Source organism: Salvelinus sp. IW2-2015, linkage group LG8 (genome assembly GCF_002910315.2).
Source record: "Salvelinus sp. IW2-2015 linkage group LG8, ASM291031v2, whole genome shotgun sequence".
NCBI lineage: Eukaryota > Metazoa > Chordata > Actinopteri > Salmoniformes > Salmonidae > Salvelinus > Salvelinus sp. IW2-2015.
The window spans coordinates 39,805,970-39,912,762 of record NC_036848.1 but is presented as its reverse complement, the minus strand read 5'-3'; the positions used below and the strand labels follow the sequence as shown (position 1 = coordinate 39,912,762).

At 41.4% G+C, this 106,793-nt stretch overlaps 4 protein-coding genes and 1 non-coding gene across 10 annotated transcripts; 2 read left to right on the top strand and 3 right to left on the bottom strand.

Annotated features, from left to right (window-relative positions):
- Window positions 1-11,018: 11,018 nt before the first annotated feature.
- pdap1a (pdgfa associated protein 1a) lies at window positions 11,019-13,899 on the bottom strand. Of its 2 annotated transcripts, none has more exons than XM_023993348.2 (6): window positions 13,723-13,899; window positions 13,129-13,211; window positions 12,351-12,428; window positions 12,066-12,190; window positions 11,717-11,868; window positions 11,019-11,547 (listed from the first exon to the last, which is right to left on the bottom strand). In XM_023993348.2, the coding sequence occupies exons 1-6, from the start codon at window positions 13,733-13,735 to the stop codon at window positions 11,513-11,515; spliced, it is 486 nt and encodes a 161-aa protein (XP_023849116.1). In that variant the 5' UTR covers window positions 13,736-13,899; the 3' UTR covers window positions 11,019-11,512. The 2 variants fall into 2 exon arrangements, with proteins under 2 accessions (XP_023849116.1, XP_023849117.1); XM_023993349.2 differs by having other exon boundaries at window positions 11,019-11,541.
- Window positions 13,900-16,250: 2,351 nt separating this feature from the next.
- LOC111967906 (chibby 1, beta catenin antagonist) lies at window positions 16,251-22,356 on the bottom strand. 2 transcript variants are annotated; one of them, XM_023993346.2, is made up of 5 exons: window positions 22,246-22,356; window positions 21,925-22,031; window positions 21,150-21,255; window positions 20,905-21,017; window positions 16,251-16,704 (listed from the first exon to the last, which is right to left on the bottom strand). In XM_023993346.2, the coding sequence occupies exons 2-5, from the start codon at window positions 22,000-22,002 to the stop codon at window positions 16,624-16,626; spliced, it is 378 nt and encodes a 125-aa protein (XP_023849114.1). In that variant the 5' UTR covers window positions 22,003-22,031; window positions 22,246-22,356; the 3' UTR covers window positions 16,251-16,623. The 2 variants fall into 2 exon arrangements, with proteins under 2 accessions (XP_023849114.1, XP_023849115.1); XM_023993347.2 differs by having other exon boundaries at window positions 22,312-22,345.
- Window positions 22,357-22,789: 433 nt separating this feature from the next.
- trnar-ccu (transfer RNA arginine (anticodon CCU)) lies at window positions 22,790-22,862 on the top strand. The gene has a single exon. It is a non-coding gene; the product is annotated as a tRNA-Arg (tRNA).
- Window positions 22,863-37,613: 14,751 nt separating this feature from the next.
- On the top strand, window positions 37,614-54,234 carry LOC111967905 (BTB/POZ domain-containing protein KCTD5-like). 4 transcript variants are annotated; one of them, XM_023993343.2, is made up of 7 exons: window positions 37,614-38,087; window positions 45,734-45,842; window positions 45,986-46,077; window positions 47,414-47,509; window positions 48,086-48,211; window positions 48,656-48,779; window positions 49,784-54,234. In XM_023993343.2, the coding sequence occupies exons 1-6, from the start codon at window positions 37,734-37,736 to the stop codon at window positions 48,743-48,745; spliced, it is 867 nt and encodes a 288-aa protein (XP_023849111.1). In that variant the 5' UTR covers window positions 37,614-37,733; the 3' UTR covers window positions 48,746-48,779; window positions 49,784-54,234. The 4 variants fall into 4 exon arrangements, with proteins under 4 accessions (XP_023849111.1, XP_023849109.1, XP_023849110.1 ...); XM_023993341.2 differs by having other exon boundaries at window positions 47,414-47,557; XM_023993342.2 differs by having other exon boundaries at window positions 47,411-47,509.
- On the bottom strand, window positions 53,907-92,282 carry gucy2cb (guanylate cyclase 2Cb). Its single transcript, XM_023993339.2, has 27 exons — window positions 91,573-92,282; window positions 91,126-91,238; window positions 90,943-91,010; window positions 90,437-90,652; window positions 90,049-90,170; window positions 85,063-85,162; window positions 82,157-82,271; window positions 81,156-81,297; window positions 80,895-80,977; window positions 80,681-80,789; window positions 75,292-75,373; window positions 75,002-75,104; window positions 74,822-74,884; window positions 60,181-60,252; window positions 59,911-60,015; window positions 59,737-59,823; window positions 59,353-59,485; window positions 59,015-59,152; window positions 58,688-58,776; window positions 58,436-58,527; window positions 57,946-58,104; window positions 57,596-57,788; window positions 57,299-57,473; window positions 57,025-57,123; window positions 56,814-56,908; window positions 56,585-56,661; window positions 53,907-54,872 (listed from the first exon to the last, which is right to left on the bottom strand). Exons 1-27 carry the CDS (start codon window positions 91,784-91,786, stop codon window positions 54,644-54,646), a joined length of 3,273 nt encoding a protein of 1,090 aa, XP_023849107.1. The 5' UTR covers window positions 91,787-92,282; the 3' UTR covers window positions 53,907-54,643.
- Between the last annotated feature and the right edge of the window lie 14,511 nt (window positions 92,283-106,793).

Genomic DNA, 106,793 nt, shown 5'->3' with positions numbered 1-106,793 from the left:
AATTAACGGGTGTGCCTTCCTAAAAGTTAATTTGTTGAATTCCTTTCCTTCTTAATGTGTTTGAGCCAATCAGTTCTGTTGTGACAAGGTCAGGGCGGTATACAGAAGACAGCCTATTTGGTAAAAAGACCAAGTCAATATTATGGCAAGAACAGCATAAATAAGCAAAGAGAAATGACAGTCCGTCATTACTTTAAGACATGAAGGTCAGTCAATACTGAAAATTTCAAGAACTTTGAAAGTTTCTTCAAGTGCAGTCGCAAAAATCATCAAGTGCTATGATGAAACTGGCTCTCATGAGCACCGCCACAGGAAAGGAAAACCCAGAGTTACCTCTGCTGCAGAGGATGAGTTCATTAGAGTTACCAGCCTCAGAAATTGCAGCCCAAATAAACGCTTCACAGAGTTCAAGTAACAGACACATTTCAACATCAACTGTTCAGAGGAGACTGTGTGAATCAGGCCTTCATGGTCGAATTGCTGCAAAGAAACCACGACTAAAGGATACCAATAAGAAAAAGAGAATTGCTTGGGCCATAAAACACAAGCAATAGACATTAGACCGGTGGAAATCTGTCCTTTGGTCTGAGGAGTCCAAATTTGAGATTTTTTGTTCCAACCGTGTCTTTGTGAGACGCAGAGTGGGTYAACGGAGGATCTTTGCATGTGTGGTTCCCACTGTGAAGTACGGAGGAGGAGGTGGGATAGTGCTTTGCTGGTGACACTGTCAGTCATTTATTTAGAATTCAAGGCACACTTAACCAGCATGGCTACCACAGCATTCTGCGGTGATACGCCATCCCATCTGGTTTGTGCTTTTTTTTTTAAAGAGGGCATATCAAACCAAATTAAAGTTTATTTGTCTCTTGTGCCGATTACAACAAGTGTAGACCTTACAGTGAAATGCTTACTTACAAGCCCTAACCAACAGTGCACTTTTTAAGTAAAAAAATAGGTATTAGGTAAACAATAGATAAGTAAAGAAATAAAAAAAAAACTGTAAAATGACAGTGAAAATAACAGTAGCGAGGCTATATACAGGTGGTACCGGTACAGAGTCAATGGGGCACCGCTTAGTTGGGCTAATTGAGGTAATATGTACATGTAGGTATAGTTAAAGTGACTTAGCATAGATGATAAACAGAGAGTAGCAGCAGCGTAAAAGAGAAGTCTTATGGCTTGGGGGTAAAAGCTGTTGACAAGCCTTTTGGTCCTAGACTTGGCGCTCTGGTACTGCTTGCCATGCYGTAGCAGAGAGAACAGTCTATGACTGGGGTGACTGGGGTCTTTGACAATTTTTAGGGCCTTTCTCTGACACCGCCTGATGTAGAGGTCCTGGATGGCAGGCAGCTTAGCCACAGTGATGTACTGGGCCGTACACACTACACTCTGCAGTTCCTTGCGGTCGGAGGCCGAGCAGTTGCCGCACCAGGCAGTGATGTAACCAGTCAGGATGCTCTCGATTTTGCAGCTGTAGAACCTTTTGAGGATCTGAGGACCCATGCCAAATCTTTTCAGTCTCCTGAGGGGTAATAGGTTTTGTCGTGCCCTCTTCACGACTGTCTTGGTGTTTTTGGACCATTCTAGTTTGTTGGTGATGTGGACACCAAGGAACTTGAAGCTCTCAACCTGCTCGACTACAGCCCCGTCGATGAGAATGGGGACGTGCTCGGTCCTCCTTTTCCTGTAGTCCACAATCCTCTCCTTTGTCTTGATTACGTTGAGAGATAGGTTGTTATTCTGGCACCACCCGGCCAGGTCTCTGACCTCCTCCCTATAGTCTGTCTCGTTGTTGTCGGTGATCAGGCCTACCACTGTTGTGTCATCAGCAAACTTATGGATGGTGTTGGAGTTGTACCTGGCCATGCAGTCGTGGGTGAACAGGAAGGGCAGGAGGGGACTGAGCACACACCCCTGAGGCGCTCCAGTGTTGAGGATCAGCGTGGCAGATGTGTTGCTACCTACCCTCGCCACCTGGGGGCGGCCCGTCAGGAAGTTCAGGATCCAGTTGCAGAGGGAGGTGTTTAGTCCAAGGATCCTTAGCTTAGTGATGAGCTTTGAGGGCACTATGGTGTTGAACGCTGAGCTGTAGTCCATGAATAGCATTCTCACATAGGTGTTCCTTTTGTCCAGGTGGGAAAGGGCAGTGTGGAGTGCAATAGAGATTGAATCATCTGTGGATCTGTTTGAGCGGTTTGCAAATTAGAGTGGGTCTTGGGTTTCTGGGATAATGGTGTTAATGTGAGCCACTACCAGCCTTTCAAAGCACTTCATGGCTARGGACGTGAGTGCTACGGGTCTGTAGTCAATTAGGCAGGTTACCTTAGTGTTCTTGGGCACAGGGACTATGGTGGTCTGCTTGTAGCTTTCATCAATCAATCAATCAATTAGTCAAATATATTTATAAAGCCTTTCTTTCATCATGCTTAGTCACAAAGTACTGTACAGAAACCCAGCGTAAAACCCCAAACAGCAAGCAATGCAGGTGTAGAAGCARGGTGGCTAGGAAAAACTCCCTAGAAAGGCCAGAACCTAGGAAGAAACCTAGAGAGGAACCAGGCTATGAGGGGTGGCCAGTCCTCTTCTGGCTGTGCCGGGGGGAGATAATAACAGAACATGGCCAAGATTTTCAAATGTTCATAGATGACCAGCAGGGTCAAATAATAATAATCACAGTGGTTGTCGAGGCTGCAACAGGTCAGCACCTCAGGAGTAAATGTCAGTTGACTTTTTATAGCAGATCATTCAGAGTATCTCTACCGCTCCTGCTGTCTCTAGAGAGTTGAAAACAGCAGGTCTGGGACAGGTAGCACGTCCGGTGAACAGGTCAGGGTTCCATAGCCGCAGGCAGAACAGTTGAAACTGGAGGAGCCAGGTGGACTGGGGACAGCAAGGAGTCATCATGCCAGGTAGTCCTGAGGCATGGTCCTAGGGCTCAGGTCCTCCGAGAGAGAGAAAGAGAGAAAGAGAATTAGAGAGAGCGTACTTAAATTCACACAGAACACCAGATAAGACAGAAGAAATACTCCAGATATAACAGACTGACCCTAGCCCCCCGACACATAAACTACTGCAGCATAAATACTGGAGGCTGAGACAAGCAAGATTTGAAATTATTATGTTTTAGTCAAATATTATATCTGTTTTGGCTTCTTGTGGTTAATTTGCAATCTAGAAATTATTTGTAATTATGTTCCCGCCCCCCAAACTGAGCAATCAGAGGAGAAGGGCCTTGGTCAAGAAAAAATCTGCCTATGGCTGAATCTAGTTGATCTGCTAATCTGCTGTATACTGTATGTCTGCCTAGATGTAGTATTCTGCATCTTTAATTTTGGATGTGCTGGTTGAGGATGCACCATGCATAGTAGATTGTGCAAGGGCCCTTGGTAAATCTTGTAGTAGCTACTAACAAGGATTTACCAAGACACACCTATCAATTTCTTTTCAAAACACATCACTGAATACAGGCCTGTCTGTGTCAACATCAGTCCCCCGATGACTTGAGGATATGCACGATACTTTTACTTTACATGAGAATCTAAATACAACGTCTATGGTGATATTATGGGCTAATAATACTGGACGATCTGACATTCATGGCTTCTGTTCTGTCTCTGCTTCTGTAAATGGAAGCGGTCTGTCGACAGCACTCATAGGAGCAGGATGTGAGAGAGAGAGAAAAGGGGAAACACAATCTATTGAAGTCTAGGCATCACTTCTCATAATGAGTCTAATAATTATGGTATGTGAGTGGTGACACAATAGCAATCTATCCTAGCTTTGCTTTCTGATAGGCTTATACTATAGTTGACACCACTGGTTAAATACAGATGTCATGCTTTTCTGAAAATGTCCAGTTTATCTACAACATCAGTACAGTTGCATATAGGCCCATGGGCAGATTGGCTGTTACGGCCTTATCAAATACTGCAGCCTGGTGGTCACAGTGAAATTGCAAAGAGATAGTCACTAGGTGTGGGGTGATGGGTAGATTGGTGAACGGTGTGGAAAATTAGCAATATCCAAAATGTATAGTCTTCAGCTACCATCTCAAAAAAAAAAAAGTTTCACCTATATGTATTATAGCCACCATAAGTGCTGTCCCCCAAATCCACTACAGTATCATAATCTTGTGCGTTATCACTCTGTTCAACGACACCCTAGAAGCCAAGCAGTGGACTCAACGTATTTCACACCGTCTGTCAGAGCATTCGCATCAGCTATTGAAGCCAAAGCAGATCTTTTGTCCAGCTCTGAAAAGCTTGGGGTGTGCAAGAACAAAATGTTCTATATGAGGCATAAAAAAAAGTCAGTATAATTCGGCCTACAACTTCTGCAATGTCATACAGTGCATTCAGAAAGTATTCAGACCCCTTCACTTTTTCCACATCAGAGCCTTATTCTAAAATGGATTAAATCGTTTTCCCCCCCCTCATCAATCTACACACAATACCCCTTAATGGCAATGCAAAAACAGGTTTTTAATGTTCGCAAAAGTATATATAAAATTTAAAAAACGGACCTCCTGAGTGGCGCAGCGGTCTAAGGTACTGCATCGCAGCGCTTGAGGCATCACTACAAATCCNTAAACTACTGCAGCATAAATACTGGAGGCTGAGACAGGAGGGGTCGGGAGACACTGTGGCCCCGTCCGACGATAACCCCGGACAGGGCCAAACAGGCAAGATATAACCCCACCCACTTTGCCAAAGCACAGCCCCCACACCACTAGAGGGATATCTTCAACCACCAACTTACCATCCTGAGACAAGGCCGAGTATAGCCCACAAAGATCTCTGCCACGGCACAACCCAAGAGGGGGCGCCAACCCGGACAGGAAGATCACATCAGTGACTCAAACAACATTAATGTAATTGTCTGCATAATTTCCAATCCCCCATATATTTTTGGGGGTAAATATATATATTTATATACATACATACACATACCCACATATATATACAAATATACATACATATACACATACATATACATACAAATACACATACATATATTTTTTTATTTAATTTAACTTTATTATTTCCCTGAAACCTTACTCCCCTAATTGGAGTAAACTACTAGATAACAACACTTAGGCTTCTACTTCCAGCTTATACATACTATATATATTTTACAGACACAATCTATTTTACAATAGTTATATTTTGTTGTTTGTTTTTAGTCCTGCCCTGCCTCTATTTCTGATGTCCATTCAGTTGGATTTCTATTTGCTATATATTTTTAACTGTGCTATTTCACAAAGGTTCTGAACCTATATACACATTTTACAGACTAAGGGCTATTTGACCAAGAAGGAGAGTGATGGAGTGCTGCATCAGATGACCTGGCCTCCACAATCACCTGACCTCAACCCAATTAAGATGTTTTGGGACAAGTTGGACTGCAGAGTGAAGGAAAAGCAGCAAACAAGTGCTCAGTATGTGGGAACTCCTTCAAGACTGTTGGAAAAGCATTCCTCATGAAGCTGGTTGAGAGAATGCCAAGAGTGTGCAAAGCTGTCATCAAGGCAAAGGGTGGCTACTTTGAAGAATCTCAAAAATAAAATATAATTTGATTGTGCTTCAACAAAGTACTGAATAAAGGGTCTGAGTACTTATGTAAATGTAAAATTTCAGTTTTTAATTTGCAAAAAAATTTGTAAAAACTGAACTTGTTTTGTCATTATGGGGTATTGTGTGTAGATTGATAAGGGGGAAAAAACTATTTAATCCATTTTAGAATAAGGCTGTAACGTAACAAAATGTGGAAAAAGTCAAGGGGTCTGAATACTTTCCGAATGCACTGTATATACAGTATCTGAGGCATAGATAGCCTTACAGTGCATTCGGAAAGTGTTCTGAGCTCAATTTCGAGTCGCATATCAAAGGGTCTGAATACTTATGTCAATAAAGTATTTCTCAGTATTTTTTTATGCATTTGCAAAAATGTCTAAAAACCTATTGTCCCTTTGTCATTATGTCGTATTGTGTGTAGATTGATGAGGAAAAACATTTATTTAATACATTTTAGGATAAGGCTGTAACGTCATAAAATGTAGAAAAGTCAAGGGGTCTGAATACTTTCCAAATGCATTGTATACCTGCCTAGATGTCGTAATCTGCACCTTTAATTGAGGATGATCAGTTTGATGGAATATATTACTGTACTATACAGTTATAGGATGTAAACTTCCATATGTATGATTGATGATATAAACTAATGGTCTGAGTCATATACACTGATTATACAAAACATTAGCAACACCTGCTCTTTCCATGACATAGACTGACCAGGTGAATCCAGGTGAAAGCTATGATCTCTTATTGATGTAACCTGTTAAATCCACTTCAATCAGTGTAGAGATGAAGGGGAAGAGACAGGTTAGAGAACGATTTTTAAGCCTTGAGACAATTGAGACATGGATTGTGTATGTGTCCCATTCAGAGGGTGAATGGGCAAGACAAAATATTTAAGTGCCTTTGAACGGGGTATGGTAGTAGGTGCCAGGCAGACCGGTTTGTGTCAAGAACTGCAACGCTGCTGTGTTTTTCCTGTTCAACAGTTTCCCGTGTGTATCAAGAATGGTCTACCACCCAAAGGACATCCAGCCAACTTGACACAACTGTAGGAAGCATTGGAGTCAACATGGGCCAGTATCCCTGTGGAACGCTTTTAACACCTTGTAGAGTCCACGCCCCGATGAATTGAGGCTGTTCTGAGAGCAAAAGTGGGTGCAACTCAATATTAGGAGGTTGTTTCTAATGTTTTGTACACTCAAAGTATACTGTATACCAGGTTTCCCCAACTGGTGACCCACGGGTGGTTTTATGTGGAACCTCATGTTCTATGAGCATAAATAAAATAATTTTAAATGTTGGACATAATAGACTGTAAAAACTCCAGGAAATCAGCTTCAAGTTATATTAATTTTGTAAATCTGTTCCCAAGTTTTCCAAAACAAAATAGAGAGACATGTGATTGTATACAAATGTAAGCAAGATTTGAAATTATTATGTTTTAGTCAAATATTATATCTGTTTTGGCTTCTTGTGGTTAATTTGCAATCTAGAAATTATTTGTAATTATGTTCCCGCCCCCCAAACTGAGCAATCAGAGGAGAAGGGCCTTGGTCAAGAAAAAATCTGCCTATGGCTGAATCTAGTTGATCTGCTAATCTGCTGTATACTGTATGTCTGCCTAGATGTAGTATTCTGCATCTTTAATTTTGGATGTGCTGGTTGAGGATGCACCATGCATAGTAGATTGTGCAAGGGCCCTTGGTAAATCTTGTAGTAGCTACTAACAAGGATTTACCAAGACACACCTATCAATTTCTTTTCAAAACACATCACTGAATACAGGCCTGTCTGTGTCAACATCAGTCCCCCGATGACTTGAGGATATGCACGATACTTTTACTTTACATGAGAATCTAAATACAACGTCTATGGTGATATTATGGGCTAATAATACTGGACGATCTGACATTCATGGCTTCTGTTCTGTCTCTGCTTCTGTAAATGGAAGCGGTCTGTCGACAGCACTCATAGGAGCAGGATGTGAGAGAGAGAGAAAAGGGGAAACACAATCTATTGAAGTCTAGGCATCACTTCTCATAATGAGTCTAATAATTATGGTATGTGAGTGGTGACACAATAGCAATCTATCCTAGCTTTGCTTTCTGATAGGCTTATACTATAGTTGACACCACTGGTTAAATACAGATGTCATGCTTTTCTGAAAATGTCCAGTTTATCTACAACATCAGTACAGTTGCATATAGGCCCATGGGCAGATTGGCTGTTACGGCCTTATCAAATACTGCAGCCTGGTGGTCACAGTGAAATTGCAAAGAGATAGTCACTAGGTGTGGGGTGATGGGTAGATTGGTGAACGGTGTGGAAAATTAGCAATATCCAAAATGTATAGTCTTCAGCTACCATCTCAAAAAAAAAAAAGTTTCACCTATATGTATTATAGCCACCATAAGTGCTGTCCCCCAAATCCACTACAGTATCATAATCTTGTGCGTTATCACTCTGTTCAACGACACCCTAGAAGCCAAGCAGTGGACTCAACGTATTTCACACCGTCTGTCAGAGCATTCGCATCAGCTATTGAAGCCAAAGCAGATCTTTTGTCCAGCTCTGAAAAGCTTGGGGTGTGCAAGAACAAAATGTTCTATATGAGGCATAAAAAAAAGTCAGTATAATTCGGCCTACAACTTCTGCAATGTCATACAGTGCATTCAGAAAGTATTCAGACCCCTTCACTTTTTCCACATCAGAGCCTTATTCTAAAATGGATTAAATCGTTTTCCCCCCCCTCATCAATCTACACACAATACCCCTTAATGGCAATGCAAAAACAGGTTTTTAATGTTCGCAAAAGTATATATAAAATTTAAAAAACGGACCTCCTGAGTGGCGCAGCGGTCTAAGGTACTGCATCGCAGCGCTTGAGGCATCACTACAAATCCYGGTTCCATCCCAGGCTGTGTCGCAGCCGGCTGTGAGACCCATGAGGCGGCCTAGCGACACCTATGCCGGGCGCATGCACACTGACACGGTCACCAGTTGTACAGTGTTTCCTTTCCCTAGTCCGTACAGGAGTTACTGCAATGGGACAAGACTAACTACCAATTGGATATCACGAAATTGGGGATATAAAAAAAATAAAATGATATTTCACATTTACGTAAGTATTCAGACCATTTACTCAGTACTTTGTTCAAGCACCTTTGGCAGCGGTTACAGCCTCGAGCCTTCTTGGGTATAACGCTACAAGCTTAGCACACCTGTATTTGGGGAGTTTCTCTCATGCTGTCAGAATAGCTGTGGAGCATTGCTGCACAGCAAATTTTCWGCTTTCTCCAGAGATGTTCGATCAGGTTGAAGTCTGGGCTCTTGCTGGGCCACTCAAGGACATTCAGAGACTTGTCCCGAAGCCACTCCTGCATTGTCTTGGCTGTGTGCTTAGGGTTGTTGTCCTGTTGGAAGGTGAACCTTCACCCCAGTCTGAGGTCCTGAGTGCTCTGGAGTAGGTTTTTATTAAGGATATCTCTGAGCTCCATTCAGTCCCTCCTGCTGAAAAACATCCCCACAGCATGATGCTACCACCACCATGCTTCACTGTAGGGATGGTGCCAGGTTTCTTCCAGATGTGACACTTGGCATTTAGGCCAAAGAGTTCAAACTTGGTTTCATCAGACCAGATAATCTTGCTTGTGATGGTCTGAGATTCCTTAAAGGTGCCTATTGGCAAACTCCAAGCGGGCTGTTATGTGCCTTTTACTGAGGAGTGGCTTCTGTCTGCCCACTCTGCCCTAAATGCCTGATTGGTAGAGTGCTTCTCCTATCTCCATAGAGGAACTCTGGAGCTCTGTCAGAGTGGCCATCGGGTTCTTGGTCACCTCCCTGACCAAGGCCCTTCTCCCCCGATTGCGCAGTTTGGCCGACTCTAGGAAGAGTCTTGGTGGTTCCAAACTWCTTCCATTTAAGAATGATGGAGGCCATTGTTCTTGGGAACCAGAATTCTTTCCCTCGATTGCTCAGTTTGGCCAGACAGCCAGCTCTAGAAAGAGTCTTGGTGGTTCCAAACTACTTCAATTTAAGAATGATGGAGGCCACTGTGTTCTTGGGGACCTTCAATACTGCAGAAGTGTTTTGGTACCCTTCAGATCTGTGCCGACACAATCCTGTCTGAGCTCTACGGACAATTCCTTCGATCACATGGCTTGCTTTTTGCTCTAACATGCATGGTCAACTGTGGAACCTTACATAGACAGCTGTGTGCATTTCCAAATCATGACCAATCAATTGAACTTACGACAGTTGCACTCCAATCAAGTTGTAGAAACAATGATCAATGGAAACAGGATGCACCTGACCTCAATGTCGAGTGTCAGCAAAGGTCTGAATACTTACCTTGTTTTAAAAAATAAATACATTTGCAAACATTTCCAAAAACCAATTTTTGCTTTATCATTATTGGGTATTGTGTGTAGATTGATGAGGAAAATGTTTTTCATTTAATACATTTTAGAATAAGGCTGGAGCAAAACAAAATGTGTAAAAGTCTGAATACTTTAAAAATGCACTGTGTGATGTGCATGGTGCGGCGTAGGCTAAGAATGTATTACAAGTCCATTCAATAAAAAATAAATGATACCCAAAACAATGGTTATTAATGTATCTATTAATTTATTTCTATACAACAAATGAACTCAAATACAGACAAAAATCAAACAATTCTGACCAATCCTGGAGAGTCATTTTTATAAACATTAAAACACTTTGTATATACTGTATGTTTTCAAGAGAGAAATTAGTTTCAGCCACCTCCAGTCATAGAATATTGCTTTCCTGTTAAAAGGCATCTCAGGTTCCAACCATCACACTATAGCATAGCATCCTCATGACTAATAGAGTGGGCGCATTCCTCTGCCTAGCCGTTGCTTATGCATGCCAAATCTTACAACGCCCAGAAAGGTATTTTACCAATCAGCTAACCACATTATGTTATAGCAATCTGGTGCCTGACCACACAGTCGATGAGGACGCACGCAACCATTGGTCGATGCATCCAACTTCTGAGCAGGGGAACGCGACCATTGACATTGTCCTGTGTAAACTGCCAAAACAAAAAAATTACAGAAGAGAAACCCATAGCACTGAAAAAGAGACTGTATGAGGCCCCAGCAATGCTTTTTCAACATAATTGTGAAATATTAACAATGAATTTTTATTCCAACAGATCTCCTTTTTGACTACAAGACATTACGCTGCAAGGTGGTTCAATCAGAAATTAGAGCCAGGTGGCGACTCAAACGCGCTGAACATGTCTGGGCAGAAACACTGACAGAATAAAGGGTAAAAACTCCAACACCTAAATAGAAGTGGCATAAAGGCTGACTAATTCCTTTATACATGTTTTGTCTGAGACATTTCTGCCTATGGGACCTCTTCTTTCCTTTGGAGGCAAAGGACTTTGAACAGTCAGGTTGTGAATGAAGACAAATGGTAGAGATGGAACAGAACATAATAAAGAATACATATAGATCTCCTGTATAACGTGTTCCTCCATCCCAACCACCACCTCCTGATTCACCTTAATAACAGGTCAGATGAAAGTATACAAACCCCTACTCATCCTCCCCAACACTTCCCATTCATAAGTAAACAGTGTTAAAATGCAAAAAATATAATCAAAGAATGATCTCCAGCAGCTTTAGAATTAGAACACAGGGGAGGAGTGAAGACACTAGAACGCCTGCCGCTGTGACCTCACAGAATACGGAGGAACTAAACAGGCAAACCTGAAGTGCCCCTTTGCCGTCTCCTCCAAAACGCCCGGCTCACACCCTTCCCTCATCGGAGATGAAGTGCAGGAGCCCAAGCACACGTTACCCCTGAGCTGACAACCCTCATATCGGTCCCCTCCCCTCCTACAGTCTTCTTGTCTCTCCATCCTCCCCAGAACATTTTCCAGGCCAAGTCCTCGGGAGACAGGCCTAACGCTTGGACTTGGAGTCTTCAGCTTCTTTTTCTAGGAAATCAGATAAAGACAGTCAGGCACTGAATTCAAAAGGAACAACCACAGTCTGAATAAACAGTGCCCGTATGACTTTCTGACTAACCATTTAAGCCCTGTGTTCCTGTCGGACAGTATAGCACAAAGGACAAGCACAGTATATGAGAGATTCCTTATCCCTCACCTTTTTTGAGGCCGTCCCTCTTCTTTTGCGCGTCCTCTCTCTGCTTCTTGATGATGGCCAGCCTGGCGAGGTCGGCCCGTGCCTGGTCTGTCTTCCCCTCTAGGTGAAGCTTCATGTAGCGTTCCTTAGCTTTCTGCTTCTCGATCTCCTCCCTGAGACAGAAAGCAAGATAGTCAAACAGGGTCCTGCTTTCAAGACGTTAGAATGATAACATATCCTTGCCTACACCTACTCCCAAGACTTTCACTAACAAGTCAAAATGGGCTCTTCCTAAATCCACTGACTTCAATCTTTTCATGTTAGGCATTGGCATTAGGCCTGAGACTTGAAGGAAAAGTGAGATCCTCACCTCTCTCGGCGTGACAGCTCTTTGGGTGCGTTGACATCTAGCTCGGTTACCTTCTTACTTTTCTGGGATATGCGGTTGGGATTCTCAATCTCAATCAATCCTTCCACTCCACTCTTCTTCTTATTCTGCAATAACAGAACGTTAAGACATTGAACAGAGAGCCAACATTGCAGCTCTGACTGAGGTAAGTGAGTAGGAGCATCTTGACGAGCATTCCAGTAAAACCACAACACTTCTAATTCCTTAGCGGACAGACTAGACATTAAAAGGAGATCCCGCACTCACAACGTCCTCCTCTTCACTGCTGCTATCGTCAGATCCTGATGACTTCTCCTCCTCCTTCTCTACTCCACCGTTCGCCTCCTATCACACATTCACCAGTTAGATCATGTTCAAGACGTCATGTCTGTGTTTGAAATGTATTTCACACACACACCTCTGAATATATAGATAAATGTTACTAGCTAAATTAACTGGTGCAGGAGGTCGAGCAGCCAGGCTATAGACTGCAAGGTAAACACATTTTTAACCATCCTTGACAATACCTCCAATCAAGGGCAGGTGGAACGCCAAAAAACAGAATAGAGAAAAATATTAAATCCACTTTTTGCACAGAGTAAAGAGCTCCCTCGTAATTTAGTTGAAGGACATCGCTATCTTCCCAACATCATTGCTGGAACTAGTAACTTCTAAGTGATGCAGCCACATGTGGAAGAACATGACAGCACTTTACACAGCTTCACCCAAAAAAAGACCTACACATATTCGAAAGGCATTTCTCACTCAGTACAATAACTGGATTTAAAATATGACGGAATATTTATTCATTATCAGAGTTACACCTGCAATTTGAAACGGGAGTTTAAGTCACTAGTGGGTTCCAAATCAAGAATTAATGGAATATCAGCAAGTAAATGCAGGTTGAAAATATCTCTCCCACACATTGCACTTGCAAAGCTGGAACCCTGTATGTGGTCTATAATACAGGGATCTGTTTAGAACTATGTTAACCACAAGGGGCAAAAACTAGATATCCCCTCAGAGCCATGGGTCCTTTACTCACCAGCTCTCTCTGTGCTTTCATCTGTCTATCAATCTCTTCAGGGTTGCTGAACTGCTTTCCCCGGCCCTTGTGACCTTTTTTACCTAAAAAAACAAACAAACGACAAATGAGAGCGAGGCATGTTGTAGTAGATCAGAAAACCAGAGATGAGTCAGACACGACGTTCACTCTGCGGCATGGTTACAGATGTCAGAAAGTGATTGAGCTTCTTCGCTGCCTTACTATATTGTGTCATAATGTTAACTCATTAGCCACATATGGTTAATACGGGGGGTGAAATTAACTGGGTGAAATCAACTGGGTACAAATGGTGTTCGCCAGACCAAGTTTAGCTATCTAACTTACTACTGTAGTGACAGTAGCCTAGCTAGCTAACTAGCTAGCTAATTAGGTAACTAGTTAGCTTGCTAGTTAGCTAACGTTACGTCAGTTCTCACGAAACGTTGATACTCAAGTAGAACATACATTTGACCAGATCCACCAAGTAGCTAGCTAGCAAGCTATATTTCTTGAGGTAATGTTACGTTGGCTGGCTAGCTAACAGTTAACGTTACATTTGGAACGTTAGCGAAAATAACGGCGCTGGATACTCACCGCCTCTTGGCATATTTGGTATAGGAACTTGAACGACTAAGACCGCAAATAACTAAGTTCACTGTTTCCAGTTAAACATAGAGTTTATTTTCTAAAGAAAAGGCCTTCGCGACACAGTCCTCGTCCAGCTAAACAAGAGGACTATCTTTTACCCGCTTCCTGAGAGCAACAAGAGTGGAAGGCGTTAAAAGTGCAATGACGCAATATTCAGCCAATCGCTACACAGGGATTTTGACAGACTTGTCAACAGACCATTCATATCAGGAAAATACATGCACAGTGTACGGAAAGTAAAAATAGCCAATGATAACACAGGTCTATAGGTGCGTTGCTTTACCTAAGCACCGCCATAACTTTTGTGGCGGTCATTTTTTCAATAGCAAATGTTGCGTTTATATTTTTGTTCAGTACAGTTCACAGACAAGACATGTGTATTTGTTATTGAAATGATGCGGAACTACGAGAGAGAGAACTTGCATCTCCAGACAAAATACATGTCCAAGATGGTCACATTTTCTATTTTGATTCTCCCATTCAAAATGCAGTCCTTTTTGTTGACATCTGACAGCTTTGTTTTTCGTATAGGATTCAAGCTCAGAAGCCCCTAAAACATCTCTTGATCGTCTTCTGACCTGAMCCATAGAGCATGGCCAGTATGATGGAGGATATCCAGGCTGTGTCGCTGTGACACAAGAAAAAAATCCCTCATCAGCTCTTTGAAGTAGACACTGATGGCTTTGGGGAAGGTGTAGGAGAACCCAGTAACAACGAAACAGCTGAGCAGCACCATCCTGCCCCCAACCATCATCAGGGGATCCAGCCTCCATCCTCTTGGTTGTACTGACTCCCATTGTCTGTCAAGAGGATGTTCCTCTCTAGGAGGCAGGAGTGGGGTATGTTACACAATCCATGTCTCAAATGTGGAATGTATATTGTGGAAGGAGGTATTGTGGCTCACACTGAGTAATAATTGGTCAATTCATAACCAAACTGTCAAAATGTCACTTTGTTTTCCCCCACACACTGGTGCAATACTTACTCAATGAACGACTGACTAAGCCTTTGGATTATGATTCTATTTACTGCATTTGTTTACAGTGACTTGGCCTGTTTGAGAAAGCTAATCAGATTCAATTTGTCTGATATGGTGTTTGAGATTGCTGTTAATCACAGTGCGAGAAGCCTGTTACTATAGAATTGTCTCTTGCCACACAGAAGTATGACGTAACTCTATTTACTTGATGGGTGGGCTTGTTTGTTTAGGTCTTGAATTAAATATCTGCTTAGTTGCTGGTGTCTGATCTTGACACATTCACTGACCCATTTCACCACAATCTTCTCAAGCATCCCCACCAATAAAAGTACATTTTGAATTAATGGAATCTACAGTTATCCTTCTTTAAGAAAAAGTATAAAAACCTTTTCTCTTGCATGGGTCCTCAGATCTAGGTTCTATAGCTGCACCATCGAGAGCATCCTGAATGCTTGCATCCCTGACTGGTATGGCAACTGCTCGGCCTCCGACTAGAGGGTAGTGCGTACGGCCCAGTACATCACTGGGGCCAAGCTTCCTGCCATRCAGGACCTCTATACCAGGCGGTGTCAGAGGAAGGCCCTAGAAATTGTCAAAGACTCCACCCACCCTAGTCATAGACTGTTCTCTCTGCTACCGCACGGCAAGCGGTACCGGAGCGCCAAGTCTAGAAGCCTCTTGAACCTAAACAGCTTCTACCCCCAAGCCATAAGCCTCCTGAACATCTAATCAAATGGCTACCCAGACTATTTGCATTGCCCCCCCGTACCCTCTTTTACGCTACTGCTCTCTGTTCATTATCTACGCAGTCACTTTAATAACTCTACCTACATGTACATATTACCTCAATTACCTCGACTAACCGGTGCCCCCGCACATTGACTTTGTATCGGTACCCCCTGTATATAGCCTCGCTATTGTTATTTTACTGCTGCGCTTTAATTATTTGTTTTATTTTGGGGGGTATTTTTCTTAACTGCATTTTTGGTTAAGGGCTTGTAAGTAAGCATTTCACTGTTGTATTCAGCGCACGTGACAAATAACATTTGATTTGACATTGTTAAACACATGGCAAAAACATTACAGGAATGTTACAGTAAAGAATTTTAGCTGAAAAATAGTCTGCAGTATATGCAGTATGTATAATGAAGTAAACTGCTGGAGAAATCTGCTGATATCACTGAACCCAGCTTGTTTTTCAGCTACAGAATTAAATAGCCTACCTCTAATGACAATCCTTACATTCAGCATCTGGTGTAACAATATTCTAGTAGTTACATTGTAATAACAATCTCACCTGACCTGTGACAGAAAACCACAGGGATCCAAGAGATGGTAGAAATATCCAGTGATACAGTTCTGAAGATGGAGACCTGTTGACCCCCCCCCCCCCACTCTTGCCAGTTTCCATCAGACGTTGGTCTAAGCTCGCATTAGTATGGGCACTTGCATACTAATACAGACATGTATGCAAACAAAACATGACTTTATGAAATGTAGTTAAAACCTTTTATTAAAGTAGAAAGGATATGAAAACAAATATTCCAATACACACAGCTGCCAAAACCATACACACACAGGACGTTGAATATAAATCATAGTATTCTAAAATAGTTCAGCACTGATACGATAATGCTTACAAAAGTTAATGAATCAAAGAAATTCATTTTCATAAAAGGATAGGGCACATTTAAAAACTCTCATACCTTCAATGATTTAAAATCCATATAACGATAAGTCTAATTTTACAGTACAGTTGGTCACTAACACTGCCATCCATCACCATCCCTTATCTATCCCCTTCCTCATTCCTCTTAATTCATTCCTTTTCAAGTGTTACTGGGAACCCGTCTTCAGTTTTCTATTCATCACTTCTTCCTTCGACTGTGATTTTTCACCTCCTCCAGTTCCTTCTCCATCAGGTGAGACTCTGCAGTGGTTTCTGACAACTTAAGGGAAACGAAATCAGTTACTTAACCTCTAATATTCTAAGCCGTTGTTTATATTTTTAACTAAGTTAACATATGGAGTTGTTTTAAGATGGTCATACCATGTTTCCTTTAGCTATTGGATTTAGAATTTTAGGACCCCTTTAAGGTAATTTTTTAATTTTTTATAATTTGATAAAATATTGAATTTGGCCATTACTACTATAGCCCAAAGAAACACATTGAATAACACATTCATAAATGGCAAAAAAGACAAACACCGCTGTAGCTCTGCCACTTTTCACTGCAGATGCTGAAGGGTGACATTGGCGGATGCGGTGGATTGAGACTCAGCCAATGCAAACTGACAGATTTTGATGGGGATTTTTGTATTATGTTCATTAGACTGACACACGGGTGCATCAATAGAGTCTTAAGGATTTTAAAAGGGAGTGTGGCACTTATTTCTCACTGCCAAAAACGCATATAATTTTAACTTAGAGCACCCCAAGAAAACATGACCAAATTAAACTCTTAAATCAATTGTTATAATATTATAATGTGGCGGGCGAATTGGGCGTCTACTCGTCCCTCTGCAGGGCACATTTCATCCCTGAAAACTTCCACCGCTATCAACAATGGAAGGAGTGCTGAAGCAAGAAGTTGCTTCTCAAAGTGGATGCTGTCCCTACCATCAATGTGGCTTCTAAAGCATCTCAAACAGCCAGCACCACCAGCAGCGCCCAAACATTATCATGGGCTTCAGTGAGCATGTAAGTCAACCTGGTAAGTGAAAGAGTTAGCTTGCTACCTCTATGCTAATGTTTGCTTGCTATATTGCATTTAGCTCACATCTAAATAACAATGATTCAGATTGTTTAATAGTRACATGTACAGGGTTGCAGGTAGCCTAGCGGTTAAGAACGTTGTGCCAGTAACCGAAAGGTCATTGGTTTGAATTCCAGAGCCGACTAGGTGAACAATCTGTCGACGTGCCTTTGAACAAGGCACTTAACCATCATTGCTCCTATAAGTCGCTCTGGACAAGAGTGTCTGCTAAATGACTAAAATGTAAATGTGATTGCAGGGTACAGTGAAAATCTTAGGCTTCGAGCTCCTGCAATGTTTTATCGGAGCTCGAGGCGAGGCGCCCTCTGTCGGTGCCATCTTAGCCAAGATAAAAACTAACCAAATGTAGACATGTCTGCCAGCTGTTGGTCGCTAACGGCTGATTCTGTCATACTATAGATAGTACAAGGCAATGGGAAAGAGTAGTGTTGGTGATTGTGGGGGCTGCACGTTTCGATAATTTGGCCATTTTGTGGCTCTAGGGGAGTTTTCTATAGCCTGCCGATTGTGGGTTCATCCGAAATGTCATTTTGGAGATGCCCCAGAGCCATGCCTTCTCTGGAGGGGTGGATTGTGGATTTTGCTCATTGGGAAAGTATATATATATATATTTTTTACATTTATTTTAGGATTAATGTTGTCACAGTTACTTCTTGTTGAAGAGGCAGCTGCTAACATTAATTTGCTATAGCTAGCTATCCTCTTCCTCCTTTTCTGAATGAATTTGTGGCCATTTGTTTTCCGCTAGCAAAATAAGTGAGCTAGATTTTGTTAGCTGTGTTATCGACATATTGCAGTACACTAAGTTTGACACTGGTATGGTCTAGTAAATATCCTAAACCTAGCCAGCTAGACGTGAAGCTAAAACCGGGGAGAGCGAGGAGAGAATTAATTTTCTGTTTCATCTGCTGTTAGCTTGCTAACCTTCACTCAAATACATATTTCCACATATAATTTATGAAATTAGATTTTTATTCCATAAAGATTGTAATTTAGTCAATATGTTGTGAATATTGTAGAAAAGTTTTCCATACTAAAAAGTGAAGTGCCACTTACAGCTTACCATGTACAGTGCATTCAAAAAGTATTCAGACCCCTTGACTTTTCCCACATTTTATTACATTAKAACATTCTAAAAATGATTTAAAATATTTTCCCCCTCACTCTATACACAATACAGGTATTCTAAAACAGGATAATATACATTTTTGCACATGTATTACAAATAAAAACAGAAATAATCACATTTGCATAAGTATTCAGACCCTTTATTCAGTACTTTGTTGAAGCACCTTTGGCAGCGATTACAGCCCCGAGTCTTCTTGGGTATGACGCTACAAGCTTGGCACACCTGTATTTGGGGAGTTTCTCCCATTCTTCTCTGCAGATCCTCTTAAGCTCTGTCAGGTTGGATGGGGAGCGTCGCTATACAGCTATTTTCAGGTCTCTCCAGAGATGTTTGATCGGCTTCAAGTCCAGGKTCTGGCTGGGCCACTCAAGGACATTCAGAGACTTGTCCCGAAGCCACTCTTGCGTTGTCTTGGCTGTGTGCTTATGGTTGTTGTCCTATTGGAAGGTGAACCTTCACCCCCGTCGGAGGTCCTGAGCACTCTGGAGCAGGTTTTCATCAAGAATCTCTCTGTACATCTTTCCTCGATCCTGACTAGTCTCCCAGTCCCTGCCGCTGAAAAACCCCACAGCATGATGCTGCCACCACCATGCTTCACTGTAGGGATGGTGACAGGTTTCCTCCAGACGTGACGCTTGGCATTCAGGCAAAAGAGTTCAATCTTGGTTTCATCAGACCAGAGAAACTTGTTTCTCATGTTCTGAGAGTCCTTTAGGTGCCAGTGGGCTGTCATGTGCCTTTTAACGAAGAGTGGCTTCCGTCTGGCCAGGCTACCATAAAGGCTTGATTGGTGGACTGCTGCAGACATGGTTGTCCCTCTGGAAGGTTCTTGGTCACCTCTCTGACCAAGGCCCTTCTCCCCCGATTGCTCAGTTTGGCCGGGCGGACAGCTCTAGGAAGAGTCTTGGTGGTTCCAAACTTCTTCCATTTTAGAATGGAGGCTACTGTGTTCTTGGGGACCTTCAATGCGGCAGACATGTTTTGGTACCCTTCCCCAGATCTGTGCCTAGACACAATCCTGTCTCTGAGCGCTACGGACTATTCCTTCAACCTCATGGCTTGGTTTTTGCTCTGACATGCACTGTCAACTGTGGTACCTTATATATACACAGGTGTGTGCCTTTTCAAATCATGTCCAATCAATTGAATTTACCACAGTTGGACTCACCAGTAACTCACCAGCATTCCGACCAGAAATACGACTTTCCCGAATTGGATCCTTTGTTCATACCCCCCAATTTAACTTATCCCTTTAGCTGCTCCAAGACGTCGCCGGCAGAGAAGAGGTATTCGGAGTGGACTTCTAGACCGACTCAGGAGGCATGCATACCATCCACCGTTTCCGATTATATTTCTCGCTAATGTTCATGCCCTGGACAACAAAGTAGACGAGCTCAGGGTGATTTGATCACCCTCCAACGTGGCTGGTGAAATAGACATCTTTACCCGCCAATGCCAAAATTTTAGGCCCTGCATTGGACCAACACTTTACATGTTGCATATATATTTTTGTTCAGTGTACTTAAAAAACACTTCAACCAGTAAAATGGCTCTTTGGCTAGCTTTACTACAGCCTATTTCAATGAGTGTTCGCATTCTAACATAGAATGCTGCATCCAAATAGGTATAGGTATTTCGCAACGATCACAAACAAATATAATCTTAGTGACTGTTCAAGCAATAATCAAAACAACATTGTAAGCCAACTTTGTTTAAGTAATAACTAAGTGGCCTCCTGGGGGGGCGCAGTGGTTTAAGGCACTGCATCACAGTGCTAGCTGTGACACCAGAGATTCTGGGTTCYAGCCCAGGCTCTGTCGCAGCCGGCRGCGACCGGGAGGCCCATGGGAGGGTTTGGCCGGCAGGGATGTCCTTGTCTCATCGCGCACTCGCAACTCCTGTGGCGGGCCGGGCACAGTGCATGCTGACCAGGTCGCCATGTGTACGGTGTTTCCTCTGACACATTGGTGCGGCTGGCTTCTGGGTTGGATGTGCATTGTGTCAAGAAGCAGTGCGGCTAGGTTGGGTTGTGTTTCGGAGGACGCATGGCTCTCGACCTTRGCCTCTCCCGAGTCCGTACGGGAGTTTCAGCGATGAGACAAGACTGTAACTACTACCAATTGGGTAAAAAAAAGTAATAACTAAGTAYATCTGGGCTATGGTGAATGGGCGCAGCTGGTGAATGGCAGTTGTTTACCCCCAACGTGTCTGTTTTTTTCAATCTGCAACTGATGATAACTCACCATGTCCAACAGGAGGTCAATCTTCAGRCTCAGTAGGTTGTTCTCCTCTTCAAGCTGTAAGTTCCTCTTTTTTAGTCTCTGCACCTCCTTCCCTGATGCATTCCCTCCAGACTCTGGGGGCAAGAAACAAAACACATGAAGAAAAACAAAATGGAAATACCAGTGGGGATCAGATAGATCAGACTTCTTACAGTAGCAGTGCAGACAGTGCAGTTTTCTACTGCATTTAAGTGAAGAWCAGTTACCTGCAATCCATTGTCCCTCTTCAAATTTCAAGCTCTGCCCCCCGATGTTCATTACAGGGGCTCCATATTCAAGACCCAACTCTATTTCCCTCGTAGACCGATCCAACTAGACCCAACAAAGGGGTGATTACACAGACTAAATTCAGATAACCAACAACAGATGCACAGAGCTACACAGTGGAGGTGTCATAATACCTATAAAATCTATCGATCAAACAGGGAAATGGATCCAATCGTTTTTGCACCTTTCATTTCTTCCCATAGGGATTTTAGAAACACTTAAAATAAGGGCTGTGTTTCATGTAGGCTTACCCTGGCATGAGGTTTTGATAACCTTGTAAATCTTTCTCGGACAAAGTTACTTTTATCAATATATTCAAGTCCATTTACTCTCAGATTTGAGGGGGTAAATACAGCCGAATATATTGTTAAGTCACTTTGTCCTTGTTTTAAATGTTTCTAAAATGTCCTATGGGAAAACTGAATGGTGGAAAAACGATTGGAACCATTTCCGTATTTGATCGCTAGGTTATGGGTATTATGACACATACTGTGGTGTAATACCTAAACTCAGTCCTGCCCCCCACACCACACAGTTGATTCAAATAACCAATTTATCATCCAGCTTTGATTATTTGAATCAGCTGTATAGAGCTATGGCAAAAAAACTAAACGTGCACCCAGGGGTGGCCCCAGCCCAGGACCAAGTGTGGGAAACCCTGCTCTAGTACACAATAATSTGTTTGCGGATTATAGGGGAATTTGATCAACTCACCGTGTGCAGATTGGAGAGAGAAACAGACTTGCGAGGAGGGGTCTTCTTTGGACTGAAGGTGTTGCCAAAAAACGGCATCTTCTTAATCAGCGGCGTTATAGATAGCTCTGAAGTGAGACAAATAACGTTAGAGATTGTGGAAGATTAATGTTGGATTCATAACTTTTTACTTTGCAGCTTTAGAGATAATCAGGTAGCGTTAACTAGCTACACAACGCGTTAGCTAGGARTAATAGCATTGCCAGCTAGCCAAGGCTACCAACAGCTAACGTTACGCCACTACCTTTGCTTAATCTGCTACTGTACAGCGCTAATATTTACCTTATTCCTTATCATTGGTAAACAGAGGCTTCCTTTCTCTTTTTCGCCCAGCTAGGTGATTTTTACCTGTTTTTTACAGACTTGCAGGTTACTGCGCAAGATCCATTTTGCCCCAACCGGGTAATAATGGAAGAATCTACAAATGGCAGCACAGCAATTGAGTTGGATGATATCAAATAATGTTACAATGTTATGAATGTTTACTTTAACTACATACACTTCGATTCTATATAATATGACAAAGTCTAGGWTTGATCCTTGTAATAATGTAAATACTTGGTCAATACCCCTGCTGTTGAGTTTAAGTGGAATAGTCTATCAATGTGAACGTATCACCATGGTGATAGCGTCACTATGTGGTTGTTTACAGAAAGCTTCGATCGAACTGTTTTCCCCGAMAAATAGTTTTCTGTGTGTCATTACTCGATTGTCAACAGATTTATCATCCGATACAAAAAGTCGTTCCCGTCATTGTTACTATATTTCCCGTGGTTATCACGAATATTCTTTTGATAAAGGCCTAACCCCGCCCATTTCACAACTAGCCCCAGTGGCCTAATGGATAAGGCACTGGCCTCCTAAGCCAGGGATTGTGGGTTCGAGTCCCATCTGGGGTGAATCTTTTTTGTCCATTGAATTGTTCAAAGCCGTGTCAACAACTAAATACAATGCTTATTATCAACATAGCAAATAGCTTAAAAACGTACATTGATGATTTCACGCAAATTAAACATTTACTTGCATTACACATTATAAATCTTGTCAAATTTACAAGGATTATAGTTGGAAATGTGTAGCCAAAGTCATCCTACAAAGGATCAATTGATGATTCTAATGTAGCCTCATTGCTGACCATACCGCTCGCGGCAAGTGTTGCAAAATAAATGTACACAAGTTATTCAATCATTGCACCCACACTGTTCGCGCGCGCCAAGGAGCGTCTGCTTTGCAAAGCGATAAAAAGAAGTCAGTTCTATATTTGTGATGCTGTAGGAGGTGCAAGTCCTGCCTCTCCCATATCGCACAGCCAGTTTGGGTAGGTGTAACATGCTGAACAGACCACATGCAAGCATGAGTCCACATGTACATGTTGATTTTGTCCACCCACACKAGACGGGATGAGGACATGCAGGTTGAAATATCAAAACAAACTCTGAACCAACTCAGATTCTGTATGTATCTAACTGACCCGCTCTGCCCTTTCTTCGCCATTTACCCATTATTGTCTTAGCTCTCCTGATCAACARCTGTGATTGCTTTATGCCTCTCTCTAATGTCAATATGCCTTGWCTACTGCTGTCTTGGCTAGTTTTAATTGCTTTATTTCACTGTAGAGCCCTCAGTCCCACTCAAATTGCCTTAGATAGCTATTTCATCCCATCCCACACACATGCAGAGACCTCACCTATGTTAATTGATAACTCCAGAGAAGAAACCTCTCTCAACCTCTCCTATGCAACGCATAGGTTTACCTCCACTGTACTCACATCCAACCATACCCTTGTCTGTACATTATGCCTTGAATCTATTCTAACACACCCAGAAATCTGCTCCTTTTATTCTCTGTCCCCAATGCACTAGACGACCAGTTCTTATAGCCTTTAGCCGTGCCCTTATCCTACTCCTCCTCTGTTCCTCTGGTGAACCCAGGCCCTGTAGCCCCCAGTTCCACRCCTATTCCCCAGGCGATATCATTTGTTGACTTCTGTAACTGTAAAAGCCTTGGTTGTCCTAGCCGTGTCTGAATCCTGGCTTAGGAAGGCCACCAAAAATTCTGAAATTTCCAMCCCCAACTATAAKATMTTCCGCCAAGATAGAACTGCCAAAGGGGTTGGAGTTMCAATCTACTGCAGAGATAGCCTGCAGAGTTCTGTCATGCTATCCAGGTCTGTGCCCAAACAGTTCGAGATTCTACTTTTAAAAATCTACTTTTAAAAACRGCTAGCGGAACCCCTGACAACATTCCGCTGAAAAGGCAGCGCGGAAAATTCAAAAATAWTTTTTTTGAAATATGTAACTTTCACACATCCAATACAGCAAATGAAAGATAAACATCTACCCATCGTGTCCGATTTAAAAAATGTTTTACAGCGAAACACAACATATGATTATGTTAGATCACCGCCAAGTCCAAAAAACACAGCCATTTTCCCAGCCAAAGATAGGAGTCACAAAAAGCAGAAATAGAGATCAAATTAATCACTAACCTTTGATGATCTTCAGCAGATGACACTCATAGGACATCATGTTACACAATACATGTATGTTTTGTTCGATAACGTGCATATTTATATAAAAAAAATCTCAGTTGACATTGGCGCCATGTTCAGAAATGCCTCCAAAATATCCGGAGAAATTGCAGAGAGCCACATCAAATAACAGAAATACTCATCATAAACTTTGATGAAAGATACATGTTTTACATAGAATTAAAGATACACTTGTTCTTAATGCAACTGCTGTGTCAGGTTTCAAAAAAACTTTACGGAAAAAGCACACCATGCAATAATCTGAGACAGTGCTCAGAGAGAAACAACATTTCTCCGCCATGTTGGAGTCAACAGAAATACGAAATTACATCATAAATATTCCCTTACCTTTGATGATCTTCATCAGAATGCACTCCCAGGAYTACTAGTTCCACAATAAATTGTTGTTTTGTTCGATAATGTCCATTATTTATGTCCAAGTAGCTACTTTTGTTAGCAGGTTTAGTACACATATCCAAACGCTCGCGCAGATCCAGGCGAACGTCGGACGAAAACTTTAAAAGATTACAGGTCGAAAACTAAGTAGAGAATCAATCTTTAGGATGTTGTTATCATAAATATTCAATAACGTTCCAACCGGAGAATTCCTTTGTGTCTATAGAAGTAATGGAACGCAAGTCGATATCATGTGGAATGCGCGTGGCCAGACCTGGCACTCTGCCAGAACACTGACTCAAACACTCCCATCCGCCCCACATCACAGTAGAAGCTTCATTCAACATTCTACAGACTTTGACGTCTAGTGGAAGCGTAGGAAGTGCAAACAGATCCATATCCTACTGTGTTTTCAATAGGCGATGAGTTGAAAATCGACCAGCCTCAGAATTCTCACTTCCTGTTTGGATTTTTTTAAGGTTTTTGCCTGCCATATGAGTTCTGTTATACTCACAGACATCATTCAAACAGTTTTAAAACTTCAGAGTGTTTATATCCAATAGTAATAATAATATGCATATATTAGCATCTGGACAGAGTAGGAGGCAGTTCACTCTGGCACGCTATTCATCCAAAGTGAAAATGCTGCCCCATCCCTAAAAAGAACCAGATACAATGCTATTACAGTAAATTGACGACAGACTTTCAGCGACGCTTATAGGAAGGACATTCAACAAGCACAGCACGTACACAAACTACTGATGATTGCTGAGTGAAATTGATGATGAAAAGATTTTATGTTAGAGTTCAGTGCTGCTTTTGACGTTATCGATCGTAGTCTGTTGCTGAAAAACATATGTCTTATTGCTTTACACCCCATGCTATATGTGCTAAAGAGTTACTTGTCTAACAGAACAATGAGGGTGTTCTTTAATGGAAGCCTCTCCAACATAATCCAGGTAGAATCAGGAATTCCCCAGGCAGCTGTCTAGGCCCCTTACTTTTTCAATTTTTACTAGCAACATGCCACTGGCTTTGAATAAAGCCAGTGACATACAGCGACTGAAATGACTGCAACACTTAAGAAATCACTGTGTTAGTTTCAGAATTGGTGGCAAAGAATAAGTTAGTCCTAAATATTTCAAAAACTAGAGCATTGTATTTGGGACCAACCATTCACTAAACCCTAAACCTCAACTAAATCGACATGCTGTTCAATTTGTGTCATTACCACAAAGAGGGACTTAGATAAATTACAATAGGCTCAGAACAGGGCAGCACGGCGGCCCTTAAAAGTACACAGAGAGCTAATATTAATGATATATATGTCAATCTCTCATGGCTCATTTGAAGAGAGTGACTTCATCACTGCTTGTTTTGTAAGAAGTGTTGACAAGCTGAATGCACAGAGCTGTCGTTTAAACTACTGGCACACAGCTCGACAACCATGCATACCCACAAGAGCCAGCCACCAGAGGTCTCTTCAAATCGCCAAGTCCAGAAACAGACTAGGGGTTAACGTGTACGCTCTGAGTTGGAAGCAAGTACAGGGAGTGAAAATTTAATAATAATAAAACATGAACAACACAATAACACGAAACTACAGACATGAACAGAAACAGAGTCAATAACGCCTGGGGAAAGAACCAAAGGAGTGACAGATATAGGGAGAGTAATCAGGAAGATGATGCGATTTAGTGAGTGTCATGAGTGCAGGTGCACGTAACGATGTGCAGGTGTGCGTATGATGAAAACTGGCACGTTGAGCGCCGGAGAGGGGCGACGGAGAAACTTGACAGTACCCCTCCCTTGACGCGCTGCTCCAGCTGCAGGATGACGCCGACCAGAGCGTCCCGAGAACCAGGATGGCCGTACACTTCTGCTGAGCGACGGGAGGCTGTCGAGCGCACGCAGCGCGAGCCTGTCATGCCGGCTGAGCATCCCCGGTTGCTTCGGCAGCGCACTTGACCCGACGTCACCAGTAAAAAATATATATAATATCATCCCTGTTTGTCGAGGCTTATTCTGTTAACGTGTTACGCTCAGTCGAAAGTAAGCACAGGAGTAAAATTGTTAAATAAATAAAAACAACACAAGAAACACGAAGAATAGCGTACAGACATGAAACAGAAACAGAAGTCAATAACGCCTGGAAAGAACCAAAGGAGTGACAATATAGGAATTAATCAGGAAGATGATGGAGTCCAGGTGAGTGTCATGAGGTGCAGGTGCACGTAACGATGGTGGCAGGTGTGCGTATGATGAAAACTGGCGACGTTGTGCCACGGAGAGGGGGAGCGGGAGTAAYCGTGACAATGGGAGGCGCACAATACTAAACAGAGCAATGACTACATGGAACTCTATTCRACATCAGGTAACTGATGCAAGCAGTAGAATCAGATTTTAAAAAACAGATACAAATACACCMTATGGAACAGCYGGGACTGTGAAGAGACACACACAAAGGTACAGACACACAGCATACGCACACAAGCYCTAGCACACACACTCTATACACATGCACATTGTAKTATTGTTGTATGGTGGTATTATACATTTTGTATTGTAGATATGTAGTGGTGTAATAATGTTATATGAGATACTGTTTTATCTTTTGTTTTATATGTAACGTAAGTGCCTTAATGTGTTTGGCCTTGGCAGCAGCTAATGGGGATCCCTAATGAATAGAAATACTGGAAATACAGATATGCATCTGTTGGTCATAGATACAGTACCTTTCYGGGYTTTTTTWAKGGTAAGGGCGTGGATCATAAAACCAGTTAGTATCTAGTGTGATCACCATTTGCTTCATGCAGTGTGACACATTTCCTTCGCATAGAGTTGATCAGGCTGTTAATTATGGCATGTGGTATGTTGTCCCACTCCTCTTCAATGGCTGTGCGAAGTTGKTTGATATTGGCGGAAACTAGAACACGCTGTCGTACCCGTTGATCCAGAGTAGAGGTTTAAAGTACATAGGTTTAAAGATGAACTTCTTGTGAATCCAACCACGGTGTCAGATTTAAAAAATGCTTTATGGCGAAAGCATACCGTACGATTATTTGAGAACATAGCCCACTAGACAAATCATTACAAACAGTAACCAGCCAAGTAGAACAGTTACACAAGTCAGAAATAGAGATAAAATTAATCCCTTACCTTTGATGATCTTCATATGGTTGCACTCAGCAGACATTCATTTACTCAATAAATGTTCCTTTTGTTCGATAAAGTCTCTTTATATCCAAAAACCTGAGTTTTGTTTGCGCGTTTTCTTCAGTAATCCACAGGCTCAAACGCAGTCAAAACAGGAAGACAAAAAAATCCAAATTGTATCCGTAAAGTTCATAGAAACATGTCAAACGATGTTTATATTCAATCCTCAGGTTGTTTTTAGCCTAAATAATCAATAATATTTGAACCGGACAATAACGTTGTCAATTTAAAAGGTAAACAAGAAAGGCACTCTCTCGGTCGGGCGCATGAAAAAGCTCTGTGACACTTTAAGGTCCACTCATTCAGACTGCTCTTACTTCCTAATTTTTCAGGYTACAAGCCTGAAACAATTTCTAAAGACTGTTGACATCTAGTGGAAGGCATAGAAACTGCAATTTGAGTCCTAAGTCAATGGATACTGTAATGGCATTGAATAGAAAACTACAAAAACAAAAAAACTACTTCCTGAATGGATTTTTCTCAGGTTTTCGCCTGCCAAATCAGTTCCTGTTATTACTCACATACACTATTTTAACAGTTTTGGAAACTTTAGAGTGTTGTCTATCCAAATCTACCAGTTATATGCATATCATATCTTCTGGGCCGAGAAGCAGGCAGTTTAATTTGGGCATGCATTTCATCCAAAATTCCGAATGCTGCCCCTACCCTAGAGAAGTTAAGAAACCGTTCTTATTTTCAATGACGGCCTAGGAACGTTCGTTAACTGCCTTGTTCAGGGCAGAGACAGCTTTTTACGCTGTCGCTGGGATTCAATCTTGAACCTTACAAGTTAACTAGTCCAACGCTCTAACCACCTGATTACATTGCACTCCATGAGGAGCCTGCCTGTTATGCGAATGCAGTAGAAGCCAAGGTAGTTGCTAGCTAGCATTAATCTTATAAAAAACAATCAATCAATCATAATCACCTAGTTAATACACATGGTTGATGATATTACTAGTTTATCTTCGTGTCCTGCGTTGCATATACTACGGTGCGTATCGTTGCTCCAAGGTGTACCTAACCATAAACATCAATGCTTTCTTAAAATCAATACACAGAAGTATATATTTTTAACCTGCTATTTAGCTAAAAGAAATCCAGGTTAGCAGGCAATATTAACCAGGTGAAATTGTCACTTCTCTTGCGTTCATTGCACGCAGAGTCAGTGTATATGCAACAGTTTGGGCCACCTAATTTGCCAGAATTTTACGTAATTATGACATAACATTGAAGGTTGTGTGCAATGTAACAGGAATATTTAGACTCTATGGATGACACCTGTTAGATAAAATACGTAACGGTTCCGTATTTCACTGAAAGAATAAACGTCTTGTTTTCGAGATGATAGTTTCCGGATCGACCATATTAATGACCAAGGCTGTATTTCTGGTGTTATTATGTTATAACAAGTCATATGATTTGATAGAGCAGTCTGACTGAGCGGTGGTAGGCAGCAGCATGCTCGTAGCATTCATTCAAACAGCTTTCCTGCGTTTTGCCAGAAGCTCTTCGCTGTGCTTCAAGCCTATCAACTCCGAGATTAGGCTGGTGTAACGATGTGAATGGCTAGCTAGTTAGCGGTGGTGCGCGCTAATAGCGTTTCAAACGTCACTCGCTCTGAGACTTGGAGTAGTTATTCCCTTGCTCTGCATGGTAACGCTGCTTCGAGGGTGGCTGTTGTCGTTGTGTTCCTGGTTCGAGCCCAGGTAGGAGCGAGGAGAGGGATGGAAGCTATACTGTTACACTGGCAATACTAAATGCCTATAAGAACATCCAATAGTCAAAGTTAATGAAATAGAAGGTATAGAGAGAAATAGTCCTATAATTTCTATAATACTACAACCTAAAACTTCTTACCTCGGAAAATTGAAGACTCATGTTAAAAGGAACCCAGCTTTATATGTTCTCATGTTCTGAGAGAACTTAAACGTTAGCTTTCTTACATGCACATATTGCACTTTACTTTCTTCTCCAACACTTTGTTTTTGCATTATTTAAACCAAATTGAACATGTTTCATTATTTATTTGAGGCTAAATTGATTTATTGATTATATTAATTAAGTTAAAATAAGTGTTCATTCAGTATTGTTGTAATTGTCATTTGTCACGAACGTCGTAGTGAGGAGACCAAGGCGCAGCGTGATTAGAATACATTCTTCCCTTTTAATAATGAAGAACACTTAACAAAGAATACAAAATGAACGTGACCGCTATAACACTGAGTGCAAACATGCAACATCACATAGACAATCACCCACAAACCAAACTGGAAAATGGCAACCTAAATAGGATCCCCAATCAGAGACAACGATAAACAGCTGKCTCTGATTGGGAACCAATCTAGGCCACCATAGACCTACATAATGCCTAGACTACAKACACACAKCTAGACATACCCAAAACCCTAGACAAGACAAAAACACACATACCACCCTCGTCACACCCTGACCTAACCAAAATAATAAAGAAAACAAAGATAACTAAGGTCAGGGCGTGACATCATTATTACAAATACATTTTAAAAATCGGCAGATTAATCGGTATCGGCTTTTTTGGTCCTCCAATAACCGGTATCGGTATCGGCGTTGAAAAATCATAATCGGTCGACCTCTAATCCAGAGCATCCCAAACATGCTCAATGGGTGACTTCTGGTAAGTATTCTGACCATGGAACAACTGGGACATATTCAGCTTCCAGGAATTTTGTACAGATCCTTGCGATATGGGGCCGTGCATTATCATGCTGAAACGTGAGGTGATGGCGGCAGATGAATGGCACGACAATGGGCCACAGGATCTRGTCACGGTGCATTCAAATTGCCATTGATAAAATGCAATTGTGTTCGTTTTCAATAGCTTATGCCTACCCATACCATAACCCCACGCTATCATGGGGCACTCTGTTCACAACGTTGACATCAGCAAACRGCTCGCCCACACAACACATGGTCTGGGAACAGCTCTGGTGGACATTCCTGCAGTCAGCATGCCAATTGCACGCTCCCTCAAAACTGTGCACCTATGTAATGATCATGCTGTTTAATCAGCTTCTTGATATGTCCCACTTGTCAGGTGGATGGATTATTTTGGCAAAGGAGACARTTTCAGTAACAGGGATGTAAACAAATTTGTGCACAAAATTTGAGAGAAATAAGCTTTTTGTARGTATGGAACATTTCTGGGCTCTTTTATTTCAGCACATGAAACATAGSACCAACACTTTACATGTTGCATTTATATTTTTGTTAAGTGTATATGCAACTGCACCGGAAGGTGCATAAACTGGTAGCCTGGTTTCTCATTTTCAAGTCAAGGAGGTTAAGTGATGTCGTTATCGAAGATTTGCCATCGTCCCTGTTCCTTGTCATACAAATTCTCTTACAGGCCCCACCACCATTAAAACTGAAGTGGCTTAAAAGTGCTATTTTTAGAGCTAAGTAGGGAATGTTATCTCACTCTCAGTGCAGAAACACTTTACATTAAAAAGGACTAAAATACACTCTGGGTGCTAGGAATTGAATCCCTCTTTCCGCTTTTCCTAAGCCCTTCTGTGCACAGGCTTACCACAGTCTCTTTGGGACTGAAACCTTCTACATTATAATGAGATGTTTAATTACAATGTGGTGCTAGGAATTTTACACCCCACATATGTCCTTGCCATTAGCCCACCTTCTCTTCTCCCTACACTATGGTGTAAGGGATGGTAGGCTATATTACGACCACATGTCCTCTCCCCTCCCCTACCCCTCCATGCCCTCTTCTCCCCTCATGTACAACCTGTACATGCATGAATAACCTATGAGCTTGTGTTTAGGTGTGGTGTGGGGAGGTGTGGGGATATATCTTGTGATTTGTGTGCTACTGTACATGTTAATGATTACATGATTTCTGTGTAATAACTGTAAATAGTTTGTCTTGAATTGATTGTTGCATAGTATGATAAATGGTGGAGTACGGTACTGACCAGATTTGTGATGTATCGCCTAAGGCCCTGACCACAGATGACAGAGCTGTCATGTTCTCTGTGGTGTACTGTAATCGGTCTCTGTTAATAGAGCCACTGCAGCAGGAGACAACATAACGTGTTGCTTAGGAGGAACAGTACAGCTTGTTCTCACTGAGGGGACTGACTGGCCATAGCCTCTCTGTCTCTGGAACCTAAAATAACCAGAAAGTACACTCTGACTGACACCTGAGATGTGCACATGATCATATATGTGAGAACTCTGCTCATCAGTGCCTAATTCAAAATACCCTCTTTTGACTTTTTATGGGTATCCGCATGCTCCTGTGTAGTGCATGTGTTCCCCACAGTCCCAAGCCATTACATGCTGTATTTAAGGAGGTGACTAGTTTCTCCTGTCTTTCAAGGACTTGTAATAACCAGTAGATAATAAACAACAAACCAAGTTACCACAACTAATAACACAATTACATTTCCCCTCCTGCCCTCCCCCACTCCCTCCCTCCTCAGAAACCTATAACAACCAGTGTTTGACCTGAGCAGGGTGTCGTTGGTGGGGAATATAAGGGCCGGGGCTCAGACAGTGGTGTAGTAGATACCAGGGCTYACGCTACACTCTGACCAGACACAGGCCCTGCGACAGGGTAAAAMACAGTCATGTCAGTCCTTTGAATTATATAAAGCTAAACTGGTGGTATCTGATGGGTTTTATGCCATGCTAATTGACCCTCTGGGATTAATAAAATCTTATTGGAATGAACTTCATCTGCTTCTCCCAAATTTAATTATATGAATGGCAAACTGATATGTTGCTCAATTTAATTTCTAAGCCTGGGGAGTAGGAGAAATGTATTGTTTGTATAAATGTGATTAAATGGCAGCTGTACTTGCCATGATTCTTATCTATGCATTTATATCGTAAAATAACGTTTTGTGTGCATATTACTTCAAGAAATAATAGTGTCCTATAAGCCCATGTCAGCTGGGTACCAATAGTTGTATGACATAAATGAATACATCTGTCAATTAATCAATCTGTCTTTCAGCATCTGATATGTCCCTACTTCACCCTTTCTACATTATTATTGCCTTTCCCCTGGTCCCTCCACTAGACTACTGACCATCCTACAACGTGCCCTTCCATGAAGACATCTACAACCAGAGTGGCTATGGGGTGATGTGGAGGAAGCGTGGAGAGGACTTCTCCTACGATCTCTGTCCATGAGCCAAGATCTTCCGCAGGGACCAGGCCAGGGTTAAAGACCTCGCCTCCCTCAAGCACATCATTGAGATACAACAGTGAGTGCTGCTACAGTATATTATTTTTTATCAGACTTGGGTTGGTAACGCTAGTCCATTTATACTTAGGCAGATGCAGGCAACACCAGGCCTGTAGTGTCTGTAGGCTTTTGCTGCAGCTGTAATCTGGCTGTAAAAAACTAMCCTTTCATTCCGGTCTGCTCAAACTATCCCTATAATTAGAATGAGAATTCAGATAGAGATTCAATTATTCAACCTCACGAGGAAGATGGATCATTTAGCTGAGTGGATGTACTGTATTGTCATGTCTGCTGTTCTAACTTCTGAACTCAGTGCTTTTGAACTGTGTCTCCAGACTACAGGAAAGACCCGTACTCCAAGGGCCATTCCTGTAAAACCATCTGCTGTCGCAACGACCTGAGGCTGAAAAGGTCGGAGTTCAAATATCACCATGCCCAGTCCAGACATTCATTCACTCACTCATAAAATAAGAATATCAAACGGAACATGATGGCACAATTTATAGTCGTACAGTGCATCACAATACTAGAATAACATTCAAGTAAAACAAATGGGCACTTTTAATTCTCTCTCTCTCCTTCCCTCTCCTAGGTAAACTGACTTCCACCTGGCCCTCAGTTTACAGCGGAGCCTGCTTCCGTTCACCACTCCTGGGGGCCTGCTTCCGTTCTCCTGGAGCCACTTCAACAGCACAGKCCCCCAGGGTCTGCCGCAATCATATACAGTGCATTAGGAAAGTATTCAGGCCCCTTGATTTTTTCCACATTTTGTTTTGTTACAGYCTTTATTAAAACTAGATTATTTCCCTCATCAATCTACACACAACACCCCATAATGACAAAGCAAAAACAGGTTTTTAGATTTTTCGCCACAAATAAAATAAAATACCTTATTTACATAAGTATTCAGACCCTTTGCTATGGAGACTCGAAATTGAGCTCAGGTGCATCCTGTTTCCATTGATCATCCTTGAGATGTTTCAACAACTTGATTGGAATCCACTTGTGGTAAATTCAATTGATTGGACATGATTTGGAAAGGCACACACCTGTCTATATAAGGTCCCACAGTTGACAGTGCATGGCAGAGCAAAAACCAAACCATGAGATCGAAAGAATTGTCCAAGAGCTCTGAGACAGGACTGTGTCGAGGCACAGATCTGGGGAAGAGTTACAAAACATTTCTGCAGTATTGAAGGTCCCCAAGATCACAGTGGCCTCCATCATTCRTAAATGGAAGTAGTTTGGAACCACCGAAACTCTTCCTAGAGCTGGCCAAACTGAGCAATCGAGGGAAAGGGCCTTTGTTCAGGGAGGAGACCAAGAACCCAATGGTCACTCTGACAGAGCTCCGGAGTTCCTCTGTGGAAATGGGAGAACCATTCAGAAGGACAACCATCTCTGTACTCCACCAATCAATATGGTAGAGTGGCCAGACGGAAGCCCCTCCTCAGGAAAAGGCCCATGATAGCTCACTTGGATTTTGCCAAAAGTCACTTAATTAATAAATCCTCTTCGGGCTGGGATGCACTATTTTCACGTCCGGATGAAAAGCGTGCCCAAAGTAAACRGCCTGCTACTCAGGCCCAGAAGCTAGGATATGCATATAATTGGTAGATTTGGATAGAAAACACTCTAAAGTTTCTAAAACTGTTAGAATGATGTCTGTGAGTATAACAGAACTTATTTGGCAGGCGAAACCCCGAGGACAAACCATCAAGGAAATGTTTTTTTTGGGGTGACTGTGTTTTCAATTGGTTTTCTATGGGAATCTAGATTTCTGAGGCATCTGGTTGCAGTTCCTATGGCTTCCACTAGATGTCAACAGTCTTTAGAAATTGGTTGATGTTTTTCTTTTGAGTAATGAAGAAGTAGCCCTTTCCTTTCTGGGTGTCGAGCCAAGTGGACTGTTTTGTTTGGGGCGCGCGACCTGGGGCTCGCTCCACTTTAATTTTATCCGCTATTGAACACAGTATATTCCGTCTTAAATTTTATCGATTATTTACGTTTTAAAATACCTAAAGTTGAATTAGGAAAGTTGTTTGAAATGTTTAGACCAAGTGTACAGGTAACTTTTTAGATAATTTGTAGTGATGTTGGGCGAGTTGGAACCGGTGTTTTTCTGAATCAAACACGCCAAATAAATTGACATTTTGGGGATATAACGACGGAATTTATCGAACAAAAGGACCATTTGTGATGTTTATGGGACATTTTGGAGTGCCAACAGAAGAAGATCTTCAAAGGTATGGCATGAATTATATCGTTATTTCTGAGTTTTGTGTCCTCAGATAATCGCATTGTTTGCTTTCGCCGTAAAGCCTTTTTGAAATCTGACACGGTGGCTGGATTAACAAGAAGTTAAGCTTTAATTTGGTGTATTGCACTTGTGATTTTATGAAAGTTAAATATTTCTAATAATTTAATTTGAATTTCYCGCTGTGCAATTTCACCGGATGTTGTCGAAACGTTCCGCTAACGGAACGTCTAGCCGTAACAGGACTCTCAGACCATGAGAAACAAGATTCTCTGGTCTGATGAAACCAATATTGAACTAGTCTCTGAATGTTCTTGGGTGGCCCAGCTAGAGCCCAGACTTGAACCCGATCGAAAATCTCTGGAGAGACCTGAAAATAGTTGTGCAGCGATGCTCCCCATCCAACCTGACAGAGCTTCAGAGGATCTACAGAAAAGAATGGGAGAAACTCCCCAAAAAGAGGCGTGCCAAGCTTGTAACTTAAGTTTTGAGGCAGCGTGCAATTGGCATGCTGATTGCAGGAATGTCCACCAGAGTTGTTGCCAGATAATTGAATGATCATTTCTCTACAATAAGCCACCTCCAACGTCGTTTTAGAGGACTTGGCAGTATGTCCAACCGGCCACACATCCGCAGACCACGTGTAGCCACGCCAGCCCAGGACCTTCACGTCTGGCTTCTTAACCTAAGACCAGCCACCAGGACAACAAATGAAACTGTGGGTTTGCACAACCGAAGAATTTCTGCACGAACTGTCAGAAACCATCTCAGGGAAGCTCATCTGCGTGCTCATCGTACTCACCATGGTCTTGACCTGACTGCAGTTCAGCGTCGTAACTGACTTCATTGGGCAAATGCTCACTTTGATGGCCAGTGGCACACTGTAGAAGTGTGCTCTTCACAGGAAAAATCCCGGTTTCAACTGTACAAGGCAGATGGCAGATGTGGGGTCGGGTGGTTTGCTGATGTCAATGTTGTGAACACAGTGCCCCATGGTGGCGGTGGGGTTTTGGTATGGGCAGGCATAAGCTACAGACAACAAACACAATTGCTTTTTATCGATGGTAATTTGAATGCACAGAGATACCGGGACGAGATCCTGAGGCCCATTGTCGTGCCATTCATCTGCCGCCATCAGCTCATGTTTCAGCATCATAATACACAGCCCCATATCACAAGGATCTGGGGAAAATTTCTGGAAGCTGAACATTTCCCAGTTGTTCCATGGCCTGCATACTCAACAGACATGTCACCCATTGAGCATGTTTGGGATGCTCTGGATTGACGTGTACGACAGCGTGTTCAAGTTCKGGCCAATATCCACCAACTTCGCACAGCCATTGAAGAGGAGTGGGACAATATTCCACAGGCCAAAATCAACAGCCTGATCAACTCTATGTGAAGGAGATGTGTCGCACTGCATGGGGCAAGTGGTGGTTACACCAGATACTGACTGGTTTTCTGATCTGTGACCAACAGATGCATATCTGTATTCCCAGTCATGTGAAYTCCATAGACTAGGGCCTAATGAATGTATTTAAATATACTGATTTCCTTATCTGAACTGTACCTCAGTAAAATCTTTGAAATTTTTGCATGTTGTGTTTATATTTTTGTCTGTACAATCTAATAATGYTATTCTCAGGTGGGATTTGTTTGTGAGTCATTTGTGAACCTTTTGATGAAAGATGTGTATAGAACTAATAGCAATCAACCAACTCCTGTGTAATTAAACTACACGTATTACACTTTGTCTATTACAAATTGTATGTTTCTCACTCCACAATTTACATAACAATGCAGTTGAAAATAATTGCAGTCTTGGCTCAGATAATTATTGAATAATATCAGGCTATCATACAATTMTATTTTTATTTTGACATGATTTTCTTTAGGCTAGATTTTGGAACTACAAGATCCACAGTTCTCGGTGCACGGCAACAGCTTGGACATGACGCTCCGGTTGCTCAACCGGGGGAAGATAGGCYGAGCTCGAGTCAAAGCAGTACACGGTTGTGGTAGAGAGGGAACAGGCGTTGTTGAAAGYGAGAGGAAGCTGAAACGGCAGTTGGTACGCAAGCTATTGCATTTTAACGTTGCTTGCATCCATTGCTATTTCCTAATGGCAACGGAGGATAAAAAGAAATCTGTGCCGCAGSCTGAATCAGAAGTCGGTTCGTTACCGACACCTCATGGCTACAATAACAATAATAACAACAACAACAATAATAACAAAGATAGCGAGGGAAGCGAGAATACGACCACGGCCACTTCGAGCGCTACCGCATCGAGCGGGACAGGAAATCACAGCATCGGGAACGGCTCTGGAGTCAACCCTACAGTGGGAAATAACGGGAAATGGGTCCGGTTGAACGTCGGCGGCACAGTATTCCTCACAACGCGGCATACCCTACTCAAAGAACAAACGTCCTTTCTCTATCGGCTCTGTCAACAACAGGACTTACATTCGGACACGGTAAGGCGAGTTGATCAAGCGCTTGGCTTCGATCAAGATAAKATATCAGAGAAGAGCGACAAGGCAAGATGTTCGATCGAACTCTCATGATCACTTGATGGAATTAATTAATTGAATGGATGGATGGATAMACGAATGAATTACATTTGAATGGTACCACTAGATATGGCTCTGTGGTACCCCTACCCACCACCAGATATGGCTCTACCCAGTGAGTCAGATGGATGTGCACTGGCTGRCTCATGCAGACCTGTGCAGAGGGTTTATGCTGGCAGCACAGAGGGGGAGGAGGGTGGTGGGGTAGACAAATATCTATAGATAGGTTGGCAATATGTGACCGATCTGTTTGTGAAATACAGTACATCACTAATGAAGTAAGCCTATAATAGGATTTATTTGAGAGTGTCTGTCTCTTTCTGTATGTGTGATCACAGATAGTATTGTCCCTTGGCCTCAAACATAGCCCTATAGTAGGCTGCTATAATTGGTTTGCCCTCCTGCACCACTGGTTACAGTGAGTAGATAAGGTGCATCATTTTTGTGTGTGACCTTCATTAATGCCCTAGTGTCCATTAGTCTCGTTCCTACTCTCTCTTTCTCTTTCTCTCCCTCTGTCTTTTTCTCTCTTTCCATAGAATAAGTAAAGAGATTGTATGTGCGACTGTCTCTGTGTTGAGGTAAATAACACCTCTGTTTCCCTGTGGGACCTACTAAGGGACCTGGCACTAGGCTTGGCACACCGTGTAGTTCCTTGTGCAAATTRCGGGTAAACCATTAAACACACCAGATGAGGGTTGACTTTTCCTGACCGGAGGCAGTGTGGCTGAACAGAGAGGCGAGGATGACAGGCGATAGAGAGACAGAGTAGCTAATTTTTAATCTTCGCCCTCTGTGTGTGTGTGTGTGTGCACATCTGTCTCTGTCCTCCTGCACCACTGGCCACAGTGAATAGATAAGGCGCATCATCTTTGTGTGTGACCTTCATTCCTCCTCTCCCCCTTTCTCTCTCTTATGCCTCTAGTCAAACCCCATCTACACACTCCCTCCTCTCCTCTGTTATCTCTCACCCCTTTTATGGTCCCTCTCTCCTTTCTCCCCTCTTTCTTTTCATCCTCTTCTCACACTTGAGTCATCRTATTCCTCACAGGCTACTGTCATGTCATTGCCTCTTAAATTACTGTTTCTAAAACAGTACTAACAGTCTACTTCTTTTTCTCCCCACTAATTTACTGTTAGTCCCTTCTTGTAACCTGGTTTATGATGAAAGGCCCCATAGAGTCCTCAGGAATACAGAGTACCCAAATCCAACATTACATCCACAGAAGAAAGAGAAGAACAAGTACTAGGCCACTAGCTGTGTTTTTATTTTTCTATTACACAGATGATTCTATCTTCACAGGAGCTCTATTGTTATTTGCTGGTTTGTGCTCCAATCTMCAGTGGGTTGCCGCAGTGTTTAGAACACACACACARCAACTGTGTATTACTATTTTAATAWGATTATTGTCTGTCTGGCACCTAAAGGCTTGCCCCCCCTCTCTGTCCCAAAATACACCCCTGGTGCCTGCTGTCACCCCTGCCCTGACTCCCACTCCCTTGTGACCTCCTCCGGTCCCTTCCTGTCCCCCTCCTGCTCTTCTTTCTCTCATTATATTCTACTCTTGTCCACCTCTCCTCCTGCTCCTCTTTCACTCCTCCTGCTCTCCTTCTGGCTCTGTTCACAGTACTCCAGCTGAAACCAGCATGTATGCTGTGGTTACAGGTTCTCCGTTATCACAGTTCATGATTGTTGTGAAGCCTCTCCCTCCACCCTCTGTGTCACTGCAGATTCCAACACAAACTCATCTTGATAACCTGGGTAGTGATAAGATACATTGGTTACGGAGTTGGGACAGTAACCGAAAGTTTGCTTGTTCGTAATCCCCGAGCAGGCAAGGTGAAAAAATCTGCCGTTCTGCTGTTGAGCAAGGCAGTTAACCACCACAACAACAGTTTCTACCCCCAAGCCATAAGACTGCTGAACAATTAACCAAATGGCCACCGGATTATTTACATTMACCCTCCCCCCATTAGTTTTTTAACACTGCTGCTACTTGCTGTTTATTATCTAGGCATAGTCACTTCACCCCTACCTACATTTAGCCATGACCTCGACTAACCTGGACCCCCACACATTGACCGCTACCCCCTGTATATAGCCCCGTTATTGTTATTTTATTGTGTTACTTTTTATAATTTTTTACTTTAGTTTATTTGGTAAATATTTTCTTAACTCTTTCTTGAACTGCGCTGTTGGTTAAGGGCTTGTAAGTAAGTATTTCACGGTAAGGTCTACACATGTTATTTTCGGGGCATGTGACATATAAAGTTTGACTTGATTTGATTTTGATCCCCGGGCGCTGATTACATGGATGTCGATTAAATAGATTTATCTTCTCTGAAAACTACAAATTGCAAGAACAAATCACTCTGGAGTCAGATGTTTACAGGATGTGTAATTTAGTCTATTAAAGTTCAAATTAGGCAGGTCTGGTGCCGAAAAAGAAAGGAAAGTCTTGCCTACTTCACCAATATTTTATTTTGAAAAAAAAGTTGTGTGGGTAGTCCAGTGAGTAAAAATACTTTAAAGTACTACATACAGTGCCTTCAGAAAGTATTCATAACCCTTGACTTATTCCACATTTTGTTGTTACGGCCTGAAATCAAAATAGATTTTTTTTGTCACCCATCTACACACAATACCCCATAATTACAAAGTGAAAAGATGTTTTTAGAAATGTTTCACATTTATTAAAATGTAATATAGAAATATCTAATTTACGTAAGTATTCACATGCCTGAGTCAATACTTTGTACAAGCACCTTTCAAGCACAGCTGTGAGTCTTTCTGGGTTAGTCTCTAATAGCTTTCCACACATGGATTGTGCAACATTCCCATTTTTCTTTTTGAAATTTTTCAAGCTCTATCAAATTGGTTGTTGATCATAGTCTACCGAAAGTTGTCTGTTCTTTCAGGCCTAAATATGCGCGCTGGCCAGGTAACCTCTAGGCCTACTTCTAAGCGTAATTGGGTGTGTGTCCTGTTATACTGGTGATATACAGTATGTAATGGGGAATTGATATACACTAACAATCAAACGCAAACAATTCACATAATTAAGTTATAAAACAATAAATGTGCACAATTGGCAGGGAGAGAGCGCATTCTGGAGAGAGAAGTGCATTGTGCATCTGGGCGCTACATGATCAATCCGACGTCTGCATTGGCCATGCAGCATTTACAGTAATACGGCCTGTGCAGAAGGCAGGAGATTCATACTTCTTGCGCTTCGTGGAGCAGTGCAGAGCTGTTGTGAAGGAAGTTGTCAAGGAAGTGAGTTTGGGTTTATACAGGATGTACCGCCCCCACCTACTGTCAACCAACCAATCAATGCAGAGCTATATGGAGCCCTCCACATTGTTACAACATTTGAGAGGCACATGGCCGATGCGGTACAAAGGTCGACACTCCATTTGGAGCCACCGACCATATTTTCGGATCAAGCATATATTGGCTTTTAGTCTAGGCCAAAGCAATGTATTAGTTCACTGAGATGGGCACAAATATATATTTAATACTGCTCTACTAAAAATGATTGGTCGACCAACAGCCTCTCAACCAAACAATGACCAGTTGACTCATTGGGGTCAGCCCTAGTTGATAATTGCCATACATTTTCAAGTAGATTTAAGTAAAAACTGTAACTCAGCCACTCTGGAACATTCACAGTCTTCTTGGTAAACGACTCCATTGTAGATTTGGCCTTGTGTTTTAGGTTATTGTCCTGCTGAAAGGTTAATTCCTCTTCCAGTGTTTGCTGGAAAGCAGACTGAACCAGGTTTTCCTCTAGGATTTTGCCTGTGCTTAGCTCCATTCTGTTTCTGTTTTATTCTGGAAAAACTCCCCAGTCCTCAACGATCACAAGTATACCCAAAACATGATGCAGCCACCACTATGCTTGAAAATATGGAGAGTGGCACTATGTATTGGATTTACCCCAAACGTAACATTTTGTATTCAGGACAAAAAGTGAATTGCTTAGCTACATTTTTTGCAGCATTTCTTTAGTGCCTTGTTGCAAACAGGATGCATGTTTTGGAATATTTTTATTCTGTACAGGCTTCCTTCTTTTCACTCTTTCAATTAAGTTAGTATTGTGGAGTAACTACAATGTTGTTGATCCATTCTCAGTTTTTTTTCTATCACAGCCATTAAACTCTCTTAACTGTTTTAAAMTCACCATTAGCCAAATCCTTGAGCGGTTTCCTTCCTCTCCAGCAACTAAGTTAGGAAGGATGCCTGTATCTTTGTAGTGCCTGGGTGTATTGATACACCATCTAAAGTGTAATGAATAACTTCACCATGCTCAAAGGGATATTCAATGTCTGCTTTTATATTTTTACCCATCTACCAATAGGTGAATTGAATACTTTCTGTGCAATATGCAGGACTGTTGTTGGCAYAGTGATTAGGACTTTACAATGTTAGAGGCTAGTGTTATGTGCTCTTGTGTGTACTATTTGACTTCCAATCCAAAATAGACCCAGCACTGAAGTAGCACAGTTGCAGATCTGTATGTGCTTCAGCCAACTTTATCGTTTATGTTGTCATACATGATAAAGGCAGTTCACTAAAACACTTGATTTCAAAGTTTAACAAACCCTACAACTCTATACACAAGACTACTTTTTAACAATTTACACAGAACATTTTACTAAAACACATTTACTGAAAGAACTGTGCAATTGCAAAGTTTGGTAACAGAATTCCGGTAAAAATCTCCCTCAGTTTTTTGTGTCCAGGTTTTCCAAAAACTTAAATATCTGCTGAGATTTCAACAATGTCTGCAGAAGGAATGGGGTGTCAGTAAGGACATGACACATTGAATTTAAAAAAATTGATTTTGGTTATTGAACTATAGTAAGTGAAGTGGATTTACACCCGGTAACAGAATTGCGGTAACATCATTTTTTCATGGGTCCCTGAGCTGTACTACACAGAAATGCATAATTATGGATATGAATGTCATTCTRTTCATGGTGGTGTATCCTAAATAGGTACACTAAGGTATACATATTCAATATCCTCCTTTGCATATTTGGGTATTATTCTACACACTGGCTATTTTTTTTTTTATTAGCTCTGCCCCCGAACAAGACCAAACTTGGACCAAATCTGAACCAGTCATAGACGTCAATGTTTCACAAGTTTGGACCTCAAAGTACAGAATAGTAGAGTTCAGTAGAGTACAGTATAGCACAGAACAGTACAGTACACTAGAGTTCAGTAAGTAGTGTTGAGTTCAGTACAGTAGAGTACAGTAAAGTATAATATTGTTCAATACAGTACAGTAGAGTACATTAGTGTACTCAACTCTAGTGTGCTCTATTGTGTATTGTACTGACATCTGCTCTACTGTACTGTACTCTACTGTACTGTACTGAACTATACTCTTGTTTACTGTGCTGTACTGTACTCTACTGTTCTGTCCAAACTTTTGAACCTGTGGTTTGTGACTACCATTATTTTCCATTGTAGCCAGTTCAATTGCAGAATATCCGTTACCAATGTTTTTGTTGGGGGAAATTCCTTTACCAAATTCTGAGTTTGAATCACTTAATTCATAAACAAAATTGGTATCTTTAAAAACACGAACTAATTTATAGGTCTACCTTCTGTGAACTTTAATTATCCTCCCTCTTCATGAGGAAAATAAATTAGAAAATATCTGTAAGATAGGTGGGTTTTTGGTAAAGGAATTTCAAGGCACAAGGCAATGTTTCTTAAAGTTACAGAAGGCAAAACTAAATATGTGTTGATATTAGTCTTTACTTTAACATTATTGTGTTTTGGTGCATTTCTGATACCGTTTAAGACTTTTTCTGTCAGATGTTTTCTATGACCCCTTTTCCATCTGTTTGACCAGAAATCAAAGCCTTTGCTTGTTCTTAATTTTTAGGATGGAAAATAGTTGAAAAATGTATATATGCCTTAATAAATAAATAAAATACTCTTCGCTTTCATTAGACACTCAATTTGATATTCTCCTATGAACTTCACATGTTGGTGCACATGGGTCCTTTTAGATGGAAATGACCTGACCAGGCTAGCATTAGACTGGTTCAGTTTGGTCTCAGCCAGTGTTTTCACACCAGGAGAGGAAGTAAAGATTGTATGTGTGTCTGTGTCTGTCTCTATTTCTGTGCTGAGACAAATAACACCTCTGTTTGCCTAACAGATATTTCCTGTGGGACCCAGTGATTCCCCCATAGAGACCTGGCACTAGGCTAGGCACACCGTGTAGTTCCTTGGGTAAACCATTAACACACCAGATGAGGATTGGATCTTCCGTGGCATTTTTTTTAATGGGCTGACTGGCGGCAGTGTGGCTGAACAGACAGGCCAGGATCACAGGAGATCACAGATATAGTGAATTTTTCATCTTCACCCTCACTGTGTGCGTTCATGCGTGAGTGCATATGTTTATCATTCATAGCGAGGGTACCTAGATATTCTGGAAGCCTCACACGGGTGTCGTCATCATACATACTGTCAAGTCATGTCCAATGAGGAGGTGTCTGTCTGTCCTCAACTGTAGTTGCTCTGGGTTTGTTTGTCTCTCTGCCCCTGTCTAGGCCCCTTTCCCCCAGCAACTCTCCTTGTGCCCTTGTCTGTCCTCTGTATCTCTCTCTTTCTGTCTCTCTGTCTCTCTCCCTCCCCCTATCTGAGTCCTCCTCTATCCAGTGTCTGCCAGCTCTCATCTCCAATCGATTCTCCTCTTCTCTGCCTGTCTCCCCAGTCCCTTCTTCATTCAGCTGAGTGCCTCACATACCCTCCATCCCTCTGCCGTCTCGCTCTCGCTCTGATCTGCAGGCTCTCATTCCTTTCCCTCCATTCCTATTATTTTGCAGCACTTCTCCGATTCAGATTCAGAGCTGTGCCCTCTTACCACAGCCTCTCCATCCCACCCCTCTTCTCCATCCCGCTCTCCATCTGCTCCTTAATCAGCTACTTCTGTCTTTCTAGCTCACTCCACTCTGCCACTTGTTTGTGTTCCTGAATCCKTCTCTCCCATTCTCCTCTTTCTCATCTCTCTCTCTGTCTAGAGTCTCTGCGTCTCTGTGTTTGAAAATTGGTGCCTGGGGCTGGTTTAGTAATCGGCATGCAGGGTGCGCTTTATGGAGATGCTGTAAAGGCACTGGCATGCCGTCAGCCAAGACAGGGCCAAGCCATGTGAATGTAACAGGCTCTCTCTCAATCTTTCTCTCCCTTCTCTCCATATCTTTCTCTCTCTCTTCACTCTCAGTCCCTCTTTATATATCCCCTCTCTCTCCTTATCTCTATCCCCCCCACCACACTCTCTCTGAATCTCTCTCGCACTAACTGTAATATAGAACCACTAGGCTCTAATAGTGCCACTCTATCACTCTGAAAAGAGGACWTTTGCTGTTAGTGTGAAACAAGTAATCGCAAGGGGGTTTCCAAACATAGATCTTGACCAAAACCCAATACAATAGAATTGCACAATAGAATAGCACTTAATATTGATCTCATATTCATACCTTTATTAATTCTTATGGTTGTTCTCTCCCTTCCTCTGTTGTAGGACGAGACAGGGGCCTATGTGATAGACAGAGACCCCACCTACTTCGGCCCCATCCTTAACTACCTGCGACACGGCAAACTGGTCTACAACAAGGAGCTGGCTGAAGAAGGTACTAGATTACTTTTGGTATTATATATTGCGTTATGATGCTATTAAAATGTATAGTAAGACTTGTAATAAGAATGTAATAACACTTTGATTGACCACGTGTGTGTGCGTGTGCGTGTGTGTGTGTGTTGTGCTCTGTCCCAGGTGTGTTAGAGGAGGCTGAGTTCTACAACATCACTCCTCTGATAAAACTGATCAAGGAGAGGATCCTGGAGCGGGACTGTAAAGTCACACAGGTCAAACACACACACACACTCAGCTTTGTTTTTGTGAATTTTCTGGACTTTTTGGGGAGTTCATTTTTTTTCTTCTTAATCCTAATTCAGGGCATGAAAAACGTCATGACTTTTCAATTTTTCTTTTTTTCCTGACCTTGTTCGAAGAACATCTGGTGACTTGTCAGGACATTGTGGGTTCCTGATAAGGTAGAACATATATACATATACACACACACTACACACAACACAACACACACACACACACACACAAGACACACACACACCCCACACACACAACACAAACACACACACACACAACACACACACACACACCACACACAACACACACACACACACTACAACCACACACACAACACACACACACACACAGTAGATAAGATACAGGGATTCACAAATACAAGATGGCTACAGGTCTGCTAAAATTAAAAACAGACTTGTGCATGTGCCAAGCAGAAAGACTGTTCAGCTATGTCTTTCACTCTGTATTTTCAAGTTATTTTCAGTATATTTCACCCCATGTCTAATGATTTCTGTTTATGTAACTTTCAATCTTCCTCCTACTATCTCTGTATTATTACGCTTTACTGTAGCTCCCTCCGTGCTCTACCCTTCGGCTAGAACAACACGCTCATGCAGACACACACTGTGGGCTGTGGGGGTGCGTGCTACACCACTGCTTGATAAACTATAAGAAATCTAAGATGTGTCAAATAAATTATATCAAGCTCAGAGCACCAGCTATGCATTTGGCTAGTGGCTAGATGTCAAAATCAAGACTCTTGGTTACAGAAGACTTTCACATCCCCTCCTAGATGCGACATAAAAAAAAAAAATGAAAATATTTTATTGCTAAATAGTGTCCCTTGTGTGCACTTCCGATAATACCATATGTTCCAGTATGGTACAGAAACGGTGTGACTGTATCTGGATAGCACCCAACCCTAACGCTCACTCTCACTATCATTCATCTTCCAAACATCACTACCTCTTGCTAACTCTCGCTCTCCCAATCCTCTTTCTCTCTGCCTTTTCTTTCCTTTCCTTACAAACATCCACCTTCTCCAACTATTGTCACTCGGTTTTCTCTTCTGTCTCGTTCCTCTCCCTTCCTAACAACCCCCCTCTCTCTCCTCTCCTCTCTCTCTCCTCTCGCTCTCTCTCTCTCTCTTCTCTCATCTCTCTCTCTCTCTCTCTTCTCTCCTCTCTCTCTCTCTCTCTTCTCTCTCTCTCTCATTCTACAGTCATCACACCTTTTCGCACCTATCCCATGATCTTTGTACATTCCCTCCCTCCTTCTCCTCACTTTACACCCTCTCTCTCCGTCCATCAGCAGGTGCCTCCTAAACATGTGTACCGGGTGCTGCAGTGCCAGGAGGAGGAGCTGACCCAGATGGTTTCCACCATGTCAGACGGCTGGAAGTTTGAGCAGGTCAGCGTGCGCACCTGCAGAAAGCCCCGCACCGGACTGCTCTGGACTGTGGGTTGGACTCACGCTGCTGCTCTGCTCTACCACACTCCCAACCAATCAACCCCTTTCCTGCTCTCTGTTAGCCAATCAGAGCCTCAGAGTCAGACCAATCAGACCAATCCGAGACCAAGGCACAGTCCCAATCTGCTCACAAAAACGGCCTCCTTTTCACATTTCCTTCCCCTCAGAAGAAGACTGATCTAAACAGACAGACCAGTGATCATAAGGGGAWGGAGATGCAAACAGGAAGCAGAGCCAAGGAAGCTCCAGTGGAAGCTATCATATGTTGGCACATTGCCAGTTCAGTAAAGTGTTTTGAGTAATACTGTAATGCTAAACATTGCCYTCAGTGCTTCAGGGTGTACAGTTCAGTCTCACTGCCCACAGTAGAGTTGTAGCAGACATGTAGTGCTGCTAGGCTGTCCTTACCCTCTGTCCCTCCTCCCTGCATGAGCATCCATGGGTTTACCTGCTGTGATACAGGCCACCTCTCTTTCTCTGTCCATCTTTCTCTCTTTTTCTCTCTGTCTCTGATAGATGGTAAACATTGGTTCGTCGTATAGCTATGGGACAGAGGACCAGGCAGAGTTTCTGTGTGTGGTGTCCAAGGAGCTACACACACCTGGCTCAGGCCTGGGCACCGAACAGAGCCACAAGACCAAGGTGAGACTGACACACAGGAAACATATACACACACACACACAGGTACACGGGCAGATGAGTCCGAGGGATATACTCATACATCGTACATCACACACCATTCACCATTCACATATCACCACCATTCACTTCCACAAAGGTCTGAAGTAGCAGGATACGGATCTGTCACAGAGTGTCTCCCTGTGACATTTCTCTTCATCCAAGATGATCTGAGTATCCTTTGATCTTAGTGTTGGCATTTTCCACTCAAACACTGAATGTCACACACACAACTCCCAAATGTCATCCACAAGCGCATTCACATTCACTCCATCATCCACACCTCCCTCTCTCTCATTCTCTCTTTCACTCTTAATCCCTCTCCCAGATACTCAATCTGTTCATTCTTTTTTGTTGTTGTCGTTCTGTTTCATTTTTTTAATTCTCCGTCCTTTTATTCGAGTGAAGGCTTCAGAGGTGCAGCAGGAGAAAGGAGCGCAGGATGAGGTGGAGGGAGGAGAGAGAAATACCACCCCGAATGAGTGGATAAGGGAATGACAGTCTTGTGTCAGTGTTCCAAAGACGTGAATGGGTGAGGATCCATGCTAGTGTTGTTGGCTGGTAGTGGGTAGTAGCAGTAGTAGACTGTGATCAAAAGGGATCCAGGGCTGTTCCACAGCATTACATTTGCCCCAAACTCCATACAGTATTCAAAGGCCAAGGAGAGACTAACTTTTATTAAAGTTTTTTTGGATTTACAAATATGTAGAGAGAAAAAAGTAGGCCTTGCACTTTTGCTCCCCATCTTAAAAAGTGAACTACTATTTGTTTGAAATACCATTTGTGATGCCAGAGTGTTCGATATTGCTCTGGGGCCATTGTGTCCTGCCTGGGAAATGATCTGTTCAGCAGCGTAACCCAGCTGGACTGATGATGAGTTAGTCTCACTAGGCAGGCGGGTTGCCTCTCACATTAACAATGCCCTAGATCTGGGATTTCCCAGACTAATGATGAGCTGACGCTGCTGTGCTGCCATTGATCCAACCCGACACCCAAATGTCTCTCATTACCAATGCAATGACATGGAATAGCCCTGACATTTTGTGTAGTGGTAGTATTAGTGTGTTTTACATTTTACATGAAAAAAGACACAAACACACAATCTTACTTGTGCATGTGTAAAGGGGACACTTTGGCAGAACTGCACAGTGGGGCTGCGATGTTTTTATTTATCCAAACAGCAATTAATCAGGTGCCGAGTAGAGCCAAAGAAACAATACAAGCGCATGTTGTTGTTTTTCCATTCACAACAAAGGGAGTCCTGGATGTCACAAACACTATTACTTTATCATTCTGTCCCCATCGTCACCATCAGCATCAAACYTAAAAAATACTACATTTACTGTATGTGTTTAGATTGTTTCACATGTCACCCAAACAAAGCTGATACACAGTATGAGATGTTCCCCAGTTGTAAAATATTGTGACGCGTCACATGAACATGTAACCGATCAACTCCGAAATACAACCTTGAGAATATGTCGTCTTCAAAGATGGCATCCTCTGATGTTTCTCCTGTCTGTGCTTGTCTTCCAGCTTTTTCAGATCCATGGATCACGGATGTACTAGAGAGAATTGTACTTTTTTAGCTTGACATTTAATTTTGTGTTTGTTGACATATGTTTTATCATTGTTGTTGCTTTTGGAAGAAAAAAAACAGAAGTGCTCAAACATTATTTTTAAAGATTATCGAAGTGTCCCTCTCACCAGCAGCGAAACGCCAACATTTCAAAGTGTGTAGAGACGGATATATGTTWAATTTTTTTAATTTATTATCATTATCATTTTTTAATGTATTTTAGTTCCAATCACCACATAAGCCATGGAAGTTAGTGAATCTTAGTAAAATAGATTTGACCAAAGACAATGATTAAAAGCACTGCAAGTCAATGTGCTCATCCAAATGTGAAAAATGGTTTGAAATTTACATGAAATATGTGGAATCTGGCTCATAAGTAAATTGTTGTTGTTTGCACTAGTTCTGACTTGTCTGATGCTTGATACAGTAGTGAGACCTGGGCCTGAGCCAGTGATGTGGCAATGTGCTGTCTCTGATACTGCTCTGCTGCAGTAGAGATTGACAGTGAGACTCACACAGAAAGACAGACAGATGTCAAGTAACTGGCCACAGTCAGCACCACAAAAAACTCTTCCTCCTTACACACACTCCCTTACGCTCTCTCACAGACACGCGCACACACACAGTCTTGTATAATTAACTTTGTTCGGGCACACAATTCAGTCCCATTCAAAATCCTATTTTTCCTAACCTTAAGTATAGTTAAACACGTACACACACACACACACACACACACACACACACACACACACACACACACACACACATCTTTCACTCACTCACTCACTCACTCACTCACTCACTCACTCACTCACTCACTCACTCACTCACTCACTCACTCACTCACACACACATACCCATAGCAGTGCTTCCTGTCGGGACATGTGTGTTCCCTGAGGCATGTGCATGCTCAGCAGAGCAGAGCTCTCAGCCTGTCGCCCTTGCCTGGCTCCAGTGTGACTCTAGGCCCTGGCAGGATAAAGAAGAGAAAGGTGCTGAAAGAGGTCTGTGTCTGAAGTGGCACCTTATTCCCAACATAATGCACTACTCTGGTCAAAGGTAGTGCACTATATATGGAATAGGGTGCCATTTTGGATGGTTGTAATGACAGGCCCTTGCACCTTGAGGCCAGGATGTTGTCATTAATACTTTTAGCTAGGACTATGGCACAACTATTTTTAAAGAATTTCATTTTTTTGTATGTATTTCACTGTAAATGAGTAGAAAGGAGGTAAGATAAGACCTTGTCAAAGGCATCATGCACTTAGAACAGAAAATTGTTGCAACTGAATTAGAAGGTTTTGGCACTGGCCATTATCACCTCCGAGCCCCTGCAGCCCAATACTGTCACAGTCCGTAGAGACAGCCTGTCTCTGCAACCTTCAAATACTGCAAATATACTCATTCTAGTCTCTGCATGTCAACATACCCACAGATCACCATTTGAGTTGATTTCAGTTAAAAGCTTTCATGGAGGCAATATTGTGTTTTTGTGCATGTGCGTTGTGAATATAATGTTTGGCTTTGGTCATCAAAAAAGCATAGCATATGGATTAAGATCACTTAATTGGTAAATTGCACACAAGGTCCAACCAACATTTGACATCTGCTTTTAACCCAACTCATCCAAAGCATACATATACAGGTTTTTTTAGAGCAGTGTGTGGGCGCTGCCAAACTGCGCTGTTGTTTTGGGGGGTTAAGTGCCTTGCTCAAAGGCAGGCAGTGGCATCTAGGAATTGAAACCAGCAACCCTCATGTTGCCAGCTCACTTCGCACAAGACTTTTACCGTCGGACACACTTAAAGTTGCTGGCTCGCCTCCCTAACTGTTAGGCTACCTCTCTAACCGCGAGGCTTGGGTGCCTTGATTTCAAGCAAACACAATATAGGCATGTACAAAGTCTCTGGGAAAATTTGTTTGAGTCGGTCAATGGACTGCAAAATTACTATACTACATTTCTTTTCTACATGTGTTTTGGTTATTTATTTTCATGACATTTTAATTGCATGTTTTTTTCAGTATCATGATTATTGCTGTAAAATATTTTTTACAACCAAGCTTATCTTGTTTTTCTCCTGTTTTTAAGTATCATTGTTTAAAAAAATGTATTCCATGTCTAGCCATGTGCCTGGCATTGACCTCATGTTTTGGTGGTTTTGCATCAGAAGATGTCCCCCTTYATGAGACTACTCTAGTTTGTAGCCTTAGCTCAAACTGTTTGTGCTTTTCCAAGACATCAGAACTTGAGCTGAAAACCTGGTATTCCTCAGCATGTTTTAAAAAAAAATAATAATAATGTTCTACTCATCCATGAGCATGACAGATTATATCTATTTATATATATATATATGTGTATGTATACAGTACCAGTCAAAAGTTTGGACACCTACTCATTCAAGGGTTTTTCTTTATTTTTACTATTTTCAACATTGTGGAATAATAGTGAAGACATCGAAACTATGAAATAACATAWATATGGAATCATGTAGTAACCAAAAAAGTGTTAAACAAATCAAAATATATTTTATATTTCAGATTCTTCAAAGTAGCCTTGATGACAGCTTTGCACACTCTTGGCATTCTCTCAATCAGCTTCACCTGGAATGCTTTTCCAACAGTCTTGAAGGAGTTCCCACATATGCTGAGCACTTGTTGGCTGCTTTTCCTTCACTTTGCGGTCCAAATCATCCCAAACCATCTCAATTTGGTTGAGGTTTGGGTGATTGTGGAGGCCAGGTCATCTGATGCAGCACTCATCCCTCTCCTTCTTCGTCAAATAGTCCTTACACAGCCTGGAGGTGTGTTGGGTCATTGTCCTGTTGAAAAACAAATGATAGTCCCATTAAGCTCAAACCAGATGGGATGGTGTATCTTCTGCAGAATGCTGTGGTAGCCATGCTGGTTAAGTGTGCCTTGAATTTTAAATAAATCACTGACTGTGTCACCAGCAAAGCACCCCCGCACCATCACACCTCGGCCTCCATGCTTCACAGTGGGAACCACACGTGCGGAGATCATCCGTTCACCGACTCTGCGTCTCACAAAGACACGGCAATTGGAACCAAAGATCTCAAATTTGGACTCATCAGACCAAAAGACAGATTTCCACCGATCTAATGTCCATTGTTCATGTTTCTTGGCCCAAGCAAGTCCCTTCTTCTTATTGGTGTCCTTTAGTAGTGGTTTCCAGCAATTCCACCATAAAGGCCTGATTCACACAGTCTCCTCTGAACAGTTGATGTTGAGATGTGTCTGTTACTTGAATTCTGTGAAGCATTTATTTGGGCTGCAATTTCAGATGCTGGTAACTCTAATGAACTTATTGTCTGCAGCAGAGGTAACTCTGGGTCTTCCTTTCCTATGGCGGTCCTCATGAGAGCCAGTTTCATCATAACGCTTGAAGGTTTTTGGGAAGTGTTCTGCATTGACTGACCTTCATGTCTTAAAGTAATGATGGACTGTCGTTTCTCTTTGCTAATTTGAGCTGTTCTTGCCATAATATGGACTTGGTATTTTACCAAATAGGTCTATCTTCTGTATACCACCCCTACCTTGTCACAACACAACTGATTGGCTCAAATGCATTAAGAAGGATAGTTTTAACAAGGTAAACCTGTCAATTGAAATGCATTCCAGGTGACTAATTCATGAAGTTGGTTGAGAGAATGCCAAGAGTGTACAAAGCTGTCATCAAGGCAAAGGGTGGCTACTTTGAAGAATCTCAAATATAAAATATATTTTGATTTGTTTAACACGTTTTTGGTTACTACATGATTCCATATGTGTTATTTCATAGTTTTAATGTCTTCACTATTATTCTACAATGTAGACCATAGTACAAATAAAGAAAAACCCTTGAACGAGTAAGTTAGGTTTGTACCAACTTTTGTCTGGTACTGTATATGGGTTTCACTGTAGTTAATCTCATTAACTTGTTCCCGGACAATAGATCAGAACTGATTTTTTTTTATTGGGCATCTAATGCTGTTACAATAGCCAGGGTTGATTTGCTTTACAATACATTATCTTTATACAGATGTTTTTTATGGGTATAACAGTAATAGCAGTCATGCTATATTCTTGTTAAAAAAAATAATCTAAACAATGTAAATATGTGTTAGACAATTGTGCATAATCATTTATAATTCACTGTAGAAAATCAGTGAGAACTTCCTTCCTACCCCCTTTAACGAAAGCTTCAATGTACTCAGATACACCCCCATAACTTCTCAGACATCAGTGACATGGGAATTGTAATGCCTCAATATACTGTAACAGGCTCAATGAAACATGGGTCAATGTTTTCAGTCCCGTCAAGTACTATTATTATTTGTAACATGCTGTACAGGAATGATTCCAACAACTGTAAAATATAATCACATAAATAAATACAGTTTCAATGTCATTTGTTTTTAAACCATAAATCATTAAAATTTTCAAGATGAATTATCACAACAATGGTCCCCATATATTGCAATCAGTTAAAAGGAAGAAATGTATGAGGATTAATCATATTAATATTTGATTGTAGACAACACAATTATTTAACACTTAAAAGGTACAATAAGTACTTTTTGCTATTTGCTGTTCTACCTAAGGTCAGTATTTCTTTTCTCAGCGTTTTTGGCATTTCTAGTGCTGAGGTTGTGGAAGGGAAGGTTTCCAGTATATCAGTACAGTGCTTAGTTGGTCTACAGCTTTGTGGTTCCTCCAAGAGGCCAGAATTCTAACTCAAGATCTGCATGTGACTTTAGACTTTCACATCAATAGACAAAAAAACAACATAATAACCCTATTTCTCCTTATCAAAAGAACTACAAGAAAGTACTGAAGTTGTTGACCGTAGCCAGATGGAGGTACTCTGGCTGGTCATCGTTAACCTCCTCCTCCTCTCCCCCCTGCTCCCCTCCGTCCCTCCCCACCCTCCTCTGCCTCATGGACAGGGTATTCCTCTTCTCCATGACCTCTGACCCCAGCGAGCGGTTCTCAAGACACTCCTGGATCATCTGGGCCAGGTCCTGCTGCAGACGCTGGCAGTTCTCCCTGCAGGGAAGGACAAGGACATAGGAGTTAATTATATAGATCTACATACAGTGCATTCGGAAAGTATTCAGACCCCTTGACTTTTTCCCAAAAAATGTACTTGTCAGCCTTATTCTAAAATGGATTAAATCGTTTRCCCCCCTCGTCAATCMACACACAATACCCCATAATGACAAAGCAAAAACTGTTTTTTTGCACATTTATTAAAAACAAAAAACAAAATATTACATTTACATAAGTATTCAGACCCTTTACCCAGTACTTTGTTGAAGCCCCTTTGGCAGCGATTACAGCCTCGAGTCTTATTCTGTATGACGCTACAAGCTTGGCACACCTGTATTTGGAGAGTTTCTCCCATTCTTCTCTGCAAATTCTCTCAAGCTCTGTCAGGTTGGATGGGGAGTGTCGCTGCACAGCTATTTTCAGGTCTCTCCAGAGATGTTAGATCGGGTTCAAGTCTGGGCTCTGGCTGGACCACTCAAGGACATTCAGAGACTTTTCCTGAAGCCACTCCTGCGTTGTCTTGGCTGTGTGCTTAGGGTCGATGTCCTGTTGGAAGATCTCTCTGTACTTTGCTCTGTTTATCTTTCCCTTGATCCTGACTAGTCTTACAGTCCCTGCCTCTGAAAAAAAACACAACATGATGCTGCCACCACCACCATTCTTCACCGTAGGGATGGTGCCAGGTTTCCTCCAGACGTGACACTTGACATTCAGGCCAAAGAATTCAGTCTTAGTTTCATCAGACCAGAGAATCTTGTTTCTCATGGTCTGAGAGTCCTTTTGGTGCCTTTTGGCAAACTCCAAGCGGGCTGTCATGTGCATTTTACTGAGGAGTGGCTTCCGTCTGGCCACTCTACCATAAAGGCCTGATTGGTGGAGTGCTGCAGAGATGGCTGTCCTGGAATGTTCTCCCATCTCCACAGAGGAGCTCTGTCAGAGTGACCATCTGGTTCTTGGTCATTTCCCTGACCAAGGCCCTTTCCCCCCGATTGTTCAGTTTGGCCGGGTGGCCAGCTATTCTTCCATTTAAGAATGATGGAGGCCACTGTGTTCTTGAGGAACTTCAATGCTGCAGAAATGTTTTGGTACTCTTCCCCAGATCTGTGCCTTGACACAATCCTGTCTTGGAGCTCTACGGGCAATTCCTTTGACCTCATGGCTCAGTTTTTGCTCTGACATGCACTGTCAACTGTGGGACCTTTAAATAGACAGGTGTGTGCCTTTCTCAATCATATCCAATCAACTGAATTTACCACAGGTGGACTCAAATCAAGTTGTAGAAACATCGCAAGAATGATCAAGGGAAACATGATGCACCTGAGCTCAATTTCGAGTCTCATAGCAAAGGGTCTGAATACTTATGTAAATATGGTATTTCTGTTTTAAATTTTTAATACATTTGCTGTTTTTACTTTGTCATTATCGGGTATTGTGTGTAGATTGATAAGGGAAACAAATAATTTAATCAATTTTTGAATAAGGCTGTAACGTAACAAAATGTGGAAAAAGGAAAGGGGTCTGAATTCTTTCCGAATGCACTGTAGATATGTAGCTCTAATGATATCTGTTTACCCTACAAAATGGAAGAAAGACATGAATGTAGAAGTTAATAATATAGATAGATCTAAAGATGACGTGTAGCTCTAGTGATGCACATACTCTTTACTAAGTTATAGGGGAACATATAAATGAGCAGCAGGTTAACTCACGCTGTCGGTGGCGTTGGCAGGTTGTAGTCCTCTCCTGTTTCACCTGTCAACCAGTAGGTCAACTCTGTGCCTTTACCCTGGGATATATATATACACACACACACACACAATCTTATATGATATTCAACACAGTAAATAAGATTACTAAATAGTACAAATGGCAAAAAAATCTGTATGATTCTGTCATGACAAACAGCAAAGCGCAAAGCGGCATGTGCCATGTCCATACCTTGAGAAAAGTCTCCCCTCTCTTCTCGTACTCAAACTTGCAGTCTGTCCTCTGTAGGATGCTGATGGTGGGCTGACTGACGTGGATTCTCAGGGCTGGATAGAGAGAGACAGAGTTGTATTTTACTCACCTGCCATGACAGCTGATATGAACATTTTATGTTTGTGTAGATTTGGTGTGGATATTTCCAGTGTTCCTGTAGCCTGCTTACGATGTCCCGTTGACTCCATGCTAGAGGCAGTGTTGACTGTGTCTCCAAACAGGCAGTATCTGGGCATCTTTATACCCACCACTCCTGCTGCACAYGGGCCTAGGGAACAAGTAGTGAGACTTAAGGGGGGTATTGATGACAGACAGAGGGAGGAGAGAGTGAGGGAAGTTACAGGAAAGAGCAGAGACTAAGGAGGTTTTGTATTGATGATATGTACGAGGAGAGAGAAGGACGTGTTATGAATTCAGGATAGGTCTTGGGGAGCTACGGATACCTGAGTGCATCCCAATGCGGATCCACACAGGTAGTCCCGGCAGATGTCTGAGCTGGAAGGTCCCCATAAATGCCAGAATGTCCAGGGCCATGCGGGAGATGTCCACCGCGTGCCTGTTCCCGTTCCGCCGAGGCAACCCCGACGCCACCATGTACGCATCACCTATCGTCTCCACCTGACACAGGACAAGAAGGAAGACATAGAAGCTATACATCTGCTATTGAACTAAACGTTTTGGTTTACAGTAAGCCTAGCCTCAACCACAACCCTAACCTCAACCCTAACCTTAACCCTAACCTTGTATACGTCGTGGTGGTCGAGGATGCTGTCGAAGCCCTTGTAGATGTCGTTGAGCATGTCCACCACTTCCATGGGGGTGCTGTACTGGCACAGGGTGGTGAAGCCCACGATGTCGCTGAAGTAGACCGTCACCTCCTCAAACAGCTCCGGCTCCACGATGCCTGTCTCTTTCAGAGAACGCACCACAGGACTGAAGAGAGAGAAGTCATTTGCTGGTCTTAAAGTGGTTTTCTGGTTGTGCAGTCTGACAAAGACCTTCTGGTTGAAACACTGCACTTTATAAAACAAGAACATGGAACTGTGTTCGGGTATCTGTTTCTTTTTGTTGTTGTTGTTTGTCGACTGACCGAGGCAGCAGCATGAAGTTGAGGCAGTCGGCCCTGTCTCTCTCAGCCTTGTACAGAGCTGTCCTTTCCTCCACCAGGTGCTCCAGGTTCCGGGAGTACATCTGTAGACGACGGATCAGGTTGTCCATGTAGCTCTCATTAGCCTGGTTGTGCAGGTTACTATGGAGAAAAGAACAGGAACAGTCACACACACATATACACACACACCCACACGCGCCACTTTTCAATGTGAGGGATTTCTCAAATGTATCTTAAATGAAAGAGAAGGGTGCAGCTCTACAGCAATTACATGTTAGTTATTTAGAAGCACTGCAAACCATAACCATGCTCGTCTTACTTATATCTCTATTTATTTTGACCAGTTGTCATGTTACAGAGACATTTTACCATCTTTGTAAATGTATTCTTCACCTTTCTGATAAAATGGCCAAGTCCTGGCAAGTGTTTAGCTCTATCCAATAAAAGAGAGATAAAAGTAGGTAGCTGGTACCTGAAGATCTTCCCCAGTGAGTTCTCTATCTTCTTAAAGTCAGGCCTTCGCTCTGGGTCCTCATCCCAGCAGATCTTTATCAGCATGTACACCTGTGGGCATTCAGAAAAAAAAAWATGTACAAGCCAATGTGGATTACAGACTCTCTATCTCTATATCTGTCTTTCTCTGTACTGTAAGCCCTCCCCATCTCTGRCTCTCTCTGTTGCACACAAACAGACAGACAAACACACAAACAAATGCCAATCTTACCTCCAGTTCTTTTTCTCCTGCAGTCTCAAAATTCAGATCAGGTCTGAAATAGGTTATTTTGATAGGGTACTGCACTCTGGCCATTTTCTCTGATGAAGACAGAACATCGTGTGTGAGCGTCTTGTTAATCTGCTACACTATGTTGTGCTCAACTGAACAATGCTACAGTTGACCAGGAGGGGRCGATACTTCCCCAGAATTAAATGTAGAACCACTCAAAGTGCCAAAGATTACATTTTAAATAAGGGTAACTACAGTATAGCAAAGCTGATGCAATGATTCTGTTCTGAATTTCTATATAAGGTGTTATATAGGAATGTGTTTAACCTGTGCGGTCGGAGTAGGCCTCGGTGTAAAAGGTTTTCCTCCTGAGAACTATCTCCTGGGCGATGATGGCAAAGCTGTAGACATCTCCCTTCTGGGAGATCCCCTGTCTACGCAGGTGCTCTGGAGCTGTCCACAGGTCTGATGGGGGAGAGAAAGGAGGGGAAGGATGGAGAGGAAAAGAGAGTGAGGGGATAGGGGAGGATAGGTAAAAAAAACAAAGGGCAGAACAGGGATAAGACAGAAAGAGACATCCTAGGACAGACAGACCTCAGGGGAAGTGTATTGCATGAATGCTAACTATGCTAGCAAGCTAGCCCTACCGAAGTAATAGTTCCTACCTCTGCCTGGGTTTAGAATGGTGTTGCAGCCAAAGCCAGTGATCTTGACCACCATGCGGTTGTCCACCACACAGTTAGTGGACTTGAGACGGCCATGGACCTGGATGTCACTGGAATGGAGGTAGGACATACCCTGCGGAGATGAAGAAAGGGGAGGAGGTTTTGTCTTTGAATAAAGGCCTACTGTATTTCAATGACTCAATGTTGTCAAATGGATCAAAGCACTTCGGAAATGTATATCAATATTGACAAGATTAAAACTCTTGGATAGGGTTTTAGCTTGGCTAAGGTTTTAGCATCTTACGGTAAATTGCTCTGAGTTGGCATTTTCTGAGCTCATACAAACCAACAGCAGAGTGTAGACTAGAGTTGTTGCCAGCTCACCTTGGCGATGTCGTACATTACAGAGATCTTAAACTCCCAGTCCATGAAGGTCTCCTCCGGGTATGAAATATTGTCATTCAGCACACACTGAGGAAGGAAGAAGTTAAAAGTTAAAATGGGAAAGTGTGTGTGGGTGTGCGTGCGTGCGTGCGTGCTTGCATGTGTGTTTCTCACCCTTAGAGATCCCCTCTCGCCGTACTCGAACACCCCAAACACACCATGATCATACTTGACTGTGCCGTAGAACTTAGTCAAGTTGTAGTAGTCAATGTGCAGAAGCTGTAAATCAGGGAGGTTGGATATAATAAGCAATAGGACTTATAATCAAATCAAATATGAAAAACTAAACAAAGATACCACATGGACACATGTAAAAATGCATACTTGATACCCTTGAGTAGTCTACCGGACATTATCAAACTTGCTGTATAATCGGTGACTCACCGAGTTGAGCTCTATCCTCTGACTCTTGTTAAAGTTCCCGTCCGAGTGCTTCAGCTCCTTCAGGATCACAATCTGAAACCATGACAACAACAGTAGCCTCAGTAAACCTGGCCTTCATCACCATGACAACAACAGTAGCCTTAGTACACCTGACCATAGCTCCCTCAAGATCCTTCTTCAAGTGTCAAAGTGAAGGAGTCTGGCAAAATGAGTATACAATACACCTGACCAGACCACTGTATCGGTCCCTGAGCCGTGGTAGTTGCTTTAACCTACATGTGTATATATGGCTCTTTATATGTATGCATGTACAGTTGAAGTCGGAAGTTTACATACACATAGGTTGGAYTCATTAAAACTTTTTTTTCAACCACTCCACAAATTTCTTGTGAACAAACTATAGTTTTGGCAAGTCGGTTAGGACATCTACTTTGTGCCACAAAAATGACACAAGCAATTTTTCCAACAATTGTTTACAGACATATTGTTTCACTTATAATTCACTGTATCACAATTCCAGTGGGTCAGAAGTTTACATACACCAAGTTGACTGTGCCTTTAAACAGCTTGGGAAATTCCAGAAAATGATGTCATGGCTTTCGAAGCTTCTGGTAGGCTAATTGACATCGTTTGAGTCAATTGGAGGTGTACCTGTGGATGTATTTTAAGGCCTACCTTCAAACTCAGTGCCTCTTTGCTTGACATCATGGGAAAATCAAAAGAAATCAGCCAAGACCTCAGAAAAAAAATCGTAGACATCCACATGTCTGGTTCATCCTTGGAAGCAATTTCCAAACGCCTGAAGGTACCACGTTCATCTGTACAAACAATAGTACACAAGTATAAACACCATGGGACCACACAGCCGTCATACCGCTCAGTAAGGAGACACGTTCTGTCTCCTAGAGATGAACGTACTTTGGTGCGAGAAGTGCAAATCAATCCCAAAACAACAAGCAAAGGACCTTGTGAAGATGCTGGAGGAAACAGGTACAAAAGTATCCATATCCACAGTAAAACGAGTCTGTTTGGCCATAATGACCATTGTTATGTTTGGAGGAAAAGGGGCAAGCTTGCAAGCCGAAGAACCCCATCCCAACCGTGAAGCACGGGGGTGGCAGCATCATGTTGTGGAGGTGCTTTGCTGTAGGAGGGACTGGTGCACTTCACAAAATAGATGGCATCATGAGGYAYGAAAATTATGTGGCTATATTGAAGCCACATCTCAAGACATCAGTCAGGAAGTTAAAGCTTGGTTGCAAATGGGTCTTCCAAATGGACAATGACCCCAAGCATACTTCCAAAGTTGTGGCAAAATGGCTTAAGGACAACAAAGACAAGGTATTGGAGTGGTCATCACAAAGCCCTCACCTCAATCCTGTAGAAAATTTGTGGGCAGAACTGAAAAAGCGTGTGCGAGCAAGGAGGCCTGACATAGTTACACCAGCTCTGTCAGGAGGAATGGGTCAAAATTCKCCCAACTTATTGTGGGAAGCTTGTGGAAGGCTACCCGAAACGTTTGACCCAAGTTAAACAATTTAAAGGCAATGCTACCAAATACTAATTGAGTGTATGTAAACTTCTGACCCACTGGGAATGTGATGAAAGAAATAAAAGCTGAAATAAATCATTCTCTTTACTATTATTCTGACATTTCACATTCTTAAAATAAAGTGGTGATCCTAACGGACCTAAGACAGGGAATTCTTACTCGGATTAAATGTCAGGAATTTTGAAAAACGGAGTTTAAATGTATTTGGCTCAGGTGTATGTAAACTTCCGACTTCAACTGTACTGCCCACCACTGCGACCTGTATGCTCTCATTGGCTGGCCCTCGCTTCCTATTTGTCGCCAAACCCACTGGCTCCAGGTCATCTATAAGTCTTTGCTAGGTAAAGCCCCGCCTTATCTCAACTCACTGGTCACCATAGCAGCACCCACCCGTAGCACGCGCTCCAGCAAGTATATTTCAATGTTCACTCCCAAAGCCAATTCCTCCTTTGACCGCCTATCCTTCCAGTTCTCTGCTGCCAATGACTGGAACGAATTGCAAAAATCACTGAAGCTGGAGACTCATATCTCCCTCACTAACTTTAAGCATCAGCTGTCAGAGCAGCTTACAGATCATTGCACCTGCACATAGCCCATCTGTAAATAGCCCACCCAACTACCTCGTCCCCATATTGTTATTAATTTTTTTGCTCCTTTGCAACCCAGTATCTTTACTTGCACATTCATCTTCTGCTCATCTATCACGCCACTGTTCAATTGCTAACTTGTAATTATTTCGCCACTATGGCCTATTTATTGCCTTACCTCTCTAATCTTACTTCATTTGCACACACRGTATATAGACTTTTCTATTGTGTTATTGACTGTACGTTTGTTAATTCCATGTGTAACTCCTGTGTTGTTTGTGTCGCACTGCTTTGCTTTATCTTGGCCAGGTCGCTGTTGTAAATGAGAACTTGTTCTCAACTGGCCTACCTGGTTAAATAAAGGTGAAATAAATAAATAAATAAAATACAATTTGACCCAAYTTAAACAATTTAAAGGCAATGCTACCAAATACTAATTGAGTGTATGTAAGCTTCTGACCAACTGGGAATGTGATGAAAGAAATAAAAGCTGATATAAATTATTCTTGTTGGCGGCTTTTCCTTCACTCTGCGTTCCAATTCATCCCAGACCATCTCAACTGGGTTGAGGTCGGTTGATTGTGGAGGCCAGGTCATCTGATGCAACACTCCATCACTCTCCTTCGTGGTCAAATGTKATTTAATTCTAAATAAATCACAGACAGTGTCACCAGCAAAGCACCCCACACCATCACCCCTCCTCAATGCTTRACGGTGAGAACCACACATGCGGAGGTCATCCGTTCACCTACTCTGCGTCTCACAAAGACACGGRGGTTAGAACAAAAAATCACAAATTTGGACTCATCAGAACAAAGGACAGAATTACACCTGTCTAATGTCCATTGCTCATGTTGCTTGGCCCAAACAAGTCTCTTCTTCTTATTGGTGTCCCTTAGTAATGYTTTCTTTCCYGCAATTCCACCACGAAGGCCTGAATCACGCAGTCTCCTCTGACCAGTTGATGTTGAGATGTGTCTGTTACTTGAACTCTGTGAAGCATTTATTTGGGCTGCAATTTCTGAGGCTGGTAACTCTAATGAACTTATTCTCTGCAGCAGAGGTAACTCTGGGTTTTCCTTTCAAGATAGAAAAATTACATCACCACATTAGTAAACAGTCACAAGGCATCATATGGGAAAGTGCAACCAGCGAAACGAGGTAACATAGTAATTAAAGTGGCCTCCCTGTGAGCAGAAGTTATGTTTGTTTTTACAATAATTTTTTTAAATAATAAAAAGAAATCATTATTTTTACCCCCAATTTTGTAGTATCCAATTGTTAGTAGTTACTATCTTGTCTCATCGCTACAACTCCTGTACGGGCTCGGGAGAGACGAAGGTCGAGAGCCATAGGAGTCACTAGTGCGCGATGAGACAAGGATATCCCTACCGGCCAAACCCTCCTTAACCCGGACGACGCTAGTCCAATTGTGCGACCTCCCGGTTGCAGCCGGCTGCGACAGAGCCTGGGCTCTGCACTGCGACAGAGCAGTGCCTTAGACCACTGCGCCACCCAGGAGGCCCCCGTTTTTACTATAATTTAAAAATAGAATTGTAACATTCGACGGAAAGACAGAGGTAGAATATAGTAGGGATTGTAGAGGGATTTCTGAGTTAAAGGAAACAGAGATGTAGACTAGTGAAGGTAACAAAGGAAAGTAAGTTAATTGGAAAGTAAGAAATTTGAATTGTTTGGATTGCTTAAGAGTTAGCAAACTAGAATCTAACTAAATGTTATTTCATTTGGTTTTATTGGGTTTTTCACGGTTAGAGAAAATATATCTTAAAGTGTCAAACACATGTAATTTTCAGACATTTTTAGTTTCTGAGTTTTAAATGAACACGTGAATTATTTTTGATAAGAAATGTACTGAATAAACTTACTGTGACCTTGGATACAAAATGTATGAAATGTTTGTCTAATAGAGAAAGAAACACTTGTTTGAATGTCCTCTGACCTCTGTCCTGACTTTCTAGTGTGGTTTGATCACCCTCGCTGGAATGCTGAGAGACATTGGATGATTATTTGAAGTTAATTTATAGTACTGATAATTACGGAGAAGTTTATAGTTAATAGTTATGTGTGATTCAGACCATGAGAAGGTTAGTCCTGTCTCTGGTCTATTTTTCTATTCCTTGAATCAAGTTCTGGGTAAAAAAAAATGTAATGGAGTTATTAAGGGTAGTAATTCTAATTTGATTTGCAGTTTTTGTTGTTTTTTATACATTGATCACGTTGTCACGAGTCATGTGTCAAAATGGGGGAATTACCAGTCTGAGGTTTTTGGATTGAAGTTTACACACCGAGTAATATGTAGGAATGTATCGAATGATGTATGAAGGAGTGTATTGTTGTTTGTCTGTTTTGTTTCAATATAAATCTCACCAGTTTGGGTCTGCTGGATGATCGGAATAATTTTTTGGGCAAAATTGTTTCAACAGAATGTGATGTTATTTTCTTTGACATTTGTTTTAGAAATTGGTATTAAAAATATTGGTAAAAGTAATCATTTGTCATGCAGTCAGTGCTTGTCTGGATTTCCTGAATCAGAAATGAACTGAACTAAACTGTTGTTCTGATCGGTCCTTTCTCGAGATTATGGATTGTGACTACAGATGGTATCTAGATGCATGGAAGGGATCATTTGACCAAACGGTGTGGACCTCAAAACCCCCTCTAACCGGCTGAAGAAATGGCGTTCAATACGGCCCTGTCCTGCACCACTTCTATCGAGAGATCTGAGTCTGAGCCAGCAACTGGTGTACAGCATCCAATATCAACTACTTTTTCTCTCATGCCCTTCTCTCAGGAGTGCAACATGAATCTATGTGGAGTGAGCATGAAGAGAGATCCGTTCCAAAARGTTTCTTATGTTGCTGGTATACTGGTGGGCAAATGGACAAGACATAATAGGCATTGTGGTGGGACTCAGGTGAGACATTGAAATTGGGACATTGTCATGGGCCATCCACTTTGAACTGTGAAGCTATCTGAAGAAGAAAAATGAAGAAATGCCAGAAGAGTGTCGGGAAAGGGAGGGGGTTGGTCAACTGTGCACGTAATTGATTTAGACTTGTTTGAAATTGTTTTATTTTGGGGTATCAGGTTGATTGAGGAGGTCTAAACACTGCTAAATGTATAATAATTTAGGTTGAGAATGCATTGAGATACTGATCTGTAATTATAATCACGATGAGAAAGTTAATACTGGAATTATAGGTTAAATATATTGTACGTTAAAATAAATGTTCATTCTGCCAGAATTGATGTGTGTTAAATTGAGGGTTATAATTTTGAGTGATAGAACCAATGTGAATCACTGAAGAATGTCATTCTAAATTTTGGTTGGATAATTAATTGTTTTGTTTTATGATTTGGAAACTGAATGATTTTTTAAAAACTGACTGATTGATTTGAGTAAGTTTTTAGTATGTTGATAACTATGAGTTTTGATTGTTGTTATGCTGATTGTGACGCGTGTAAAGAAGTTGTGTACCAAAGAGATTGATACTATTCTCAGCATGCCCTGGTGAATGGAGAGGGTGAACTCTGATACTGACAGTGAAACTGATCCTAATCTATTTAATTTATATCCATTGCCAAATTGCAATTTTTGACGATAATTATAATACTCAGGAACTATAGCAGGTTTGTGCTAATGGCACATAGCCATGGGTGTTGCCTTATAAATAGTGGGATCATGATGCTTGTCCTGGGTCATGTTCATTAGGCACTAAATGGAAGAAATGTTACTTAAACCGGGAGTCACTACCTGGATTTTACTGGCTAATTTTAGTTTCTACTATGCTAACCAATGGAGGTGTGCTCGGTATCAACATGATGATTTGTTTCGTACTGATGAAAAATGTACTCTGACTTAGATTGCTGAGATTGTTTTTGCGATATTGCAATGTRTTTTTAAACATTGTAATTTGTCTTTTAAGTTGAGAGATATCTCAAAATTGGGGAATGTGATAGAAAAATGACGTATTTACCTGATTTATTTGATATTAATGGTTAACAATTAATATTGAACTAATAGTAAGACATTTCTGATATTTCTTCCCTGCAGCTAATCTGGGCGTGTGGTCACTAGAGATGGCTTGAGCTGACAAATGCATTACATAGACAAGAATGTGTTTTACTAGAGATAGTTTAGGAGTATAACAATGCCTCATTGTCTCTAAATCATCCTGACATCTGGGAAACTAAGTGTAACCCTCTCACCAGAATTTGACTCACGATATTAACTTGCGTAGAATATCTCAACAGCATGGGATGTTAGGTGAGAAGGACATCTCCAATAAGAATCCCTATTGTAAACTATCTAGGGCGATGACAATAGGGTATTAACTTCAGATTAAATGATTATAGGTTTCTGTTATTGTATAAGGATATACTTTCCCATGCATTAAATTAAATTMAAACAGTAAATGACTCCACCAAGGCAACATACATAAGGTTCAAGATGTGTATTATTACATTTTCAATGCACCACATAAAAATGTATTAAAATAATAAACCCCAATGAGTCGTGCACAACCCATGTCCAAATTATTTCAAGCTTGCTTAACCTGTTGGCGCYGGTACGAGCTCKAAAAAATTACGACACACATAAAGTCCCGAAGCACCCCACCGTTGTGGTTACTTATTCCCTCAGTGAAGTATGGCAGTTCCTTGCAGGTTTCCTCACAAGATCCACAGCAAGCACAGCTATCAATGCAGACAGTACTCTTTAGCAGTAACCGATATCCAATGGGAACATGAACTCGTTAATCTTTCCCAAGCAATTCTCCCTCCGTGTCACACGATGCTAGGCTAACCTCAAGGCTGTCAAATACCTCCACGATGAGACCGTAGCTTCAGTCTTTACTAAGTCTTTCTTAACAAAATTATAACAACTCTCTTATAAAATAAAATCGGTATTTCCATTCAAAACTTGATAGGTATGGGTTGTTATAATTTTGTTGTTCTATTTTTATCGTCTTCTTTTATAATTTTCTTCACCAACGGTCATAATGTAATGTCCATCCTTTTCTCAACATCTCTCTCCGTCTCTTTTTTCCCAGGCCTCTTGTTAACCAGGTCAACTCCCATTGGCCACAGCTTAATTAACAAGCGACCTTATTGGTCAAAACTTAAACTTAAAAGTAAACCAACCTATTCACTTATACATTAAATACATATTTCTTCAAAAGAAATGCATTAACAACATTACAATTCGGGAGCAATTCAATCACCTTTTAAATATAATACCAATTAATTATAACAAATAAACTCAATACTTGGTTCTAACAAGAATAAACTCAATACTTGGTTCTAACAAGGGTATTACATAAGCTAGGGTGGGGTTAAGACAACAACCCTGTGTAGATAACGACCGGATGAACCCAGAGTGGTTTATGTTGCCCCTTGGTCTGCATGGGAGGGGTGGAACCAGCAATGACTAAGAATTCTTAGCGGTGACAGTCAAGACTGTTGGGCCGAGTAACCTAACCTTTACACAAATGCAGACACTAAGAATTCTTCGTCATTGCTGGTTCCACACCTCCCATGCAGACCAAGGGGCAACATAAACCACTCTGGGTTGACCAGCATCTATATTGCAATAACTAATTGATATTGAATAAAGATGATTGTTTGAAGAAATGACAAAGTCTCTCTCACTTGATTAGAATATTCCACTACACTTTCCTGTGGTGGTCCTCATGAGAGCCAGTTTCATCATAGCGCTTGATGGTTTTTGCGACTGCACTTGAAGAAACTTTCAAAGTTCTTAAAATTRWCCGGATTGACTGACTTTCATGTTTTAAGGATTAGCCCCTTTTTTRCKWTTTRSSCRRKAATAACATACCCAKATCTAACTGCCTGTASCTCAGGCCCTGAKGCAAGGATATGTATATTCTTGGTACCATTTGAAAGGAAACACTTAGAAGTGTWTGGAAATGTGAAAGTAATGTAGTAGAATATAACACAATAGATCTGGTAAAAGATAATCCAAAGAAAACACCAACCGTTGTCTTGATTTTTTTTTGTACCATCATCTTTGTAATGCAAGAGAAAGGCCATAATGTATTATTCCAGCCCAGGTGCAAATTAGATTTTGGCCACTAGATGGCATCAGTGTATGTGCAAAGTTTTAGATTGATCCAATGAACCATTGCATTTCTGTTCAAAATGTTATATCAAGACTTTCCAAATGTGCCAAATTTGTTTATTAATAACTTTTCATGTTCAAAATTGTGCACTCTCCTCAAACAATAGCATGGTATTATTTCACTGTAATAGCTACTGTAAATTGGACAGTGCAGTTAGATTAACAAGAATTTAAGCTTTCTGACAATATCAGATATGTCTATGTCCTGGGAAATTTTCTTGTTACTTACAACCTCATGCTAATCGCATTAGCCTACGTTAGCTCAACCGTCCCGTGGAAGTGACACCGATCCCGAAGAAGTTTTAAAGTAATGATGGACCGTCGTTTCTCTTAACTTATTTGAGCATAATATGGACTTGGTCTTTTACCAAATAGGGCTATTTTCTGTATACCACCCATAACTTGTCACAACACAACTGTCTCAAATGCATTAAGAAGAAACAGAACTCCACAAATTAACTTTTAACAAGGCACACCTGTTCATTTAAATGCATTCCAGGTGACTACCTCATGAAGTTGGTTGAGAGAATGCCAAGAGAGTGCACAGCTGTCATCAATGCAAAGGGTGGCTACTTTGAAGAATCTAAAATATTTAATATATTTTGATTAGTTTAACACTTTTTTGGTTACTTTTTGGTTACTACGTGATTTCATATGTGTTATTTGATGTCTTCACTATTCACTATATGATGTCTTCACTATTATTCTATAATGTAGAAAATAGTACAAATAAAGAAAACCCTTGAATGAGTAGGTGTGTCCAAACTTTTGACTGGTACTATATAGACATATATACACATATAAAGAGCCATATACAATGCCTTCAGAAAGAATTCGTACCCCTTCTCTTTTTCCACATTTTGTTGTGTTATATCCTGGATTCAAAATGGATGAAATATTCTCTCACCCATCTACACACAATACCCCATAATGACAAAGTGAAAACATGTTTTTATAAATTGTAAGACATTTATTGAAAATGAAATACAGAAATGTACATAAGTATTCACACCCCTGAGTCAATACTTTGTGCAAGCACCTTTGGCAGCAATTACAACTGTGAGGTTTTCTGGGGAAGTCTCGAAGAGCTTTCCACACATTTACATTTAAGTCATTTAGCAGACGCTCTTATCCAGAGCGACTTACAAATTGGAAAGTTCATACATATTCATCCTGGTCCCCCCGTGGGGAATGAACCCACAACCCTGGCGTTGCAAGCGCCATGCTCTACCAACTGAGCCACACAGGACCACACGGGACACCTGAATTGTACAACATTTGCCCATTATACTTTTCAAACTTCTTCAAGTTCTGTCAAGTTCTGGTTGCTGATCATTGCTCGAGAACCATTTTCAGGTCCTGCCATATATTTTCAAGCTGATTAACATCAAAACCTTAACCATGCTCCCTCTCATTCATATCTCTATTTAATTTTATCATTTGTCATTTTACAGAGCCATTTGACCATCTTTGTACAATGATTCTTCACCTTTCTGATAAAATGGCCAAGTCCTGGCAAGTGTTTAGCTCTCTCCAGTAAAAGAGAGATAAAAGTTGGTAGCTCTAAGAGCTTTCCACACCTGGATTGTAAAACATTTGCCAATTATTATTTTTTAAATTCTTAAAGCTCTGTCAAATTGGTTGTTGATCATTGCTAGACAACCATTTTCAGATCTTGCCATGTATTTTCAAGCCGATTTAAGTCAAAACTGTTACTAGGCCACTCAGGAACCTTCACTGTATTCTTGGTAAGCAACTCCAAAGTAGATTTGGCCTTGTGTTTTAGGTTATTGTCCTGAATTCATCTCCCAGAATCTGGTGGATTCTAGGATTTTGCCTGTGCTTAGCTCCATTCTGTTTCTCTTTTATCCTGAAAAACTCCCCAGTCCTTAACGATTATGAGCATACCCATAAAATGATGCAGACACCATTATGCATGAAAATATGAAGAGTGGTACTCAGTAATGTGTTCTATTGGATTTGCCCCAAACAAAGTGATGAAATCTGTTGGTATCATCAGAAAGATTGGTGGTTTGGTTCATCAGGCTTGCTTCKTAACTCTACGCTATAGCTTAATTTACCCATATCCCATATCCCCAGTACATATGCCTCCTACCAATACAAGTTACTCAACATACAAAATACATTTGCAAGACTAGCCACCTGCTCTAATTACCTGGCTCCATCTGCACCTTTGTTTAAGGAACTTAATCTATTGTCTATTGATGGCATTAATGTACTTCTTATGACTGCAATCCCGTTAACGGGATGATATGACAACAGCCAGTGAAAGTGCAGGGCGCCAAATTCAAACAACAGAAATCTCATAATTAAAATTCCTCAAACATACATGTATCTTATACCATTTTAAAGGTAATCTTGTTGTTAATCCCACCAAAGTGTCCGATTTCAAATAGGCTTTACAGCGAAAGCACCACAAACGATTATGTTAGGTCACCGCAAAATCACAGAAAAAAACACGCTCCTTTTTACAAGAGTGACTAAAGACAGAGAATAGAGCATAATTATCATAACTTTGATTGATCTTCATCAGATGACACTCATAGGACTTCATGTTACACAATACATATATGTTTTGTTCGATAAAGTTCATTTTATATCCAAAAACCTCCGTTTACATTGACGCAATGTTCAGAATGCCTCCAAAATATCCGGAGAAATTGGAGAGCCACGTCAAATAACAGAAATACTCATCATAAACTTTGATGAAAGATACATGTTTTACATAGAATTAAAGATAAACTTGTTCTAATATGGCTGCAGGGGGCGTATTGAAAAACTGGAAAATATGTGCCAATTTTCAAACGGCCTCTTAATCAATTTTTGCTCTTACAATATGCATATTATTTATATTGGATAGAAACTCTCTAGTTTCTAACCGTTTCTATTTTTTCTCTGAGTGGTACAGAAGTCATTTGGCAGCACTTTCCCTGACCAAGAAGAGAATGTCAGAAATCTATGCTCGCTTCAACGTTATGCCTATACATGGTCATTATACGTAAGACCCACGTACACTCGCTACGCCTTGCTCTGGATGTCAAGAGGGTATGAGAGAAAAATTTAGTGAATATCTTGTTCAGAGGTTGAATAAGAGCTATTTTTTGACGTGACCGACCACTTCCGGAAGTCTGAAGCGCGCGTCTTGGGAGTGATATTGTGTTCTGTTTTGCTGCTGTTTGGACAGGAACAATCTCCGGCTGGGTTTTTATTTGATAAATGAGAACATTCATAGTAATGTATGTTTTTTCAATATAGTTTAATCAGATTATTTGAATTTTTTTCGGGAGTTTTGCCGTGTTTCGGTCTCTGATTTTTTTAACGTTGGACAACTCGTGCAGTCGGTGCCAATGCTAGTGAGAAGGGAAAGTTGCCATCCTGACTCAAAACAACGACTCATCTGGACAAAGGACACCCTGATCAACATTCTGATGAAAGATCAGCCAAAGTAAGACCCAATTTATAATGTTATTTCATATATCTGTCGTGCTGTCAACTGGCTCGTGCGGCCAGTGTGTTCGGCTATTGTGCGCTATGCTATGTCATTTGCTGTTAAAACATTTAATAAATCGGAAATATTGTCTGGAATCACAAGAATCCTGTCTTTCAATTGCTGCAATGTATGTATTTCTCAGATATGTTTTATGATGAGTAATTAGTTATTTGACGTTGGTGTCTGTAAATGTTATGGCTGCTTTCGGTGCAATTTCTGATTGTAGCTGAAATGTATTTTGAATTTATAAAATAAATATGCACATTTTTCAAAAAAAACATATGCTATACAATTAATATGTATCAGCATGTCATCTTATGAAGTGGTTTCTTGGTTAGTGGTATATATACTTTATTATTGGTCGAATTAGTGATAGCTAGTGACGGAGTAAAAAACTGATGGAGTTAGAAAAGTGCTCTCTTTTGCTGACGTGGTTAGCTAATAGATTTACATATTTTGTCTTCCCTGTAAAACATTTTAAAAATCGACATGTTGGCTTGATTCACAAGATGTCTACCTTTCATATGCTGTATTGGACTTGTTAATGTGTGAAAGTTAAAATATTTTAAAACAACTAAGATTTTGAATTTCGCGCCATCATCGTTGAAATGCGAGTTGTCATAGGTGCCTGTGTGGGGATTGCAGCCCAAACAGGTTTTAATGCAACGCTGTGTCAGATTTCAAAAAGCTTTACGAAAAGCACAATATTCAATCACCTGAGAAAGCGTTCAGCCACAAAAGCAAGCCATACAGTTACCCGCCAAATTGTGCGGTCAACAAAACTCATAAAAAGCATTATAAATCTTCACTTACCTTGGCTGATCTTCATCGGAATGCACTCCCAGGACTCCCACTTCCACAAAAAATGTTCGTTTTGTTCGTAATGTCAATCATTTATGTCCAAATAGCTATTTTTGTTAGTGTGTTGGTAAATAAATCAAAAGACAGGAAGCGCGTTCACTAAAAAGCAGACGAAAATGTTAATGTTCCGTAACAGTCAGTAGAAACATGTCAAACGATGTATTGAATCAATCTTTAGAATGTTTTTAACATAAATCTTCAGTAACGTTCCAACCAGAGAATTACATTGACTTCAGATGTGCGATGGAACAGAGCTCCCTCTCATGTGAACGTGCATAGTCAGAGCATGGTCAGGTCATGATAGACCTGACTAATTCCTGTCTCCTTCAGCCCCACTTCACAGTAGAGGCACCAGACAAGGTTCTACAGACTGTTGACATCTAGTGGAAGCCGTAGGAAGTGCAAACTCATCCATATCCCACTGTGTATTCAATAGGGGCTTTTTTTAAAAATCGACCAACCTCAGAATTCCCACTTCTTGTTTGGATTTTTTCTCAGGTTTTTCCCCGCCATATGAGTTCTGTTATACTCACAGACATCATTCAAACAGTTTTAGAAACTTCAGAGTGTTTTCTATCCAATACTACTAATAATATGCATATATTAGCAACTGGCACTGAGGAGCAGGCAGTTTACTATGGGCACCTCTGGGCACCTTTCATCCAAGCTACTCACTACTGCCCCTGCAGCCATAAGAAGTTAATGTATGCTAATTATGCACTTTCATCTACAAAATACTCATAACTCCCAGACAGTTTACCTAAACCCTTCAATGGATTCTTCCAGGTTAATTCTGAAATCCATCTATATAACACAAGACATGTTTTTTATTGTATACTGAGTATATCATGTACAATTTTAATGAATACGCTTTGCTTAACTGATTGAACTATTTTTTTGTACTTATATTTGTGGTGTGGTTTTCATATACTGTAAGCCCTTTTGGGCTTCCAACTTCACCTGCACATTGTTTTTTAGCAGTTTTTTTATCTGCACTGTTTTGTCTTTCACTTAATTTCTTTGGGCGAATAAATACTACCTAAATAAAACCTTAAACACTTTGTATTCAGGACAAAGAGTTAATTGCTTTGCCAGGTTTTTTTTGCAGTATTACCTTAGTGCCTTGTTGCAAATAGGATGCATGTTTTTGAATATTTGTATTCTGTAAAGGCTTCCTTCTTTTCACTCTGTCAATTAGGTTATTCACCATGCTCAAAGGGATATTCAATGTCTGCTTTTGGAAACTGTTTTGTATTTTTACCCATCTACCAATAGGTGCCCTTCTTTGTGAGTCATTGGAAAACCTTCCTGGTCTTTGTGGTTGAATCTGTGTTTGAAATTCAGTGCTTGACTGAGGGACCTTACAAAATAATTGTATGTGTGAGGAAGTCATTCAAAAATCATGTTAACATTATTATTCCACACTGAGGGAGTCCATGCAACTTATTATGTAACTTGTTAAGCTCCCAAGTGGCGCAGCGGTCTAAGGCACTGCATCTCAGTGCTAGAGGTGTCACTACAGACCCTGGTTTGATTCCAGGCTGTATCACAATCGGCTGTGATTGGGAGTCCCATAGGGAGGCGCACAATTGGCCCAGCATCATCTGGGTTAGGGTTTGGTTGGGGTAGGCTGTCATTGTGAATAAGAATTTGTTCTTAATTAACTGACTTGCCTGCTTAAATAAAGGTTAAACAAAAACACATATMTTTACTCCTGATCTTATTTAGGCTTGCCATAACAAAGGGCTTAAATACTTATTGACTCAAGAAATTTCAGCTTTTCATTTTTAATTAATTAGTAAAAATTTCAAAGAACAGAATTCRACTTTCAAATTATGGGTTATTGTATGTAGATTACTGAAAAAAATCTCTATTTAATCCACTTTAAATTCAGGCTGTAACACCACAAAATGTGGAAAAAGTCAAGGGGTGTGAATACTTTCTGAAGGCACTGTATAAGTTTGAGTTACCTTTTTATCGTAGCGTCCTTGGCGGATCATATAACTTTTTTTTGTCCTGTGGTCTTCATCAATCTGACAAACAAACGGACATAGACGGGAGTTAGTAGACGTATTAGAGAACGTGACTTAACTTTGAGATCGCACAATGATGACATGCTTGGGTCGCCGCACACTGACGAACTAGCTGACCTTGAGGGAGACCAGGCTACGTTCATTGTACTCCAGCGGGGTGATGAGGTCAGAGTGGATGTGAGACCATCTCTTCCCCACCTGGCGCTCTCTCCTGTTCTGCCTGGTAACAGATAGCAACACAGTGTAAGAGGTCTCCCTCATAAAAATATTTAAACTTGACTGGGGATTCCTGTTCTAGTAATTCTATTTCTATGGTCACCCTGAACATACCATGATAGATAAAACAGCCCTCTATGGAATCAGGCACCAAAATGGCAGATTTAAGGTGAATCTAATTTGTGCCTTACCTGTAGAAGATGAATGCGATGGTAGCCACCACCACCACAGTGACACCTAAGACAATGACAACGATGTTCTTCAACCTCGAACCTGGGGGGGGCATGATTATGATGAGGAGACCAATAAAATGGACTGCGTCATAATTATACAATTTCTCAATGAGTGTGCAGGGAAGGGGGTAATTGAGGTGGTATTACTGTACATTGAAGTTGAGCAACTTAGGGTTCAGTGCCTTGCTAAAGATCGCTGTCGAATCCACAAGCCAACTTGGTGAATAATCTAGTTGGTTTACGGTTTTGAAACAGCAACCTTTTGATTGCTGACCCAATGCTCTTAACCCCTACGCTACCTGCCACCCTGATCTCACAACACTGGTTCTTGTCCCATATCTGTCTTATCGATCAGATCTGGGATGAAAAACGAAAATGAAAGACACAGACCATACCGATCACTTATCGCAGACATTTTGGTGAAATCGTCCATTATGATAAGTACAGTGCATTCGGAAAGTATTCAGACCTGTTGACGTTTTCCACATTCTGTTACGTTACAGCCTTATTCTAAAATTGATTAAATAGTTTTTTCCCTCATCAATCTACACACAATACCGCATAATGAGAGACATCAGATTCCAGAGAGACATCAGAGACTGTAACGTTCTTTGCTTCACGGAAACATGGCTCACTCGAGAGACGCTAACGGAGTCGGTGCAGCCAGCTGGTTTCTTCARGCATCGCGCCGACAGAAACAAACATCTTTCTGGTAAGAAGAGGGGCGAGGGGGTATGCCTTATGATTAACGAGACGTGGTGTGATCATAACAACATACAGGAACTCAAGTCATTCTGTTCACCTGACTTAGAATTCCTCACAATCAAATGTCGACCGCATTATCTACCAAGGGAATTCACTTCGATTATAATCACAGCCGTATATATTCCCCCCCAAGCAGACACATCGATGGCCCTGAACGAACTTTATCTGACTCTATGTAAACTGGAAACCACACACCCCGAGGCTGCATTCATCGTAGCTGGGGATTTTAACAAGGCTAATCTGAAAACAAAACTCCCTAAATTCTATCAGCATATCGATTGTGCTACCAGGGCTGGTAAAACCCTGGATCATTGTTATTCTAACTTCCGCGACGCATATAAGGCCCTCGTATCCGTGTGACCCCGCCTTCCTCGGAAAAGCTGCCACCGACTCCATTTTGTTGCTTCAGCTTTACAAACAGAACGTAAAACAAGAAGCTCCAGCGCTCAGGTCTGTTCAACGCTGGTCCGACCAATCTGATTTCCATGCTTCAAGACTGCTTTGATCAGGTGGATTTGCGGATATGTTCGCATTGCGTCCAACACAAACATTGACGAATACGCTGATGTCGGTGAGCGAGTTCATTAGAAAGTGCATCGGCGACGTAACACCCACAGCAACTATTAAACATTCCCAAACGCAGAACCGTGGAATTGATGGCAGCATTCGTGTGAAACTGAAAGCGCGAACCACTGCTTTTAACCAGGGCAAGGTGACCGGAAACATGACCGAATACAAACAGTGTAGCTATTCCCTCCGCAAGGCAATCAACAAGCTAAGTGCCAGTATAGAGACAAAGTAGAGTTGGCAATTCAAACAGCTCAAACACAAGAGGTATGTGGCAGGGTCTACAGTCAATCACGGATTACAAAAAGAATACCAGCCCCCGTCGCGGACCAGGATTGTCTGCCCCAGACAGACTAAAAACTTTTTTGCCTCGCTTTGAGGACAATACAGTGCCACTGACACGGCCCGCTACCAAAACCTGCGGGCTCTCCTTCACTGCAGCCGAGGTGAGTAAAAACATTTAAAACGTGTTACCCTTGCAAGGCTGTAGGCTCAGACGGCATTCCCAGCCGTCTCCTCAGAGCATGCGCAGACCAGCTGGCTGTGTGTTTACGGACATATTCAATCAATCCTTATCCCAGTCTGCTGTTCCCACATGCTTCAAGAGGCGCACCATTGTTCCTGTTCCCAAGAAAGCTAAGGTAACTGAGCTAAAACGACTACCCCCGTAGACATCACTTCCGTCATCATGAAGTGCTTTAAGAGACTAGTCAAGGTCCATATCACCTCCACCCTACCTGACACCTAGACCCACTCCATTTTGCTTACCGACCCAATAGGTCCACAGACGACGCAATCGCAACCACACTGACCACTGCCCTAACCCATCTGGACAAGAGAATACCTATGGAGAATGCTGTTCATCGACTACAGCTCAGCATTTAACACCATAGTACCCTCCAAACTCGTCATCAAGCTCGAGACCCTGGGTCTCGACCCCGCCCTGTGCAACTGGGTACTTGGACTTCCTGACGGGCCGCCCCCAGGTGGTGAGGGTAAGGTACAACATCTTCCACCCCGCTGATCCTCAAACCACCAGGTGCGTTCTGAGCCCTCCCTGTACTCCCTGTTCACCCACGACTGCGTGGCCATGCACGCCTCCAACTCAATCACAAGTTTGCGGACGACACTACAGTGTGTAGGCTTGATTACCAACAACGACGAACGCCTACAGGGAGAGGTGAGGGCCCCGATGTGTGGTGTCAGAATAACCCACACTCCAACGTCAACAAAACAAAGGAGATGATTGTGACTTCAGGAAACAGCAGAGGGAGCACCCCCCTATCCACATCGACGGGACAGTAGTGAGATGGGTAGTAAGTTTTAAGTTCTCGGTGTACACATCACGGACAAACTGAATTGGTCCACCCACACAGACAGCGTTGTGAAGAAGGCGCGCAGCGGCCTCTTCAACCTCAGGAGGCTGAAGAAATTCGGCTTGTCACAAAAGCACTCACAACTTCTACAGATGCACAATCGAGAGCATCCTGTCGGGCTGTATCACCGCCTGGTACGGCAACTGCTTCGCCCACAACCGTAAGGCTCTCCAGAGGGTAGTGAGGTCTGCACAACGCATCACCGGTGGCAAATACCGGCCCTCCAGGACACCTACACCACCCGATGTCACAGGAAGGTCATAAAGATCATCAAGGACAACAACCACCCGAGCCACTGCCTGTTCACCCCGCTATCATCCAGAAGGCGAGGTCAGTACAGGTGCATCAAAGCAGGGACCGAGAGACTGAAAAACAGCTTCTATCTCAAGGCCATCAGACTGTTAAACAGCCACCACTAACATTGGCCGCTACCAACATACTGACTCAACTCCAGCCACTTTAATAATGGGAATTGATGGAAATTATGTAAAAATGTATCACTAGCCACTTTAAACAATGCCACTTAATATAATGTTTACATACCCTACATTACTCATCTCATATGTATATGTATATACTGTACTCTATATCATCTACTGCATCTTGCCATCTTTATGTAATACATGTATCACTAGCCACTTTAAACTATGTCACTTTATGTTTATATACCCTACATTACCCTACATCTACTGCATCTTGCCTATGCCGTTCTGTACCATCACTCATTCATATATCTTTATGTACATATTCTTTATCCCTTTACACTTGTGTGTATAAGGTAGTAGTTGTGGAATTGTTAGGTTAGATTACTCGTTGGTTATTACTGCATTGTCGGAACTAGAAGCACAAGCATTTCGCTACACTRGCATTAACATCTGCTAACCATGTGTATGTGACAAATAYAATTTGATTTGATTTGATTTAATGACCACGCAAAAACGGGATTTCTGACATTTTTGTTATTGTATTACATATACAAAACTGAAATATCACATTTACATAAGTATTCAGACCCTTTACTCAGTACTTTGTTGAAGCACCTTTGGCTGTGATTACAGCATAGAGTGTTCTTGGGTATGACGCTACAAGCTTGGCACACCTGTATTTGGGGAGTTTCTCCCATTCTTCTCTGCAGATCCTCTCAAGCTCTGTCAGGTTGGAATGGGGAGTGTCGCTGCACAGCTATTTTCAGGTCTTTCCAGAGATGTTCGATCGGGTTCAAGTACGGACTCTGGCTGGGCCACTCAAGGACATTCAGAGACTTGTCCCGAAGCCACTCATGTGTTGTCTTGGCTGTGTGCTTAGGGTCGTTGTCCTGTTGGAAGGTGAACCTTCGCCCCAGTCAGAGGTCCTGAGCGCTCTGGAACAGGTTTTCATCAAGGATCTCTCTGTACTTTGCTTCGTTCATCTTTCCCTCGATCCTGACTAGTCTCCCAGTCTCTGGTCTGAAAAAAATCACCACAGCATGATGCTGCCATCACCATGCTTCACCGTAGGGATGGTGCCAGGTTTCCTCCAGACGCGATGCTTGGCATTCAGACCAAGGAGTTCAAGCTTGGTTTCATCAGACCAGAGAATCTTGTTTCTCATGGTCTGAGATTCCTTTTGGTGCCTTTCGGCAAACTCCAATGATCTGTCATGTCTTTTACTGAAGAATGGCTTTCATCTGGCCATTCTACCATAAAGGCCTGATTGGTGGAGTGCTGAAGAGACGGTTGTCCTTCTGGAAGGTTCTCCCATCTTCACAGAGGAACTCGGTCGGGTTCTCGGTCACCTCCCTGACCAAGGCCCTTCTCCCCCGATTGCTCAGTTTGGCCGAGTGGCCAGCTCTAGGATCAGTCTTGGTGGTTCCAAACTTCTTCCATTTAAGAATGATGGAGGCCACTGTGTTCTTGCGGACCTTCAATGCTGCAGAAATGTTTTGGTACCCTTTTTTAGTACCCTTCCCCAGATCTGTGCCTCGACACAATCCTGTCTCGGAGCTCAACGTACAATTCCTTCGACCTCATGGCTTGGTATTGCTCGGACATGCACTGTCAACTGTGGGACCTTATATAGTCAGTTGTGTGCCTTTCCAAATAATGTCTAATCAATTGAATTTACCACAGGTGGACTCCAATCAAGTTGTAGAAACATCTCAAGGATCATCAATGGAACAGGATGCACCTGAGCTCAATTTCGTGTCTTATAGCAAAGGGTCTGAATACTTTTGTAAATAAGGTATTTCGTTTTTTTATTTTTAACACATTTCTAAAAACCTGTTTTTGCTTTGTCATTATGGGGTATTGTGTGTAGATTGATAAGGAAAACAATAATTTTTATCCATTTTAGAATAAGTCTGTAACGTAACAAAATTTGGAAAAAGTCAAGGGGTCTGAATACATTCCGAATGCACTGTAGCCTATACTAGAGAAATGTGAAGTTTAAAATGAAATCAGTTTGCTAATATGGGTGATTGTTAATGGTACAATTGATGGTTCAACCATCAAACTAGTAGTAGTAGTTTAAAMGATCGTTAAAAAACTGTGCACATCAATGTCATAAACTTATCATTCTATTTATTGTTACTGAATCAATTCAGGCAATTTATCGTGATATGGATTTCTGTGCATTTCGCTCAGCTTTAGTTTAACCCTTACCCTGGTCTGGAGTGTCATTTGGGAGATGTCTGCCCCAGATGAAGGATGGTTTACTGTTGACGATGTTGGTGTAGTTGTAGACAGTGTTGAATATAAATAAAGTTTCATACTGTGGAGGAGACAGGGAAAGTGTTAAAACATTAAAATTGACACGATAGAATGATGTAAGTCATRTGCTAAATTACTAAAATGTAAATGATGATAGCTGACCTACCTTGTTGTCAGTGGTGGTGTAAATGACTGAAAAATTCACGTCTCTGTCCCCATGGTCATCCAGCTTGTAGTGGCCTGCGATGCCTTTATGGAAACACATATACACACCTTACACTAAACAGATCTACAGAACTACACAAACACACACACATAGATATACACACACAAACACACACACACACACACACACACACACACACACAGGTGGCCATATGTCCAGGCCAGACCACATGGCTTTATGTGTTGTTTCCTGGTCTCTTACCGTCGAATGAGATGTTTCTGAAGTGGTTGATATTGACTACCTCCGTGTGGTTGAGCTCAGACTCAGGCTTGCTCCAGATCTTTCTCATCACCTGACCAAACAGCAGCACTGCATCATGGTACGCTGCCATGTAGTCATTCATCTGGAGAGAGCGGAGATTGATTGCACCCTGGTCAAAAGTAGTACATTACTTTTTGCTCCTTTAGTGATAATTAAAATCTAGGGGCAGCAGTTCATTATAATATTTTGGGGCATGGATTGCTCACAGCTCTTTTTGTGCAACTGTGAGTGAGTGTCATTCCAGTTTATGTAATCTGTTTTGTTAAAAGCAAAACAAAAATAAAAAAGCAAAATCATTTTTTGTAGGATGTTTTCTGAGATTCTTAATGTAAACATTTAGGGCAGTAGTGCCATTACATGTTATATATGACTATGGGCAGTAACGATGTCTTGTGAAAGACTCACGTTTGACTTTGTGTCAATTGAGAACACTTGACTCAATCAGTGGTTCTCAATTCTCTTCTTAGGGATCCGAAGCAGTTCCAGAGCTAGAACTCCTGATTCAACTTGTCAATTAATACAATTATAACACCTATGGAATTTTAACAATATCATATGGCTAACCAGAATAAAAAACCCTGTATGGTTCTTCTAAAATGAACCTTTGAGATTGAGAAAGGTTCTATATAGAACCATTCTCCATAAAGTAGCCCCAAAAAGGGTTGTAACCATAGCGGCACTGTTGGAAATGGTTCTTTATAGCACCATACTTGTTACATGTTGAACCTTATGAGCATGGTTCTTTATAGAACCTTCAAAAAATATATATATTTAGCACCAAAAAGTAATCTGCTATGGTTACAAGCCAATTGACCCTTATWTGGRACTATATAGAACCATTTGTTTTTAGTGTGTACAGTACATAGGGAATAGGATGCCATTTTGGACGTAACCTCAGAGTACAGTGATAGACAGGGCCCCAGCCCAGCAGGGTGTCTCACCGTCACGTTGTTGCCCAGGTCTGTGTCCACAGTATAGTTCCTAGTGTTGGGCATGGTGAGAACCAACACGTTCTTCATAGCAGGGATAGAGGACTTATTGGTGTAGTACTTATCACTGTGGGGAGTCATGGGTGCATTGTCAATGACACTGCAAACACTGGTGCTCTCTGACAAGCAAGGCGATTACAGTATTACAGTTTTTCTCAATTGCTAAAACACTAAAACCCATTGGCTGAACAAAGTTCTCAGTTGCCTAGACTCATTTAGCTAATTATGCAGTCTGTTGTCAATACCTTAAACCATTTCACATGGTAAAACACAATTTGCAGATCTCACTTAGACTTTTCAGCAAAACTCTAAACACATTCTCATTCTCAAAACACATTCTGCACTCTAATGCACATGTCATCCATACTGGTAAACACAAGTGGCAACAATCAAATACAAATAGAGAACACATGTCATTGATTGAACACAACCACTCAAAATTGATTTAACCTGTTTCAAATGATGCGACACAACCAATATAAGCCAGTTCAGAGAGCAAACAGGTTGTTGAATGGGAGAGAAAGTCTGAGAATGGATAGAAGAAACAATGTGAGAGGACGAGTGCGTATGCGAGGTGGGCGACGAGAGAGGATGAGGAGGAGGGCAAGAAAGAGGAAGAGAGACGAAGAGAAGAGGAAGAAAAAGAGTGGAAATATCTGATGAAAGCAAGATATCGAGCAACAGTTATTAACCATGTTCTTGTCCATGGACTGACAAAGAGGAAGCAGACTTAGAGTGCAACCAATTTGAGCCGATTTTCTGTGTCCACCATAGTAAGGACATTCAGAGAAGAAAACAGGTACAGTATACTACTGTATTTTTGTAATTGCAAATTTACTGTACTACACTATATGCAGCTGTTTCAATAGACATTTGTAAAGTTAATCACTGTATGTATTGTACTGCATGAATATGTTTTGAAACTGCACAACTACTTTTTGTAGAAATGCAAGCGCCACATGCAGGTGGAAGGACACTATATTCACTCGGAGCAAGAGGCCGTTATAGTTGGCATGGTTCTTCAAGATAATGCAATACGACAGAGAAATCCAGGAACGAGTGATACAAGACAACACACACTTCCAGGGAATCGACAGTGTGAGCATTTCACAATTGAGCGTGTCCTCCATCGTAACAGGATGCGAATGAAACAAGTATACAGAGTACTTTTGAGCGTAACTCACCAAGGGTGAAAGAACTGCGAGCTCAGTATGTGCAAGTAAGTGTACATTCGAAACATTTACTGTAATCCAGATTGTCTACAGTACCAACACATACTATGTAATGACATTACTCTTCAGTACATACAATGTATGTAGATCAGAAGCCTAATTGTACTCTACAGTATAGCACTGTCTCTGTACGACTTACAAAATCCTACATACAGTATATTGTATTCTACACAGACAATATTTGACTTGGAATCTTGGACAGACCCCATGAGTTCATCTTTGTCGATGACGCAGGCTTCAATCTAACAAAGAGGAGAAGGAGAGGCCGAAACATGATTGGACAGCGGGCCATTGTTGAAGTCCTGGTCAACGAGGTGGCAATGTCACAATCTGTGCTGCTATCAGCAACCATGGTGTTCTACATCACCATGTTACACTCGGCCATATAACACCCAGCACCTTCTAAGATTTATTGCCAATCTAAGAGATATTTTATTTGAGCAGCAGGTTCAAGAGCAGCAGGGTCAAGAGCTAAATGAGAATCCCATTCCCACCTATGTGATAGTGGGACAATGTCAGTTTCCACCGAGCTGCTCAGGTAAGGAATGGTTAACATCAATGGGCAGTTTATGAACTTGTACCTCCCTCCATACTCGCCTTTCCTGAATCCGATTGAGGAGTTTTTCTCCTCTAGGAGATGGAAAGTGTATGATAGACAACCCTACACCAGAGTAAATCTGCTGCAAGCCATGGATTTAGCCTGTGGTGATATAGGTGAGGAATCATGTCAGGGCTGGATACGGCACACAAGAGCTTCTTCCCCGTTGCCTCAGGAGGACAATATGCTTGTGATGTCGACGAAGTGGTCTGGCCTGACCCAGCCAAAGACAAGAAGAAGCAATTGATCACATGTTTACTCCTTTGATTTTTGTCCCTTTTAGTATTGTATACTGTAGTACAGTGCATTGTAGGCTGTATACTGTACAATAGACAAATTGTATGGCCTGAACATTGTGCTTTCCATTTATTAACAGTACTGACTGCTCAATAGATTTTGACTGGTTGCAGTTCATATCAACAAAGAACAAGAAGTACAGTATCACAGAGACAAAGGACAAGTTGTGAGATGCAGGGTACAGTACTGTAAAAATAGGGGTACAAGGAGGAGGAAGAACAAAAAACAAAATTGCAAAGAGCAAATTTCTGATCAATTTGAGCTACATGATAGAACATGTTTTCGTTCATCAAAAGACAATGACGGAAAAATATGAATATTTTTTTAGATTAAAAATGTACTTCTCCCTGAGAATTGTATGTTTTGAACAATGTGTTTTCTATTTTTCGATGTATTGTTTACGACTGCTTGAGAGTGTATATCATTTTGATCACTTTGTTTATGATTTGAGAGGCATGTTTGATTTTGAACAGAGATAAAACTGTTTTGAGGTGAATGTTTCATTTTGAGTCAGAGTTATGTAAATAGTGCTTGAAGATGAGGTTTTGTGTTAATGTTTTCAGGAAATGGAGCAAGGTTTCAGAAATTGTGTTTCAGCAATTGAGAAAAACTGTAAGCCTCGTTGAACTCTTTCAGATGAAAAATGCAAACAAATAACAGACTGGGAGAGAAAAGAGAGAGAGAGAGGGGCACAGAGAGAAATGAGGATAGCGAAGAGAGAGAGAGCTAACTTGTAAAGATCGACCAGGATGAAGACAACACTAGGATCAACCTCCATAGTTCCATTCTTCAGGTCCACGATATCTTCTGGTGTCCCACACACTATGAACACTGCACAGTCAGTGAAGAGGAGAGAGTGAGTGAGATATATTATAATATTATAGAGAGAGAGAGAGAGAAGACATAAAATCACCCTTCAATGGCGTTCCAGGGTGCACACCCCCCCCCCCCCCCAAAATCTGATTGGTCTCTTAATATATTGATAACTTTGACCAAGACGGACACTGATATCAATCTCATCTGAGAAAGCATCCGAGCGAGTGATACAAAACCCATAGTATGTGTAGCCCATGTATCTGATGCTGTCTGGTCAAAAAGAGTTTAGAAAATAGTCATATTCTTTTTGGCCAGACAGCATCAGATAAACTACATGGCCAAAATGATTTGGACACCCATTTCAGCCACACTCGTTGCTGACAGGTGTATAAAATCTAGCACACAGCCATGCAATCTGCATAGACATACATTGGCAGTAGAGCGGCCTTACTGAAGAGCTCAGTGACTTTCAACGTGGCACCGTCATAAGATGCCACCTTTCCAACAAGTCAGTTTGTCACATTTCTGCCTTGCTAGAACTTCCCCAGTCATCTGTAACTGTTGTTATTGTGAAGTGGAAAAATCGAGGAGCAACAACGCCTCAGCCGCGAAGTGGTAGGCCACACCAGCACTCGCCGGTCCCATTCTGTGAGCTTAAGTGCATAGCACACAAAAATTGTCTGTCCTCGGTTGCAACAATCACTACTGWGTGAGTGTTGCAACCGTGGCCGAGCAGCCACACGCAAGCCTAAGATCACATGGGCAATGCCAACCGTTCTCTGGAGTGATGAATCAGAATTCACCATCTGGCACTCCGACGAACGAATCTGGGATTGGCGGATGCCAGGAGAACTCTACATGCAAGAATCCATAGTGCCAACTGTAATGTTTGGTGGAGGAGGAATAATGGTCTGGGGCTATTTTTCATGGTTCGTGCTAGGCCCCTTGGTTCCAGTGAAGGGAAATCTTAACATTACAGCATACAATGACATTCCATACAATTCTGTGCTTCCAACTTTGTGGTAACAGTTTGGGGATGGCCCTTTGCTGTTTCAGCATGATAATGCCCCCATGCACAAAGCGAGGTTCATACAGAAATGGTTTGTTGAGATCTGTGTGGATGAACTTGAGTGGCTTGCACAGAGCCCTGACCTCAACCCCATCGACCCCTTTGGGATGAATTGAAACGACTGCGAGCCAAGCCTAATCGCCCAACATCAGTGCCCGACCTCACTAATGCTCTTGTGGCTGAAAGGAAGCAAGTGCCCACAGTAATGTTCCAACATCTAGTGCAAAGCCTTCCCAGAAGAGTGGAGGCTGTTATAGCAGCAAAGGGGGGACCAACTCCTTATTAATGACCATAATTTTGGAATGAGATGTTCGACGAGCAGGTGTCCACTTACAGTTGAAGTCAGAAGTTTACATACACCTTAGCCAAATACATTTAAACTCAGTTTCACAATTCCTGACATTTAATCCAAATACAAATTCAGTTTTAGGTCAGTTAGGATCACCACTTTATTTTAAGAATGTGAAATGTCAGAATAATAGTAGAGTGAACGATTTATTTCAGCTTTTATTTCTTTCATCACATTCCCAGTGAGTCAGAAGTAATACACTCAATTAGTACTTGGTAGCATTGCCTTAAATATTGTTTTTAACTTGATTCAAACAAAACAAACTAAAACCAACCGTTTTCCGCACCGGACTCTACTTACCGCGCTGACGTCCCTTCACCATATGGACAAGTTTACCTAACGTGCCACACTTCTCGGGATAATCTATACAAGTCGCACAAGTCTTTACGGATTAATACTTGCCATGCCTTTCACTCCCCTCTCTACAGCGTCAGGAAGGAATAACGTTATCTATATAGAGACCCACACCCGCCGCCGCTATACAACCAGGGCTGTCATCAAATCTATTCACGCTTTTGCCACTCCTTGCGTTCCCGAATGCTTCTCGCACCAGACAGCTGCTCTTGCGGACATCAGCTTGGATGTCGTAAACCCATCTCACGGCAATTATAAGATAGCACGCGATTCTGCCAGGGGCGATATCCATTGTCCCCGATCTGCGACGTGATAGCCACTCAGTGTCACATCCAACCAAAGAAGACGAGCCTACTGAACAGCGGAACTGCTCTTCCCCAGTTCTAAACAACCTCGCCTCTCTCGTACAAACAAGATCGATGAAGCGTCGAGAGCCTACTAGCATACCACAATCCGAAAGGTTCCCCAGCTCCTTCTCCCATCGCCCCATCCGAACCTCGGATGTGCGGTTGAAATCTTTGGCCACATTCCTCCTGACAGAGAGGCTTTAACAAAACTTCAGGTTTGTAGGCCTCCTTCTCGCACACGCTTTCAGTTCTGCCCACAAATTTCTGTTGATTGTAGGTCAGGGCTTTGTGATGGCCACTCCAATACCTTGACTTTTGTTGTCCTTAAGCCATTTGGCCACAACTTTGGAAGTATGCTTGGGGTCATTGTCCATTTGGAAGCCATTTGCGACCAAGCTTTACTTCCTGACTGATGTCTTGAGATGCTGCTTCAATATATCCCACATAATTTTCTTCCCTCATATATCATATCTTATTATGGTGACCATGACCAGTCCCTCCTGCAGCAAACACCAAACCACAACAACAATGATATATGCCACACACAGAAATGAAAACTCCACACACGGAACTTGGATTCGCGCCATAGACAATTCTTCGCGCAAAAAAAACTAACCAATCACACGCAACAAGCAAACACTCCACCACCACACAAAAATTTTCCTCCAAAACATACAAACGAAATGAATAAAAACGTATTTCATGAAACACACACAAAAAAAAGTCCTCATAATTTTTTGTTCATCAGAACCAGAGGACATTCTCCAAACCAGTACGATCTATGTCCCCCATTAGCGATCGCACGGCTCCATACGCCCCACAACCGTAGTCTGGCTTATTATTATGGCGCTTCTCGCCATCAACAATCGCCCTGACCAAAGACCACCAGTGCGCTTATCTCACCCTGCACAACACCAAAACAATAGAAAAACAAACCCAAAGACACCGGTTTCTTCTATCTCAAAAAGGTCTGTACATTAATATAAGGACCTCGTTGTTAACATGTATAGATATAGATACTTTTGTACACCTGTTCCTTCAGCATGCTTCACAAGGTCCTTTGCTGTTGTTCTGGGATGATTTGCACTTTTCGCCACACCAAAAGTACGTTCATCTCTAGGAGACAGAACGCGTCCCCTCCTGAGTGGTATTGACGGCTGTGTGGTACCCTATGGTGTTTATACTTGCGTAACTGTTGTTTGTACAGATGAACGGGTTACCTTCAGGCATTTGGAATTAGCTCCCCAAGATGAACCCAGACTTGTGGAGGTCTACAATTTTTCTTCTGGGGTCTTGGCTGATTTCTTTTGATTTCCCATGATGTCAAGCAAAAGATGCAACTGAGTTTTTGAAGGTAGGTCTTGAATAATCCACGCTACACCTCCAATTGACTCAAATTATGTAAATTAGCCTATCAGAAGCTTCTGAAGCCATGACATAATTTTCGGGAATTTTCCAAGCTGTTTAAAGGCACAGTCAACTTGGTGTATGTAAACCTCTGACCCACTGGAATTGTGATACAGTGAAATATAAGTGAAATAAACTGTCTGTAAACAATTGTTAGAAGAATTACTTGTGTCATGCACAAAGTAAATATCCTAACTGACTTGTCAAAACTATAGTTTGTTAACAAGAAATTTGTGGAGTGGTTGAAAAACGAGTTTTAATGACTCCAACCTAAGTGTATGTAAACTTCCGACTTCAAAAGTACATGGGCTACATATACTAAGACAGAGGGGAGCTGTTTGCCTCGCTCAGATACTTTCTCTGGTGAAATGGATTCAGCCTTGTGCGAATTGAAGGAATATTATGAAACGGATAGACACGAATGATAAATTATTTTCTACATTGTTTTTTAAAAATTATTGTAAAACAAATTCTCCATGAATGCACGGCACTTTGTAGGCTGAATGTCAATACACTTATGGTGTTTGTAATAGATATCTCTTTCCATTCAAATGGCGGGTGCACAGTGCATTTCGCTCCCGACTTGCGCAGCGGTCTAAGGCACTGCATCTCAGTGCAAGAGGTGTCACTACAGTACCTTGTTCGAATCCAGGCAGTATCACATTTGGACGTGATTGGGAGTCCCATAGGGCGGCGCACAATCAGTCCAGCGTCGCCAGCGTAAGTTAAATTGAAAAAATAAAAAAATTGTTCAGACTTTGGACTTTTTTTGAAGTAGACGAACGTACGCAGGTAACCTACTGTATTTAACCTACTTTTTGAAGTGATTTATTTGACAATCAGATGAAAACATAATGACTGGTTGTGTTCATGACATATTAAAATAAAATACATATTTACAGTTAAATTCTGTCTTTCCTATAAAGCCCATTAAAATGGTCTTTACTATAAAACCCTATGCACACATAGGAGGTCCAATTAGAAAAATAGAGAGCCCACGAATGTCACAGTGTAATTTGCACTTGTGATGGCACTTTCAAGTGAATTTACTGCTGTATGCTAATAKCCTTTTATAAAATCCTGACCTTGAATGCAAACACTGTAACAAGACTTTTGGAATTGACTCATGATTTATTTGAACTGTAAAATGTACCAACGCTAAGCTGAAGCATTTAATGCATTGAACCATCATAATTATATACAAAAAGTCCCTCTTGTAAATGTTATGGCCACCCTAAACTGGGTCTGTGCCCCACCTTGTCCACCCCTTTCAAAATGTTCTGGACACTCCATTGCTGGCCTTCCCCCTGGTGGGCTATCTACCTGCCAATCCTCCAGATTTGTGAAAGGAGTGAGATGATGTGGGTTTACTTACAATTGCTTGTCCTCTTTTTGGAGTTTAATTCCATTCTAAGGTCTTCCGCTTTGGTTATAACTTGAGTATTTTTGACATGTAAGGAAAAGTGGGCTGAGCCTGTACCAAGTGCATTGATGTACCTGAGGAGGGATGGGGAAATACAATGATATCAGTATCAACATCACATCTAAGCAAATATAATATACACAAATAAATAATCTCAGTCATCAAATTGTCCATTAGCCTACGGAATCACTTGTCAATTAATATCCACCTTCACTCTTTTCCAGCATATTACACCTACAGAACTGACAAGTCAGGACACAAGTGACTCAAAAGCAACTCAAAGGAAACTCACAAACCGCTCACAAATGTCTCACAAGCGACCCACAAGTAAATCCCTCACCAGAAGCAGTCCTCAGTGTTCTCCTGCTTCTTATAGAGGAAGGCTGTGGACCACTTGGGTTTGATATCATTGTTGAAGTCCCAAAACTTGGTAAAGAAGGTGGAGATCTTGCGTGCGGGGGGAAGTATGCGAGTCAGGTATTCTTTGTAGTCACAGGACAGAGCAAAGCTGCCTGCTGAGATGATGGGCATGAGGAGCTTCAGACCAACCTCTTGACTGGAACATTGAGAGGGGAGGGAGAGAGGGAGAGAAAGAGAAAGAAAGAGGGATGGAGACAGAGAGAGAGACAGCGAGAGAGAGAGAGGGAGACAGGCAGAGGGATGGAGGGTATGTGAGACAGAAAGACAGACACACACAGGATAAAGTGGGAGACTGACACAACAGTATGTAATGAATTACTGTGTTATTAAAATGTAACTACAAGAGTAAACAAGTTGAATAAAAGTGAGGGCAATATATATAGAGGAAGTAAAAGAGAAAGGGTGTCACGGCAACACAACACTTACTCAACCATCTGAAAGGTTGCATGGGTACAGGTGGGCCCCAGCAAAACCCAGCCCTCCTGGCCTGTTTTCTGAAACAACGGAGAATCAGCTTAGATATGTGAATATTTGTTTGTGTGTGTGTGTGTGTGTGTGTGTGTGTGTGCGTGCGTGCGTGCGTGCGTGCGTGATTTGGTTAACACTCACAGTTAGGTTCTTCAAAGTCTCCACCACCTCACAAGTGCTGCTTTGGCAGCCTTTCTTGCTGTACAAACTAGTCTCGAGCCCAAGGAAGTTTGCAGTCAGGTTTCGCTTCACTCCTTGGAAAAGAACACGGCAATACACCATAATGATGGCAACAAAGATTACGGACCCACAGATAGTAATTCAGCAGAACATCAAATCTGAGCTGATAAGATAAGTTAAAACACAAGAAAGTAAGCAAAAAATATTTAGGTTAGGCTAAGGTCCTTACATCTATAACACGATGTAGGCCTAGGATATCCTTATAAACCAATGTTGTTTTTTATAGCCTGCTATATGTGATAATTGTACACTACCAATTAAGGGGGCTCAGCCACGGTGGGACTTGAACCAGCAACCCTGTGCAAACTCTCTATTAATTTACAGTTTTTAAATTATGATTACATTTACCGTTTGGACAGCTTTTACAGGGGAGTTCAGCYTCGAGCTGGATCGCACTCTCCACAGCGCTACGGACAAATGTCATACTCCAGGGAGAGATGTCGTCATCCAGCAGAACTACATTCATCATAATCCCATCCAGACAGTGAGGGTATATCGCCTCGCATCGGCCTGCGATAAACACCATCCAGCAGACACACACCCACCAACCTCTATAAGCCATTCTGAGGACTTAGCTAAGCTAATGAATGTTCCTATTTTTCATAAGGCGAGTCTTTGGATTTCCCAGTCTAGATAACCTGTTCCGGTACCAATTATGTTGAGGAGATGTTCAATGACAAGACATTGAGCTGTGGGTTGGTAAAATCCTAATCCATTTGCCAGAAATGTTCTAATAATTCCAAAAAGTAAAAAGTTACTTGTCATCCCTTTTATTCTGTATTCCAAATATCGCAATATTCTCACGCAATATATATTCCATTCAGCACATGTACTTTTTCCAGTTGGAAAAGAAAACAAAATTGGTGTGTGAAAAACAGCCTATAAAAGTAGTAGTTACTTCTCTGAATGTCTCAAACGTTTTTCATTCATTTAACGACTTACTATGAAATCTTTCATTAATCGACTGCTTTGTTTCAAAACAAGGATATATGGATTTACACACCTGCTTTGTTCCGCTCAGATTCGACAACTCACCTGTGCTTTCTTAACTCACCTGTTAATGAACAACTGGAATCGACACATAGTCTGAGGGAACGTTTGGTCTGCCAATAACTTCCTCACCATTCATTGTTCAAGGTCCGTATAAACCAATACTCAGACATACTGCACACTTCACATCACACAACCACCATATGGACAACACACACAGGCTAGTACACACACATCCATTGGCCTGTAGGCCTATAGGGTAAAATGACTGGAGTCAACAGCATCAAATGGGTAATGTGGCATCCACCTGACTTCACTTCGAATAATGTATGGACCTCCCTTCCATCTTATATAGTGCAAGTGAACAGCAAACCTTGTTTTTTTTTAAACAAATAAAGCAACACCTCATGGCACAACGCCTCTCCCCCATGTGAACTACTTGTTGTGTGTATGTACTGACATGTACTGTACCTTTTATATATTTTTTATTTGAACCTTTATTTAAATAAAGTCAGTGTATGTGTAACGGATAGATGCACACATACACACTACATGTTCATGTTTTTAAATGTATGTAAATTGTAAAGTGTTTTGCCTGTAATGTATTTTTTTGTTTTGTGTCGGGCCCCAGTAAGACTAGCTGTTGCCATTGTCGTCGGCTAATGGGGATCCTAATAAATCAAATCAAATGGTAAGACAGGAAATGGGAAATGGTGGTTTCTAATTGGAAAGTCTGGAAATTCTAAAATCTGCTTCAAATGGCAGCCGAGATAAGATCTCAAAGGACCTGATATATATATATATATATATATATATATATATATATATATATATATATAGAGAGAGAGAGAGAGAGCGAGAGAGATTTATATGTATACATATATACATATATATATATAGAGAGAGAGAGAGAGAGAGAAAAGAGGAGGAACAAAACCCATGAACAGACCAAAGGTTTATAGGGCCATAAACTGCATCATAGATATCTTCTCCTCCTGGTAATAAAAGTGGCCAGATTGTGTGTTTCATCTACTCAACTTCTCAAGCCAGTCACACTGTTACTGCCCTCCCTTTAATGGGGTAATCTTCCCTGCAGCTTTAATGACTGCCCAGCTAACAACTCAAGGGGAGAAAGATATTTTTTGTAATGTTACCCGTAATGTTCCCCTAATGTTTGAGTGTGCAGCTTTCTGTTAGTTAGGGGAACATTCTATCTATGTTAGAAAAAAACCTCTGAGAACCTTTTTAGGATATTTTGGCGTTAGAGTTAGAACATTCCCCTTAATGTCAAACAGAACATACCCAGAATGTGGTTACCATGTTCTCAGAATATACAATATGAAGACACGTTTAAGACACGTTTTATGGGAACGTTGCAAGAACATTCATGTGTCCAGTTTTCTGAGGGATAGGAGAATATTCCATCAACGTCCCACCAAACATACACAGAACATGGTTGCCATGTCCTCAGAACATAAGATATTTATGTTCTAGACAAGTTTCATGGGAACGTTCCAAGAACGTTTCCTGTGTATCAGTTGTCAGAACGTCGCCTAAAGGAACCAAAGAAACATTCTCCCCCCAAGAAATTGTTTCCTTATACATCATGCCTTGTTACTGATGCTAAGCCAATCAACGCCCTGATTGGTGAACCAATGATAGCTCTTTGTCTGTTGGCAAGGGATACTCACACAGTGTTTTTAACATACAGTATCCTAACGTCATTATTTGGCAACAGTTACAACACACCTCTGATGTAATTAAAATGAGTTTGTCATTMAAATAATGGAATCTGTAGGATTTCCCTTTGAGCACGAATTATGACCACATTTCCACTACTTTATCAGTATTTATTAATTCTATAAAGCTGAGCATTTCAAAGAGAACTCTATCGTCTTTTTGAAATCTACACTACATATACAACGTAGAAAAAAACGTGTCATTAACAAACTCACTTTAATTAGATAAGAGAGGTGTGTTGTAACTGTTGCCAAATAATGACATTAACATTTTTACCAGTCAAAAGTTTGGACACACTTATCATTCAAGGGTTTTTCTATATATTTACTATTTTCTACATTGTAGAATAATAGTGAAGACATCAAAATTATGAAATAACACATATGGAATCATGAAGTAACCAAAAAAGTGTTAAACAAATCAAAATATATTTTATACCGATGACAGCTTTGCACACTCTTGGCATTCTCTCAACCAGCTTCATGAGGTAGTCACATGGAATGCATTTCAATCAACAGGTGTGCCTTGTTAAAAGTTAGCCTATCAGTTGTGTTGTGACAAGATAGGGGTGGTATACAGAAGATGGCCTATTTGGTAAGAACAGCTCAAATAAGTAAAGAGAAATGACAGTCCATCATTACTTTAAGACATGAAGCTCAGTCAATGCGGAAAATTTGAAGAACTTTGAAAATTTCTTCAAGTGCAGTCGCAAAACCCATCAAGCGCTATGACGAAACTGGCTCTCATGTGGACCTCCACAGGAAAGGAAGACCCAGAGTTACCTCCGCTGCAGAGGATYAGTTCATTAGAGTTATCAGCCTCAGATTGCAGCCACAATAAATGCTTCACAGAGTTCAAGTAACAGACACATCTCAACATCAACTGTTCAGAGGAGACTGCATGAATCAGGCCTTCATGGTGGAATTGCTGAAAATAAACCACTACTAAAGGACACCAATAAGAAGAAGAGAGTTGCTTGGGCCAAGAAACACGTGCAATGGACATTAGACCGGTGGAAATATGTCCTTTCGTCTGATGAGTCCAAATTTGAGATATTTGGTTCCAACTGCCATGTCTTTGTGAGACACAGAGTAGGTGAATGGATGATCTCCACATGTGTGGTTCCCACCATGAAGCACGGAGGAGGAGGTGTGGGGGTGCTTTGCTGGTGACACTGTCTGTGATATATTTAGAATTCAAGGCACACTTAACCAGCATGGCTACCACAGCATTCTGCAGAGATACGCAATCCCATCTGGTTTGCGCTTAGTGGGACTATCATTTGTTTTTCAACAGGACAATGACCCAAAACACACGTCTAGGCTGTGTAAGGGCTATTTGACCAAGAAGGAGAGTGATTGAGTGCTATATCAGATGACTTGGCCTCCACAATCACCCGACTTCAACCCAATTGAGATGGTTTGGGATGAGTTGGACCGCAGAGTGAATGAAAAGCAGCCAACAAGTGCTTAGCATATGTGGGAACTCCTTCAAGACTGTTGGAAAATAATTCCTCATGAAGCTGGTTGAGAGAATTTGAAGAGTGTGCAAAGTTGTCATCAAGGCAAAGGGTGGCTACTTTGAAGAATCTAAAAGATTTGTTTAACACTTTCTCGGTTACTACATGATGCCATATGTGTTATTTTATAGTTTTGATGTCTTCACTATTATTCTACAATGTAGAAAAAAGTAAAAATAAAGAAAAACCCTTGAATGAGTAGGTGTGTCCAAACTTTTGACTGGTACTATAGGTCCTGGATGGCAGGAAGCTTGATGTACTGGGCCGTACGCACTACCCTCTGTAGCGCCTTATGGTGGGATGCCGAGCAGTTGCCATACCAGGCGGTGTTGCAACTGGTTAGGATGCTCTCGATGGTGCAGCTGTATAACTTTTTGAGGATCTGGGGACCCATGTCAAATATTTTAGGTCTCCTGAGGGGGAAAAGGTGTTGTCGTGCCCTCTTCACGACTGTCTTGGTGTGTTTGGAACATGATAGTTTGTTGGTGATGTGGACACCAAGGAACTTGAAACTCTCAACCCGCTCCACTGCAGCACCGGTAATGTTAAGTGGGGCCTGTTCAGCCCTCCTTTTCCTGTAGTCCACGATAAGCTCATTTGTCTTGCTCACATTGAGGGAAAGGTTGTTGTCCTGGCACCACACTGCCAGGCCTCTGACCTCCTCCCTATAGGCTGTCTCATCATTGTCGGTGATCAGGCCTACCACTGGTGTCGTCAGCCAACATATWAAAAAAWAAWAATAATAATTACGGGGTGGATCAGCATTAATATTGCGGATAGGTTGTAGGTTCTATTCTGGTTAGAGACAGTTTGCGCTGTTCTGTGAAGGGAGTAGTACACAGCGTTGTACGAGATCTTCAGTTTCTTGGCAATTTCTCGCATGGAATAGCCTTAATTTCTCAGAACAAGAATAGACTGACGAGTTTCAGAAGAAYGGTATTTGTTTCTGGCCATTTTGAGCCTGTAATCAAACCCACAAATACTGATGCTCCAGATACTCAACTAGTCTAAAGGCAGGACAACAGTTTTCAGCTGTGCTAACATAATTGCAAAAAYGGTTTTCTAATGATCAGTTAGCCTTTTAAAATGATAAACTTGGATTAGCTAACACAAAGTGCCATTTGAACACAAGAGTGATGGTTGCTGATAATGGGCCTCTGTATGCCTATGTAGATTTTCCATTCAAATCAGCAGTTTCCAGCTACAATAGTCATTTACAACATTAAAAATGTCTACACTGTATTTGTGATCAATTTGATGTTATTTTAATGGATAAAAAATGTTGTTTTTTTTAAAAGGACATTTCTAACTGACCCCAAACTTCTGAACGGTAGTGTACATACAGTTGAAGTCGGAAGTTTACATACACCTTAGTGTAACGGCATTCAGAGGAAGAAGGTGAGGACCAAGGTGCAGCGTGATACGTGTTCATATTATTTATTCGAAAACTGAACCCTGAAATACAAAATAACAAAACGAATAGCCGAAACAGTTCTGCAAGGTGCAACAAACACTAAACAGAAAATAACCACCCACAATAACAGTGGGAAAACAGGCTACCTACGTATGGTTTCTCAGAGACAACGATAGACAGCTGCCTCTGATTGGGAACCATACCAGGCCAAACACATAGACATAGAAAACCTAGACATACAAACATAGAATGCCCACCCACATCACACCCTGACCAAACAAAAAATAGAAACATACAAGGCAATTTACGGTCAGGGCGTGACAGTACCCCCCCCCAAAGGTGCGGACTCCGGCCGCAAAACCTGAACCTATAGGGGAGGGTCTGGGTGGGCATTACTCCGCGGTGGCGGTTCTGGTGAGGGCGTGGACCCCGCTCCACTTCTGGCTCGGCCCACTTTAGTAATGCCTCTGGAGCGGGAACCCTCACCGCCGACCCCGGACTAGGAGACGCCACTGGACTGATGGTCGAGTCTGGAGTGGGCTCAGGTCTACAACCTGACTCTGCCACACTCCCCGTGTGCCCCCTCCCAAAAAATTTTTTATTGGGGCTGCCTCTCGGCTTCCTTGCCAGCCGTGTTCCCTCGTATCTCCGGTTCCCTTCTCCTGCTGCCTCCACCTGTTCCCATGTCCAGTCCTCTTCTCCACGCTGCTTGGTCCTTGGTGTGGTGGTTCTGACGGCATTCAGGGAAGAAGGTGAGGACAAGGTGCAGCGTGATACGTGTTCATATTATTTATTCGAAACTGAACACTGGAATACAAATAACAAAACAAATAGCCGAAACAGTTCTGCAAGGTGCAACCAACACTAAACAGAAATAACCACCCACAACTAACAGTGGGAAAACAGGCTACCTAAGTATGGTTCTCAATCAGAGACAACGATAGACAGCTGCCTCTGATTGGGAACCATACCAGGCCAAACACATAGAAATAGAAAACCTAGACATACAAACAGAATGCCCACCCACATCACACCCTGACCAAACAAAAAATAGAAACATACAAAGCAATCTACGGTCAGGGCGTGACACTTAGCCAAATACATTTAAACTCAGTTTTTCACAATTCCTGACATTTATCCTAATAAAATTCCTGTCTTAGGTCAGTTAGGATCATCACTTTATTTTAAGAATGTGAAATGTCAGAATAATAGTAGAGAGATTATTTATTTCAGCTTTTATTTCTTTCATCACATTCCCAGTGGGTCAGAAGTTTACATACACTCAATTTGTATTTTGTAGCATTGCCTTTAAATTGTTTAACTTGCATCAAACATTTTGGGTAGCCTTCCACAAGCTTCCCACAATAAGTTGGGAGAATTTGGCCCAATCCGCCTGACAGAGCTGGTGTAACTGAATCAGTTTTATAGGCCTCCTTGCTCGCACATGCTTTTTCAGTTCTGCCAACACATTTTCTTAGGATTGAGGTCAGGGCTTTGTGATGGCCACTCCAATACCTTGACTTTGTTGTCCTTTAAATGAATGATTAGAATATTCCACCCTGAAACCATATAATTGTATGAAATTGATTAGAATCATAAAATTATTATTAATGATGTGTGTAGTTTTAGTCAGTAAAATTATAATAAACGATGTGTGTAGTTTTAGTCAGAATTAGGGTAAAACAATATATCTGTACAATATGTCTCTATAGTATCTTAAACACAGACTGTCTGAGCAGGATTCTGTCCCGACCTTGGCTAGGGGCCACTGAGAGATTTGGAGAGGCAGGGGAGTACTTCTCACGGTCCCTAATCTTTGTCGGCTGGGTATTGATACAGTATGTGCGTAGGATACCTACTGTTCGTGTGTATGTATGTGCGTATGATATCTACTGTTTGTGTGGAAGTATGTGCGCCGCTATAAAATGGATGTCTTTGTATTGTGGACTTCAGAACATTCTCGTGAATAAACTGTACTAATCTTTTGCATAAGCTGAGTCTTTGAACTAATTATTATTTTATTAAACCCATGGTCTTACAAACCTCGGGGATTGGTCAAAGCTATTGATTGATTGTTATTATCATTGGGATTGAAAATTCTCGGGACAGTTTGGTCCTTCGAGCCGGATCTCAATACCTGCTTCAGTCGGTCCAGAGAGACACCGAAACCGTGCATGGGCGGATGAAATATCCGTAGATTAAAGACCTGGCCCCTTTCTGAGGGTTCTTTACAGGCCGGTGGCAAACTGGTATGCGACAGAAACGGTGACGAGATCCAATCAAAATTGAAACCTCAGTGGCAAATAAATAAGGTCAGTGCTCTTTATTCATGGGTTTTGGGGGTAGGATCTAAACTTGCATTATACGTATACATTGTTATACATCTTGTGTAGTTAAGGTGATAATTACTAAAGTCCAGGAGGATTCATATTCAGTATACCATTTTTAGAAGTTTATATAGAGAAAGTTCAAAAGTAACAAAGTATGTAGATAAATATAAAACGGGGGGCTGAGTATTGAACAAAATTGGGTCCGCAATGACTCAAGGTAGTTGAGGCCATTACCAAAAGAAACTACCCTGTATCGAAATAGTCTGGGACTATTAAAGGAATATGGGAAGTAGTCTGGGACTAGTAAAAATATATGGGAAGTAGTCTGGGACTATTCAAAACATATGGGAAATAGTCTGGGACTATTAGAGGAATATGGGAAGTAGTCTGGGACTAGTAAAAATATATGGGAAGTAGTCTGGGACTATTAAAAATCTGAGTAATTTCATCAGAATTTTAAGAGCACACACATAGAATAAGGAGATAGATATATTTATCAGTCGAAGGTCATAAGGAACAACTAAGAATAAGTAGAATTTATAGTCGTATAAAGTGTGAGATCTAAATAATATATCAGGATTCATACAAAATTCTAGGAGGGATTAACGGGAGGTATTTATCAACATAGGTTAAGGATAATAACGGTAAAAAGCACATACACATAGATTGTGAAAAAAAAGTACGAAACATGGGTAGTAAATCCTCTAAGGGAATCCCGGAATTAACGGGAGATGAGAAATATATGCAGGGAAAAGATAAGAGGAACATCTTTTTGGCCCAAAATGGAGGAAAAAGTATGAATTTGACAGACGTTTAAATATAGAAAAACTGGAATTAATGATCAAACAAATAAATAGGGTTTGTGGGGACAAGGTAGACAAGCAACAGACAGACGGGCTCGACACCACTCGTATTTGGCTGGCTGAAGCTAGAAAAAGAGCGGAGGGGGCCAAGAAAGAGGGAGTTACTAAGGAGGAAGAGGCACAGAAAGGAGGACAGGATTTAGCAAACTTATTGAGAAAGTGGATAGAGGTAGAGAAAGGGAGAAAGTTGAGAAAAGTGGATAGAGGCAGTCAAAAGAAAGGGGGAGACAGATGCTTTAACTGTCACAAACCGGGTCATTTTGCTAGAGATTGGGAGGCACCGTTGGCACAACCACTATTGGTATGTTTTGCCTGGAAAGATACGGTCGCTAGTGTTTGGATAAGATATAAACTGAATGTTTTAATAGCTTGTTTGGTTCAAATTGAAAGAAGGGAAAAATTGAACTTTTTAATAGATTGTTTAGGAGTCGTATTTAAATGACTAAATCATAGAAGAGACAGTTACCTAAATCTAATGAATTCTAAATAATAGCGGAAAGATAATTGCGATAGAGTTGTGCCCATCGAAATGTGTTTTTATTCTTATGGATTGACTGATGACGGATAAAAGTGTGATAGTTTCTGGTTATTGATTCTTGGTTTGATTGTTTAGGTAACACCAGTAAATTGGAACAGAAAGTTAATGTATTCTAACATTATAATCTGTTTCCATTACGTGGAACAATGTCAGGTCAGTAAATTCTTTAGATAAAGGGAATGTTCTGGGAACCTGGGATAAAACATGTAGAAAATGTTTGTTGGGTTTTCTTTAATTTGTCTAATATAGTAAGAAACACTACTGTGAAAGGGTGGTATGACTTTTGGCCTCTATCGTGGCTTTCCTTTGCYGTCTGATCAGCCTCATGGGAGGACCATTTGGATAATGAATTTCAGGTCATTGGTAATACTGATTTCAAGGTAATTTGTGTAAATTGATCATTATGAACAAGTTTATAGTTCTTTGACATATTTGTAATTTGAACCAAGGAGAAGAAAGAAATGGCATAGCCTTGGATTAATGGTAGATTTATGTTAAGGATTTAGACCCTAATCCAAGCCAACAGGACAGGGATATATGACATCTGTGGTGATTCAGGATCATTGAGAGCATCGAGAACCTTAATCAAACTATGTAATAACCTTAGAGATTGCTACCATAACCAGGTGATTTTTCAAAAAATCCATGAGTTCAGACAGGTAGACAGTGAGACATTTAGTCAATATTTGGAAACAACCCATATTTGATACTGACTGTTATAAGAAAGAGCAACACACAGATAGAAGGAAGGGCAGACGGAGAAGCCCTCCCTGCACTGCTGAGACCTTGATGGTTGGGGAGTAGCATGAGGAGAGAAGATAGAAGTGACACAGAATGGGAAGATAACAGTTACTGGGTGGAGACAAAAGGGGAATTAAAGCATAGTTGGTTTCAGGGACTAAGGTGTTAGACACTGAACCATTGCCTAGAAATTATTCTGCACAACAGGCCGAAATAGTAGCATTGACTAGTGCCTGCGAAATAAGAAAGGAGAGAAAGGTTACTATTTACACAGACAAGCACATAGGCATTTAAAACCAAAGAAGATAAGACACTTGACAGATAATTGTTACAGGATAGTCATGAACGAACGCCCCAGGGAGAATTGGACATGTGGAAAATGAAAGGGGCGATCCTACAAGATAATGTCCGACATAAGGATAATTTACTCATCTTACTTGTCATTGTTTAGATATGCGGCAATATTGATACATGGGCAGAGCCATAGGTTAGGACACTTTGTGGCCTATTTGATAATAAACAACATTTTTTTTTAATAATAGATAAATATAGCAAATGGGTAGAAGCGTTCCCAACGTACTTGGCGGACACGATTATGGTAACTAAAATATTAGGTCAAGATATTATCCCTAGAGTTGGTGTACTAGGATCTATTTCTTTAAATAATGGATGGCATTTGAGCTAATCAGGTAGAACAAATAGAAGGCCAGAGTTAGGGACCAGAACAGGTAGACATAGAGGTTGAAGATGTACTAGCAGAACACATGAGGAGACTGTTTGTTAACCAAACCCGTATGTCCAAGATTTTGTGTCCAACAGGTGAATTACAGGAGAAGGTGATTCACTCAATCCAACCAGGAGACGGGGGATGAATCCAGTCCCTGAGGAGAATAGACTGGAAGCAGCCCCATTGGGAAGGCCCATACCAGGTTCTGTTAAACCACCGCCTTTTCCATTAGAATAGCTGAGAGAGTCACTTGGGTCTACGTTACCCACTGCAAGAAGGTATGTACACATATAAGCACTGCTGATCACACACAGAGTTAGGAGAAGAACCGAGTACCAACAGGGTCTGGGGGTTACCTCCTTATCGAAGATTTCCTATCCCGACCGTTCATCACTGTGTGTGCTCCTAGAAGTGTGAGTATGGGGTGGTACCTAGCAGACCGACTAAGGGCAGGAGAGGGTTGGCGGTTTTTGGGAATAGTAGGGGCTCTGAGCTGCATCATAGTCTTGGTAACCTTTCTGATACATCCAGATCCACCACCTGCCGGGACTAATTATATGACGCCATTGTCATGGATAAGAAGTAAAATATAAACTATATAATACACTGATGAGTGACTTACAGAATAAGGAGTCAAAGAAGATCAAGATGTAGGATTTAAGGTTGTAACGGCAGCCTTCCTCCTCTTCACGAGAAGAGAAGGTGTAGCAGGGATCGGACCAAGACGCAGCGTAGTTTGTGCTCAACATATTTAATAATGACGATAAACGTGAACACTTAACAATTACAAAATAACAAAATGTGGCAAACCATTCATGGATAAAGTAATCCTTCTCACCCCCCCGCCTTAAAAGATTTAGATGCACTATTGTAAAGTGGCTGTTCCACTGGATGTCATAAGGTGAATGCACCAATTTGTAAGTCGCTCTGGATAAGAGCGTCTGCTAAATGACTTAAATGTAAATGTAAAAACCGATACAGTCCTAGCTGGTGCAGAGAAAACACAAAGACAGGAAACAACCACCCACAATCCCCAACACAAAACAAGCCACCTAAATATGATTCCCAATCAGAGACAACACAAAACACCTGCCTCTGATTGGGAACCATATTAGGCCAAACATAGAAACAGACAAACTAGACACACAACATAGAATGCCCACCCAGCTCACATCCTGACCAACACTAAAACAAGCAAAACACACAAGAACTATGGTCAGAACGTGACAAAGGTAAACATTAAACAATTCCCTAGGAAAGCAAATAACTTTACAGGGATTGGGTTGGCCAGATTAAAGTACTCGGCCAACCCACCTCGGTTCACTTTAACTCCTGATGAGTACCAGGGTTATAGACACAAGAATGGCACCGAGAACTTAGATTATTTTAATGGCTGAAAGGTAATCGTTAATGTGACTGACTTAGGTTTGGAAGTACAGGAGAACATTATTCACCTAACAGCACCTATTACTGATGTAGGGTGGGCTCGTACCAGCAAAGGACGCATACGACAGAAACTACCAGAAAGGGTGGTTAGGCACTTGCGCCCCGGGGTTATTGGTCCAARCAGTTCGAGTTAGTCATCAGAGGCCAGTTATAGGAGGCTAAAGTAGGCATAGGAGGAGTTTTGACCAGGATGGGAGTCTAGATGGATGCTATTGGCATCCTCAGGGAAGTTACAGATTAATACAAAGCTATGAATCAAATAGGTGAAGACTTTACCACTACGTTCTTTTGGTGGTTGACAATAAATAAAAATGTGGATTGGATTAATGACATCTATTATAATCAACAGAGATTTGTGAATGATACTGGGGATGCAGTAAAGGGATTCTCTGACCAATTATCCGCCACATCCCTCATGACCTGGTAAAATAGACTGACTCTCGATATGTTAATTGGCAGAAAAGGGTGGGGTATGTAGAATGATTGGGGTTCATTGCTGTACGTTTATTTTTTTAATAACACAGCTCCAGACGGATCAGTGACCAAGGCCCTGGCTGGTTTAACCACATTAGCTCACGAATTAGCAGAGAACTCTGGGGTGGATAATTCTCTAACAAATTGGTTTGACAGTGTGTTTGGGAAATGGAAAAATGTCATAATCACTGTGTTGTGGGCAACTTTCACCTGTATGAGTGTTTTGGTTCTGTGTGGATGTTGTTTGGTCCCATGTGTGAGAGGTTTGATCACCAGGACTCTGGAGAGGTCAATGATGCAACAGATGGTGAGGTACGGACCGATTCCGAGCTCCGGCCAGTGGGATGACGAATACAGGCCTCCAGGCCTAGGAGATGGCTCCGTTTCTTTTAACTACGGGGAGCCAATGTTGGATGAGACTATATAGGATTGTTTAGACTGTTTTTTTATGAAGATTGTAATAAAAATCCTAACAGGAAGCATTATGATTGGATATAGGCCTATAACAGTCATTGATGAATATCGAATGTACATACATGTATTGGTTTGGATTATTCTTGTATACKATTCATGTTTCCATATAGTGTTTGAGGTATCAGGYTGTATTATTTAGTCATTAAGGGTGGATAGTCGATGGAATTTATATGTTTAAATGAATGATTAGAATATTCCACCCTGATTGATGGAATTTATATGTTTAAATGAATGATTAGAATATTCCACCCTGAAACCATATAATTGTATGAAATTGATTAGAATCATAAAATTATAATTAATGATGTGTGTAGTTTTAGTCAGTAAAATTATAATAAACTATGTGTGTAGTTTTAGTCAGAATTAGGGTAAAACAATATATCTGCACAATATGTCTCTATAGTTTCTTAAACACAGACTGTCTGAGCAAGATTCGGTGCCGACCTTGGCCACTGAGAGATTTGGGAGAGGGCAGGGAGTACTTCTCACGGTCCCTAATCTTTGTCGGCTGGGTATTGATACAGTATGTGCGTAGAATACCTACTGTTCGTGTGTATGTATGTGCGTATGATATCTACTGTTTGTGTGGAAGTATGTGCGCCGCTATAAAATGGATGTCTTTGTATTGTGGACTTCAGAACGTTCTCTGAATAAACTGTACTAACCTTTTGCATAAGCTGAGTCTTTGACTAATTATTATTAAACCCATGGTCTTACAAACCTCGGGGATTGGTCAAAGCTATTGATTGATTGTTATTATCATTGGGATTGAAAATTCTCGGGACAGGGGGAGGGGTATTTCTTTGGGACCATCAGGCAACATCCTGCCAACTGATACACAAATGTTCTAGCAACATTCCCATGAAAAGCGTGTCTAGAAAATGTATATCTTATATTCTGAGAACATGGCAAACATGTTCTGTGTATGTTTGGTGGGACATTGATGATATATTCAGCTAACCCTCAGAAAACTGGACACATGAATGTTCTTGCAACGTTCCCATGAAACGTGTATAGAACATTATCTTAAATTCTGAGAACAGGGTAACCACATTCTGGGTAAGTTCTATTTGACATTAAGGGAATGGTCCCTTGAAAACATTCCTTGCACATCAAAGGAACAGTCCTACAAAACGTTTGTTAATTCACTAGGGTAGGGGGCAGCATTCTGAATTTTGGATGAAACGCATGCCCAAATTAAACTGCCTGCTTCTCGGGCCCAGAAGATATGATATGCATATAACTGGTAGATTTGGATAGAAAACACTCTAAAGTTTCCAAAACTGTTAAAATAGTGTCTGTGAGTATAACAGAACTGATTTGGCAGGCGAAAACCTGCCAAATCAGAGAAAACTTCATTCAGGAAATAGTTTTTTTTGTTGGTTTTGTAGTTTTCTATTCAATGCCATTACAGTATCCATTGACTTAGGACTCAATTTGCAGTTTCTATGCCTTCCACTAGATGTCAACAGTCTTTAGAAATTGTTTCAGGCTTGTATCCTGAAAAATGAGGAAGTAAGAGCAGTCTGAATGAGTGGACCCTAAAGTGTCACAGTGCCTTTCTTGTTTACCTTTTAAATTGACGACGTTATTGTCCGGTCGAAATATTATCGATTATTTAGGCTAAAAACAACCTGAAGGATTGAATATAAATATCATTTGACATGTTTCTATGTACTTTACAGATACAATTTGGATTTTTTTTGTCTTCCTGTTTTGACTGCGTTTGAGCCTGTGGATTACTGAAGACAATGCACGAACAAAACGGATGTTTTTGGATATAAAGAGACTTTATCAAACAAAAGGAACATTTATTGAGTAAATGAATGTCTGCTGAGTGCAACCATATGAAGATCATCAAAGGTAAGGGATTAATTTTATCTCTATTTCTGACTTGTGTAACTGTTCTACTTGGCTGGTTACTGTTTGTAATGATTTGTCTAGTGGGCTATGTTCTCAAATAATCGTAKGGTATGCTTTCGCCGTAAAGCATTTTTTAAATCTGACACCGTGGTTGGATTCACAAGAAGTTAATCTTTAAACCTATGTAAAATATGTTTTGTTTTCTGAATTTTTACGAGTATTTCTGTATTTGAATTTGGCGCCCAGCAGTTTCACTGGGTGTTGAAGAGGTGGGACGCTAACCTGTCACGTACCCAAGAGAGATTAATGGCCTGATAAGAATCTTAAGGGAACGTTCTCTAAAGTTGTGGGAACATGTGTTGTTAGCTGGGTGTAACCATTTATACAACTACAAAGTCTACAAACGCATGAATGATGGCCAGTAATGAAATGATGGACAATTACAAGTAT

What these genes read in the sequence shown, in the direction of transcription:
- pdap1a (XM_023993348.2), bottom strand. An exon ending in TGAAAGCACAGAGAGAGCTG is followed by an intron (nt 12,429 to 13,128) that starts GTGAGTAAAGGA and finishes AATGTGTGATAG; the next exon opens with GAGGCGAACGGTGGAGTAGA. An exon ending in GAGCTGTCACGCCGAGAGAG is followed by an intron (nt 11,869 to 12,065) that starts GTGAGGATCTCA and finishes TTTCTGTCTCAG; the next exon opens with GGAGGAGATCGAGAAGCAGA.